At 45.7% G+C, this 144,179-nt stretch overlaps 2 protein-coding genes across 10 annotated transcripts; one reads left to right on the top strand and one right to left on the bottom strand.

The window, feature by feature from the left end:
• Nucleotides 1-33,297: 33,297 nt before the first annotated feature.
• Nucleotides 33,298-89,267, bottom strand: C2H7orf57 (chromosome 2 C7orf57 homolog). Of its 6 annotated transcripts, XM_075586438.1 has the most exons (10): nt 89,119-89,267; nt 88,722-88,994; nt 66,731-66,791; nt 57,992-58,186; nt 49,231-49,339; nt 47,280-47,454; nt 43,753-43,880; nt 38,081-38,217; nt 37,238-37,357; nt 33,298-33,594 (listed from the first exon to the last, which is right to left on the bottom strand). In XM_075586438.1, exons 2-10 carry the CDS (start codon nt 88,851-88,853, stop codon nt 33,569-33,571), a joined length of 1,083 nt encoding a protein of 360 aa, XP_075442553.1. In that variant the 5' UTR covers nt 88,854-88,994; nt 89,119-89,267; the 3' UTR covers nt 33,298-33,568. The 6 variants fall into 6 exon arrangements, with proteins under 6 accessions (XP_075442553.1, XP_075442554.1, XP_075442551.1 ...); XM_075586439.1 differs by having other exon boundaries at nt 43,753-43,877; nt 88,722-89,255; XM_075586436.1 differs by having other exon boundaries at nt 88,722-89,254.
• HUS1 (HUS1 checkpoint clamp component) lies at nt 88,749-140,231 on the top strand. 4 transcript variants are annotated; one of them, XM_075586444.1, is made up of 9 exons: nt 88,749-88,908; nt 90,269-90,377; nt 113,709-113,905; nt 114,805-114,981; nt 116,412-116,519; nt 125,336-125,410; nt 127,220-127,319; nt 139,148-139,279; nt 139,752-140,231. In XM_075586444.1, the coding sequence occupies exons 2-9, from the start codon at nt 90,326-90,328 to the stop codon at nt 139,832-139,834; spliced, it is 924 nt and encodes a 307-aa protein (XP_075442559.1). In that variant the 5' UTR covers nt 88,749-88,908; nt 90,269-90,325; the 3' UTR covers nt 139,835-140,231. The 4 variants fall into 4 exon arrangements, with proteins under 4 accessions (XP_075442559.1, XP_075442558.1, XP_075442560.1 ...); XM_075586443.1 differs by lacking the exon at nt 88,749-88,908 and adding an exon at nt 89,391-89,720; XM_075586445.1 differs by lacking the exon at nt 88,749-88,908 and adding an exon at nt 89,393-89,720 and having other exon boundaries at nt 113,709-113,836.
• The last annotated feature ends 3,948 nt before the right edge of the window (nt 140,232-144,179 follow it).

Raw genomic sequence — 144,179 nt, 5'->3', positions numbered from 1 at the left:
CATCTCCTCTCCGCCACGCTGAAGCGGTTTGCTGATGTCCTCAGAGTTGTAACATCCGCCGCAACTCCTGTCGGAAACCGCCCGGCTGACGTGTCGCACGGCGGACCCATGCGCCCAAGCGCTGCCAGGCCGGTACACGCACGCTCTGAAAGGAGCCGCCGGCGCCTCCCACAGGGAGGGAACTTGGCCGCACGTCCGCGCTCCGCGACGCGCATCGTGCACGCGTGCGGGTTGCCAGGCAACCTGGGTAATCACCAGGGAAGCCTGACCTGCAGGCTGTTTCAGATTATTGCCTTCCGGACACCATTGTAGGACCGGATCACACCCCTGCAAGGTAATTGGATCCTTCCTACTTATATACCTGCTCCTGTCTCTCATTCCTTGCTGAGCATAAACTCCTGTTTATGCATTGTGCTCACCGCTGCTGTTTAGTTGTGTCTTGATCCCTGCTTGGCCTTACCTGTCTGTTCTCTCCTGTCCTAATCCTGGCTGTTCTTTGGATTCCTACACTCTCCTGCGCTTTGACCCTGGCTTCGTCCCTTGACCATTCTACCTTCTATTACCCTGGACCTTGGCTACGGAAATCTACCATCCTCCACTCTCCGACCCGGAAATACGGCAAGTACCCTGACTACCCTGACCTCTCCAACCCTACGACGCTGTACGACTTGGACTACGCATTCCGGACAGGACTGCGTGGTTGTGGGTCGGTGTCTTTCCATCCCCACCTCAGCCCCGCGGTTTTCCGTCCTGTTTGTGGTGAGCGCAGCGTGACAATATGCTCAGCCCAACAAACATGGACGCCGCTGAGGTGGCCCGACGTCTAGATACACATGAGGAATGCTTCCGGCAACTTACCGGATCATTCACACTTAAGGAACAACTAGTCTCCCAACTTAAACAAGACGTTGATACCCTTACAGAGCAAGTTAGACGCCTGACCTCATCTACAACCAACACCGTCCCACTCGCAACCACTCCCGTTCTCACGACACATACCTCTGAGCCACGACTACCAACGCCCAACCGGTATGCAGGGGATCCCACCGGTTGTTGGGGGTTTCTGAACCAGTGCTCCATACAGTTTGAGCTGCTTCCCTCTCACTTCCCTTCCTCACGATCAAAGGTCGCGTACATACTCTCCTTGCTGACTGACGCCGCTCTAGCCTGGGCCTCTCCTATCTGGGAGCAACGCCCCGATCTGACGTCAGATCTCGCCCTCTTCGTCGCCGAGTTCAGAAGGGTGTTTGACACCCCAGGGCGTAAGGTTACCACCGCATCTACTCTGCTTAATATTTCCCAGGGAGACCGTACTGTGGCTCGCTATGCGCTGGATTTTCGGACGGTGGCTACGGAGACCGGCTTGAACGATGAGGCCTTATCCGCAGTCTTCTGGCAGGGCCTGTCCGAACGTCTGAAGGACGAACTGGCATCTCTCGATCGCCCCGCTGGATTTGAAGATCTGATAACCCTGTGCATCCGTATGGATCAGCGTCTCCAAGAGAGAAAGATGGAGAGAAACAAACACCCTCGAGGTATACAATCATCCTCTTTTTCCACCATAGGTCCTCTACTCCCCACAACTCCCGTTCTAGACTAACCCATGCAGCTGGGAGGGACTAGTCTTTCGCCTATCGAGAGGCAACAGAGAAGACGAGCGGGGCTGTGTCTCTACTGCGGCAATAACGTACACCTGGTGATCAACTGTCCACTTAAACCGGGAAACGCCAAAACCAAGTGAGTAAAAGGAGGATCCTGCTGGGCACTGCAACCTTTCCCCCTCCTCAACCCTCTACTAGGATTTACCTACCCATCTCCATATTCGGTGAGACCTTCACAGTACAGACACGGACCTTTCTGGATTCAGGGTCAGGGGGAAACTTCGTTGACCAAGAGTTTGCGATCAAGAAAAGGATACCTTTGGTACCCAAGGATCGACCGGTAGCCCTTGAAGCCATCGACGGCCGACCCTTGCAGCCCGCATTCATTTCCTTGCAAACTGCGCCCCTTAAGATCTCGACCGGTGACTTCCACTCCGAGACCATAACACTGGATGTTATCCACACTCCCTCCACTGACATTATTCTGGGACTTCCGTGGCTCTGGATCCACAATACAGTCGTTGAGTGGACAGAGTCCACGCCTCTACGTTGGAGTTCCTATTGCTTGGAACATTGCATGTCTGCTCCTAACGCAGTGGCAGGTCTGGAGGTCACGGATCCTGACAGGATACAGCTGCCGGTGATATATGAAGACTTTCGCGACGTGTTCGACAAACGCCAGGCAGAGGAACTTCCGCCACATCGTGCGTACGATTGCCCAATCGATCTTCTACCCGGCGCCATTCCCCCGAGAGGAGGATCATACCCATTATCTATACCTGAGACCCAGGCTATGAGACATTATATCCAGGTGAATCTCCAGAGGGGGTTCATTCAAAAATCCTCATCACCTGCTGGGGCAGGCTTTTTCTTCGTCAAAAAGAAGGACAGAACCCTCAGACCCTGCATAGACTATCGCGGTCTCAACAAACTCACCATAAAAAAACGCTATACCCTTCTGTTGATAGCAGAATTATTTGATAAACTCCAAGGAGCTAGGATCTTCACCAAACTGGATCTCAGAGGCGTCTATAATCTGGTTAGAATCACACAAGGAGACGAATGGAAGACCGCATTCAATACTCGCGACGGGCACTACGAGTACCGGGTCATGCCGTTTGGGTTGTGTAACACCCTTGCTGTCTTCCAAGACTTTGTCAATTACATCTTTAGAGACCTTCTGGACCATCATGTGATAGTATACCTGGACGATATACTAATTTTTTCCATATCCATGCCTGAACATACGGCTCACGTCAAGCAAGTCTTACGGCGCTTAAGAGAGAACCACTTGTTTGCTAAGCTCGAGAAATGCCATTTCCACCAAAAATCTACCTCCTTTCTCGGTAACATCATATAGGACACCGGTCTCGCTATAGACCCTACCAAGGTCAAATCTGTACTCGAATGGCCCTGTCCTCTCTCCCTCAAGGCTATCCAAAGGTTCCTCGGCTTCGCCAACTATTACCGGAGGTTCATTCAAGGATTCTCATTGGTAGTAGCACGGCGCTCACGCAGAAGGGAGCTGACCCTACGAATTGGTCTAACGAAGCTCTCCAGGCCTTCGAGAGGATAAAGACGGCATTCGCCTCAGCACCCATCTTAATACACCCAGACCCTTCATTACCTTTTTCCTTAGAGGTTGATGCCTCCGATGTAGGAGCAGGTGCTATACTCTCCCAGAGAAAGAATCCTCAAGCTCCACTTCACCCCTGTGCGTATTTTTCTAAAAAAAAATCCTCCGCCCAAAGGAATTATGACGTGGGTAACCGTGAGCTCCTCGCGATCAAATTGGCCTTAGAGGAGTGGAGACACTTACTGGAGGGCACGGAAACGCCAGTCACGATATTAACAGACCATAAAACCTACTATACATTGAGGGAGCACGGCGACTCAGGTCTCGCCAGCCAAGATGGTCCTTATTCTTTACGCACTTCAATATCCTTATCTCCTATATCCCAGGGTCTAAGAACCTAAAAGCCGACGCCTTGTCTTGACAGTTCCTGGTAGAGGATAACAAGGTGGAACAGCAGGAGACCATTCTCTCATCCACTTGTATTGTGGCAGCCAATACTTTCAGTGCCTTGTCTGATATTACCAAGTCTCAGAACAACATCCCAGCAGGACTCAAGGTTCTGGAGGATCGTTTGTTCCCCCCCCTTCTTTACCAGAGGAGAGTCATGGAGTGGGGGCATTCATCCAAGACAGCTGGTCATCCTGGCACCAAAAGAACTACAGAGTTCATTGAACGCATGTTCTGGTGGCCCAACATGCGGAGAGACATACAAGCTTTTGTAGCTACATGCTCTACTTGTGCACTGAACAAAACGCTACGCAACAGACCTGCGGGTCTCCTTCAACCATTACCCATCCCGGAACGTCCATGGACACACATATCTATGGACTTTATCGTTGAGTTGCCTAAATCTAGAGGCCTGGATACCATACTTGTAGAGGTGGACAGGTTTTCTAAACAGGCACACTTCATCCCTATGAAAGGTCTACCCACCGCACCGATGTTGTCCGACGTTTTCATCAGGGAGATCTTCAGGTTATATGGGACCCCCCTGGTCATAGTATCTGACAGAGGATCCCAGTTCATCTCCCGGTTCTGGAGGGCGTTTTGTAAGTGTCTGGACGTCACACTACACTTTTCGTCAGGCTATCACCCCCAGACCAATGGGCAAACGGAACGCACCAATCAGTCTCTTGAACAATTTGTTTTTCCCAATGTTTTTATTAGGCAGACAGATATTACAGTTTACAAGACAATTAACATAGCCTAACATTTTTCAAGGCAACATTTTTTTTTTTGGGGGGGGGGAAACAGAGTGGCAACCGCAGTTGTCAGGAGGAAGAGGGGGGAGGATGGTGTCTTCAGAGAGTGAAGACAGAGAGGGGGGAGGGGGGGTGTGGGAGAGAAGGGGAGGGAGTAAGACAAGGAGGGTAGCCCATTTGACTAGTGAGTGATTCTCTGTTTGGGGTCGTCTCTGAGTCCCTTATGGGGAGAGGATAGGCCTCTATCTTGTTGGGTTGACGATCTCTGGTGAGGAGGAACCAAGGTTCCCAGATATCCTCATAGGCGGGGAGTTTTTGCCTAACGGTGGCGGTAAGCCTTTCCATGATCATTACCTCGCTAATTCGTTTCTTAATCGTGCTCAGTGCCGGCGCTGCTGTTTTCCTCCAGGAGGCCGCAACACAGCATCTCGCCACGGTGAGAATGAAGGATATTAATTTCCTGGTGGGCCGGACTATGTTCGGCATAGGCGCAGCCAGCAGGTAGGTCAGTGGTTCAATAGGAACTTCTAGGTCAGTGACCTCTTTTATCAGAATTTGGACTTTGGCCCAGTATTTCACAATTTCTGGACAGGTCCACCAGATGTGGGCAATGTCCCCTCTATTACCACAGCCTCTCCAACATTGGTCTGAAGCCAGAGGGTAGATCTGGTTTAATCGTGCTGGGGTAAGATACCAGCCGAACATGATCTTGTAAATATTTTCTTTAATTGTAGTGCATAGGGAAGTTTCTGAGGCTGCCTGCCAGATTTCCTCCCAAGTCTCTCTTTCTATATTAATATTCAGGTCAGCTGACCGTCTGAGCATGTAATCATGCTGTGTGGGGGGTCGTTGTGTGCATTAGTACGTTATATATATCCGAGATTAGACCCTTCTGGTAGGTCTTGGCCTCACACAGGTTTTCGAACGTAGTGAGAGTGGGGTATTCTGGAAGAGGGCAGGTAGTTCGTACAAAGTTTCTAATTTGGAGGTATTTGAAGGTGTCCAATTCTTTGATTTTAAATTTGGTCCTCAGTTCTTGGTAGCTCAGGAGCTTCCCTAGGCTCAGTAGATCGACAATCGCCTCTATACCCCTTGTGTTAAAGTGGGCAAACAGTTTAGATCCACATCCCGGAGGGAATTTGGGGTTATTAACGAGTGGGGTGAGTTGGGAGCTTGTAGAGGAGAGGTTATATTTATATTTGCATCTTGACCAGATGTCCCACGTAAATCGTGAGGTCTGCAATTCAAGATTGTGTAAATGGCCATCTCCTCTGTCCAGGCTCCAGAGGCAGGCTTACAGAGAAGGCAATTTGGCACATTGAGTCTCCATTTTTACCCAGCAACAGAGGGTCGGGTCTGAGTTCCACATTACTAACTGCTTGACCTGTGCAGCTAGGTAGTATTTATAAAGATCAGGTACCCCCATCCCTCCTCTGGATCTAGTGGTCATCAGGACCGATCTGGCGACTCTGGGTCTCTTACCCTGCCAAATGAAGTGGAGTAATCTATTCTGTATACACTGGCGACACACTTTATTTGAGCTCGGCTAGTCCCACGAATTCGGGTATACTCGGGTGTATTGAGGTTTGTGACTGTTTTCTGCCCGAGTGCATTGCGTTATTTTCAAGGCAGGGATTGAAGCATTTTATTCCCGCTGGCTGCAATACTGCACAGTATATATATATATACTGCATTACAATTCATGAATTTATGCCATCTGGTAGACACGCGAAGCATTGCAGCCTATTAAATCCTAATCATTATCATTTAACAGATCAGCCGCCCGTCAGCCAGGCATGAACCATGGCTGGGAGGCAAACGCAACGGGGCTTGTCAGAGGTGAGGAGCGCATTCCATGTATCTGCCAGGTACATACTGGGTATTTGCTCGAATAAAGTGTGTCGCAGCAGTATATTTTAGATCAGCGGCCGGAACCTGGATCGGGAGTGTCTGAAAAAGGTACAACATTCTTGGGAGTATATTCATCTTAGTAGAGATCATCCTCCCGATCCATGAGATCTGATAACCTTCCCACCGATCTAGATCTTTGTTGATCTGGTCCCACAGTTTCGGGTAGTTATCCCGGTATAGGTCCCGATAGTGCCTAGATACATTAATTCCCAGATATTTAATGCATGAGGGACACCATCGATAGCTAAAATTTAGTTTAAGGAGCTTAACTACAGGGTCAGGGAGACTAAGATTTAGGGCCTCTGATTTGTCGCTGTTGATTTTATAACCTGATACCTTTCCAAATTCCGTCAGTTCCATCTGGAGGTTGGGGAGGGAAGTGAGAGGCTTGGTCAAGGTCAGGATGATGTCATCAGCGAATAGGAAAATTTTGTAGTGTTCGTTAGCAATGGGAATACCTTGGATGTTCGGGTTTTGTCTTTTTCTAGTCGCCAGTGGTTCAATCGTGAGAGCGAAGAGGAGAGGGGAGAGGGGGCACCCCTGTCGGGTTCCATTTCTAATGTGGATTCGTTCGGGTCCACCTCCTGTTAGTCTTACAGAGGCAGACGGATTTTGATAAAGCGCTTGGACCCCTTTCAGGAATGAGTCACTGAACCCAAATTTTTTCAGTGTATTGTCTAGAAATAGCCAGTCAATTCTGTCAAATGCCTTCTCTGCGTCGAGGCTTAATAACATTGCTTTTGAATCTCAGAGGTGGGCATGGTCAACTAAATTAATGATTTTACGGGTATTGTCTGAGGCCTGACGGCCCAGGACAAACCCGACCTGGTCCATGTGTACTAGTCTCGGGAGTATTGGATTAAGTCTGTTCGCCAGTATTTTACTATACAGTTTTAGGTCATTGTTCAACAGTGAGATTGGTCTACAACTTCCACATTGGGTGGGGTCCTTCCCTTCTTTGAGTATTAGGGCCAGATTGGCGGACGACATTGAAGATGGGATAGGACTTCCTTCTAGAAATGAGTTGAACAATTGTAATAGGTGAGTGGACAAAATGGGGAGAAATTTCTTGTAATATGCATTTGTGAAACCATCAGGGCCCGGTGCTTTAGAGATTTTTGAGGCCTTGACGGCCATTTCTAATTCTTCCGCCGTTATTGTGGCGTTTAAGATAAGGCTTTCCTCCTCTGTTAGTGAGGGGAGGTCGCAGTCGGCTAGGTAGTCAATAGCAGCCGTTTGCTCTTTCGAGCCTGGGATAGCAGAGTGGGCTCTTAGGTTGTATAATTTAGTATAGAATTTAGTAAATTCCTCTGCAATTTTTTTTCCGTAATATAAGAGTTCACCAGCACTATTCCGGATCGCCGTTATTTGTGACCTTTTTTGTATGCCTCGTAACTTGCTAGCAAGAAGTCTATCAGCCTTGTTCCCTTTATCATAATACCTCTGACCCGTCCATTTAAGAGCTTTTTCTACGTTTTCCATTTGAATTATTCTTAAGTCATTTCTAGCAGAAGTCAGCTGTTTATAAATTCTCCGGGAAGGGTTATTTTTGTGTTGCTGTTCTAAACTGATTATTTTGTCTGTTAGCTCTTTGGTTTGCTTGAGTTTAATTTTTTTCCGATGGGAGGCAATCGAGATGAAATGTCCTCTGATTGTCGCCTTATGGGCTTCCCATAGGGCTGCTGGAGATGAGACTGAGCCTGTATTTATTCGAAAATATTCCTTAAGGGATTTTTTGAGCTCCCTTACTGTCCCAGAGTGATTCAATAAGGAGTCGTTAAGTTTCCAGCAATATGAGATCGTTTTTACGAATGGAATGGATAGGGTCATGGTGATAGGAGCGTGATCTGACCACGTGATTGGGCCGATATCTGATTCTGTGGTGGCTTCTAGAATGTTCTTGGTAGCAAGGAAGTAGTCTATACGGGAATATGTCTGGTGAGGGGCCGAGTAAAAGGTGTAATCCCTTTGCCCCTGATGTTGTGTTCTCCAGATGTCTATAAGAGAAAAGTCTCCCATAATGTCCTTAAATTTTTTCTCCAGTCTTTGTGACTGGGTGGAGTGTTGTCGTCCTGGTAGGCTCGATTTGTCTTCTCTGGGGTTGAGAGCCATATTTAGATCGCCTGCAATAAGCAGCGAGGATAAGTATTGTGTGTCAATTTCTTCCAGAACTTTTTTTAGGAATTCTGTCTGGTTCTCATTTGGGGCATATAGGTTAATAAGGGCGATTGTTGAGCCTGAAAGTGAGCCATAGACCACAATAAATCTTCCCTCTGGATCTGCCTGGATTTTTGTTAAATTAAATGGGGTACCCTGACGGATCAGAATGGCAACCCCTCTGCGCTTACTACTATATGATGAGAAATAGCTCAACGGAAACGCATGTTGAAATGTTTTAGGCGGCTCCTGAGACGTGAAGTGTGTCTCCTGGAGGAAAACAACATCTCCCCCCGATCTCTTGATTTCCTGAAGGGCCAGGCGTCGCTTTCTAGTGTTATGTAGGCCCTTAACATTTAGGGATACAAACTTTAATGCTTTTTGGTGGGACATTATATCTATTGTTAACGTTCGCTACGTGTGGTCTTTGAGCTAAGGTTAGAGGTGGGCAGTCAAATGGGCAGGAGGGTTAGGGTGGGTGGGGGACCGCTGGGATAGGGATAGCGGGTGGAAAAAGGGAAGAAGGTAGACCCGGATGGGGTCTGAAAGGTATGAAACCGGTCTGACCTAAAGGCCGGTTGGTGTGGTTTAAGACCCTTGGGGGCGGGTCTGACAACAGTCTCCATTAAAGGCGGGCCAGGGGGAGACCCTTAGTTATATGAAGTTACGCCTGAGCCTACTTACTCTGATGTATCGTAACTGGGAAGGTTCCTAGGGTACCCAACGCCGGCAGGGCTGGTAGGGTCTGCGAGGCCCCGGCCCCTCTTTCCCCTTATGCGCGTATAAGCTCAGGGGTAGGGATCTTCCTTTGATTCCCCTTTCAGTGAGGTGTGGGCGTAGAGGGGGGGTTATGAGGGAAGAGGGAAAGTTATCTCTCAAACTGGATCTCAGAGGCGTCTATAATCTGGTTAGAATCACACAAGGAGACGAATGGAAGACCGCATTCAATACTCGCGACGGGCACTACGAGTACCGGGTCATGCCGTTTGGGTTGTGTAACACCCTTGCTGTCTTCCAAGACTTTGTCAATTACATCTTTAGAGACCTTCTGGACCATCATGTGATAGTATACCTGGACGATATACTAATTTTTTCCATATCCATGCCTGAACATACGGCTCACGTCAAGCAAGTCTTACGGCGCTTAAGAGAGAACCACTTGTTTGCTAAGCTCGAGAAATGCCATTTCCACCAAAAATCTACCTCCTTTCTCGGTAACATCATATAGGACACCGGTCTCGCTATAGACCCTACCAAGGTCAAATCTGTACTCGAATGGCCCTGTCCTCTCTCCCTCAAGGCTATCCAAAGGTTCCTCGGCTTCGCCAACTATTACCGGAGGTTCATTCAAGGATTCTCATTGGTAGTAGCACGGCGCTCACGCAGAAGGGAGCTGACCCTACGAATTGGTCTAACGAAGCTCTCCAGGCCTTCGAGAGGATAAAGACGGCATTCGCCTCAGCACCCATCTTAATACACCCAGACCCTTCATTACCTTTTTCCTTAGAGGTTGATGCCTCCGATGTAGGAGCAGGTGCTATACTCTCCCAGAGAAAGAATCCTCAAGCTCCACTTCACCCCTGTGCGTATTTTTCTAAAAAAAAATCCTCCGCCCAAAGGAATTATGACGTGGGTAACCGTGAGCTCCTCGCGATCAAATTGGCCTTAGAGGAGTGGAGACACTTACTGGAGGGCACGGAAACGCCAGTCACGATATTAACAGACCATAAAACCTACTATACATTGAGGGAGCACGGCGACTCAGGTCTCGCCAGCCAAGATGGTCCTTATTCTTTACGCACTTCAATATCCTTATCTCCTATATCCCAGGGTCTAAGAACCTAAAAGCCGACGCCTTGTCTTGACAGTTCCTGGTAGAGGATAACAAGGTGGAACAGCAGGAGACCATTCTCTCATCCACTTGTATTGTGGCAGCCAATACTTTCAGTGCCTTGTCTGATATTACCAAGTCTCAGAACAACATCCCAGCAGGACTCAAGGTTCTGGAGGATCGTTTGTTCCCCCCCCTTCTTTACCAGAGGAGAGTCATGGAGTGGGGGCATTCATCCAAGACAGCTGGTCATCCTGGCACCAAAAGAACTACAGAGTTCATTGAACGCATGTTCTGGTGGCCCAACATGCGGAGAGACATACAAGCTTTTGTAGCTACATGCTCTACTTGTGCACTGAACAAAACGCTACGCAACAGACCTGCGGGTCTCCTTCAACCATTACCCATCCCGGAACGTCCATGGACACACATATCTATGGACTTTATCGTTGAGTTGCCTAAATCTAGAGGCCTGGATACCATACTTGTAGAGGTGGACAGGTTTTCTAAACAGGCACACTTCATCCCTATGAAAGGTCTACCCACCGCACCGATGTTGTCCGACGTTTTCATCAGGGAGATCTTCAGGTTATATGGGACCCCCCTGGTCATAGTATCTGACAGAGGATCCCAGTTCATCTCCCGGTTCTGGAGGGCGTTTTGTAAGTGTCTGGACGTCACACTACACTTTTCGTCAGGCTATCACCCCCAGACCAATGGGCAAACGGAACGCACCAATCAGTCTCTTGAACAATTTGTTTTTCCCAATGTTTTTATTAGGCAGACAGATATTACAGTTTACAAGACAATTAACATAGCCTAACATTTTTCAAGGCAACATTTTTTTTTTTGGGGGGGGGGAAACAGAGTGGCAACCGCAGTTGTCAGGAGGAAGAGGGGGGAGGATGGTGTCTTCAGAGAGTGAAGACAGAGAGGGGGGAGGGGGGGTGTGGGAGAGAAGGGGAGGGAGTAAGACAAGGAGGGTAGCCCATTTGACTAGTGAGTGATTCTCTGTTTGGGGTCGTCTCTGAGTCCCTTATGGGGAGAGGATAGGCCTCTATCTTGTTGGGTTGACGATCTCTGGTGAGGAGGAACCAAGGTTCCCAGATATCCTCATAGGCGGGGAGTTTTTGCCTAACGGTGGCGGTAAGCCTTTCCATGATCATTACCTCGCTAATTCGTTTCTTAATCGTGCTCAGTGCCGGCGCTGCTGTTTTCCTCCAGGAGGCCGCAACACAGCATCTCGCCACGGTGAGAATGAAGGATATTAATTTCCTGGTGGGCCGGACTATGTTCGGCATAGGCGCAGCCAGCAGGTAGGTCAGTGGTTCAATAGGAACTTCTAGGTCAGTGACCTCTTTTATCAGAATTTGGACTTTGGCCCAGTATTTCACAATTTCTGGACAGGTCCACCAGATGTGGGCAATGTCCCCTCTATTACCACAGCCTCTCCAACATTGGTCTGAAGCCAGAGGGTAGATCTGGTTTAATCGTGCTGGGGTAAGATACCAGCCGAACATGATCTTGTAAATATTTTCTTTAATTGTAGTGCATAGGGAAGTTTCTGAGGCTGCCTGCCAGATTTCCTCCCAAGTCTCTCTTTCTATATTAATATTCAGGTCAGCTGACCGTCTGAGCATGTAATCATGCTGTGTGGGGGGTCGTTGTGTGCATTAGTACGTTATATATATCCGAGATTAGACCCTTCTGGTAGGTCTTGGCCTCACACAGGTTTTCGAACGTAGTGAGAGTGGGGTATTCTGGAAGAGGGCAGGTAGTTCGTACAAAGTTTCTAATTTGGAGGTATTTGAAGGTGTCCAATTCTTTGATTTTAAATTTGGTCCTCAGTTCTTGGTAGCTCAGGAGCTTCCCTAGGCTCAGTAGATCGACAATCGCCTCTATACCCCTTGTGTTAAAGTGGGCAAACAGTTTAGATCCACATCCCGGAGGGAATTTGGGGTTATTAACGAGTGGGGTGAGTTGGGAGCTTGTAGAGGAGAGGTTATATTTATATTTGCATCTTGACCAGATGTCCCACGTAAATCGTGAGGTCTGCAATTCAAGATTGTGTAAATGGCCATCTCCTCTGTCCAGGCTCCAGAGGCAGGCTTACAGAGAAGGCAATTTGGCACATTGAGTCTCCATTTTTACCCAGCAACAGAGGGTCGGGTCTGAGTTCCACATTACTAACTGCTTGACCTGTGCAGCTAGGTAGTATTTATAAAGATCAGGTACCCCCATCCCTCCTCTGGATCTAGTGGTCATCAGGACCGATCTGGCGACTCTGGGTCTCTTACCCTGCCAAATGAAGTGGAGTAATCTATTCTGTATACACTGGCGACACACTTTATTTGAGCTCGGCTAGTCCCACGAATTCGGGTATACTCGGGTGTATTGAGGTTTGTGACTGTTTTCTGCCCGAGTGCATTGCGTTATTTTCAAGGCAGGGATTGAAGCATTTTATTCCCGCTGGCTGCAATACTGCACAGTATATATATATATACTGCATTACAATTCATGAATTTATGCCATCTGGTAGACACGCGAAGCATTGCAGCCTATTAAATCCTAATCATTATCATTTAACAGATCAGCCGCCCGTCAGCCAGGCATGAACCATGGCTGGGAGGCAAACGCAACGGGGCTTGTCAGAGGTGAGGAGCGCATTCCATGTATCTGCCAGGTACATACTGGGTATTTGCTCGAATAAAGTGTGTCGCAGCAGTATATTTTAGATCAGCGGCCGGAACCTGGATCGGGAGTGTCTGAAAAAGGTACAACATTCTTGGGAGTATATTCATCTTAGTAGAGATCATCCTCCCGATCCATGAGATCTGATAACCTTCCCACCGATCTAGATCTTTGTTGATCTGGTCCCACAGTTTCGGGTAGTTATCCCGGTATAGGTCCCGATAGTGCCTAGATACATTAATTCCCAGATATTTAATGCATGAGGGACACCATCGATAGCTAAAATTTAGTTTAAGGAGCTTAACTACAGGGTCAGGGAGACTAAGATTTAGGGCCTCTGATTTGTCGCTGTTGATTTTATAACCTGATACCTTTCCAAATTCCGTCAGTTCCATCTGGAGGTTGGGGAGGGAAGTGAGAGGCTTGGTCAAGGTCAGGATGATGTCATCAGCGAATAGGAAAATTTTGTAGTGTTCGTTAGCAATGGGAATACCTTGGATGTTCGGGTTTTGTCTTTTTCTAGTCGCCAGTGGTTCAATCGTGAGAGCGAAGAGGAGAGGGGAGAGGGGGCACCCCTGTCGGGTTCCATTTCTAATGTGGATTCGTTCGGGTCCACCTCCTGTTAGTCTTACAGAGGCAGACGGATTTTGATAAAGCGCTTGGACCCCTTTCAGGAATGAGTCACTGAACCCAAATTTTTTCAGTGTATTGTCTAGAAATAGCCAGTCAATTCTGTCAAATGCCTTCTCTGCGTCGAGGCTTAATAACATTGCTTTTGAATCTCAGAGGTGGGCATGGTCAACTAAATTAATGATTTTACGGGTATTGTCTGAGGCCTGACGGCCCAGGACAAACCCGACCTGGTCCATGTGTACTAGTCTCGGGAGTATTGGATTAAGTCTGTTCGCCAGTATTTTACTATACAGTTTTAGGTCATTGTTCAACAGTGAGATTGGTCTACAACTTCCACATTGGGTGGGGTCCTTCCCTTCTTTGAGTATTAGGGCCAGATTGGCGGACGACATTGAAGATGGGATAGGACTTCCTTCTAGAAATGAGTTGAACAATTGTAATAGGTGAGTGGACAAAATGGGGAGAAATTTCTTGTAATATGCATTTGTGAAACCATCAGGGCCCGGTGCTTTAGAGATTTTTGAGGCCTTGACGGCCATTTCTAATTCTTCCGCCGTTATTGTGGCGTTTAAGATAAGGCTTTCCTCCTCTGTTAGTGAGGGGAGGTCGCAGTCGGCTAGGTAGTCAATAGCAGCCGTTTGCTCTTTCGAGCCTGGGATAGCAGAGTGGGCTCTTAGGTTGTATAATTTAGTATAGAATTTAGTAAATTCCTCTGCAATTTTTTTTCCGTAATATAAGAGTTCACCAGCACTATTCCGGATCGCCGTTATTTGTGACCTTTTTTGTATGCCTCGTAACTTGCTAGCAAGAAGTCTATCAGCCTTGTTCCCTTTATCATAATACCTCTGACCCGTCCATTTAAGAGCTTTTTCTACGTTTTCCAGTTGAATTATTCTTAAGTCATTTCTAGCAGAAGTCAGCTGTTTATAAATTCTCCGGGAAGGGTTATTTTTGTGTTGCTGTTCTAAACTGATTATTTTGTCTGTTAGCTCTTTGGTTTGCTTGAGTTTAATTTTTTTCCGATGGGAGGCAATCGAGATGAAATGTCCTCTGATTGTCGCCTTATGGGCTTCCCATAGGGCTGCTGGAGATGAGACTGAGCCTGTATTTATTCGAAAATATTCCTTAAGGGATTTTTTGAGCTCCCTTACTGTCCCAGAGTGATTCAATAAGGAGTCGTTAAGTTTCCAGCAATATGAGATCGTTTTTACGAATGGAATGGATAGGGTCATGGTGATAGGAGCGTGATCTGACCACGTGATTGGGCCGATATCTGATTCTGTGGTGGCTTCTAGAATGTTCTTGGTAGCAAGGAAGTAGTCTATACGGGAATATGTCTGGTGAGGGGCCGAGTAAAAGGTGTAATCCCTTTGCCCCTGATGTTGTGTTCTCCAGATGTCTATAAGAGAAAAGTCTCCCATAATGTCCTTAAATTTTTTCTCCAGTCTTTGTGACTGGGTGGAGTGTTGTCGTCCTGGTAGGCTCGATTTGTCTTCTCTGGGGTTGAGAGCCATATTTAGATCGCCTGCAATAAGCAGCGAGGATAAGTATTGTGTGTCAATTTCTTCCAGAACTTTTTTTAGGAATTCTGTCTGGTTCTCATTTGGGGCATATAGGTTAATAAGGGCGATTGTTGAGCCTGAAAGTGAGCCATAGACCACAATAAATCTTCCCTCTGGATCTGCCTGGATTTTTGTTAAATTAAATGGGGTACCCTGACGGATCAGAATGGCAACCCCTCTGCGCTTACTACTATATGATGAGAAATAGCTCAACGGAAACGCATGTTGAAATGTTTTAGGCGGCTCCTGAGACGTGAAGTGTGTCTCCTGGAGGAAAACAACATCTCCCCCCGATCTCTTGATTTCCTGAAGGGCCAGGCGTCGCTTTCTAGTGTTATGTAGGCCCTTAACATTTAGGGATACAAACTTTAATGCTTTTTGGTGGGACATTATATCTATTGTTAACGTTCGCTACGTGTGGTCTTTGAGCTAAGGTTAGAGGTGGGCAGTCAAATGGGCAGGAGGGTTAGGGTGGGTGGGGGACCGCTGGGATAGGGATAGCGGGTGGAAAAAGGGAAGAAGGTAGACCCGGATGGGGTCTGAAAGGTATGAAACCGGTCTGACCTAAAGGCCGGTTGGTGTGGTTTAAGACCCTTGGGGGCGGGTCTGACAACAGTCTCCATTAAAGGCGGGCCAGGGGGAGACCCTTAGTTATATGAAGTTACGCCTGAGCCTACTTACTCTGATGTATCGTAACTGGGAAGGTTCCTAGGGTACCCAACGCCGGCAGGGCTGGTAGGGTCTGCGAGGCCCCGGCCCCTCTTTCCCCTTATGCGCGTATAAGCTCAGGGGTAGGGATCTTCCTTTGATTCCCCTTTCAGTGAGGTGTGGGCGTAGAGGGGGGGTTATGAGGGAAGAGGGAAAGTAGGTGAGGGTTGGCACAGATCTGAGGGTGAGTGCTAAAGGGAGGGGGAGAGTGAGGAGGGGGGGGGGGGTGGGGGAATTCAGGTGTGGGAGGAGGAGGGGGTAGTTCGCATACTTGTCCTGCGTGGTATTCATTTCAGACAATATGAAGCATATCGAGTATACAGTACGTGTACAGTAACAGTCAGGTTAGGAATAAGCAATATTGATACAAAACTGTAATCTCTTGGGCTCCTTTGGGGTGGTGGAGGTCAGGGGTATCTCAGAAAGGAGATGAACCTTGGGGGGGTATGATGGGAAAAAAAAGGGGGGGGGGAGGGAGTATGGAGGTCAGTGGGGGGGAGGGGGAAGGAGTAGTTTCGCATATCCTTCCCACTTAGTGTTCTTTTGGAACAGCAGAAAGCATATAAAGCATATAAGATATACAATACAATACATATCACAGACAGGTTAGACATTTGCAGCATCCACAAGAGGCTATGGAATCTAGGCACCTGTAAGGGTGGGAGTGGTATGTGTTACCTTAGAGATGTTTTTCTCTTTGTGAGGGGGGGGGGGTATGAATAAGCTAAGGGTTAGGGTCAGCATGTGGTGGCTGGCCCCATACGGACCACCGCCTGTATCACGTAGTGATCAGTGTTGGTACGGCGCCGCTTTCCTAGCTTATACTGTGGGGATGTAATAAGAGACCACCCATCTCTCTTTTTGTATGTATTGGGTAATATTGTTGTGGGGGTATTTTCTTTTTTGCGGGGGGAGGAGGGGGAGGTTGGTGAAAGGAGGAATGGGGGAGGGGGGGAGGTGGAGGCCTCGGGGGTAGGGGGGGAGATCTGGGGTGGGATCTGGGGGGGGGGCAGGAGTGAGTTTAGCTCTATTCCGCAGGTCACGTACAGGTTGTGCAGAGTGCAATTAATTAGTCATTAGGAGCTCACAAAGTTTTGAAACTTCCGTCCACTCACTGCTCTCTGCAGCTAGGCTGGCGTTCAACCCTCTTTGCTCTTTATAGTTGGGATCAGTTTTTGCGGGGGAGCGGAATAGATTCTTGGTGGGGGGAGTGCGGTGGGGGGAGTAGGGAGGGAATGGCTGAGGAAGTGGAGGGGAGAGAGAGGGAGAGAGGGGGGGAGGGGAGGAGAGGGGGGGAGGGGAGGGGGGGCGATACAAAATATGGGGGGGTAAGGGGGGGAGGGGGTTCGGGTTGGGGAGGAGGGGGGTTCGGAGACTTATCGTGATGGACTTGTTATTGGGGGGAGGGGGGTTCGGGGTGGGGGGGAGAAGGGGTTGGGGACTCCTCTTGATGAGCATGCTGTTGGGGGGTAGCGCGGCTTTAGGTCGGGAGGGGGAACATCGCTGACCTTGGAACATGTGGGGGGAGGTGGACGGGACATGTGTGCTGGTGTAACAATTGTACAAACCCTGTCTTTCGGCGTTTGTCTGCTGGATATCTGACTTGCGCTGCTTGGGTTGTCGGGGGGGGGGGGAAAGGGGTCCGGGCGTCCTGAGCAGGGGCATACAAATTGGCAAAGCCCCCGCGGTCGAGGGGGGGGAGCGCTGGGGAAATCGAAGCCGGGAATGAGAAGGGGGTGAAGAGGGGATCTTCGGGAGGGTGCCGCCGGGGAAGTCTGGCGGTCTGTGCCGGATGCCGTCATCACGCTCAGGCGACACAGCCACCGCCATGTTCAGGCAGTACAGCCGTCGCTGGTGGGAGCCTGTCGCGCAGCGTGATGACGTCAGTCGGAGCTCGTCTGGATTCGGCGGGGATCGTCTCGATGGTGTGAGGCCTCCTCGGGCGCCATTTTGATGAGCGAGGCAGTTGGGCGACCGCGGATCGGAGGAGATCCACGTGGTAAGATATGGACGCTTCGGCCGCCATCTTGGGGGAACTGCGGAGCTGGTGTCGTCGTTCAGTCAGGCGGGGATCGTGATCCGCTGTGGGGCTCCGGAGTCAGCTATTCGTGTGTCCAGTTGCTGGTTTGTCATCGTTGAGGCGGCAAGGGCTGTCTGTATCTGGGCTCAGTCTCCGATGAGCCTTGGATCGAGGGCAGGCCACGTGGGGAGGTAAGGATGCACCCGGCACCATTTTGAGGGTAGTTTTTTGTTTTTTGTGGATAGGATGGTGGTATTCTTCCGGTTGGAGGTTGTGGCTAGATCTGCATGGCCCCTTATTTTTCTCGGGTTTGCCTTTGTCCCGCGATTCTCTCAGAGGTCCTCACAGGTATGTCGTCCTTCTCTCGGGTCCGGTCACCAGCAGAGTGGGCAGGCTGGAAGGGATCATCTGGGAGGCCCAGGACTTTAGCAAGATGTTCCATGTCCTCGGGATGCCTTATTGTTAGGTATTTGCCCTTGTGGGAGACAACCATTTTGAAGGGGAATCCCCATTTGTATGTTATCCCTTTTTCTCTCAGGAGTAATGTTAAGGGGCGAAGAGCCTTGCGGCGATCAACAGTTAGTTTAGAAAGGTCGTTGTAGACCTGTAGCTGTTCGCCTCGGAACGCGATCGTGTTTCTCTCTCTACTAGCGCCGATCAGTTTGTCTTTGGTTGAATAGCTGTGTAGTCGCACGATCGCGTCCCGTCGGCGATTAGGGTCCTCAGAGCGTGGACCCAGAGCTCTATGCGCTCTGTCAATCTCTAGGTCTCTTGGCTCGAGGTCTGGGCGTAGGAGAAGGAAGAAATCCACCAGGTAGGCCCGCAGGTGCGCAGGTAACACCGCCACAGGGATGCCGCGGATGCGCAGGTTCTGGCGGCGATCCCTGTTTTCCTGGTCTTCCAGGCCATCCCGTAGGGTGTTGATTTCGTGGCCCAAGCGTATGATTTCATCGTCGGCCTCTGATTGATGATGTAGGGCCTCGTCGAGCCTGGTTTCTAGCGTGGTGGTACGCTCCTGGAGGCCATTGATATCCTGCCGGATTTCAGCCACCGCTTCCTTAATGTTAGTTTGGAGTGAGCGCTGGAGCTTGGCGTGTAGTTCCTCCAGGTACGCCTTCGTGATTCCACCATCTGCGGGTGGGGGGGACTCGGCAGGGCTTATTGGGTCCGGGAGGCCTTGTTTGCCGTGTGGGCCCGGAGTCTGGGCGTCATCTTGCCGCTTTCCTCCCGCTTCAGTAGGCCGCTTTGCGGGGGTAAAAAAGTTGCTAACTCCCTGGGTCGGTGGATTTTCCCCTTTATTTGCCATCCTGTCGGGTTTAGGAACCTTTTAGGGGCTTTTTATAAGTTGTTGGTCGGGCTAAAACTCCTTAAAGTTAGGTTTATTCAGAAGGGTCTCAGGAGCTCTTCCACTACCGACTGTCCTGGATGACGTCATCAACACGCCCCCCCTCTTGAACAATTTTTAAGGTGTTTTATTGTCGATACTCAAGACGACTGGGCAGAACTTCTCCCGTGGGCTAAATAACAATCTTCGGAATGAATCATCCCAACAGTCACCGTTCATGGTCAACTATGGCTTCCACCATTCTGCACTCCCTTCCTTCTCTTATCTCGAAGTCTGGAGTCCCGGCCGCAGAGGACAGGATCCTCCACTTACAAGATTTATGGCAGAAGCTCCATCTTAACCTACAGCACGCTGGTAAACTACAGAAGAGACAAGCGGACCGTCACCGAAGAGAGGTCCCAGGGTACTCTGTAGGACAAAAGGTCTGGTTATCCACTAAAAACATTCGTTTAAAGGTAACCTCACCCAAACTGGCACTGCGCTTTATCAGACCTTTACGCATCACTAAAAGGATCAACCCAGTAGCCTACCGGCTAGAACAGCCTAAGAATATGAGAATTCCCTGAGAATTCCCTCCGTCTTTCACTCTTCCCTTCTAAAACCCTGTCTACAAGACTCATCCTCCAAAGGACAACCTAAACCTCCACAAACCATACTGGTAGAGGGTCAACAAGAATACGAGGTACAGACCATCCTCAACTCCAGACTGTCTACAGGAGGATTGCAATATCTCGTACACTGGAAGGGCTATGGCCCGGAAGAGAGAGAGTGGGTTCCTCATTGTCAGGTACATGCCAACCGTCTCATTTATGCCTTCCACCGTAGGCACCCTGATAAACCATCCATGAGTCGCCCGGAGGTCTCCCCTCAAGGGGGGGATACTGTAACATCCGCCGCAACTCCTGTCGGAAACCGCCCGGCTGACGCGTCGCACGGCGGACCCATGCGCCCACGCACTGCCAGGCCGGAACACGCACGCTCTGAAAGGAGCCGCCAGTGCCTCCCACAGGGAGGGAACTCGGCCGCATGTCCGCATGATGTCAGCGCTCCGCGACGCGCATCGCGCACGGGTTGCCCAGCAACCAGGGTAATAACCAGGGAAGCCTGACCTGCAGGCTGTTTCAGATTATTACCTTCCGGACACCATTGTAGGACCGGATCACACCCCTGCAAGGTAATTGGATCCTTCCTACTTATATACCTGCTCCTGTCTCTCATTCCTTGCTGAGCATAAACTTCTGTTTATACATTGCGCTCACCGCTGCTGTTTAGTTGTCTTGAACTATGCTTGGCCTTACCTGTCTGTTCTCTCCTGTCCTGATCCTGGCTGTTCTTTGGATTCCTACACTCTCCTGCGCTTTGACCCTGGCTTCGTCCCTTGACCATTCTACCTTCTATTACCCTGGACCTTGGCTACGGAAATCTACCATCCTCCACTCTCCGATCCGGAAATACGGCAAGTACTCTGACTACCCTGATCTCTCCAACCCTACGACGCTGTACGACTTGGACTACGTATTCCGGACAGGACTGTGTGGTTGTGGGTCGGTGTCTTTCCATCCCCACCTCAGCCCCGCGGTCTTCCGTCCTGTTTTTGGTGAGCGCAGCGTGACAAGAGTCTCCTCTGGCGTGTCTGCATTCCTGGTTTCCTGTGACCTTCGGTTCCTGTCCCCTCCTTCCATTCTCTGCTACGCTGTAGCAGGTCCGCTCAGTTTCCTGCTTTCTATGCTGAAGCGCCCTATCTTGTTTCCTTTGCTGAAGCGGCTTGGCTCCAAGTTTCCTGTTCTCCACACTGAAGCGCCTTCACTCCCAAGTTCTTGTCTTCTACGCTGAATCAGCTTCACCCAAGATTGCCTAATGATGACCTGACCATCGCTCCTATGCTGCCTGCCCTGACCCCGGCTTGTCTCCTGATTATTCTGCCTTCTCCAAACCTGACCTGGCTATGTTTGACTAACCCTGAACCAGCTTTTTGGTCTAAGGTCGGTGTTTTCATATCCCTACCTCAGCCCCGTGGCCCAGTTTGTGGTGAGCACGATCGTAACAGTCCTCAAGTCTGAGGGAGGTAGGGCTCACAGCCAACCCTATGAAATGTGCCTTAGGTAAGGCCAAAACAAAATACTTATGTTATGTGGTTGGAGTTGAAAATGTAAGGCTACTGGCCCGTAAGGTAGCTGCCCTGAAAGAAGTTCCGACCCCGCGAACAAAGAGGTGTTCACTTTTGCTCCTTTGTTGAAAAGGTGGTTCATCCCTAATTACTCTGAAATTATAGCACCCCTAACAGACCTCACAAAAAAATGTGCCCCTACACAAGTGGTATGGTCTAGCGAGTGCCAGAGAGCCTTCAAAGGTGTCTGTCAGAGGTTCCCATCCATAGAAGCCCAGATTTGAATAGGCCTTTTCTCATACAGACTGATGCATCAGAGATAGGACTGGGGGCAGTTCTATCACAACAGTTTGAGGGGGTAGAACACCCTGCCTTTTTCCTGAGTAGGAAATTGTTCCTGAGGGGAAAAAAACATTACTGTGATTGAAAAAGAATGAAGTATTACCTGGCAGGAGTCCATTTTTTCCATGTGACAGAGCACGCTCCACTAAAGTGGTAAATTCAAGGAAGGACACCAATGCTATACTGACCAGGTGTTATATGGCCCTCCAGCCCTTCTCGTTTGTGATTCAGAACAGCCCTGGGAAGTAAAATACAAACGCTGATTTCCTTTCTCAAGAAGGGATGGATGGTCGGTCTTCAGCCATGCTTTTCCCCAGCCACACACAAACAGGGGAGGAATGTCACAGGGTGAATTCCCTATCCCAACACTAGGCCTGGGAGACCTATTATATAGGTCTGAAGTCCAACAGTGAACTGGTTAATCCCAGCTTGAGAAAGCTTGACCAGACCCTTGCTGCCTCATTAAGGGACTTATAGAATCCAGAGCTCCCACTTGTTCTTGGTTCCTGTCTGAACCAGAGAAACACATACTAAAATGCTGGAGACAAGTCTGCCACAAGGTTTGTTACAGTGGGACACATACCCTTGTTCTTTGTGTTTTTCTTGGACTTTAACCGGCCTTTCTTTTTTACATTACACCTATGCTGAAGGAAGCTCAAATATCATTGTTAAATGTTATATTAAATTATAAGAAATATATGTATTAGGTTCCTGAGCAATTTGGGTTCCTAAATAATGTGTTATCGATATCAGGTCTCCTCAGTTTAATATTGTAGTATTTTTAACATTTCTAATGTGTTTTTTTATATTTTGGAATAAGTTCTAATAAGTTATGATTTTTAACATTATACTGTTTACATTTTGTAGTCTGTTAACAGATGGGTCTTTAATATGATTACAAGTACTGTACTCAGGCGTACTTTTGCTGTCAGCAGTTTTTATACACCGATATCGGCTCAAGGTAAGACCAATCATTGACACGAACCGTTCAAACCACGGTAATCACTACTGAGGTGACCCCTACAGTTGCGAGCCTTCGCACCACTTTTGCCTCCGCTACTATATACATGAACCGTTAACCACACTGTTAATATAGACCTTATTGTAGCGTGGCCATGGAGGGGGGGAGTTTTTTTACTGCCTCCATGAGCATCATATGCACCGTTCTTACCACAGTACCGGGACATTCATACGTACTATGAGGTGCTCCCTGCAGCTGAGCGCTCCCGAATTGTTGCCACCTTACTTCCACTGCAGAATAAGAAACAGACATTACCACGGTACTCCCAACAGCCATAGAGGCTCCCTGAAGCCGTCAGCTCCTAATTAGCTGGTATTTCCACTCTGCAGCAGCAACACGATTATACTTACATCCGGTCCTGCAAATAAAGTTTCCAACTTGACATACAGTATGCACTGTTCTTACCATGGTACCATAACATCCACGCGTCATGGGGCTTTCCCTGCAGTGGTGAGCTTCCGAACCACTGCCAATTTAACACACCGCATATTTATAAATCAGTATCAAGACGGTATCTGTGGTCTCAAGCGGTTACCTTACACAGCAGTAGCAGCACCAATATACTTATCTCTGGTCCTGCAATACAGTCACCAACATCGCTTAAGCACCGTTCTCACCGTACATCCATACATGCTATGAGGTTCTCACCCATGCTGTGAGCTCCCGAAGTACTGCCTAATTTACCTGACCGTATAATAATAAACCGGTCTCACTACAGCACTACCGATCTCCATAACGGCTATCTGCACTTTTGAGCTCGTAATCAGCTGTTACCTCTATTCTGCAGAAGCAGCACAATTTCAGTTACATCCGGTTCCATTACACAGTTCCCAACAGCAGGCATGCACCATTCCTACCACGGTACCGGGGCATCCATATGTGCCATGAGGCCATCCTTGCTGCTGTGCGATCCGTGGCCGTTGCCGATTTACCTCCACTGTCTAATAAGAAACCATTATTACCACGGTGCTCCATATCTTCAGAGACTTCTGCCGCTGTGAGCTCTGAGGTGCACAAGGGGTGAGGGAGTGTGTCGCTGACCACTGTAGTCTCAGGCGGCAGGTACACGTTGTGGTGTACTGCAGTATAGCCCGGCTTGGTAGATAGGGTAGAATAGGGTTGGGAGAACAAAACAGGACTGATAGTGTAGTATGTAAAAAAAAAACATTTTGATCCACAATACACACCTGAGGGCGTACTCTCACTTAGCACTGCCTCTCAGGGCATATAAAGGTATCTTTTGCAGCAGTCTGCTGCTCGGTGTGTGTCAAGTCCGTCCTGGTCTCTGAGCTCTCAACCAGCTGTCACCTCTACCCCGCAATGCCAACAGTGCATATACACTGTTCTCATCACAGTACTGGGACACCATAACCTGCTAGAAGGTGCTCCCTGCAGCTGATGGCTCCCTGGTCACCCAGGGACAGTCAATTAGATTTTTAAGCCTTGATAAAGTGCCCTGTTGGCGCTAAGCATATTGGTGTGGGCCTCCAGCCCATGTCATGCTTTGATCCAATAAAAAAAAAAAGAAGGAAAAAAGAAGAAGGAAAAACCTGGGGCACTGCTAAGTTAGAAAGAGAGGCTGGTAGTAGGTAAAATCAAATCAATTTATTGGGCATATAAGCCAAAGGAATAAAACAGCACACATCCCCTGACGCGTTTCCCGCCTCTCAGGGCGCTTTTTCAAAGGGTCATTAGGTATGGTGAAGTAAGCAGTATATATAGTTCCTCCCATCGTCCAGGTGTAGTCAAGTACATGATTGCCAGCTCTCAACAAAGGTGATTGGTGACATAACATGAACCGAGTACTGGATGGTAAAGAGGACGGTGGGGGGAACCACAACACCAATGTAACAACTAAGAAAAACAATGTACAAAACATAGTAATACACACACAACTCCTGAAAAAGATAATAATAATAGAACAATAATGATGAAATAAAAACGTGATAGCAAATCTAAATATGTACATATAACAATCTATAATGATAAAGTCTAAGCATGATAAAAACGAATATAAAACACCTAAGTGTTGCGAACAGTGACATAATAATGTGTATAATATCAATTAAAGTGAAAAATAAATAAATAGTGATAAAAAATAATAACCACCATAACCATAGTGTAATACACAATGAAACCAACAAATAATTAATATTAAAAAATAGACTAAAGTAAAAATACAATATAAAGGTTGAATGATAAATAACTAGTTATACATTGATAACAAGTGCTGAAAAATAAAATAAAACTCTGCATGGACACCACCGGCATATTGCACGTAGAATCTCATGCAACAGCTATGGTGAATCCATGCCGACTCTACAACATAAACATTATAACTGTAGAAAACATAATTAAATAATACGCAAATATATAAATAAAGTACATAAACTTATTTTTGTAATTATGATAAATAAATTCTATCTATATAAAGCTACTGTCATATGATGAAGGAAAATCTCAGGATCAACAAATGTACATGACGTACAAACGAAGCCCAAAAAGGGCTAAATATAAACATGCATATACATGTCATGAGAATAATGACTACTGTATAAAAAGCGTAATGTATCATATCAATAGATATGAAAATTGTCATATGGGAATATACAGGTCATAATAATATCCCGTATGGCATACCACAAGAGATCAAAAGATAACAACTCGAGTGGGATAAACATATATAAATTCTAATAAAATGTATGTTCAAAATAAAGAGATAGAAAAGCATATGAAAATATAAATGTATATAAATATATACAAAATATATCCCATAATATAATGTATATATAATACAGAAACCTACTGATATTAAATCAAGATAAAGCAGCAACAACTACACCCATACAAATAGAATAGATACAATGTTTCACTCGCAAATGTCAATAAGCATTGAACTACAAAAAATGTATAATTTCCCAATCTATATTAATACCATTTGGATACAGGATGTAGAAGATCTCCTTTTTTAATGGCTCTGACATGTTCCATGAGCCTCTAAAGGGGTCTGATGGTCCGTCCAACATATTGTTTGTGACACCCGCATGTAAGTACGTAAACTACATAGGTAGTGTTACAATTAATGAAAGTCTGCACTGCCCTGGACATGATGGGTTTCTCACAAGGTACAGTTTTAGTAGAAGTGGCATATTGACATATGACACAAGTACCACACTTAAAAAGTGGGAGTCTGTTGAGGGGGGCCCCTACCTCTTTTTTCCTGACATGAGGCCTGGGCCAACTTCTCGCCCGTGACACCCATATTTCTAGTGGTGACGTATATACAATACTGCTATTTGTGCTATTCATGCCTCCACTTACTGCAACTATTCACCTAGATTGTGTGGTGATTACTTATCTGTGGATATACTAATTTGCAGTGTGTTTACAGGTTTCACATGTTTGCTTCTATAGAGCTCCTAGTGTTTTTTGGGTGTCAGATTTGGCTCCATGGTTAGACCCTTGCCTCAAGGTATATACACTTGGTAGATGTGAGTCCCCCTCCTCTTTTAATCTTATCCCTTGCTTTTATTCCCCTTAATAAAATCCTTGTTTACACTTGTTTGGTATGTCCGTGTGCTTTGTATAAGGTTGCTTTCTCTGTTGGTACAATATTACTTCAACCTTTAGCACCACTGTTTAGTATTATCTATACTATATATTGACAGTTTTGTGGACACTAGTGATTCATTGTGTTGAGCGGTATTTCTGTGTGTATTATCATATATATATATATATATATATATATATATATATATATATATATATATATATATATATATATATATATATATATATACATACATATACATATACACATATATACATATACACACACACACACACATATATACACACATATATATACATATATATATATACACACACATATATATACATATATACACATATATATATATACACACACACATATATATATATATATATATATATATATATATATATATATATATATATTGCTTGCCTCACCATACTTAATGACACTTTGAAAGAAACGCCCTGAGAGGCGGGAAACGCGTCAGGGGATGTGTGGTTTTATTCCTTTGGCTTATATGCCCAATAAATTGATCTGATTTTACCTACTACCAGCCTCTTTCTAAGGCCGTGTCCATAGATGGACAGGCCGTGCTGAGGCGTGCGGACGCTCCGCGCTGAGCCCCTGCATCCTCAATGAGGATGCCTTGAGAGGGGGCTCACGCGAGCGTCCGCAGGCGTGCGGAGGAGTTGGAGGTTTCAGCCGAGCGCCAAGCTGTTTTTCAGCGCGCTGTCGGCTGAAACCCTCCAATGAGAGTGGGGCTGCGTCAACGTCATGGCGCCATGACGTCGACGTCACTGCCCCGCCTCCCTACAGTCTCCCCCCACCTCCGATCGCGGACGCTGGCTCGCCTGTATGGGCATGAAATCGCCCAGCTTCTGCAGGCGAGCCTCAGCGTCCGCGCGCCTCAGCACGGCTCCCCCCCTCTATGGCCCGGGCCTAACTTAGCAGTGCCCCAGGTTTTGTCTTTTTTCTATGTATTTCTGCACCTTGGGAGCACGCCACGGAACGAGAACTTCTCTCACTGTTTATACTCCATTGGATGTCCCTTAACACGAGTGATACCGGAGCACCAGCAGTGGGTTTTCAGTGGCTGGGCTATATCTTACAGAGATCTCCCATCGGGGAGAGTCGCGTCTCGTGACGTCACGGTTTGTTCGACCACCGGATGGGAGTTCGCCAGGATCTATGGGTCATGTCGTCACGGATGGTGCAGAGTGTCTGTTACTACAACCCCGGAGCACATCGGATCAGGTGAGCCCGCCTCTGTATACACCGTATACTAACTAGATTTTCATCTTACATCACGGAGGGGCAATATAGGCTCTTATATCTCCACGGATGTGGCTATCTACAGACAGACCTGTTACTACTGTTGCATCCCAGACGCTTGGTGACCTGTTTTGCTTCATTTTCACTTCAGCCACGACATCACTCCCTCTGATGATTTACTTTATACCTCCTTCCTTCATTATATTTTTATGCTGCATCACTATCCACGTTGACCACCATTGCAATTTGACTTTGTAGCACGTACATGGGACTTGTCTTTTATTCACCACTTTGATCCAATAAATTGACTTCATTTTTAACCACTTTGGGATACGTAATTCTCTCGTTTTTTGCATGAGTAGTCCTCTACTAACATCTTTTCATCTATTTAATGAGACTGCACATTGGCTGTGTAACATCTTAAGTGTCACATACGATGTGGCTGTGGAGTTCAAATTGGAGTTGAAAAATACAATAAATTGGATTGCCCTTAATGATCAACCCTGCAACTGTAAGAACTTAGCTTTCTAAATGCTCTGAGATTTTTTTTCACATCTAAAGACCAACTTTCTAAACCAGTGGTTTCCATTTTTTTTTGTTGGTTAAGGAACCCTATGGGAAATTCTGAGGAACCCCAACCTATCTAATAGCACGTCTGAGATCAGATGCATTGTCAATTCTTCTGTATATGGTACAATTTTAAAAATGACGTGAAAATGGATGTTAGGGGTGTTCGGGGAACCAAAGGGTTCCTAGCAACCCTGGTTGAAATACACTGTTCTAAGCTACTGTTTAACCTTCAGTCCTACAAAGCCACCTCCCCCCCCCCCCCCAGAACTGATTTATACAACTGCTCTTTCACATCCTACTCCTCCAATACCTGGGAACCCGCTTCTTCTACCGGTCTCTCCCTTCATTTGATTATGCCCTCCTGATCGCTTTTTCCGTGTTCTGTTTCCTCACTTCTGTGTAAACTTTCTATCCTCTCAACTTCCCCACTCTCCTCCTATCCACATTTCTTAATCTCTCCTTCCCTCCACCTATGCATGTGCCTATACACTGCACCCCTATGTACACACCTTTCTCAACAACTTATATACTCCTCAATAAAAAGCACATCTAGCAATCCTCTTCTCTCTCTACTCCTCCTTGCTGCTGGGTATCTCTCTTCATCCTGGACTCTGCCATATACACTCACCTGCTCTCCCTGCCACCTCTTTCCCTGCTAATGGTGTTTACCTGACCAACCTTGAAACTCACCTCTCAAAAAAATGCATCCCAAAACTCAGTCCCTCCTACCAACCATTGTGGCCCACCACTGGCAACTCCTGCACTTATTCCCTCATCTGCTGCCTCCAAGTTTCTTTAAGCTCTCCAGGGCATGGATTTCCTTTCCTATTCTCTGACTTTGCTGCGCTTATTATAATTCCCTGTATTGTCTTGTCTTTGTAGAATGGAGTACCGTGTCGGCGCTATATAAATAAAAATATACATAAATACATTTTGATGGCAGTGGAGACAGTAGGGAGAGAGATCAGGAGTAGGAGAGGAGGCAGTGTAGTATGCACAAAGAGGAGCAGACACAGTAAGGCAGCGAGTGCAGAGAGGAGCAGGGCATGATGGAGAAAAGTATGGCAGGGACGAGGGGACAAGAGACAGCAAGGCGTTACAGGGAGGGGTGAAAACAAAAAAAGAGTAATGTTTAATTAATAACCTTTCAGCTCTCCTAGATCGGCATGTTATGCAGGGTACAGCTAGTAGAACATTCATTTTGGCAGTGAATGTACTACTAGAAAGAAATGTTTTACAAACGAGTATTATGTTAATATTCTGTAATACTTTCAATGCCCAATAAAGAGCATACATAAAAATTCCAAAACTTACACATACGAAAACACTGAACCACACTAACTGTAGTATAGTCCAGATATTAACGATTAAGGGGCCTATGCAGAGAGCAGCGAATTTTAAAATTGGCGAATTTATTAAAAAGTAGCTTTTTTGGAGAGTTTTATTCTCCATATGCAGAAAAGTGCGAATTCTGCTATGTTTAACATGGATGCGTGTGGCAAGTTTAAATTGGCGAGATGCGCGCTTCAGAAACGTGTAAAAACAAATTCGCGCCTTTTTTTTCCCTTTGCAATGGCCGCGAGCGGCAGCTTCTTGCCAGTTTTTTTTGGCGAGGCAAAAAGGAGACAATCGCGCCATTTTATTGGCGCGAACAGCCGCTACTGCACCGACACACTTTATTCGAGCAAATACCCAGTATGTACCTGGCAGATACCTGGAATGCGCCGCTCCTCACCTCTGACAAGCCCCGTTGTGTTTGCCTTCCCAGCCTGGGTTCATGCCTGGCTGACGGGCGGCTGATCTGTTAAATGATAATGATTAGGATTTAATAGGCTGCAATGCTTCGCGTGTCTACCAGATGGCATAAATTCATGAATTGTAATGCAGTATATATATATATATACTGTGCAGTATTGCAGCCAGCGGGAATAAAATGCTTCAATCCCTGCTTGGAAAATACCTCAATGCACTCGGGCAGAAAACAGTCACAAACCTCAATACACCCGGGTATACCCGAATTCGTGGGACTAGCCGAGCTCGAATAAAGTGTGTCGCCAGTGTAGATGCCGTTCGCGCCTCTCTGCATACGGATATTTTTAAAACTTGCGAGATTGAGGTTCTCGCCAGCCGCGAGGCGAGTTTTACAAATAGAAAAGAAAAATTGGCGCGTTTTTCGGAACTCGCCATTTTCTGCTGCTTTCTGCGCGATTTTCTCCAAAAAATGGCGAATTTCGAAATAGCGCTGCTCTCTGCATAGGCCCCTATATGAGCAAGAACTTTGGATCTAGCAGCAGTATTTAGGCTTGAAAGTAACTGGTGGATCAATCAGCATTAGGCCGAGTCCATAGAAGGACAGGCCGTGCTGATCCGTGCGGACGCTCAGCGCTGAGCCCCTGCATCCTCAATGAGGATGCCTTGAGAAGGGGCTCACGCGAGCGTCCGCAGGCATGCTGACGAGTTGGAGTTTTCAGCCGAGCGCCAAGCTGTTTTTCAGAGCGCTGTCGGTTGAAAACCTCTAATCACAGCAGTGTCAACGTCACGGCGTCGTGACGTCAGCGTCAGTGCGTCGCGGGCGATTGGCCCAGCGACGTCACTGCCCCGCCTCCAACCACCTCCCCGCTGGCTCGCCTGTATGGGCATGAAATCGCCCAGATTTCAGCAGGCGAGCCTCAGCGTCAGCGCGGCTCGGATCTCCTCACCCTTCTATGGCCCGGGCCTTAGCTCATTCTGCCATGCAGTATTTTCTATTTTGAATTGTGGTATTGCTGTTAGTCGTGATGTGCTTTTTAGACAAGGCGGATGCTTCATGACATGTACCCTTTTGCTACCCTGTTGAAAATCATTGTCTGCTGCTTCAGACCTGAAGGAATTTGTATGTTAAGAGGTCTTTTAGAATAGAGGATGCTGCCGTAAGCTGACTGCCCCTGAAAACCTCACATTGTTACCTCTCCCCTTTCCCCCAATAAATCATCCCCTTCTGATAACGTATTCAACGCTACAAAGAAAAGCACACAAGAACTTGACCCCCCCACCCCCCTTTGCTGAAATGTTTTGTGACTGGAACATCTTACATGATTGTGACATGGACCCTATCCACTGATCCTATGCATGTAAAATTAATATTGCTGTGGATGGGGTTATATATATTTTTTAAATAAACCTGCATTTGATACTGTATTTGATTTATAACCCGACAACATAACATTTAATAAGCTTTTAAAATATAACAAATGTTATACATACAATTATTGTGTCTTGTTTAAGAGTAAAATATCCATTACCACATTTTTTGCAGGGAACCCTTTTTGTCCTCCAATGGAACCCCAGGTTACCACAAAACACAGTGAAAACAACAGCACTAAATCAACAGGTTAAACCAGGTCTATTCAACTCAAGGGCCCACTGGCCAAAATCATACTGCAAAAGGACTTCAAGTGCCCCTTGAAATGTCTGCTCCTGCTAATTTAATTCTTCAAGGAGTGTACTAAAACTAAATTTTAATCTGCGATAATGTAAATATATGTATTGGCATGTTATAAATAGTCAAATGTTGAAGTATAATACATTAAAGCTTTAACAATATATAAAGATGACAATATTCTTGTGGCCCTTCTGCTTACAATTGTTATGGCTCCTTTGGAAAACAAGTTGAAGAGAACCAATAAAGCCTGTCTGGTATTAAAAAGAGAGAGACACCTGAAAGCACAGAGTTATTCCCTGCAGCACGAAGGCCCCTACTTAATTTGCTTTCAATTACATTTTCAGTGCTAGAACATGACAGATCTTTTCAAATGAATGGCTTTTAATTACTTACTTGCACAGTGAAGCAGCTTCATAGGATATTGCATAAGGCCTCCAGAGAGCAAAACCCTGTGGTACTGAAGAAATCAACGTGTCTAATACTTATTATGGAACAATATTTTAACAGAACTTATTATTCTAGCTTGGGGATTAATATAAAAGTTGACACAAGAGACTCAAATGTTATGTATGGATGCCTCTACAGATGTAGCCAGACTTGCTGTCCTTGACGCCGGGACAAACCAGCAGAACTCTGCAGCGCAGGTGACAGCGCTCCCGTGATGGAGCTGCAGGGGGCCCATTCTTTTGAATGGGACCAACCGCAGCGTTAATTATGTGGTGCTGCGACTGTGCGTGGCAGTGGCACCGAAGATGGTTAGGCTTGCTACACCTGCACTTCGTGAAAGGGTTATCACTTGAATTACTTCCTTACACACAAAAAAAAAGAGTATACTTTCTATTTGTACCTGAGTATTTGGTATTCCGGTTCCCCATATTTATTAAGGTAAAAATATGCTAAATTGTCAATCTTCAGAATTGCATGTGTATTTTACACTTTTTGTTTTGCACACTTGCTATGTTACTTAAATTATGTTGATATAAGAGACATGTAAACAACACCAAAAACGTTATCCTCGGATTTCCTTCTCCATTAAGACTTAATGTCCACTGCTCACAGATTTTACGACCCATCCTTTCCATTGAATCCACTTTATGTAGCTAAGCGGTCTTCAGTGTTGCAGCCACCCGCGGTTACATGACCGCAGTAATATAAGCACCAGAGCGTTAACGCTGGGGGGGGGGGGGGTGAAGGGGGGTGCATTTGGAAGCATGGGACCCCTTGCAGCACGATCGTGGCAGATACAGTCTCTCTGGCACCACTATCAAAGAATCAAATGTCTACTGTGCCGAAGACCACAAGTCTGGCTACATCTATATAGTCGCTGATATTGGACAAGTTATGGAAATTCTAAAGCAAAAATAATGTCATGTACTTCTATTACCTGATTTTGCTGCTGGAAATTTAACACAACTAGAGTTTATACGACTGTCACTATAACTAGTATGTCAACATTGAGGATGTGAAGGGACTGTTTCCACTAAAGCAAAAATGAACAAAGGGAACTTGTAAAATCATCCCTAGTTTATTTTAATATTACGTTTTTATATCAAAATAATTGCCAGGTACTGTACTTTGCTTAAAAAGTACTGACTGTACCGATACATCAGCTACAAACTATTACCAGCTACTGTACATTAATGAAATGTAAATACTTGGACAATCTGCTAAAGGAAGATATGATATTGCTTATTACTATCAGTCTTCCAGAAATAAATAAATCAGTGCATCAATTAGGTTTTTGCATCAAATATTGAAAACATTCAATTCATATAGTACTAAATAGAATTTTTATTGTTTCAATAGATTTAAATACAAGGCGACCTGAAAAATAATTATAATTTCACACAAAGAAACTGCAGTCTGAATATAGTATTGAATGACATGTTGAACTGTTACGTTTCGGTGAAAAAAGATCACGTTAACATATAGCACATCAGTTTTGTTTCAAACTGTGCCTTTGTTTTTAAAGATTCAACTAGAAAAAGCGGTTCTACTCTTTGTCTATGTGGCTGAAACTTTGACGGTCTTCCTGTGGCTCTCTACCCGTGCAGGTAAGTCTCTGAATCTGCAAAACACAGAACACAAAGCAGTGACAGATATGAGCAGGAAGTACATATTTTTTCATCCACAGTTAAATACAGTTTATTCCGCATGTTATTTTTTCTTTACCTAAGTAATGCAAGTAATACAGCCTCAATTTTTTTTGCACAAGTACTAAAAGGGTAGTATAAAAGAAAGGCTCCTTCTAATGAAATGCCAAACCAACTTTAGATTCCATGTAAACAGTTTGTCCCTTCTAAGGGTACCAGAGTAGAAAGAAATGAAAAAAAAAAAAGTCTATTTAGCTAAAGGTACATATACGGAGCACTGGTCATAAGGATACACACAGTAGTGTCTAATTTGTGACAGGTACTTTAATTGTGGAGGGAACTCAGAAATCATCAGCTGGGGCATGAGATTAATCAAAGAGAAGTAGTGCACAGATTTGTATTATATATTGGCAGCACTTGTCACAATGAATCACTTGCAGCACAATGCAGTTAATACATCTATATTGTTGAAGTTGATGCATTAGTACCAATGTACAGTAAGATCACTTATTCTAGACATACTGTGGAAGTTTATCGGAATACACGTTAAGTTATGCATTTGGCTTGTACCAGATACTTGAATTTATGGAAGGCACCGTATGAATTCTCATTGTGCAATGATTGTTATTTCAGGCAATAAAAGCTAATAATAAAAGGAGGTTATTTTCCTTCAGCATGGAGACATTCAGAATGGCTGGCATCTTTGGACATAAAATGTATGTCACAAATTACAGAATAAAAAAAACAAAAAAAACATACAATATTCTTTGATATGGAAAAGGTCAATGCAGTGACAGTTCTGTTACTCATAATCAATAAATCTATAATCAATAAATATATAACTGTGCTGAAAAAATATGTATGTACCTGCACTGCATCATAATACAATAGTACAAAGTCGGTTGTTTTTTTATATATACAAGACATCTTTCTCAAGTAAACAGTATTGTTTCTTTCATATTGTAGCCATATTTACACATTTTTATTGATGTGAACGGGAAACATGTGACTCATGGCATCGTTAGGTCTCTGATGGAATAGCAGCACTTCGCAAGTATGGCCCTAGATATCAGACACTACGTTTTGTGGGGAGGTATTTGCATTGACATACGGTACGCAGAAATCTTTGACAGCAGTGTTTGTTGGAAGCTTAGAAAACAGCAAAGCTAATGATGTGCAAAGAATATATTCAACAAAATATTTTTTTCTTCCTCATTGTTCACTTACAAGGAGACTTAGCAGTGAACACCGACTGATTCTTGTCTCAGATACAAATAATCTGTGTGACAAGGACCAGAATGGGAAACCTAAAAGAAAGAGGTCCCCTCTTTTTGCTGTATCATAATACAGAAACTGAATTAGTTCAATTATGAGCAGATCCAATGCTCTAAGAAACTACTCTGGAGACTGTTAAAACATTACCTATGAAGCTTGGAAGGGGATTATGCATTATGAATATGGGGGTTAAGCTTTTTCACCTGCATCTCTAAGCATCAACACTCATTGACCAATATTTACAAGGTCCTACTATTCCATAAGTCATCTTCTGGTGTTGTACGTACGTATAGTAGCGCCATTAATGTACGTAGCGCTTCACAGCAGTAATATACGTGACAATCATAAATAACAAAAAGGGGAGAAGTGCTTCAGACATAAAAATAACATTTAGGAAAAGGAGTCCCTGCTCCGAAGAGCTTACAATTTAATTTTTTGGTAGGAACGTACAGAGACAGTAGGAGGGCGTTCTGGTAAGTGCATCTGCAAGGGGCCAAGGTTAATTATCAGCCATGGAGCTACTCATATGCTTCCTTAAGCAGGTGTTTTAAGTGTGTATGGGTATGCGTCTTAAAGGTTGATAGAGGGTGCTAGTCGGATTTTGAGGGACGGGCATTTCAGAGGTGTGGGGTAGTCAGTGAGAAGTGTTTAAAGCGGGAAAGGGCTTTAGATACAAAAAGGGGAAGAGAGAAGACATCCTTTAGCAGAATGCAAGAGTTGAGATGGTGTATAGCTAGAAATTAGGGCTGAGATGTAAGGAGGAGCAGGAGAGTAACGCTTTAAAAGTGAGGAGGAGAATTGAGTGTGCGATACGGGATTTGATAGGAAGCGAGGAGAGGGATTTCAGCAGGGGAGATGCCGAGACAGGTTTCGGAAAGAGTAGAGCGATTCTGGCAGTAGTGTTTAGGATAGATTGTAGGGGAGACAGGTGAGAGGCAGGAAGGCAGGAGTTTACAGTAGTCGAGACGGGAGAGAATGAGGGTCTGTGTCAGAGTTTTTGCAGTCGAGCAACAGAGGAAAGGGCGTATCTTGGTAATATTACGGAGGAAAAAAATGACAGTTTTTGCTACCTTGTATGTAAGAAGAGAATGAGAGAGAGGAGTTGAGAGTGACCCCTAGGCAGCGTGGTTGGGCAACTGGGTGAATGAAAGTACTTCCAAAAGTAACGTGGAAGGAGGAAATAAGGCCAGGTTTTGGGGGAAGTATGAGGAGCTCTGTTTTTGCCATGTTAAGTTTAAGTCGGTGGAGGGCCATCCAGGATGATATAGCAGAAAGACATTCAGAAACTTTAGTCTGTACAGCAGGTGTAAGGTCGGGGGTTGAAAAGTAAATTTGTGTGTCATCAGCATAGAGGTGGTATTTGAACCCAAGAGATCTGATTAGGTCACCTAGAGAGAGTGTGTAAAGAGAAAAGAGAAGGGGTCCCAAGACAGAGCCCCGGGGGACCCACACAGAGAGATTGATAGAGGAGGTGTTTGCAAAAGAGACACAAAGTACAATGGGCGAGGTAAGAGGAGATCCAGGATAGAGCTTTGTTATGAATGCCAAGAGAATGGAGAATGTGAGAAGAGGGTGGTCCACAGTGTCTTATGCTGCACAGAGGTTGAGTAATATGAGCAGAGTGTAATGACCTCTGTCTTTGGCAGCATGGAGGTCACTAGTTATTTTACTGAGGGCTGTTTCAGTGGAATGAGCAGTTCGGATGGCATAGTACCACATGGTAAATATGGCTCATTGTGCCTATTTTGCCCCTTCAGCATCATCTTGCATTTTAGGGAATGTCAATGACGAGTTAAGTGAAAGAATATTCCTCCTATTTACTTATAGTACAAGTAAATAGGAGGATTAAAGTGGCACATATATTATAATTCTATAGGAGATAACATACTATACGGAGATGTATAAAATATTAAATCTAAATCTGCCATTTCATTTCCCCTTCTCAGTGTCAAAATCTCTGCCAAATCAGAGGTGAAATAAACCTCATTTGCTAATTAACTGTGTCTAATATCAGAAACTAGATTACCAAAGCATCTTCTATTTGTTGTAGTCATAATCAGGAGGGGAAAAAAAGTGGCCCCAAAAAAAAAAACTGTTCAAAGGAACCTCAAATTACAATTCTTCTTTGTCTATATATTTAAAACTACATGTCAAATGATAACTCTACATTAATAAATTCATGATTCAGAGACATAAAAAAAAAAAGTAATATCAAAAATTATGTATGCTGGTAAACTATTGTTTGCATTTTATGGGATGGAAGGGATGCTTTGCTACTATAAATGGGCAGGAATGGAGTAGCATACATGCGGAGCTTGAAGAGTGGCTTCTCAGGCTGGATACCTGCAACAGGTCCTAAACGGGACCTGCGTTTATCCTCTACTCTTGCATTTATTTTTCGTTTGTGCAATTCATTAATCTGCCTCTGCCCTTTTCTCTTCGTGTACTCACTTAAAGCAGCATCTGCAGAAGAAAGCGGGATTGAGAAACTTGTTAGTGGTTATAAAACATGCACAGGTTTAATCAAATGTTACAATTAGGGCCAAATACAATATTTATGTGGTAGACCAACAACAAAAATCGGCATGACTCCACAAATAAGATCATAATCCAACATTGTATATGTACAACATTAGCTGTACAATTAGGATTTTTAAGAACTTTTAATACTATTAAAAAAAAAAAATAAGACTTGTTTGTTTTGAGATAGAGCCCCTAATCAATACAGCTCTCTATGAATCTTATAGAATTGTGAAACGCGGTTATTTCAGAAGGGATCTAGGCCTTCATTATACTTGCCTTAAGTACAGCATTATGCACATTACTACAGGCTACGGCGTATATTGGGGCTTAATGAATAAATTATAACTTATTTGTAAACATACCAGGGTTTATGAAGCACAGACTTAACTTTAGCCTTCCTCCTAAGCACTATTGTAAATGCGGCACTGTATTTATGTTCGGCCATACTTAAGAGAGTTCGGGAGGGGAAGACAGGTAAATTGGGATTTCTAATCAGGTCAGCAACTAGGCTGAAAAATGTCTAAATACTTATAAGTAGAAAAATCACAGCTGAAATAAAATGGCTTTACTTAAGGTAAGTAAGGTGGTACCCCAGATGTCGAATACTTGTTTTAGCCTTTCAAATATGACAATTTAAAATGGTTGAGTTCTTAGATCATTTACCTTTGAACTTCTCACTATGCTTGGTCTTTTGCAGAGATTTCTTCTCCAAATCACCACGCTGCTGAAACCAGTCGTCGCCATATCCGTTGCTCATCAACTTGCTGAAGTTAACCGGCTCATTATTTCTGGATACAGGCCTCCAGTGAGAAAAACAAATAAATAAAACATTGCATACAAAGGACGATTTATGTTTTGTTAAACGAAACAAAAGCAGTTTTACTCTAGCAAAAGCATGTGACAAACTTTTTTACATTATTGAATTATCTCATTTTAATTTTCCAATTGTCAGATTACACAGATTCAGATCAGACACTGTACTAGATTACACCAGGGATTAGATATTGTAAAAATTCCAGTTCAGTTACATTATTATATTGTAATTGGGTTTGAATCCGGTGTATAAAAATAAGATGCCATACATTAATTCTGATTTAGGCTGCGCTTATAGTGGCGGCGACGCAACGTCGCGTCAAAACAAATGCATTGAATCTGTAGCCTGTGCTTATAGTAGGCGCGACCTGAATCTCTGTAGTCAGTAGAATTAGATTTTTACAGCGACGGTCTCACCATGTGACAGGCTGTAAACCAATCAGCTTCTGATGCAGGGGGAGAGGGGGAGTGTGTGTCTGTGTGATTGTGATAGTGTGTGAGTGTGATTTTGTGTGTGTGTGTGTGCACAGGGCCACCAACAAGGGGGGAATGCCGGTGTTGGCGTCCTGGGCCCTGTGGGTCAGGCCCCCTGCACGGCTTGGCCAGTTCATTAAAAAAAAAAAGCCACTGCACCCGGTGCCGGGTCTCTCTGACGGCAACGCCGGAAGTCAGCTGTGCTAAGCTTCCGGTGCGCCAGCGTGAGAGGGAGGCCCGGCTGCGCCACCATGCCCCCCACAGTCCCACCAGCCGCTGGGCCCCCGCCACCCCTTACAGCACCGCCAGCCCCTCGCGTCCGCCCCCTGCAGCCCCCGGCACACCACCCACCCCGCAGCCACCAGCCTGACCTGAGATCAAAACCAAGGTAAACCTGATTTTTATATGTATTGGGGGTGTATTTTATATATGTCTTGGGGTTGTATTTTATATGTATTGGGGGGGTTGGGGTATATTGGTATATGGGTTGGGGGGTGGGGGGCAGCTCGTTTCATTTTTCCTGGGCCCCATGATTTCTGTTGGCGGCCATGTGTGTTTGTGTGACTGTCAAGTGAAACAACACTATATGAACAACTTTAAAATAGTAAACTCTCCCGTAATTTAAAGTAAAAGTAAAGTAAATGCAGCATACAAACAGAAATTATAACTCCTCTCCGTTTCAGCCTTCCCCCTTGCTCTTGTCTCCGCCCCTCTGCCTTCCCCCTTGCCTGCCGTCACTCCCGTTGTTGCAAGAGACGTCTCCCAAACACAAATTACAACTTTCTCAAGGGCTACGGAGACCGGTGATGTCATACGTAGCCGTAGCTGGCACTATAAGCGCAGTCTTACAACAATTCTTCCTTAATACAGACTACATTGCATACTTGAATTATTCTAATAGTAAATTAATCTTCTCTGTAGGTTCAATGTTGCATTAGGATAGGCTTAAAAATTATAATGGGATTGCAGCTGTGTTGGGTTATCTGAGCAAGGGGGCCCTGCAGGTAACATTCGAGTGGCCACTGACAACTGATGATTTGCGGAGATAATCTTTTCTAGAATATAAATGTATTTCCTTGTATGGAGGGTGGACATTCCTTATTGGTTATGACATCAGTGTTAAACTTTAGGACACATGTAGATAGATACCTTATTCGGTCATAGTATTGGAAGGAGGAAGGGCGGATTTAGGGATATTCTCTGGCTAAATACAGTAATGGCAGATTAAGCTAGTAGAACAGAAGGATTACACCAAGCAGACGAGTGACAAGATTAACATCTAGAGATAAGATATACCACCAAGATCAGAAAGAGGGATAACACCAGGAAAATTACTATTTTGCAACCATCTTTGAAGATATAATTTATTTGATGTCACCACCATTTTTGCACTATTTTTGAATTAGAGTATTTATCTTCGACATAAAACATTTTTTGTGATGTGCTAAAACCAGAATGCAGAGTTCTGTTATGCTGTTGTCAACTATAGAAAAGACAAAGGACATTTACAGATCTAAAATGTGAGTTTTATTTATCACATTCCTCAGCAATAAATAGTAGGGTACTCTAGCACTGAAAGGCTTGGAAATAAGTAAGTGAAAGCAGTAGTTCATACTTCATGAAAACATTTCCCACTGATCCTTAAAACCATATAGGCAGCAGCGCAAGAGAAAAACCACCAGATTTATCAAAAGATAAAAGGTTCAAGTTTGTTTTGTTTCTAGTACACCGATTTTACAACTCAGATACTCTGATAAATACGTTTTATAAAAAGGAGTTGCCTGGTTTCATGTCCCTGAGCACTCCTCCAGTTTCTTCTTCAGCATATCCCATTGTCGAAGTTAGGCGCAGTGCAGAGTGACCCGTCAGTCACTACTGCTGCCAGCAAAAGGGTGCCTAGCCATGCTTTGCGCTTGCAAATGCATGATGGGGCATACGCACTGTTGCCAGTGACTGAATAGGTCAGTCAGCACTGCAAATGATATTTTAGGTGCCTGGGATTTTTCCGTGTGTGCATATGTGTATATACAGGCAGTCCGCGGTTATCCGACACAATGTGTTACTCAAAATGGCGTTGTAAAGCGAAACACGTTTTCCCATAGGAACACTGTTTAAATGAAAGTTTCCGTTCCTGAAGGCATTTTTAACAATAAAATACACCAAATATTTTATGCAGGCAATAAGATATGCAGCGCACACATAAATTATATAGTGTATATACTGTATTATATATATAATATAACATAATAAATAATATATTATACAGTATAATATAATATTATATAGTATAATATTATATATATACGCACTTACGACGCTTTGCAACACTGTTTATGTGAATGTGTATATATATATATATATATACACACACACATACACAACGTTGCAAAGCGTCGTAAGAGAGTTGGATAAGCCATTTTGGCGTTGTAAAAATGAATATAGGTATGCATTGCATAGCGTTGGATAAGCCATTCGTTGTAAAGCGAAGCGTTGTAAACCGAGGACTGCCTGTATTATCTATCTAGCTGTTGTACGTGAGCCATAGGAACTAAAGCCCACATTTATTAAGCAGTACTATGCACCATCCAATGACGGAAGACGGCTTACAGCAAGAGATGGGCAAAATATTTCTGGCCGGTTTTGGATCCAACTCGCATCAGCTGGGTCCTTTGGCCCGTGGATCAGTTTCAAAATGGCCAATCAGCCAATCGGCAGACAGATTTTTGTCGGGGGCGGATCTGGTCAAAACCATTGGCAGAATTCCTGGAAACGGATTTGGATTAGTTCGCCCATCCCTACTTACAGTTCATTCAAGTAAATGGTCTGGAAGGTATTATGATTCAACACTTCTTAGTAAAAATGGCACTAGATGTTTTACTTTTAAATTTGTATCTCTCAGGGGTTGAGAAATTAATGAATTGGCCAGTATGACCAGTTTTCGAAGGTTCTTCAGAAAGGTATTACAATGTAAAATGCATTAAATAAAGTGACACAAACGGCATACAGTATATGCCAATACATTTCCTTCTATTAGTTTATTGGACTAATATTAGTTTACTGGACTATTACTTTATGACTTGTTCACGTATCTTTTTGGTTATGGTTATTAGAATTGGGAAAAGAGATTGGTAAAGCAACAGTGATCCACATAACAGCATGTTCATTGGCCAGATGTCCTTATGGTACCTAGCGGAGCAAGAAATATTGCTAAGCAGTTGCAACTGCTAGCACTTCTTTGCCACTAATAAATCCATTGTGAATATGACCCTTCGGTGTCAAAAGGGGACAAAATGGCAATAAATTCTTACAGGTAGTGAAGGACGAAGCCGACTCAGAATAAAACTTCAGAGCATATTATAACATATTTCACAAAATATATTTTGTTAATTTGTGCTCTACTAAGTAAAGTTATTCTATAGTTGTATATGAATGGGCTATAAGTAATATTACAGTGATGGAAAGTGTCTTATTGTAAAGCACTGCTTAGAAGATTTAGCTTCAGTATTTACATTTATGATTTACCCACTGGATCATTTGCATTTTCTGAAACCTAAAAAAATATATACAAAATCATTTTAAAAGGCAATGAATTATTCTAAAAAAAAAAAAAAAAAATAACCAATATTAAATTTGATTATTCATTAAACGCCATTTTTCATTTGCCTGTAATAATAGATTGTAGTCAAAACCCAATAATACAAAACTTTATGAATATAGAGATACAATTAGTTTAATATATTTTGATGCTATATTCCAAGTTTGTTGCAGGTGTGCGATTTATAATTCATTGGACGAGGAATAAAATGTAGTATTGTGAAATGGTTTAAGAAGATATAGTTACTGTATGACTTATTCTAGCTATTGATTGCTAGATCACAGAGGTTGATGTAATAAACTTGCTTCTAGTTGTAAACAGCAATGTCAATCTACATTCCATGATTAGTTTCTGCACAGGATGTCCGCTATCTTTGATTAACACATCAGGATGCAGCAACAATTCCATGACAGCTGTAATATTGTTCATGGAAATCACCAGATGCCTATTTCTTTCTATGATATTGCAGATCAAAAATGTTTTTCCTTGGTGTGAATGAATCAGGTGGTAAATGTATCAAAGTTGTTAACAAAACAAAGTTGTTATAGAAAAACAAAAAGGCAGCTTGGACTGCTGCTTTAAGTATATCCAATTAAACAACCGTTACAGCGTATGCAATGAGTAATTTCACTTGCAAATCCAATAAATGTATGTTGCTAAGTCAGTCTAGCATAGAGTAAAATTGGCACACAGTCAGAGTTGCCACTACTGCGGGTTTGAACCGGAGACTACAGGTTTTGGCCACGTATCTCCGGGTTTACCTGTGAAATAGTCGGGTTGAGCCTCGGCTCTTACCTTTTCTAGCGGCGTTATCACCACCCGGTGGCCTCTCCCCCTGCAGGACACCGTTAACATGGCCCTGTGACGTCAAATGACATTACCATGACAACGGGATGGTACATGATTGCACGTTGACATGACAACTGGACATCGTTGTGACATGGCAATGCGACACAGCAGGCTTTCCCGTTGTCAAGGCAACTTGACACCGCATGGAGGCGCAGAGGTGCCATTTGACGTGACCTTACTGGAGGAGATGCCGCTGGACAAGGTAAGAGAAGTAAATATATAATTAAAATACTTACAAAAAGTCTCCGGGTTAGCCTTCAATTGAAGGCGACAACCTTGCTTACAGTCCATTTTAATTTTTAAAAATTTTATTATGGATAATTGAAAAAATAAAGGATTGACTATATTTATTGAATTACGTCACTAATTTACTTTGTAAAATTTACTAAAGAAAAGTCTTCCATTCTAACTATGTTTTACTTGAATGAACAGCTGATTTTACAACTCTTCCTGTGAAGATGTTAATTATAAACAGGTTAGGGAGACTGCATTGCCTTTGATAATAAGTAATTAAAACGTTCAAACACTTCTTGCTCCGATAAGTAATCAAGAATGTATATGTCCCATCACAAAATGTATCATATAGAACACATGTAATACTTACATAGGTGGAAAGAAACACTTTTTCCCCAAGTTCTCCTCTTTGGCTGTTGTAGCATTGGGCCCTTTGCCAGGCACATCTGTATTTTTATCATTCGGAAATTTTTGTTTTATAGCTGGTAGTTTCACCTGCTTTTAAAGACAAAGTATGGTTATTGTAAAAGGAACAAAAATAGAAAATAGGGCAGATAAGATTGTTAACAGTCTGCCACATATATATCAACTTTCTTTGATTGAATTCTATCTTAATTAGAATGATCATGATTTACATCAACACCAAAACATCATTATTGATCTGCAAGGGAGCAGTCTTCACCGTAAAAAAAATAAGTCATTCTGAAAGGGATGTCCTTTAGGCAAGAACCAGGTGGTTTCCCTTCCACCCCTCCCCCCCCCCCATTTATTTTGATATCTTATACTATATTAGTGAAAGCACTGTATGTTTGCCTGCCTGGATGTCCGGTGTCCCTAGGGGAAATCTCTTGGGTCGCCCGCCCCCGCACACCTCTCATTGGCCTGAGGCAGAGTGACGGCCCACACACACACACACAACACAGCAGCTCTATATACACACACACACACACACACAACACAGCAGCTCTATACACACACACACACACACACACACACACAACACAGCAGCTCTACACACACACACACAACACAGCAGCTCTATACACACACACACACACACACACACAACACAGCAGCTCTATACACACAACACAGCAGCTCTATACACACACACACACACACACACACACACAACACAGCAGCTCTATACACACACACACACAACACAGCAGCTCTATACACACACACACACCCTCTGTCCGCCCCCCCCCCCCCCCCCCTCACGTGCGCCGTCCTGCACTGGCTCCGGACGGGAAGCGCGGCCCTCCTACCCCAGCCGCTCCCTTACCTCCCCGGCGCTACCACCCGCTCAGGTAAGTCACTGTGCGTCCCGCCTCAGCCTCAGGCCCACTGCGCGTCCCGCCTCAGCCTCAGGCCCACTGCGCATGCCGCCTCAGCCTCAGGCCCACTGCGCGTCCCGCCTCCGCCTCAGGCCCACACACACAGGGCGCTTCCTACCGCCGCTCAGCCAGACGCCACATCGAGCGAGGGGGGGGGGAGCGCGAGTCTTAGGCCCACACAGGGCGCTTCCTGCAGCCGCCTGCACGCCTCACTCAGCAGGACGGCACATCGGGGGACCAAGCGGGCGCCGGGGGGGGGGGAAGCGCGAGTCACGGGGAACAGGGGGGGGAGTCACGGGGAACGGGGGGGGCCACCAGCCGAACCAGCAGGGGGACGGACGCACGGAGGAGGGGGGGGAAATGCCCATACATAAATTATGACAATACATATGCCCACTGCTCTCCACCCCCCCCGCTCCCCTTTCTCCCCCCCCCGCTCCCCTTTCTCCCCCCCCCGCTCCCCTTTCTCCCCCCCCCCGCTCCCCTTTCTCCCCCCCCGAAACCTTTACAACAAATACTCACCTATTGTTAAACGAGTTATAAATAATACTACCTATTACGCATTTACATCCCAGGCAACGCCGGGTCTCTCAGCTAGTATATAATAAAGGACTTCGCTAATAAAGAAGGAAAAAGCTACACATCATGTGGATGTTCTTCATTCATTCATTAGCTTTGACCTATAGCTGTGTCAACAGTCACATTAATCAGTCACAATCTAATATTCAATAATGTCCAACTTCTGGCTTCCCGCTAACTAGTACTGATGGTCACTGCAGGTAGCAAGAGGTTGTCCAAAATGTGTCACTACTACGTTGGCCGCTTTTAAATTTACATCTGTCCTACAAGAGAGAAATCTACCAATGACGCCTGTGTAAAACGAATTTGCTCAATTCTTCAAATAATTAACGAGTTCTGCTTATGGAGAGATTGACTAGTATCCTCAATGGAACCTATGAAAAATGTGTAATTTGGTCCCCATGGAAAAATTCAATACCGTATTTCCTCGATTGTAAGACGCAAGATGCACTATCGATTTGGCCCTTATAAATCGAGGAAAATAACTTTTTCACTTACCATGTTTCAGGTAAGGTCCCATGTCAGTGGAGGATGAAGCGGGTGGCAGGAGATGTCCAACGTCTGCAGATGGTTGAAGATGGACAGCGGGCGGGAGTGCAGCGGCAGGACAGGTCTCAAGTCTGCAGGTGAATGAAGATAAGAAGACAGCGGGCGTCCGGTGGGGTGCGGCAGCAGGAGATCATAATAGCAGGAGAGCTGAGCAGAGCGGCATAAGGGAACGGCTTGGGAGGTGCACATTGTAACCGGAAGTCAGGCACCGGTCAATTTTCGGTTACAGTGTGCACCTCCCAAGCCGTTCCCCTATGTCGCTCTGCTTCTGCTATTATGATCTACTGCTGCGGCAGAGTTTATTCGAGCATTTGCCCGTTCTCTGCCGCAGCAGTAGCCTGGCGCGCGCCCGAGAGTGACGGGCGCGCGCCGAAGCAGCGGAAGAGCGCCCTCCGATCGGGGCGCTCTCCCTACCGCTGCCGGGTCCGCCGGGTCCCCCGGAACCCCCTGCCGCTGTCCCGCGATCGCGGGACACCAGGGCTCCCTCGGGGAGCCCCTGGACGCGCGTGCAGGGGGCGCACGCTCCCGAAGACGCGTGACCGCTCGAGGGGCGGCCACTAGCAAGCCGGGAGATTTCCCGGCTTGCGGTACCGACCACACTCGAATAAAGTGTGTCGGTACTGTATTAGCCGCCTCCGCCACCGCACGCCCACTGTCCATCTAAAACAATCTGCAGACATGGGACCTCTCCTGCTGCCACCGCCCGCTTCATCCTCCGCTGACACGGGACCTTTCCTAAAACATGTTAAGTGAAAAGAGGGGGTTCGTACTGTAGACACTTAAAATTTCTTTTTTTTAAATACATCGATTCTAAGACGCACCCTGATTTCAGACATGTGAAAACCGAAAAAAAGGTGCGTCTTAGAATTGAGGAAATAGGGTATACTCAATCCCTTGATTTAATTTCTGAAAAGATTGAACCTCATGTTCTATTCTGTCTAATCTTCAACTATGTAAATAAGTACTGGTACTATGCTATGTGTGTATTTGATAGCCTTATATGTACATGTATATTATGCACCACGTTATTACTAGTGTAGCTTTCCCTTCTTTTTTGGTTTTGGATCCTTCCCTATTAAAAATAAATAGTATGAAAAATGTCGAAAACAGAACTCTTCATTATCTCACCGAAACCAGGATTTATTTCCCCCTTGTGGATCAGTTAAAACATTATCATCCATCACTCCAATAATGGACACGTTGCTTGGGCATTTCAATTTGATTTTATACGCCTTCCCCTTTCACATTCACGCTCTACATCTTGTATTTTCTTCTGCCTCACTATGGCTACAATCCATACTTTCTTTTGCAACGCTGCAGCTAAACACTAAACCATGCCCTTACCCTCTTCAGTCTACAATAACCTTCTGCCAGCTAGCCCAATTGGACTTTTTCCTCTATGATTCATATTTTTGGAGCTGGTTTATACCTTTTTCCCTTTGACTTCTCGATGATTTTCCTTTTCATTGTCCTCAGATTCCCTCTGCCAAACTGTTTTCTGGTCAAAATCAAAAGGACCTTTTCTCATTTCATATCGGTTTTCCAGTTGCTCTGAAGGACATGCCTCATGGACCATGTAGTCTGGCATATTCCTCAGAGGTACTCTAAGAAGAGATGGTGCAATAAAGACAATGATATTTAAAATAATCAGAGGTGAAAAGTTGGATTTATATATGTAATAAATATGAGGGGGTACAGATTTTCTCTGGTTTCACAGTACCATACTTTAGTTTATCTAAAAAACACAAAGATAATAGAAAATGGATGTATACATTTAATTTTAAATGGCATGCCAGTCAGTAAATAGTAAAGCAATGAAGATTAAATAAATTCCTGTCTGAAGGGTGTACTGTTTTTATTATGTGTATTATTTGTCCAGGTTATGGGCAGCGCAGGTCAATATAGAAATATAGAAAGGTTCTTCATACACAAGATCAACCATAGTCAATTACCATACATCATTGCTACTGAATGGGGAAAATGAGGAGTTTATTCCATGCGGAATTACAGATCACAGCTCACCATATTAGACATATTGCACTATTGTATTTTATTTTCTATTTTTCTATATTGACCTGCACTCCCCATGACCTGGAAACCTGCACAATTGGGATTGGAAAAAGAAATCCACACAGGGGTTGAGCTGCAATCAACATACAGTATATCTTTATATACAGGTTTGCTATAAACACCTGTGGGTGTGTTCTTTTCACTACACTTGTAGTTCACTTTTATACAAGTGGTACAACCCATTCACCAACTAGTCACTCATTGAACACAATTTACTTAAAATTGCACATATTAAACTTAAGCGCCATTGATAAAACTGTTTTCCATGTGTTAAATAACAATAAATACAATTATCAAAAATATACAAAGAAAATAAATATATTTGGTCTGATATCACACACACACACACACACACACACACACACACACACACACACACACACACACACACACACACACACACACACACACACACACACACACACACACACCTTCGATCAGTGCCTTAATACTTTTGCCAGGTGTCCCCTTGAAGGTTACCCACCACTGTAGATTTGCTGTAGTCTTCGGTGATAATTAAAGTGCCGCGGGATCCGGAATCTGAAAATTAAAAGCTATAGCTACTCCTTTCCCTCTCCCCCCTTTACAAGCCTAAAACTAAACTGAAGCCTTTGTAAGAAATATGCTTCCCACAAACTGATAAATGAAACTGGACTATGAATCGGGTTTAGGATCTCTATCTGTTTCCCCTGTGGATGCACACACCAGCAGTGAAGAGAATCATTAAATATGAGGAGGAGAAAGGAAGAAATGCGTGTAGTTTACAGGAAGGGCACATAACAGCGTGCCCATGCAGGACACACTCCCCCCTATCACCTCCAATCTTTTGCATTCATTTCCTTCACCTTGCATCACACCTGTTAACACTTTCACTCCCATGTCTTACATGAACATATTTTCTCCCATAGGCCTACACCTTCTCTACAACACCTGCAGGATAGGGCTCAGCTGAGTGCCCAAACAAATGTTTGGGGTGAGGGGGAGAGGGGGCAGTAGCCTACAATAGAAGAGAAGTTTCGAGTCCGCAGCTGCCTAGATCCTGCAGCTCTCCATCTAATGCCAGTACCACAGCACATAAATAGGCATGGGGGGGGGAAAGCAAAAGAAGGACACAGGGGAAGTAAGACACAAGTGGCGGTGGGCAGAGCGATAACGAGGGAGCTAAAGATGATATGACAATGGGATAAAGTATTTATTGGAAATTGAACACAGTTATGTACCCATTGCTACTTTTTGCAAATTGCAGTGATAGTTCAGTATTCTCCTATGAATTATATCAATAACCGCTAAGCTAAAACAAAAATACGTACGCAGGGTCTTCAGCTGGTGGGATCAAACTCTCATCAGAATACCAGTCAGGTAGAGAATATAATCCCGAAGAGGTTTCCTTTGATGCTGGCGTCATTTGTTTCAACAAATCTGAAAAAGTAAAAAAAATAAAGTAAAGTCAATGTAGTGGTGCTTTGACTTGCCCTGGAATTGCACCCCTTTTGTCTTCGTACACGGGCCACTAAACGCCATCCTTCAAGTAAAATAACCAATACTGTTCACATAGTTTCCCTGCAAAACCTCTAAACATATGGACAACCATTTACGAGTGGATGAGTATTGTTTGGGGCAATCCAAGTGCTTTTCTTTTTAAACATTTAGTTTAATTTTACATAGGATTGTAGCAGGGGGTCTCCGGAGCTGAGCCCCATTAATTTCAGCTCCGATGATCCCCTGCTTCAAGAGGTATTTACCTCTGTAGTTGGTGCCCGGAGTTTCAATGCTCCCTCACCGTGCGGGCGAATAGGAAGCCATGACATCAGGGTCGACTTCCTATTGGTCCATGTTATGTGGGAGCGGATACCGACACTCCCTACAGGAGGTAAACATCTCCTGAAGCAGGGGGATCCCAGAGAGGAAATTTATGGAATTCAGTTCTGGAGGGCATGGATAGCTCTTAATTACGCTCCACATTCAATATCTGGATATAGAAGAACTTTTTCAAATAATATCATATACAACTTACGAATTTATTCCAGTGTGTGCTGTTTTTATTTTTTAATTAGGTTTGAAGCAGGGGGTCTCCGGATATGAACCGCGTTACTTTTAGCTCTGGTCACCCCCTGCTTCCCAAGATACTTACTTACCTCTGTAGGGGGTGACGGTAGCAGCTTTGGCTCGGTTAACTGGGGTTCTCGTAATGGTGGCTTTAAATGTCTCGCTTTGTGCGGGCCAATAGGAAGCTGTGATGTCATCCAGTGCAGCTTCCTATTGGCCTGCGTGACCAAGACATTTCAACTGAACAGCAATACTGGCACCGCCTACGGACGCAAGTATCTCTGGAAGCAGGGGGTCAAGGGAGCTGCAATAAAATGTTCAGCTCTGGAGACCCCCCTGCTTTAAACCTGTTAAAACTTCCCCTCCCCCCCCCACCCCCCCCAACAAAAAATAAAGCAGCAGTCCAGGCGCGGCATTTAAGTATAAAGTAAGACTGTCTGAACATCATGATTATGCCACTTAGTTACACAACCTGGATTGGCAGTAAAGTAAAAGCTCTCACAGACCTTAAGAGCACATCACATCTTATGAGGAAACTTTTAGTGTAAAAGTTTTATACAGTATATGGTAACCTAAACATTTTGTTACACACTGCAAATGTTGTCAATAACCATATACTCCAAAAATAAAAAACAATTTAAATATGCCTGAAGTTAGCTTAAAGCAGAAACCCCTTATAATAATACATATATATATATATATATAACCTTATATGAACCAGAGGGTCAACTAGTTCAAAACCATGGCACTGAAATCTCTGGGGGTCACCCGATTGTGAAGACATTTAATATGTTACTTTTGCCAGTATTTACAAAAAACAAAGGACACTGGAGTCTCCCAATCGGAAGCTGCAATGCCATTTGTCCGCTTTATATATACACACACCCCCAGAGTGAGGCTGACCCCGGTGGCCACATTCTTGACAAAAATTCTTGTAAAGAAATTGAGTAACGAAATCTCAGGAAGAGGACACTATTCCTCCTACTATAAGCGCACGCGACGTCTTCAATACATTTGTTTTGACACGACGTCGCGTCACCGGGACTATAAGCGCAGCCTTAGGGGATCTGTTTAAAATAAAAAACAACAAAAAAAAAAAAATATATATATATATATATATATATATACATATATATATATATATATATACATATACATATATATATATACATATATATATATATACATATATATATATATACATATATATACACATATATATATATACATATACATATACATATACATACATATATATATATATATATACACAAATACAACTGTATGCTCATCTGCATGTCTTAGGCAGGTCTGCAACCCCACCTTTCCCCATTATCACCCAGCATACAGCACTTTCATTGCAGCAAGGGATTCTGGGAAATGACATGCAAATGAGCACACAGTGTCACTTTTTGCCTCAATAACCATTTTAAACATGGTTCCCTATAGGCTTAAGCTTGCTGCATGGTCACAGCTTTGAGCACAGCCAGGGTTAAGGTGCATACCCAGAAAACCACCCACAGACAGCTGTTTCGACCTTGATGGGTCTCATCAGTGTGGGGTTGATTTTAACTTAAAATGGTTATTGAGGCAAAAAGTGACACTGTGTTCTCATTTGCATGTCATTTCCCAGAATCCCTTGCTGCATATTTATAAAAAAAAAAAAAAGGAACCGTATGATGGAATAAGAACCGCATAGACATAAGCAAATAGATCAAGAAATGTGAAAAGACTGACCAATACAACCATATAAGGTCCTATATACAATGCATAAAGTGAACACTCAGATACTAGAACGCTGACAAAGATATACAAAGTTCAGAATAAGTAGCAGCAGTCCAAAGTTTAGCCAGGCTGTACAAAGTAGGGCAGATACTGTTTATATACAATGCATGATTGAAGTTTAGCAAGAGCAGGGTCGCAGACAGATTTCCCGGGGCCCAGGACTAGAGTTATATCCCCCGTCCCTCCCCCTGGGCGGTATTGCGAGCCCTCCCTCCCCCCCCCCTTCATGTCACACCTCACAAGCCCCCTCTATTTCCCCCGATACATATAAGAAAACACCCAGCCCCCCAAAACATATAAAAATACACCCCAATACATATATTCAAAAAAAAATTTTTTTAAAAGACACCCCCCCCCAATTCATACAAATAAAAAAAGTGTGTGTGTGCCGAGCACGCATATTTTAAAGTGAAACTTTTGTCTTTTGTCACAGTTTTGTCACTGAAATTGTAATGGTGATGTTTTTAATTAAATGAAATTTCAGTGACAAAATGCAAAGAAGTTTGATTTAGAACACGTCTTTTAGCCATTTGCTCAGCATGTCCTGCAGGCTCTCCAAGCGATTCCCTCCCCCCTCCGAGGACACAGCGCTCAGCAACCTCTCCCCCCCCCCCCAGAGCGATGGAGACATGGAGCACTCAGCGCTCTCCCCCTCCCTCAGAGCTATGGGGACACGGAGCACTATCCCATTCCCTACGATTTACAGGGACACAGCGCGCTCAGCAATGCCCCCCATCCCTCCATCCGAGCAACGGCATGCTCAGCGCTATTTCCTCCTCCCACCCCCCCCCCCCGGCAGTGCTACGGGGACACAGTGCGCTCAAACTTCCCCCACTCCCGTTACCAGACCAACCCCCTCCCTCTCCTCCCTCCAACCCCCCAACGGTGCTAGGGGGACGCGGTGCGCTCAAACTCTTCCCCCCTCCCCGTTACCAGCCCCCCTCCTTCTCCTCCCACCCACAACGGAGCTCCAGGGACACAGCACCCGGATCTAGGGGAGGGTGGGTGTGTGTCCAGCGCTGCCTTCCTCCTCTCCGTGACTCCTCCTGGTGGAATCTGGCAACACTGCTGGCCTCTTCTGCTAGCAGTGACTTCACTACTGTCACCACTGACTTCCGTCTCCATCAACTCCATTCACTGCCAGGGAATTTTGCTGATGTGGTAGGTGCCCCTAAAGAAGTTTCACTTCAAAAAGTGTATATGTGCCGAGTATGCGCATTTTAAGTGAAACTTTTGTGTGAGCCGCAGAGCACCCCTCCACCCCGTGAGCCGCCGAGTACGCCTCCCCCCCCCCCCAGTGAGCTGCGTCCGTGTCCCCGTACCTACGCCGGAGGGCTGGCACCAGCAGCAGGACACAGCTTTGCCGGGGGAGAGAGTGGGGGCTGCTCCGGGCGGGTGTCTCAGACAGACGCACTGTGTCTCAGTACCTCCGCCAGGGGAGGTGAGAGAGTCAGGAGAGAGGGGGGGCAGAAACCCAAGAATAAAAGACCGAGAGACGAAACACAGACCCAGGAGACGAAAGACGAGAGACAGACCCAGGAGACGAGAGACAGACCCAGGAGACGAGAGACAGACCCAGGAGACGAGAGACAGACCCCAGGAGACGACACACAGACCCCAGGAGACGACACACAGACCCCAGGAGACGACACACAGACCCCAGGAGACGACACACAGACCCCAGGAGACGACACACAGACCCCAGGAGACGACACACAGACCCCAGGAGACGACACACAGACCCCAGGAGACGACACACAGACCCCAGGAGACGACACACAGAACCCAGGAGACGACACACAGAAGCCAGGAGACGACACACAGAACCCAGGAGACGACACACAGAACCCAGGAGACGACACAGAGAGAGAGAGAGACAGACAGACAGAATTCAGTTTGTATAAATATAGAAGTGCAAATGGCTGACCACGCTCTCTAAATCAAACTTCTTTGCATTTTGGCACTGAAATTGTGTTTTGATTAATTAAAAACATCACCATTACAATTTCTGTGACAAAACAGTGACAAAAGACAAAGTTTCACTTAAAATGCGCGTGATTAACACACACAACTTTTTTTTAAATAATAAAATCAGTTCTATAGTATTATAGAAAACTTACAGATTTTTTTTAAATTCAACTCTTACTGCCATTTTTTATGCATTTTAAAGCATCCTTTGATTTCTATAGCAGGTTTTAACAACTCCCAAGCAGTGCAAGATCATTGCAACACTTTCCTTTTTGTGATTATTTGTTGACAATATACCCAGCAGTTTGAGCTGGCCTGTCCCTAGGCGGTAAGGTCTTGTAAGGTCTTAGGGCAAGTCGAGCGCCTTGGGCACCACGCTCCTTCCTGTCAGCGCCGGGATCTAAGGCGAGCGCCGACCGGAGGGAGGGGGGAGGGGAGAGCAGGAGAATGGAGCGTGCCCACCACCCCCCATCTTCGCTCAGAAGTTGGGTGATACGGACAGGACGAAGATGAGGGAGAGCAGTGGCCTCTGTACCAGCAGAGGTATGTGTGGGGGTGTCCTCTTACCTTTTCCGCAGCCGGCCGCCTCACATTGACAGGGCAACGTAACATCACATGCCGGAGGAGGGGCGTTCATCTAGGTAAGTCTTCCTCCCCAACCCTCACCCTCTTTTTTTTTTTGTAACAGAGAGGGGGCGGGGGGCGTAATGGCAGCATGCCGTCGTGGCGGCAGATCACAGGGGGCGGCAAGAGATAAAGGGTTTCATTTAATTTGTAATACATGTAGGATTGAAGCAGGGGGTCACAAGAGCTGAACAGCATTAATTTCGGCTCCAGGGACCCAAAGATAGTTACATCCTTAGGGGGTGCCGGGATCTCCTGCTCAGGTTTAAAGCTCCCCGTCACATGGGCCAAGAGGAAGTGGCCTATGAGGTCAGCTTCCTTCCAAGCAATACCAGCACACCTTAAGAAGGCAAGTATCTCAAGAAACATGGGGTCCCTGTAGGTGAAATTAATATGGTTCAGCTTCCTACTTAGGGGGAGGTTTGCTTTTTGTGTGTGGGAAGGGGAGCATCTTTAATAGTGCTTGCCTAAATGCAGCACATAACCTAAGGACCAGCAGTGGATTTCCAAATCTGCCGAGGCACTTGCCTGTGTCTGCCGCCCTGCTTCCCCTTCAGAATGCAGCGGATGTCAACAACGTGATGTCATGGTTGCCATGGCAACGAGGCACCATCGTTTGTGACATCCGCATCGTCATTTGACACCATTTTGAAAGAGAAGCAGGGAGGTAGAACGGAGGCAGCCACCACAGGTAAGCAAGTCCTTCCCATTAGGTCTGATAGGTCGAGATTGTGGCAAATGCAAGTGGGGGCGGACATTTTTGCTGTCCCAAAATGTCGCCGCCTTAGGCCCAGGCCCAACGGGAAATCTGGCACTGCTCAGGATGGAAATAAGGATACATTGTAGCTGCTGAGTTACACTAACTGGAGCAGCCATGTCACACAATCAGGACTTATACAGATTTATAACAAGAGCACCAAACTATTGGCAGATTAGCCAAGAATGTAGAAATACACATCCCATGCTTTATATATACAAATAGAAGGCGTGGGAGGGGAGGGGAAATGTTATATTGCTTCTTTAATCTCCAAAAGCAGTAACTTTTGACTCACAATACTCACTAATATGCCCATAATCAACTCCAATACCCAAAAGCAAATCCATTTTGTGATAAAACACTCTCCTGCTGATTATTGCTGTGGGTTAGAGGGCAATTGTATAAAGATACCGATAAGATAAACATAATATGCAATATTATAAAATGAACCAAGTCCATTGGGGGGGAGGTTAAAAAACAATGCAAGAAATGCAATTACTGTTTATTATTTGCAGAATAAATACAGGTAACACTTATTTTACTAGCTGGAAAATACTGACACCTATTGGTCTGCTGTGGGTGGGAAACCAATTCTACAATGACCGAGCACAGCTACTGTATCAAGTGTACACAGCAGCGATGCTCTGGTACAGGTCTGGGATTGAGTGCTCAATGCGTTGGAAAAATACAAAAAAAGTAAGCCAACTTAAAAAAACTAATGAGAAAAAAAAAAAAAAAAACGGTGGAAAAGGCTCTGCTAGCAATAATCAAGTAAATAAGCACTGACAACTCAATCAAGCGGCACTTCCAAGGAGTATAGAACTAAATCAACAAAACAGTACCTAGTAGCAAGTTTATTTCGGTTAATTTAGCATTTATTCCATCTATTGGGCGAGGGGTTCGTTCGCTCTGGGACTTTGTGTTTAGAGTTTTTATTATATTTGTCCTCATCATTGTTTGTATATTATTAAAAGTGTAAACAAAACCAGAAAGGCCAACGCAACATACAAAATGACAACATAGTATACTGTAATTGATAAGTGTATTTTGATATTTTTTCAAACAACGGAGTGTGCCCCCATTTTGTGCAGTTTCAGGGATTCCGTTCTTTAGGGGGTGCCGCTGCGTTTTGTTGATTAACTTTAAAAAACTAAGCTTACATTGATACAACAGGCAAACTACTGATCCAAAGTCAGAACATTCTAAAGGTATTGATTTCAATATTTTTATTAAGTAATAATCCCCAAAATTGGTTGGAAGTAAAAACGTGGCCGGGTGCCAAAAATTCCGGGCATTATTTTAACCAATCAGAGAGCAGGGATTTTAATAATGCCCGGAATTTAACAACTTTAGCCTATAATTAAGTAATAATCCCCGAAGAACAGGGCATTACTGGTCCCGTTTTAGCCGGTGTGTTTATCCCAGGTAAAAAAATTTTTTTTAAATGTCCTGGTTTTTATTGCATGCCAGCCCAACATGCACAGTCGGTGCTTGCTGGCCACCGCAAGTGCCCACCGTGCTGCTCATGCGAACATGCGAGAGGGGCTTGCCGTTTGCACATGCGCAGTCGGTGCTCGCCATTCACACATGCGTGATCGGAGCTAGCGCATGTGTGAAATATGTCTCTGGAAAAATATGGTGACCCCATTATAGGCTTATTATATTTTATTTAAATTTTTCATAAAGAAAAAAAAAAAAGACTTTTGTACAGTTATTGATTTTTTTTTATCAACGTGATAATTCTATATTTTCTTATGCTTCTACTATTTCTTGAGATGAAATTGGAAATACATTAAAGCCCCTACACACACCAGCTCCCCTTTGCCCTTTATGCCCACAACTCTCCCCCCCCCCCCCCCCCCCCCCCAAGAAAACACTCTGCAGCCCCAACTAAACCCCTAAAAAACACACTGTAGATAATAGATACACACCATTCTCACGCAAAGCTCTCTGCAGGCAGTGAGGGAGAGGAGTCTGTGCCTTGCTGGTGCCTCCAATCCAATCACCTCCGCTGTATTAGAACTCAAAAACAATTGGCCGAAAAACTTGGGAATGGATAATGACCAGAATTTTGATCAATCAAAGAGCAGGGATTTCAATGATGCTCAGAATTTAACAGCTTAAGCCTATAATTAATAATCCCTGAAGAACAGGGCATTACTGGCCAATAATGCCCTAGCTGGAAGAGTTGAAGGCGAGGCGAAGGGACTTTAACCCAGCTAGGGCATTCATTATTGGCCAGTAATGCCCTGTTCCGAGGGGATTACTACTGTAGGCTTTTTTCATAATAAACACTTTTGTATAGTTAGATTGTTTTATTAAAAGAAAATTGTAAATACATTAAAGCACCTCTATATACACTCACACTACAGCTATCTATATATATATATATATATACACACATACTGCACCCACTCTATAACTTCACACAAACTGTGCAGCCCCCACTGTACAAAACACACACACCCCAACGCTCCCTCCTCACTGTGTCCTGTGCAGAGCTCTCTGCAGGTAGTGAGGGGGAGGAATCATTGCCGTGCTGGTGCCTCCTGTTCAATCACCTCCCCTGCTCTGACAAGCGAAAGCGGATTGGCTGAAAATAAAAACTTGGCAAGGTGCCAAAAATTCTGGGCCATTACTGAATGTAGTGCCTGGAATGGTTATTATAGGCTAAAGCTGTTAAATTCAAGGCATCATTGAAAACACACACACACTTTTTTTTTTAATTCAAAACAAATCTATATAACTATACAAAGGGCTTTAATTATTTTTGGAAATGTCTAAATGTGATGCCGGGTCATTGAGGCTATCCATCGCTGACCTGCGCAAGTACAGCACTGGGATAGGGGACGTTGGCCATATAACCCTATTCTATACCTACTACTCATTACCTGGTTGGCCTCCTTGCTTTGCCAGTTTGACATAATCAGAGTCAGTGTCCCTGATCCACTTCCTGCGGCTCTCGCCCATTAACTCATTATGGGGTTCTGCGAGATCACTCAAGCCAGGAATTTGGGAGGTGGGTGGAAGAGCGACATCACTTGCCGACTTGTCAGCCGGTTTCAACGGAGACTGGTAAAACCATTCTGCAAATGTGGAGGGGGAAAAAAATAAAAAATCAATGTTACAAAGATGCAAGTGAGGACATTAAAATCATTCTAGGATCCTCAATACAAAAATGGCATGTACAATATGCAAATAAAACCAATAACAATTTCCTTTGCACTACCATTGCTTTGGAAGATAAGCATTATGGTTATACTGGCTTCAGTGTATTAAGTGTAGAAGGAAAGAAATGGGGTAGGTGCCCCCATGAGTGGTTATGTTCCCTGAGGAAAGAGATTTTTGGGGTTAATGGTAAACTCCATGTTTGCCATAGGGGCTAGTAAGGCATTGTCAAGCAATGCCTTACTGGCCTCCTTGATATGCAAGTGGAGTGTCAGCAGTCTAGTGGTAGGTTTTTATTACCTCTTTGTAGCACCAAATGGCCAGCTAGCCATTGGTTAATATTGTATTAAGCCGATTACAAGTTTAGGTCTATATAAATATATAGCTATTTTATAAAAATGTTTTATAGGTAGTGCAAAGGTCTATTAAGTACCCAGTGCTGGTGTGGCGGTAGAAAGGCTCTCCCGGCGGTGTGATTGAAGGAGATATATATTGTATTAACCTGTTGGTTATGAAGGCATTGCCGGGCTCTACAGCAATAAAATGGATAATTATACAGATAGTTTGGATTATTAAGCCTTTAGTTAGCACAATGGACATAAAAGCATGCATGATCCCCCAAAAACAAACAAACATTAAGTCAGCATAGCTCATGTTCTGTTGATCTTTACCAAACTCTTTTTTGTGCATTTTCACTGGTTTATTATTTTACTGGCATAAGCCGTTAACATGGCAATCTCTGCTATGTTAATGGATGGGAGGACATTCCAACCTAGGACGAGACGACACCAAGGATAGTGGCAAGTTAAACAGGTTAAAAATATAGCTGCTCGTCATATATACACATAAAAAAAAAAATAAGTCAAGTATTTAAAATCACTGTTTATGATTTTCATGGTAAACAAATAGTTTGGAGGGTTTTTACGATGTTTGGCAAATAATTGCATAACTAAAAAGACATTGAAGTGAAACTTCTTTGCTGGCACCTAGGTGAATTTCCTTTGTGGAGACGGAAGTACTATAACGGAAGTGACGTCGCAGGGCATGTGTTTCAGGGTTGATTTTGCGGTAAAATGTTGTCAGGGTGTGTTTGGGTAGAAGGGAGCAGACTTGCTGGTTACCCCAAAACAGATTCCTGGGGACATGAAGACAGACCACCGGACAAAATCCTCCCTAGAAAGCAGTTTGCAGCTCATTGCCAGATTTCCCTGCTTCAGCACAGACCAGAACACTAAGACTGGGCAGGGGGAAATCACATTCCAAGGTCCCCCGGTATATGCCCAAACCCCCAGAACTCAGTAAAGGGGTTCAGTGTCCTTGCCACCAGGTATAAGGTGGCGAGAGGAAAAATGTTTTTAAACTCAGTGCTTGAGGAATATAAGTGGCTGTGTGCTAACTTCTGCTAGGAAGCTCCCAGGGCTGTGCGTGTAGTTCAAGGAGAAACATGGAAAACACGGATTGCGTAATTTTTATAAGTTATTATAAAAATTGATGAATGAAAGTCCCCCCTCAAATAATGTATTAAACATGTTAGGCACATCTGTGCTTTCATTCAGACCACAGGGGACCGGGAATTACTCATTTATTGTAGCCCCCACTTGATATGCGTCTAGCGACTCACTAAACGAGTTAAAGATGTGCAGCTCCGGTTTCTAAGACATCCCGCTGGCTTGGTGCCCTGATGTCTGTAAAATCCCGGAGTTAAAAGGGCTCAGTGTCCCCCAAGGTGTTAGTCGGGGAGGGGATCCTCAAGTACCCCCATCCTAGTGTAAAGTCTGGGCAGTTTAGCAAATGGTGGCTAGCCCAGACTGAGTGTCGCCAGGTAAGGAGGTCGAGTCTCATATGCTAAGAGGCAAAGGTGCGAGGTTCGCGCATGCCCTTAGCAGGATGAGAAGCCCCCTCTGCCAGGTTTCCAAAATCTTGGCAACTCCAGGATAGGTGGGAAAACTTATTCCCATGGAGGGATTGGCTGCACTAGTTAGAGATTGGGATTTAAACTCTATAAGAATCTGGGCAGCCCGTCCAGAATCAGTTCTATAAGATTCATCCAAGATTAACAAGATTCATGCAAGAAACCTCTAAGATTTCGTAAGGGTTAAAGATTCCAACTGCCATTTCACCAAACGAAAGAAGCAGCTCCGGAGGAGTACACAGCAGTTGCAGGTAGCGCTGCTGACCGCGGACCGTTTCAAGCCATTTTGCGAGCAACTCCCACTCCTGGGAAATTGCTCCTAGAGACTTAGAAGGAATTGGAGAGACTGGAAACGTGGACAGGTAAATGGCAGATGAGGTTTAATACAGATAAATACAAGGTTATGCATTTGGGATGCAAGAATAAACAAGCGACTTACAAATTAAATGGGGATAAATTGGGGGACTCCTTGATGGAAAAGAATTTAGGAGTGCTTGTAGACAGCAGGCTTAGCAATAGTGCCCAATGTCATGCAGCAGCTGGAAAGGCAAACACGATCTTATCTTGCATAAAACGAGCAATGGACGGAAGGGAAGTAAACATAATTATGCCCCGTTACAAAGCATTAGTAAGACCACACCTTGAATATGGAGTACAATTTTGGGCACCACTCCTTAGAAAAGACATTATGGAACTAGAGAGTGCAGAGAAGAGCCACAAAATTAATAAAGGGGATGGACAATCTAACTTATTAGGAGAGGCTAGCTAAATTAGATTTATTTACATTAGAAAAGAGTCGTCTAAGAGGGGATATGATAACTATATACAAATATATTCGGGGACAATAGAAGGAGCTTTCAAAAGAACTATTCATCCCACGGGCAGTACAAAGTACTCGTGGCCATCCCTTAAGGTTGGAGGAAAGGAGATTTCACCAGCAACAAAAGGAAAGGATTCTTTACAGTAAGGGCTGTTTAAAAATGTGGAATTCATTACTCATGGAGACTCATGGCAGATACAATAGATTTGTTAAAAAAAAAAAAAGGTTGGACATCTTTTTAGAAAGGAAAGGTATACAGGGATATACCAAATAAGTAAACATGAGAAGGATGTTGAACCAGGGATTAATCCGATTGCCAATTCTTGGGAGTCGGGAAGGAATTTATTTTTCCCCTTAATGGTTTTTTTTGTTTGCCATCCTCTGGATCAATAAGCAAGTATAGATATAGGGTAAAGTATCTGTTGTCTAAATTTAGCATAGGTTGAACTTGATGGACGTACGTCTTTTTTCAACCTCATCTACTATGTAACTTTATTTTTCAACATTTCGTTCTGGAAACCAATTATTTCGTTTGCCTTGTCCCAGTAAGTGTACTTTGAGTGTAATTGTGTAATATTGTGTGTATGTCCATTCGTGAAATAAATGACAATTTATTTTATCTCCTTGCTTTGCTCAATCATATGATCCCGGATATAAATGTGTTAAAAGTGCTGGTCTCCCGTGACAGACACACAGACACACCCGGTATCACTAGCACCAGACAGGACAAGGTTGTTGATTAAAATTAGGTTAATTCTGGCACGCCAGCAGATAAAACAAAGATGTACAAAACAAGATACAATACCAACTGGGGGCCTGGGGAGTAGGCACTAGCCTCGCTAGGTTCAGGGGCGCTGCTACAAGAAGGCTTGCCCTGTCCGCTTCTTGTCTTGGATATCAGAGGGCTGATCACACAGCAGCCCCTCTGAGATATCTCTCCTGCTGGTCACTGTAAAAGATCAAACTCCTTCACAGAATGTCTCTCAGTCTCTCAGATGCTCATCTGAGAGAATCTCCACACTCCTTCATAGAGTGTCTCAACCTCCGTCAGTCTCTCTGAGGGAATCGGAGTTCTCTGATCAGCAGCACCCCTTATATATCCCTCTGTTGCTATCCTTTACATGGGAGGGACTGCTGGCCAAAAAGAGCAAACCCGATTGTCCACTCTTTCACACTCACCAAAATGTCTAACATCGCCACCCTCCCAACCATTGTCTCAATACACAATTATCTGCAGGAACCTCAGCTGATTAAATCACAAAGTCCCCTCCATAGAAATGCAACTCACATTTCAAGTCTGTCATCTTAGAAATTAGAACAGTCACATAATCCAATTAAAACTTTACAGGGCTGACTCCCAAATCACATCACAGAACAATGTTGATTAACTAAACTGGGGAATTGCATTTAGAGGGAATAAAGAATACAGGCTTTGAAAAACATTCCCTGTTCTATCCCAGATATTAAATTACACTTGGCCGAAATAAACCTTACATAGGTGGCCAAATTACATGGACATGAGGATAGCTAGCTGGGCTTCAGTCTGCAGAAATTGTGCTTCTAATAACATGCAAATAAACTCAATTTTGTTCATAACTATAAAGTTCCTGGTGCCTATCCTTTCTCCATCACCACCCAGCTGTACAGACCCAGCACCCTGATCAGGTAATACACAGAGGAAGCCAAATATATAGACTATCCGATTTAAACCCTCTAGGAGCCAGACCGGAAGGGTTACATTCATAAATACAGACAAAAATATTTTCCAAAATATTAGCAACTAGATTAAATCTGTTCCGAATTAGATTATTCCATCCAGACCAGGTAGGATTTGTCCCTATCAGACAGGCAAACGACAATACAAGGAGAGCAATATCAAAGCATATTCCAAACAGAAAAACATGCCTATGATACCGCTAGCCCTGGATGCGTTCGACCACATCGATTTGCAGTTTATGAAAGCTCTTCTAGAAACATTCCAAAGAAGAAATTCTCAGAGAAATTGTCAATATACACAGTACCCACAGCAAAAGTAGTATGTTTGGGTACGGCCTCAGACATAATTAATATTAAAGATGGAACGAGACAAGAATATCAACTCTCTCCCCTTTTGTTCACCCCATCAAGTTAACCCCATGAAGAAAAAAATAACAATATTAGTGGAATTACCATCGTGCACCTCCCATATAAATCTCTTTAATTTGCGGACAACGTCCTACTAACACTCACTAGACCACTCATTTCATTCCCAAATCTAATGAAAGAATTAGAGATTTTAAAATACAGTATTTTTATCAGGATTCAAAATTAACAATGGTAAAATGGAGGGACTAAATATCAACCTCCCCGCATACAGTTACACTCATCTTTCTACATTTTTAATTTAAATGGCAACCACAGTGTTAAATATCTGCGGATTCAGGTAACAAGTACATTGAAATATTTCTATCAGGCAAATTACCCACAACTAATAAAAACTTGAGATTTTAAAACATAGACAACATTTCACATATCATGGATAGGCCAAATCCAATCAATAAAGATGAATCTGCTCCCCTGATTACTTTATGTATTTCAGACCCTCCCAGTCCCCCTGGTAAATAAAGACATTATGGACTTCCAAAAACAGATAACAGATTTTATACGGACAGGGAGGAGACCAACAGTAAAAAGACAAGTTATGACTAACTACATACAGCATGCGGCCTAGTACAACCGTGTCGATTATCCTATTATAAATTGGCCCAAGCAAGTCAAGTTATATCATAGCCTGGCATGCAGATCCTGGGATCAGGCGATAGGTAAAATTAGAATCTGACTTACTGTATTAGATCACCTGAGAACAGAAAAGATTATATAGCTTCTAAGATGCACACAAGGACTTTTGTCGGAGCTACTACCCATGATTAGACACTCCCTAAAATTCTGAGATACTAATGGATCGAGGGCAGGTCTGGTCAGAGGGAACTCTGCCATTACTCCATTATTTGGAAATCCACAATTATCACCCAGATTATAAGATATGTACTTCCAGAGGTGGAAAGCCACTCAAGACTGAGGAACCTGGAGAAAAAGATAGATTGAAATCCGAGTCGCTATTCCCAGGAGGACTACCAAGGCAGGAGTTCCTCAGATACTTACAGTCAAGACACTTATTTTAATTTATTTTTAAAAAAAGGGATGAAACATTGACCCAATTTGAAAACTTATGTTGATGCACAATAACAGAAGGGTTTAACCTCATCTCTATACAAAACATTTCTAGACCTACAAGTCACAGGAAAGCCAAAATATGTCACAGTGGGAGGAAGACTTGAGCTCCAAGTTAGATCCCAAGGAGTGAGCCGGTATCCAAGATACAATATCGAACAGTTCAATATATACCTCAAAGAAAATGGGTATAAAGTATTATATAGATGGTACCTTACGCCAATCAAATTAGCACAAATGTACCCTGGAACCTCCTCACTCTGTCCTAATGGATGGGGAGAACAAGCTATGTTCATACATATGTGGTAGAGCTGCCCCAGAATAGTCCAGTTATGATGAAAAGTAAATAAATGGACAAACAGGCTATTTAATTCTACGATAATACTGGATCTTCAGACATTTCTGTTGCTCAGGCCAATCCCAGACGAGAAAATAAATGACTCGCCTACGTGGTCACAGCTACCAGATTAGGGATAGCACGCCACTGGGAAAAGCACAAACAAACAATCTGTTTTTCACGTCAGATGGAAAAATGAACAGCCTCTAGTGAATGACACTCCTCAAATGTAATTGAACATGGCAGCCATGGTTCCAGTAATGTAGAAGTTCAGGGATTCCTCCAGCCCCCACCTAATTACTGAGCCCATCGATCCTCTCCTACAAAGGGAGACCAAGAACTAAAAATAGAAGGTACTGTATAAGCACTCTGATATATATCCAAGATACGAAAACCATAATAAAGATACAAGTTCACATAACAGGAGAAAGGGTAACACACGTCTCGACTGGTTTTCAAGAAAAGAAATAGGATACCAAAGTCTAACCACATCACAAAACTAAGACTAGAAAATGATGTTGAAATGGAAATATGCAACTAAATGTGTCTACTAAACCTGAATTCCTGATATTAGTCCCCCCCCCCTTCAATCCCTTTTTTATTTTCTGTACCATTATTCCCCACCTGGAAAAAAATTGGAACAATTAGTCTATAAAAAAATAAAAAATGGAATTGCTAAATAAGGCAGAAAAAAGTGCTCAATGGTAAAAAGGAGTAAAGCACTTTTCTTTATTTCTTAGACTAAACATGATAGGAAATATGAATAACTATATCTAGGAATAAAAAAACTCCAGAATTTACCACAAGAATTTGTTCTTGGTAGATAACCAAACATCACCATGGGAACAGGCTTGTTGTGTATAGCCGGGTTTCAGTAATCAGAATTATGGCTCTAAGTCTCCAGCTTCTTCAGGGTTGTGAGGAAACAAATTTCCCTTTAGTAACCTTATTAAACTATGACAAATACTGTATAATATGAACATATACAACTATTCTTAAAATAACAGGAAAGTAAGGGGCACATTTATCAAGTGACGGTACAAATGATCACACCCTTACCAACTTTAGCTCCCATTAACTTCAATAGGCGTTAACGCCGGAATGTGTGTGCGAAAACACTTACCAGCATTTGAAAAATGCACCCATATGAAGCATGCAGATATAGTCACTGTTTTTGCTCCCATGGTTGAAATGGTGAACATAGCTCAGTCCCTTTATCACAAGCGGCCGATTCAAAACAAGGGTCGCTTCTCCTGCTAGCAGCGGTAGATTTCCAGATCTGCCGCCCCATGGCACTTAACTGGTGCCGCCACCTCCATCTTCTACAAAAAATCGCAGGGTCAAATGACGCGGTGGATGTTGCGTTGTCGTGGCAACGCTATATGATCATTTACCGCGCGTTGCCATGACAACGAGATTCCGTGTGACGTGCAGCATCATTTGACGCTGAGGAAAGAAGGCGGAGGCAGTGGCATCAGGTAAGGAACTTCCCATCAGGCCCAAGGAGCGCAGCCTCCGTGTAAGGGGGACGCAATTTGACATCTTATGCTCAGGGCTATCGGGCTTAATAGGAAATCCGCCACTGCATTTAGTGCGTTGAATATGTCCCACAACAATGCGCCAACAGGTGCAATAACATTGGCTACACCTGTATGTATGAAGGCAAAAGTGGTGTAGTTCTGGAGGAAAAAAACTGCACCATATGCATCAAATAAAAATTTGCCACTGAAATTATGCATTTTTATTAGGGGAACTGTGTTCTGCCACAGAATTGTTTCTGTTTTGCCTTGATACATAGCACCCTACATCCATAAATAATACCACAGCAGTAACAGGGGACCTCAGTCTTTTATATTTGGTTGCTTATATGTGGCAGCCACCACGTTACGGGGTCAGGCACTCAAGAAGTCTCATGATATAGAGGCTACGTCATGTGCTTTCTGCCCAGAAGCATCCTCTTCCGTTTGCTTCATCAGTGATGCTGCGGTTTTGTGATCGCACTGTGCTGGAGAGGTTGCGGCACACGTGTTGTGGCCTCTCCGGCATTCAAATAATTAAATATTGTTGACTTACTTTGAAAGTTCAGGGGAAAAATTTTTTTTTGAAAAATAAATAAAAAACCCCACAAAAAAACACAGGCATAAATATAAATATAGTTTATTTTTTTTATTTTTTATACTTACCACAGGTAGCATACCGGCTGGGGATACCAGAAGGATCTTTTATTAGCTGTTTCATGTCTTCCTTGGACAAAACAGAAGAAAAATAAGGTATTGATAAAGCTTGTTTAATCATTGAAGGATTATCTTTTATTACACTTAAGCTACTGGTCCCTTACAATTACCTATACTGTATATGTATCTACATCAATTATTATTTCCAAATTTTTCATCTTTACTCTATGTATGTGCATTTAACTTCTAATCTAACACCAATACAGTCTTAATGGTTTCTTAGCAATCCATTTGAGTGCCTACATTTTTAATTAATAGTTTTTTTTATTTTGTAACTATGTGCATCCACATGTTGAATATAATACTAATACAGTTTTAATAGCCCTAAAAGTATTATCATTAACTCCTATTTTTAATATTTTATATTTTAACCATAAAGTATATTTTATCTTGGAATATTTCTAATCTTAATGTATTCTGTTTTAACATTCTAATTCAAACCAAGTCAAGATGAACATTATTGTCCACCATTTCTGTTGATATTGTCTGTACCAATTAGACTCTAAATGGGATCAATAGTTATAGATTAATCCAACCTGTTAAAATATACAAATCAATATATAAGGTCACGAACACAGACACAGACACAGACTTTAGTATATTCCAGATTGCTAGAAACAAAGACTCATATTATCCAACATATTTGGATGGAAATTTAGAACCATTAACAACGTTTACACCCCTGCCAAAAAGACTATACAAATATTTTTGTTTAGCAACAAAAAATACAAAAAGAAAAAATATCACAGTCAATGGTATATTGTGAGGACACTGATCTCAAGAGACTGGTCAACTGATTAATTGTAATGTTGGCAACGTTGTATATAGAGAAGAGGAAGATTTTAACAATATAACTTTGATGTTTGGATTTAGTAGATAGTCACCCATTACCCGCCCAGATACTAATTGGAGCCAGATTGAAATAAGCTCTTACCAATTATCAAATCAGTAAGTGATTGAAACCATTTTTTTAAATTTACTAATTAATTAAAGTACTTATTGGGGAAAGAAAAGAAAAATGCACACAATGCGCACCGGAGATTAAAATATAGTAAATAATTTATTAATATACAAAAAATAACCGAGGGGATCCAACCCCACCTCAGTACATAAAGTGTCATAGATCCGGGTTCGGTTACAATGAACAAAAACCACATCAATAATCAAATATATCTAATAAAACTGAATCTATAAACAACATAACAAAAGGTATATAAAATAATTAAAAGGAAGACAATGTTCAATAAAACGGGATAAATGAATCCTGGATTAGCTAAAAATATAGCTGAACAGCTGCCTAAGGCTGACAGGGGCTGACAGGGGGAGACAGGGGGAGATGGAGACTTACACTGAAGCCCAGAGCGGGTTCCGCGGCGAACGTTTTGGGGTCCGGACCACGCCACCGCAGAGATGTTGCCACCGCCGAGCTCCCTGCAAACTCCGTCTCAGCCTGTCAGAATACGCGCAGAGTGACCTGTCGTGGCCTCTACGCGTTTCGCACTACGTGCTTCGTCAGGAGGTCACGTACAGAGTCACGTACACGTATTTACATAAACAGCCAATCAGATGCCAAGCTGTGAATAAAAACATATTGGGTGCCAGACGTATGTGTCCTCCCGAGGGATATCTATAACCCCATAATACTAAGGGCAGCAGTTCTTGCCGAAATCCGCTAAGATGAAGCAAAAGATCAGTTAGAACAGCATATATATTCAGTATCACCAATGCATATAGACATTACATCCAAAGAGATCACTAGAATGTTGTTAATTAACTCATTCACATCTGAGCTTGGATATAAAGTTTGCTATATACCAAACATGCATAGTCTAACACATAACCATGATCAAAATTTCTAAAAGAAAAATATATATGTTCTCGTTTTAATAGATTAAGATCTCTATTACCTTGTCTGATATTAAATGGAACACATTCCAATCCCTTAAATCTAATGCAATTGGGGTCATTGTTATGGACTTCTTTAAAGTGTTTTAATAAGGGAGTAAGAGGCATACCTTTCGCTATAGTTTTTGGTATATTTTTAACATTTCTCAAATGTTCCAGCATGCGCATTTTAAATGGTCTCTGTCTTCCCAATGTACTGTAAATTACAACTACACTAAACAACATAGACCATATGCGTGGTAAGACAATTTATGAAGCTTTTAATATTATAAACATGATTAGTGGCAAAAGATGTAACAGATTTGTCTTTAGTGACATGATTACACTCCTTGCATTTGCCGCATTTGTATGTGCCTACAATCCCTAGGCGTGTTTTCATATCACCAGAGGATTTGTTGTTTCTTACAACCTGACTTGGAGCCAGTAGGCTTTTCAAATTAGGTGCACGTTTAAATACTATACCAGGTTGTGATTTCAAATTGGGTCCCAATATGGGATCCATTTTATGTACACTGAATTGAGTAATGAAGGGAGATATAACAACCTTTTTCTTATTACCCCCTTTTGCTTTTTTATGATGATATTTGAGCAAAGATTCCCGTTGGATATTTTCCGTCCTTGCTAATGAGGAATCCATCAGGTCCTCATTGTACTTTTTAGCAAGAAATCTCTATTTAAGGAATAAAGATTGTTCATCGAAATCCTGTCTTAGAATCATTCCTTTTTATTCTCAAGAACTGATTAAACGGAATATTCTGAACCCATCTTTGATCATGACAACTAAAGGGATCTAAATATGAATTTACATTTGTAACTTTGAAATGGGTTCTAGTTTGAATTGTATTAGATTCAATGAAAATCTCCAAATCGAGAAAGTGAATACCAACAGTGCTATTTTCACCACTGACTTTCAAATTAAATTCATTCACATTCAAAAGAGAAAAAGTCAAGATATGACTCTTCACTTCCCTCCCAAACAATGATGATGTTCCTCATCAGAAAGGAGTAGAGGCAGTTAGGCACTTTTTGATGACAACACAAAGTTTACCTATATCACAGACTGAATTTATTCTCACATCTATACAATTTATTTTGAGTCACAACTATTTTATGTTTGATTCAATATATTTTTTACAAACTTTGGGGACGGCGATGGGAACTACATTTGCCCCATCGTTCGCCAATTTGTATATGGGACAGTGGGAGTCCCTTATGGTTGTTGGATGCCCTCCACCACAGCTCAAACTGTGGAGGAGGTACATTGATGACATCATCATTGTTTGGGAGGGAAGTGAAGAGTCATATCTTGACTTTGTTTCTCTTTTGAATGAATTTAATTTGAAATTCAGTGGTGAAAATAGCACTGTTGGTATTCACTCTCGATTTGGAGATTTTCATTGAATCTAATACAATTCAAACTAGAACCCATTTCAAAGTTACAAATGTAAATTCATATTTAGATCCCTTTAGTTGTCATGATCAAAGATGGGTTCAGAATATTCCGTTTAATCAGTTCTTGAGAATAAAAAGGAATGATTCTAAGACCGAGGATTTCGATTAACAATATTTATTCCTTAAAAAGAGATTTCTTGCTAAAAAGTACAATGAGGACCTGATAGATTCCTCATTAGCAAGGACGGAAAATATCCAACGGGAATCTTTGCTCAAATATCATCATAAAAAAAGCAAAAGGGGGTAATAAGAAATAGGATGTTATACCTCCCTTCATTACTCAATTCAGTGGGGTGCATCGTAATATTAAAAAAGTGTTACGTAAACACTGGAGTGTACTTAAAATGGATCCCATATTGGGACCCAATTTGAAATCACAACCTGGTATAGTATTTAAACGTGCACCTAATTTGAAAAGCTTACTGGCTCCAAGTCAGGTTGTAAGAAACAACAAATCCTCTGGTGATATGAAAACACGCCTAGGGATTGTAGGCACATACAAATGCGGCAAATGCAAGGCGTGTAATCATGTCACTAAAGACAAATCTGTTACATCTTTGCCACTAATCATGTTTATAATATTAAAAGCTTCATAAATTGTCTTACCACGCATGTGGTCTATGTTTTATAGTGTAGTTGTAATTTACAGTACATTGGAAGACAGAGACCATTTAAAATGCGCATGCTGGAACATTTGAGAAATTTTAAAAATATACAAAAACTATAGCGAAAGGTATGCCTCTTACTCCCTTATTAAAACACTTTAAAGAAGTCCATAACAATGACCCCAATTGCATTAGATTTAAGTGATTGGCATGTGTTCCATTTAATATCAGTCAAGGTAATAGAGATCTTAATCTATTAAAACGAGAACAATATTGGATTTACACATTTCAAACTGGGTACCCCACTGGTTTCAATGAGTTAATAGAACTTACCCCGTTTCTAAGATAAATATGTAATGTATATGTAATGTTTATGTAGTAACTTTATTGTGCTTAACATATATATTTTTCTTTTAGAAATTTTGATCATGATTATATTTGGTTATATGTGTTAGACTATGCATGTTTGGTATATAGCAAACTTTATATCCAAGCTCAGATGTGAATGAGTTAATTAACAACATTCTAGTGATCTCTTTGGATGTAATGTCTATATGCATTGGTGATACTGAATATATATGCTGTTCTAACTGATCTTTTGCTTTATCTTAGCTGATTTCGGCAAGAAATTCTGCCCTTAGTATTATGGGGTTATAGATATCCCTCGGGAGGACACATACGTCTGGCACCCAATATGTTTTTATTCACAGCTTGGCATCTGATTGGCTGTTTATGTAAATACGCGTACGTGACTCTGTACGTGACCTCCTGACGAAGCACGTAGTGCGAAACGCGTAGAGGTCACGACAGGTCACTCTGCGCGTATTCTGACAGGCTGAGACGGCGTTTGCAGGGAGCTCGAGCGGTGGCAACATCTCTGCGGTGGCGTGGTCCGGACCCCAAAACGTTCGCCGCGGAACCCGCTCTGGGCTTCAGTGTAAGTCTCCATCTCCCCCTGTCTCCCCCTGTCAGCCTTAGGCAGCTGTTCAGCTATATTTTTAGCTAATCCAGGATTCATTTATCCCGTTTTATTGAACATTGTCTTCCTTTTTATTATTTTATATACCTTTTGTTATGTTGTTTATAGATTCAGTTTTATTAGATATATTTGATTATTGATGTGGTTTTTGTTCATTGTAATCGAACCCGGATCTATGACACTTTATGTACTGAGGTGGGGTTGGATCCCCTCGGTTATTTTTTGTATATTAATAAATTATTTACTATATTTTAATCTCCGGTGTGCATTGTGTGCATTTTTCTTCTTTTCTTTTCAAAGGTGTCCCCCTTCTGGGGGTCACCTTGTTTTAGGAGCTCACTGGGGAGACGCTCCGCACACATGCTGCAAGGGGATTTATGTTTCCAACAAATGAAATACCTGCAGCACGAGCGCTGAATTTCCTACATTATCTACTTATTGGGGAAATGAGAGATGCAAACCCATCCCTGACAAAGCCACATTACATGGAGAAACACGTAGTAGGAGCTAGCACAGACCGCAGTGAAGTCTCTACAATCCACTCTGCACATTTGAAATGAGTGAAGAGACTGAGCTGCAGTATCGGCTGGAAAACAGATGATGTCACAGCAGGGAGGAATCAGGGATAAACAAGCTCATAGGGACGGCAAACAGACGGCACCCGTGGAGAAGATCAGCAGCCCCCGCAGATCAACGGAGGTAGCAGATCTTCAAACAGACATCTGCCCGAAATAGCCAACCAGTTGAGCAGTCCGAGAAAGCGCTGCCCTTACAGTTTCCAGCCAGCAGCATCAACACAGAAGGAGCGAGACTGAACACAGTTCTCAAGCAACTATCCTGTTTTTATATAAAAACTTTATATTTTCATTTTTTCTTCTAAAAGTATTTTTTTTGTGCGCGTACATAACGTTGTATTTTATGATCTATGGTCACTTAAGGTGATATATAAAGTTTAGAAACATTTTAATTGCACCCCTCACAATTCTTTTCCTTTTGTTTTAGCTACTTACCGTATACCGTACAGATTGAAAAAAACAAAATGATGTTATTGTTACAGTGTCCACAATGCGGAGGACACAAAAGAACAAATTGATCAACTTTACAATTGTCCTATTTTGTATCTGGAATTAGGGAGATGGAAAAAAAAAATAATAATAAAATGCACAACTTTACATAGCTATGTTCCAATTTTAGTATCGCCAAAGCGAGCATACCGTTTCTCCAGCTGAGGTCCATAGTTAAGGCCTATAGAAAAGCCTACTTAGAAGATCACAGAAAATTGCCATGGGTGACATTTTTGATGTAGAACAGGACAGCATTCTAGTATGGAAAGACTCATAAATGAGTCAAAGGCTGATAAGACTTAACAAATACATTTCCTAAATGTGGGGTGTATTGTCTCGGTCCAGTTGCAATGATTTGAATTGTCTTTTAAAAACAAAATCAATACAACTAATGCTGGGTGAAGGTGAATGATGACCGGTCGTATTTGTATACATTTAGATGACTAACATTTACCTATAAATATGCAAAGGCATGCTGCGTAAATGTACTACACAATGGGGAGCACAATGTTGTAAACAATTTATGAAATGCAGTACTGTGCAATAGAAGTCAAGTTTGATAATAGAGTAAATTACATCACATCAATCCTATAGTGTAGCACAGGGGCACGCAAACTTTGTTCTGCGGCCCCCTCTGCCTGCCAGCCCCTATGCTCGTGCCCTCCCTTAACCTATATCCAGCGTAAATGATCCATGGGGTCACGTGACAACCGCAGCGTAATTTGCCGCGTGTTGCTATGCCGACGCGCATGTCACATGACCAGTGGCGTCATTTGACGCCGCGTTGCCATGGTGCCGCCGAGGAAAGGTAGGTGAAGTATCCACCCCCCCCAAACTAATCTTGCGCCCCCCAACCTTGTACACCCTTGGCGTAGCAGGTATAGAAACGCTACCAGTGTATGAAAGGTCATGGGTTCAATTCCTGCATGGTATGCTAAAATTATTAGTGTAGGAGTGAAGGCATGTGTGTGTGTTAGCAATAAAGCACTGAATGAGATATATATATCTATATATATATATATATATATATATATATATATAGATATATATATATACACAGTGTTCGACAAACCTATACATTTGCTCGCCCCGGGCGAGTGGATTTAACCCCCGGGCGAGTAAATATTGGCCCAAGCAGCACACGTTTGGTACTAGGTGGCGAGTAGATTTTTTTTTGTGGCGAGTAGATTTTTTGGTGATTTGTGTTATATATATATATATATATATATATATATATATATAAAACCTTGGAGGTGTGCGCCGCGCACATGGATGCAGCAGAGAGGAGAGAACTGCAGATGCCGGGTAAGTCCTCATGCAGCGACCATTTCGCGATCCCGGTTATAACACGGTCTCATTATGCGGACCCGACCACCACGTTACAACGGGGTTCAGCTGTATTTCACTGTGTATTTTTGTCATATTGGAAGTAGCACTGGGCTTTTGTTTTTTTGTTGTATACCTTTAGCCACGCCCAGTAGCACTCCTTTTGACACATGTTATTTTTTTTGGGGGGGGGGGGGGGGTTAGAGCTTGCTGGGTATTTGTGTGTTTAACAAAAATTCCAATAAATCAGTGAATAAAAATAAATCTGATCTTGGAGCCAGTGGAAACAATACAGCTGTTTCATTTAAAAACACTAGTTTTTAATTACACAGTTTAATAGAGCACATAGCTCAATTAAAAAGATACCGCGTAAGCATTGAAAGATCTTCAAACTTGATCCGGTTTTGGGCCCATTAATTAAATCCAAACCTGATATGAGTAAAAGGAAGGCCCAAAATGTAAAAGGTCTTTTTGCCCCAAATCAAGTTAAAATTTTAAACAAGGTGCCCAGCGATATTAAAACACAATTGGGCATTGTTGGGAATTATAAATGCGGAAAATGCAAGGCATGTCACCATATGAAAACGGATAAGCAGGTCGTATCATCAGTAACACAAAAGAAATACCCAGTTCATGTCATTAATTGTTTAACACATGTCGTATACTTATTACAATGTAAATGTAATTTACATTATATTGGAAAAACGAAAAGGGTATTAAAATTAAGGATATTAGATCTTTACGAAATATCAAAAATATCCCTTAGTTAGTGGAAAAAGGACAACATACTTAAACATTTTCAAGATGTTCATAAATGTAATCGGAGTTCTCTGAAATTTATGGGAATTAACTGTATTCCAAGAACAACAAGACAGGGCAATAGAGATCTGTTCCTCCTTAAAAAAAAAAAATACAATTTTGGATACACACTTTTGATTCAAAATTCCCTTAAGGGATTTAATGAATTGGTAGAACTTACCCCATTTGTTACAAATCTTGGATGTTACTATGGATTTTTGTTATAGTCACATACTGATTGATGAATCCTGCTTTACCAGATTTGATATTAGATTTTTAATTAATTGATTAAATTGGTGTATTGTAATACCCTATTTCCTCGATTCTAAACGCACCCTTAATTTAATAATTTGGGGGGGAAAACCCCACTATATTAAATGGGCAGAATTATTTTTTTTTAACTAAAACAATAGCATACATTTATCTACACTAGAGAGAGACAGACACAGAATGGGGAGAGAGAGACAGTATCGGATGAGCATAGAGAGAATGGATGGATAGGGCAGCAAGGAGAGAATGGAGGGGAGGGGGAACGGAAGGCGGGGAGGGAGAGAATGGAGGGACACGCACACACAGGAAGGACGGGGGGAGGGCTCGAGGAGCCGGCAGCTGCCCCTCTGTGAGTAGCAGAGGGGGGCGGGCGGATGGCTCGTGGTGCCGCCGCACCGCTGTACGTTGCAAAGGGGGGCTGGCGGAGGGCTCGAGGTGCCTCCGCTGCACCGCTGAGAGTCAGGGGGAGGGGCGGGCAGAGGGCTCGTGGGGCCAGCATCCACAGCTGTGAGTCGCAGAGAGGGGCGGGCGGAGGGCTCGTGGTGCCTGCAGCCGCACTGCTGAAATCATCTGTGTGTCGCAGAGGGGACAGCACTTCAATCCAGCAATAAAGCAACATCAACTGTGAGTCACAGGGGGGGGGGGGAGTGGGCGGGGGGCCAGTGGTTCAAGCAGCAGGCTACTGTGCCTTTTGGCAAAATGCTGAAAGCTGCAGCACTCCCTAGCAGTTTTTTTTTTTTTAGTACATCAATTCTAAGACGCATCCCTATTTCAGACATGTGAAAATTGGAAAAAAGGTGCGTCTTAGAAATCGAGAAAATACGGTTTGTATTGGTTATGTATATGTATGTATACATGTGTTTTTTGTTTTACACATTTATGTTTATATATTTTTTGACATTTGTATTGTTCTACTTGTCATGGAACAAGAACTACATTTCTGTTTCACCCCCCCCCCCTTCCTTGCAGTTCTGCCCGTCAGTTTCTCATTTCCAGCTGCATGTGTTTTGCTCTGTGCACACACACAGTGCCCCGTGTGATAGACACAGTGTTATTTCCCCTGTCCCAGCAGCTTGCTGTATCAGAAATGCAACATTATTGCTACATGTTGTGGTTTCCTTAGACATTTCAGTGAGTTGCTATAGCAACCCCAGCCTGTCTCCCAAATGGGCTAGTCTGCTTTCTCCCCCTCTGCTCTGCCCACAGATGGTCTGTCCCCAGGCTATCTCGCTACCCAGAATACATTGGGACTTTCTTTCCACCATCATCACTGGCTGAGTGAGTACCCTCTGTAACTGCTCTATTGGCAGGATTACCCTTTTCACCTGTCCTTAACTACAAAGCACCTATAGAGAGACATTATCTAAACACCTACATCTCTTCACAAGTGCCTGTCTTTTATGCTGCTTTCCCCAAATAAAGTGAAGAAAAAATACAGGACTTGTTGTGCTTTGAAAAGAGGGCCGAGTTGAACCTATCTGGGCTAATCATCCTACACATGACCCTGGCCTCCAGAATAGTGAAAAGGATACCGTGTGCCTTAGACACTTACAGGAGCTGCTACTCTAGACTTTATGATAACACAGAGCAGCCTTTCAAACAGCAGCAGCTTTACACTGCCAGACAGGGCAGCAAGCTTTATACAGCAAACTGCACACAGCCTGCAGCCTTACAAATAAGCAAGCAGATTCACACTGGTCACAGCCAGCAAGCAACCCTGCACACAAGGCAGCAGCCTTGCAGACAGACAGTGCTTCTTACACAAAACCTGATTGCCTTTCTCTGAGTTCACCCTCTGCACAGCTCCATAGTGAGGGATTGCCATCTCACCTTACCCTGCGCACGTCCCCACGGCTAGCGCCACCAAGGGCCACGCCACCGGATGCCCGCCAGGACACGGGTCAGAGCCACCAGACACCTGTGAGTACAGCTACGCTGAACGCTGCAGGACACCGCTCGGCATAATCTGAGACAGTCGCCCATCGCTGACAGGTAAAAGACCGCACGCCACACGCACCGGCTAAAGGCCTACACACACCTACAGCATGGCAGAACTCAGAGCCTCACCAGATATCACGCAGGAGAGTGATCACTCAGACACAGAGACCGCTGCGCAACTGCAACAGGCGCAGACAGACGCAAGGCCTAAACGGACAGTCACACTGACACAAAAGGCCCGCGAAAAATATGAGACTGGCATTGAAGCGCACCACGCTAAATTAGAGTTGGCCTGGGAAACAACCACACTTGTAATACGCAATGTCGCCGGCGCTGGCAATTATGTACAACAGCTCGAGCAGGCAATAACTCAATTAAAGATAGATCACGCACGCTACCAAGAGCTGTCCGAGGCATACGTCACTTACTTGGCCAGGACTAACACCGGCGAAAGCCTGCAAGAAAGGGACTTACAGCATAACATTGACTTGACACGTGACAGCCGCGTGCGAACCTCTATCACGGAAGCCGAGAGTAAGAGGAAAGACCTTTTGCTGGAAACCAGTGCTCCAGCGCATCCAGGCACTCATCAAGGTCAGCAAGATCAGCGCAATCTCACGCGTCAAGCGCAAGCGCCACCAAGGCGCGAGCCACTGCAGAGGCCGCACGTGCCAGGGCCACATACGCTCAGAAAGAGGCAGTCATGAAACTAGAAAGGGTCCGCTTAGAAGAAGAGGAGGAGCAGACAGACGCTGCCACTGCCACTGCAGCCACTGCCTCCGCTGCACGGAAAAAGGCAGAGGTGGACGTCAACCTAGAGGCCCTAAATCAAGAGAAGGAAGCCACCGCCGCCATAGCCCAAGCTAAAGTCCTAGAAGCAGCCGTGAGACAGGACGGCGGGGAGCAACCGTACAGACTGATAGCCTCAGAGGATCCAGCCCAACGCATTGAAGACTACGTAAGGAGCCTCTTCAGTGTAAATACCAGCGCACCATCTCAACACGGAGGGAGTGACTCCACAGACACCGAAGACTTGCTAGGTCCACGAGGAGAAGACGCTGTTCCTTCAATGGTACATGCTGCCTGGGATAGCCACAGCCGCAACAGTGAGCCACACGCCAGCGCGCACACAGATGCACCACAACAGGCTCGCAATCCATGTACACCCACACGGGACAACACAGCCCATCACACTGACCAGCAGTCAGCACGCGTCCACGCCAAAGAAGAGGCGACCGCACGGACCCTCCCAGCAACTACCTCAGAACGCGACCTACACGCTGATGCCTCAGGCCTGACAGACATAGCCAAGTACATGATCCGGCGTGACCTGGTGCAAACAGGACTAATCAGCTTCGACGACCGCCCTGAGAACTACCGGACGTGGAAGTTCACGTTCAAAGACGCAATCAACAGCTTGGACTTCTCAGCAAGGGAGGAGCTCAACCTGCTATCCAAGTTCCTGGGGAACGAATCCAGGGAGCACGCGAAGAGACTTCGGGCGGCAAACGCGAATAATCCCCAAATAGGTCTTGACCTAGTGTGGGAAAGGCTAGAAGAGTGCTACGGTAGCCCCGAAGCAGTCGAGGATTCGCTCTTCAAAAGAGTCGACAGCTTTCCCAAGATCACAACTAAAGACTACTCGAAGTTACGAGAGCTCGGAGACCTGCTGCAAGAGCTGGAGTTCGCAAGGAAAGACCATTCCTTAACAGGTCTCAACGTCCTAGACTCAGCTCGTGGAGTGAGACCCATCTTGGAGAAGCTACCCTACAATCTCCAAGAAAGATGGATTTCACAAGGCTCCAAATACAAAAGGGAGAAGCAAGTCGCCTTCCCCCCATTCTCATTCTTCTTGAGCTTCATCCGCGAAGCGGCAAGGACAAGGAACGATCCCAGTTTCATCTTGGGTGCGCAAACCACACACAGTGCAAGCAGCCTGAGGAATGAGAGACCAGTGGCGAGATACAGTAACACTCAAACACCCATCTCGGTCCACAGGACGGACGTGCCTCCCACGACCCAAACTACTCCTGATCAGTAGGTCGCCGGAGACGAGGAACCAAGGGACACGAACAGGGAATGTCCCATACACAAGAAGCCACACCCACTTAACAAGTGCTTTGGGTTCAGGATGAAGTCCCTAGAGTAACGCAAGAGGTTACTTGGAGAATTCAGAGTTTGCTTCAGGTGCTGCGGTTCCACGACACCTAGCCAGAGACTGTAAAGAAGAAATCAAATGTACAGTGCGCTGACACTCCACCAACTCAACAACCCATCCTCCGTAGCGGAGCATGGCGGGGAAAAAGGAGAAGGAGAGCCAACATCCGTCACATATCAGCGCCCTGAGGTTTGCGGAAAAGAAAGTGACAAAATGTCCAGCTCCAAAATATGCTTTGTCGCAGTGCACCCCCAGGGACAACCCGAGAAGGCTATTCGGATGTATGCAATCCTCGACGACCAAAGCAACAGATCATTGGCGAAGACGGAGTTCTTCAACCTATTTCAACTTACAAGACAATGCCTCACCCTACACCCTCAGAACCTGTGCAGGGTCAACTGAGTCAACAAGGAGAAGAGCAAGCAGTTACGTCATACGCTCGGTGGATAACAGAGTGAAGATAGCTCTCCCCACACTCGAGTGCAACCACATGCCCACAAACAGGGACGAGATTCCCACACCAGATGTGGCACGCCATTACCCGCACCTCAGAGGAATAGCCAACTACATCCTGCCGGTAGAACAAGGCGCCAAGATCTTGCTGCTGCTTGGTAGGGACATCATGAGGGTACATAAAGTCCGTAAACAGCATAACGGACCCCACAACGCGCCATACGCCCAAAGACTTTACCTAGGATGGGTGATAGTGGGCAACGCGTGCACTGACAAAGAGCATGGACAAGACTATGTTGACGCCCGCAGAACGGTGGTAACAGAATGTGGGCACACATCTCTCTCTGAACCATGTCTTGGCCATCTCCAAGTGACAGAAGGGCCAAGTGAAGAGAAAAGACAAGGTCATACCCCTGAGATCAACAAAAACATCCTCACATCGGGGGGATGTGACAATGGCCTAGGATGCTCAGCAGTCCAGACAGCTAAGGATGATGAGTCGATTCCACCGAAGGAAGAAAGTAACCTCCCAAAGGTGACCGACAAAAGGGATCGTCCAAAAGGCAATAAATAATCAAACAGACCTCTCGCGAGCAATGGCACGACTAAGACGTACAGTTGTTCCTCTCCACAGAGTATCAAGTGACAAAGCAGCCAGCTGTCACGGCTGGCATAGCCGCAAAAGATTGCGCCCTACAGGTGAAGCCACAGTGTCAAAAAGACTGTCCTCTCACACGTCAAAAAAGAGGCAGTCGCAGAGACATTTCACAAAGGGATTTACAAGGGAAAAAGAGACGGTTTTTCGTCATGTCCAAGGAGAGAACAACCTCCTGAGGGCAGTCAACAAAGAGACACAAAAGCGTTTCACCAAATTACGTGGAGATGTTCTCGTGCAAGAGAAATACACCGATGACCTACGGTGCACAGCGTTCCAGACAACAAGGGACGATGACAATCAAACACCATCGAGGGAAGATAGAGGATTCCCGAGGTTAACAGTCAAGGAGCTCGTCAAAGACGGACCAGGCAGTTGGGTGAACCCGCTACCATTCCGTTCACCAAGAAGACGCCTCCCGAACAATAGAGAACCTGCCATCTCTAGGCTCACTTCGCTCCGCCGCAACCCACAAAGGGAGCCGGAGACCAAGAATCAAATTACGCGGAAGAGATTCCTTAGCGGACACGCAGAGCCAGCACCTTCACCGAAGGAAGGTAAAAAATGCCGGCACCTCTCATCTGGTGTTCACCACCGTCAGAAAACCAGCCAGATCTGGGTAACGTTCAGCTCCAATGCTCAGCACCAGGAAGCCTCTCCAAACGGGGCACTACTCACTGGACCAGACTTGACAACCAGTCCTCCAGGGTCGTTGATCCGCTTCTCCAAGGAGCCAAAGGCCATCTCCTTCAGCCAAACGCCACGTGATAGGGTGACAAACTACCACGACTGGCACATCCACGAGGTGATGCACTCTGTAGAGAAAACTACAGAGTCAAAGGGACTGTTCTCTCTCAAAGCTGAAAGGAAACAGTGCCAGAGACTTTCACAGAAAGACACTGTGGTGAACCCAGCTAACCTGGACCGGTTCATCCACCCAACATCCTTTGCTAAAAGACTTTGCCAAGGGATTTCAACGCCAGTGGTACCGGCAGGTATCAGCTCGTTATGTGGACATGGACTTTGCATTATTATGATATGTTTGTTTGCATTGCACACATGTTCCACACATTCAAGTTATATAGTGGTATCTCCAGATACCAGACGGGGAGTGTCATGGAACAAGAACTACATTTCTGTTTCACCCCCCCCCCTTCCTTGCAGTTCTGCCAGTCAGTTTCTCATTTCCAGCTGCATGTGTTTTGCTCTGTGCACACACACAGTGCCCGTGTGATAGACACAGTGTTATTTCCCGTCCCAGCAGCTTGCTGTATCAGAAATGCAACATTATTGCTACATGTTGTGGTTTCCTTAGACATTTCAGTGAGTTGCTATAGCAAACCCAGCCTGTCTCCCAAATGGGCTAGTCTGCTTTCTCCCCCTCTGCTCTGCCCACAGATGGTCTGTCCCCAGGCTATCGCGCTACCCAGAATACATTGGGACTTTCTTTCCACCATCACTGGCTGAGTGAGTACCCTCTGTAACTGCTCTAGTGGCAGGATTACCCTTTTCACCTGTCCTTAACTACAAAGCACCTATAGAGAGACATTATCTAAACACCTACATCTCTTCACAAGTGCCTGTCTTTTATGCTGCTTTCCCCAAATAAAGTGAAGAAAAAATACAGGACTTGTTGTGCTTTGAAAAGAGGGCCGAGTTGAACCTATCTGGGCTAATCATCCTACACATGACCCTGGCCTCCAGAATACTACTCTTTGCAGTATTGTATGTAACCTGATGCTATTTTGATAGTTTCACTTAACTTTAGAGGTAGTATAGTGGTTATTTGTTATTTCTTATGGTATTCACAATTATATATATATCTTAGGTTAAGTTACATTATGTCACTTATCCTTCATCATTGCGCTAAGGGCTTATTATAATTACTAGCACAAGTATTTGTAGGCTTGTAGTAAGGTATTACATATATACAGCTTAACCCCGTCATAGCGCGGTCCTCGGGGGCCACCCGCAACCACCGCGTTATAAACAGGGTCGCGAAAAAAATGGCGGCCAATTTTTTTTTTCCATTTTTTTTTTGTGGTGGTACTGTGTCCGCCGGAGGGGGAAAGCTGAGTACTCTCCCAGCATTCCCAGACCTGGTGGGGCACCGGCAACAGCACACAGCACTTACCCGGCATCTGGCAGCTCTTCTCCCTGTCTCTGCTTCCGTCTTGCAAGAGCAAGCTCCCTTAAAGAGACAGTGTGTCTCTGTGTGTGTGTGAGTGCAGTGTGCTGTGAGTGTGTGCAGTGAGTGTGTGCAGTGTGCTGTGAGTGTATGCAGTGTGCGGTGAGTGTATGCAGTGTGCGGTGAGTGTATGCAGTGTGCGGTGAGTGTGTGCAGTGTGCTCTGAGTGTGTGCAGTGTGCAGTGATTGTGTGCAGTGATTGTGTGCAGTGAGTGTGTGCAGTGTGCTGTGAATGTATGCAGTGTGCAGTGTGCAGAAAAAAAAAACGAAATTTTTTTTTTTTTTTAAATTCGGGGTCCACGCTCAAACCGCGTTAAAAGCGGATCGCGCTATAACAGGGTTGAGCTGTATTAGATTTAGGGTATTCACTAATTGATCTTATATGTATAAATAGGTATAGTCACTATGGATTACTTATCCACTTATAGGTTTGTCACATTGTTCCACGTATTGGTTATATTTAAAGTCCGCGCTCTAGGGTATTTGTTCAGGACATACTTGAAAACGAGAGGTAACTCTCAATGTATTACTTCCTGGTACAATATTTTATAAATAAATACATTTTCATTGGCTGCGGCTGATATTTAATGCGCATGAGCAGTCTCCAACGTGTACTCCTGATGAAGCACACTTTAGGGAAATGTGTAGAGGTCACTAGAGGCTGCTCTGTGTATTCACCCACTGGCTTGAACGGAGAGAGCAGGAAGCGTGAGCGAAGTCCGGCCGTGTGTTTGTGCAGTCCGGACATTTTGCACTCACACCATCTCCTGCTACAGCTTTTGGTCAGTATCTGTCCCCCTCAGTGTGGTCATTTATCCTGTTATCCAGTAGGACTTCCACTGTGAATGTTTTGTTAGATTAACTGTGATTTTTTGGTGTTGGGCTTCAGAGGCTGGTATTGGTTCAGGATCCCCTTGTGGGAGTGTCCAAGTACTTTATTTAATCGTTATATGTGCATTCTTTTGGGTGTTTTTTATAATTATTGTTGTGTGTACATTATTATTGTGGTCTTTCGACCAGATATTAAAATTGTCTCATATTTTAAATTAATCCCGTGATGCGTTTTGTGTGCGTTTTTTCTTGTGAGCTCCCTTGGGAGTTCTCTATTTTAGGAGCGTGGGGGAGTTGCTCCTAGCTTGCACAGCTGCAAACAGATTACTTCAAGCAGTTTTTAAAGGACAGCATGAGCGCAGAAACCTTGCTTTTGACTATCCCAGGGACAACAACCACTGAAGCTGGTGACTAGTTGAGATCTAGTGGCAACTTTTTAGGACTATGACTGGGCCCAGATTTCCAATGGTTTTAGTTGAATGAGAGAGGACTCGCCTAGAACTCTGCCCATTAAAACATATAGGTATAGCATGTTATGTTTTTTTTTAATCATCTAATATTAAAACTGAAACAATACTGTACTAAGATCAGGAGGACATGTATTTTTTTTGTTACTGTTTTTGTAATATTGTTTTCAGGGCATCTAAGGTTTACCACTTTCCAGGTAAGAGGAGTTGAAGGTTAAGGATCTAACACACCAGGGTAAGCCTAATGAAAAACATCAACATCTAACGAAATTATATTTTAAAAAAAACTGCGCTGAGCACGCGCATTTTAAGTCAAACTTCTTTGTATTTGGTCACAATTTTGTCACAGATATTGTATTTGTGTGATATTTTTAATTAAAATTCAAAACACAATGTCCGTGACAAAATGCAAAGAAGTTTGACATAGAACATGCGTGCTTGGCACACACCTCTGTTTTACCCATTTGTACTTATATAGTTATACTGTCTGTGTGTGTGTGCACGTCTCCACCTCCCAAGCTGGGTTGTTGTTGGTCCTGCGCACGTGTGCCAAGCCCGGCCGCCACAGCGCACATGCATCGACTCGGCAGTGATTTTTTTGCGCATGCGCGACGGCAACGCAATACGGCGCACCTCTTAGTACCGTGACGTCACTCACGTTACAACGCAAGGGTTTTTTCCCCATGAAAACCCTGTAGACACCAGCAAAGAAGTTTCACTTCAAAAAAGGGTACAAAGCATTGGGAGCCATTGATCTATATCTGGAAGTTAATGTCATAAATGGCTTGGTAGTGGTCATCCAAATTCATATATTATTAGTTTATATGTTTTGTTTACATAAGTGTAATTAGTATGCCATCCAAATCTGCACAAACAATTGATATGGGTGACAAAAGCTATCACCATACATATGGATAGCTATACATAATTAAAAGCATCCAGTAACACATATGTATACATCTAAATAATTAATGGCATCCAGCACAGATGCGATACAGTAGGTAAAAAGTCCCCTGCTCAGAACAAAGAATGGAACATGCATCTAATTACATAAGTAGCAGTAAAAACACTTGGGCTCAGGTCTGAAACTGGTTTATTTGTTCTTTAAATCTGATAAAAGTTCATGTGCTTTTGGCTGTGGAAAACTGAATTTTTAATAAAAAACTGGTAATTACATAATTTAAATCGTACTCTAACAGCTGAAGAGGTATATGTAGGGTTAAAAATTAGAAATACATTTAAAAGAATAAAAATGACAATGGTAAAAGCGAGTGTTATTCTCATTTTTATTAAAAACGGTGGACATGTATCCTTCTCTTACATCACAGTTTTAAGTTAATAGAAAATGGTTTCTCAATCTTACCATAATTTTCTTTTCCCGAGTAATATTCTATGGCAGTGCACACCAATGAGTTCAATCCCACCTTCTAGCTGGGATAAGACAAATAAAAGACTTGCACCTGTAGGAGGCCCAAAATGTAGCCCACTCCTCCTCACAGGTATTCTTGTATTTCTTAGTTGAAACATAGAAATACACAATACATCCTTGTGTCTTTGGGTCAGGCGCTTGGTGCGCACTGACATGGAATAATACTCGGGAAAAGAAAATTACGGTATTTTCCTGAGCATCTCCGTGGTAGTGAGAACCAATGGACACTGCCTAAGCAGTAACAATTGGGGTGGATAACAAATAAATCATACAATCAATAGACAATGCATACGTTTGAATGCTTTTGAATTCACAACCGTTTACTGTACTTTACAGCCAATGTATGCTGAGGCCTAGACGTCTAAATGATCGAACTTAATGATGGCGTTTATGGAAGTCCATACTGCTGCTCTGCATAGTTCTAGAGGAGAAACTTGTGCCTTTGCTGCCCACGAAGGACTCTTGCTAGCAGCTGCAATAAAGTTTTTCAACAGATTGTTTTTGCCAAAGAGAATAAGTGTGGGACTGAGTTTTTCCACGACAAATGCAAGACAATATTTTGCCTTTCAGCAGTCTTTTTCTCTGTGGCCAGCTCCACAGCGCTGGTAGTTTCCATCAATTGTAAACCTGGAGCACTTGGACATATATTTTGTATGAGAACCTGTCGTCATCTCCACCCCCCCCCCCCCCACCGCATAAAAATAATTTTCAAACTATCCTAAACTCCCTTGGGCTTACCTTGACACCAGATCTCTTGGATGAGGAGGTATCCATCGTTTGTAGAACCAGTTCTCTTGCAGTATTTCACCAGCACTACATGTAAAACACTGTGTCTCTTTGCAGGCAAAGAAAAAACGGCATAAACAGATGATCCAGCTCATTTGCACCTCTGACGTCATGGGAGTGCCCCACCTCTGATTCTCGTGTGCACATGCGCAACACTGTTCGTGTGTACAGCTGAATTATAAAGGGGTAAACAATAGTGTTGGACCTGGTTCAAATGATAATAAAAAATAAAAAAAACGGGTAACGGGTATCCGGCCAAAATTAAATGATCAACCCGGCTGGGTACCCGGTTCGCACTTACCTGGGGGTGGAGGTAGACAGCAGCGACATCTAGGAAGGTCAGCAGCGGTCCTGTGGAAGTGGCAGCATCAGAAGTGTGTGAGCTGCAGGACTCCATAGCAGTGTGAGCTGGGGAACCACGTGACCGGAGCAGGAGCGTTCCAATTGGACAGCCGGCTGAACACACACTTCTGATGCTGCCACCGCCACAGGACCGCTGCTGACCTTCTTAGATGTTGCCGCTGTCTTTCTCACGTGTCTTCCTCACCTTCTGTCGCTGACAGCAGGTAAGTGATGTATTTTTCAGCTACCCTGACATCACTCGATGCTGCGTATTACCCGGTGCCGGGCCCGCTTCTCAGTTGCCGGTCCGGGTAATGTCTGAGTAGCTGAAAACCTGCTGGGTACCGGATAATTCCGGGTACTCGGTACATCACTAGTAAACAACCATCACCTGAGTGTAGAGGCTCTCATGGTGTTCCAGGGAATCAGTGCCTAACTGCAAGGCAATCCTTTAACCTCCCTCCTGCTCGTTTCAGCATAGCTGCAGTCAGAAATGAGTGCAGCTTGGCACACACCGGACAGAGCCCCCCTGACATGCAAAACTCCGGAGGGTTGCGGATCGCAGGGGCTTCAAGGAGAGGGGCAAGAATTCCCCTTGCCTCTAAAAAGTACTACCAAAAAAAAAAAAAAACCTCAGTTTGATGGGGGAGGGGACGGGGACACAGACAGACTACCCCTGTGAGGAGGAGGAGGCTATATGTAGTCCTTCCTACAGGTGGCTTTAATTTGTCCTATCCCAGCTAGAAGGTGGGACTTAACCCATTGGTGCGCACGTCCATGGATATGCTCAGGAAAATTTGCTGGACTCTCTAAAAGTTAAAGCTGGATCATGACACGAGTAATTTCAGGTCTCGGCTCAACATGAGTGGAACTATATGAATAGCATATTAAAGTTGTGTTGGTTGTTTTTATGCCAATATCCATACATTTCATAATGCAACTGAAAGTGAGACAGATGTCTCAAAATACCCTTATTAAAATGTTTGCAAATAACCAAATTACTGTATTTATTAAACAGATGACACAATGTACATTTGTACTCATTTGATATACCGAGTGTAAATATAGATGTATAATATAAGCAATGGGTGTTCTGTATATGCAGTGGTTGACAAATCACCAAAAAATCTACTCGCCACCTAGTACCAAACGTGTGCTGCTTGGGCCAATATTTACTTGCCCGGGGGTTACATCCACTCGCCCGGGGCGAGAAAATGTATAGGTTTGTCGAACACTGTGTATATGTATATGTACACACACTAGCTATCCTATAACGCACGGGTGGGCAACATCAGTCCTCCAGGATATACCTTTTTCAGCAAGGTTGTCTCAGTCTTCAATTGAGCCACCTGTGCTGAAGTAGGCATATCCTGAAAACCTGACCTTTTGATGCCCTGGAGGACTGGTGTTGCCCACCCCTGCGTTATAGGATAGCTAGTCTTATCTTGTCTGTGTCTATATCGGCCAACATACATGTCCACTCTTAGGACTCGATTATACCAGATGCCGCTGAGCGGCAGGCAGCACGATCCGGTGACGTCACCCTCACGCTGCCACCGAGCGGCATCTTGATTATACCCGGGAAACAGAAAAGCGGGAACAGGGAGGCGTGGCTGTGAGCGGTTCGCCCTCATTGGCTGGAACCAGTCACGTGACGCGGCCGTCGACAGGCAAGAACAAATCTGAGTATCGCACCAGGAGACATCCGTCCTGCAGTTCCACGCGGCACGTACGCCGCGACAGGTATGAGCGCATCTATTGTTTTTTTTTTTTTTGTCGTTTTTCAGGCGCGCAATTTTTGGTATAATCACAGCGATAGGGCAAGATAGACTTAACGCAGACTGGGGTAACGGATAAGTCAGTCAATATTTAGGACATTGACAGGTACCCAAGATAATATAAATATCATATATAATATTAACATCGCCGGAGAGGAGATCAGTGTATCTCGAAAGCTCGCACAAATAAAAGCATTTCGTTAGCCACATAACGGTATCATCTATTTATGTTTTGATTATATATATATATATATATATATATATATATTTTATTATTATAATACCCTGGAGGCACACCAAAACATGAAACGGACAAAGGAGTAGGTGCAGCGTTTGTTTTTAGCCAAACCGATGTCAGTTTGGTGACAGATACCAGAAAAATATGCTTTAAAGGTCGTGTTTATCAATTCCTAAAGAAGCCCTATACTATAGCATGTTATTCTGTTGTGCCTGTTATGTCACTGACAGTCTGACACGTGTATATCTACAATAACTAGTCAGATAATATATACACACCTGGTAGCTGGGCGGCGGCTGCTTGTCCTCCCGGGTCTGGCTCTCCGGCTGATCTGAGCGGCTCGACTGACAATCCGTGCGCAGCACAATGCCAGGAGAACCTTCGGAACCACAACACTCCGGCGTCGCCATAGTAACCGGGTGCTTAAATGACGCTAGGGGGCCAGCGAGCAAAACAGGAGCTGGGGTGAGAAACAAGCCGATCGCGTGCGCTGGCGGACGCGCCGGTGTTTTGGGCCGCGGGACAGCAAAGCCTTCCGGATACAGTCAATGCTAATGCAGTTAAAAAAAAAAAAAAAAAAAAGACACGGTTTTGTTATTGTAAGATCGACCCCACACACACCAAGTATTAAAAATACAGATACTAGGATGTTCGATCTAGAGGGATTACTGTTACCGGCTATTTCTTCGTTGTCGGGCGTTGTCTTTTTTTTTTTTAAACTTAAGGATCGTTTGTATTTATAGATTTATTTTCCTGTTTGCGCGTGCCCTATTCAAAGATGGCGCCCCCTGTAATATAACGGTGAGCTGGGTCGGAGTTGACAGTTTTAGTGACGCGCTCGCGCAACCGAACGCACGCGAGAGTTGTGGCTTCGCGCGCTTCGACAGTTGAAGCGATCACGTGCCCCGCCTTCTAAGCCATGTCACGTGACGCTGAACGGCGGCAATTAAATAGAAATAAACAAGTGTGCGCGCGGTGTTTGTCTTTCAGCAATGTCTCAGTGTCTGTGAGGTCGCCGTGTAATGTGACCAATGCTACCATTTCAAAGGGAGTGTTTTCCTGCACAGTCACAGATAATCATACACACAATGCTTGGAGTAGTTATACATAAATGCAGTTATAAAGGCCGCTGCTGTGGGATTGGGGGTATTTATATGGCTTGGGCAGTTCAGTAATGTCCTCTTCGGGTGACACTCTGGTATATGGGAGGAGCGAGCTGTGTGAGGGAGGAAGTACAGCAGAGCGAGCTGCAGTTTGGGGCAGTCACACGCACGCAGGTACACAATTATAACAAGATAAAATACACCAGTACTGTGGACATCAGATTACAGCACAACTACACAACAGAAACAACACCGCATTTTAACAATACTCGCTGTGCACTAGATTTCAGCACCCTGCCATATAGTAATAAACACACAAATCACATTTCTGCACAACATGAATACAGCACACTAAACAGTTCACAACATCACGATTACACATGCACAAAATAAATACCCTAACACAGATCTGACCAAAGTAACAACACAACAATATAAAAGAGCACCAACATTTGCGCAACATTACAGTACACTAGCATGTTGTAATAATTGACAAGACATCTGCATAGTTGTAGCACATCACACGTGCACAAGTTTACCACACCACATGTGCATTAAATAACAGCACCACATTGCCACATATGCACAAGATTACATAATACCAATACAATAGCCCAACGACTCCACACTGGTAGTAAATCCAATCACATCAGCACAAAACGACACCCACAACAAGACAATAGAACAACACACTTTTTAATAACATCTCATCTGCACTATAGGCATTACAAAGTAACAGCAGAAGAGGAAGATAACCATCCCCCTGAGGAGGACGCACCATGAGGTTTCGCTGTAAAGTGGTGGACGTCAGCTGCCTGAACCACTTCACCAGTGTGTACCCTACATTTTATCCTTGTGTACCCTAGACTCCATTTTCGTGTGTAAAATTTGTTCATGACATTTTTTTTCATTATTTCTTTTGAGTGCTGGGTACCCTACCTTTGTGATATATATTGTCTCTTAGGAAGGTATAGGGTCCCTCCAGGTTCCCGTGCACCACAGGCACATTTTATTTTTATTTATTTTTACTCTTAGGCCTGGAACATAGTACAGCAGGCCGTGCTGAGCCGTGCTGAGCAGATGCACTTACCCCTGCATCTGTGATCAGCGCGGCTTTAACAGCTGCTTCCGCATGCGTGCGGAGGCTCAGAAATTTTCAGCAGACAGGCTTGTTTGAATTTCGGTGTTGAGGGGAGCGGAGGAGTGGTCACATGACCAAAAACAGCCAAAAACAGCCAATGGCCCCGCCACGCCTTCGCCTCGCCTCCAAAGCGCGCTCACTGCCTCGCCTGCCAGGACGCAAAAAAGCTGCTTGAGCAGGCGAGGCAGAGCAGGAGCGCGGATCAGCGCGGCCCGAGGCCTTAGAGTTAGGGTGACCAGATTTTGAAAATGAAAAACCCGGGACACATAAAAATGATCAATACAACAAATTACATGATTAAAAAAATTAATATTATGATTTTTATCTAATAGTGTCACCATTGATGCTGTATTATTCATTCTACCTCTTCCCATTCTCTCTCTACCTTCTCCCCCATTCCCTCTATCCCTCATCCCCCTCCATTTTCTCTCACCCTCCCCATCCCCATTTTCTCTCACCCCCACCAGTCTCTCTCCCTTCCCTCCCCCCCCCCCCAGTTTCTCTCCCTTCCCTCCCCTCATTCTCTCCCCATCCCTCCATTCTCTCTCTCTTCCTACGCTCCTCCATTTTCTCTCTCTCAATCCCCTCCTCTATTCTCTCTCTCCCCTGTCCATTCTCTCTCCACCCAGACACAGCCACTGATCTGCACAGACCCTGACCCTGCACAAACCCTGACCTTGCCCAGACCCTGACCCCGCACAGACCCTGACCTTGCACAGACCCTGCCCCTGCACAGCCACTCACCCTACACAGACCCTGACCCTGCACAGCCACTGACCCTGACCCATGCACAGACCCTGCACCATGCAAGGATCCTGCCCCATGCACAGACCCTGACCCATGCACAGACCCTGACCCTGCACAGACACACTGACCCTGCACTGAGACACTGACCCTGCACTGAGACACTGACCCTGTACTGAGACACTGACCCTGTACTGAGACACTGACCCTGCACTGAGACACTGAACCTGTACTGAGACACGGACACACTGACCCTGTACTGAGACACTGATCCTGCACTGAGACACTGACACACTGACCCTGGACTGAGACACTGACCCTGTATTGAGGCACTGGCACACTGACCCTGCACTGAGACTCTGAACCTGTACTGAGACACGGACACACTGACCCTGTACTGAGACACTGACCCTGTATTGAGGCACTGGCACACTGACCCTGCACTGAGACTCTGAACCTGTACTGAGACACGGACACACTGACCCTGTACTGAGACACGGACACACCCTGTACTTAGGCACTGACCCTGCACTGAGACACTGACCCTGCCCCGAGACACGGACACACTGACCCTGCACTGAGACACTTACCCTGTACTGAGACACTGACACACTGACCTTGTACTGAGACACTGACCCTGCACTGAGACACTGACACACTGACCCTGTACTGAGACACTGGCACACTGACCCTGAAAAGATACACACTGACCATGTACTGAGACACTGACCCTGCGGGGACAGTCTTACCCTGTACTGAGACACTGACCCTGCACTGAGACACTCATACTGACCCTGCACTGACACACTGACCATGCTCAGACACACACTGACCCTGTACTGAGACATTGACTCTGCACTGAGACACTGACCCACAGACCCTGTACTGAGACACTGACACACTGACCCTGTACTGAGACATTGACCCTGCACTGAGACACTGACCCTGTACTGAGACACTGACCCTGCACTGAGACACGGACACACTTACCCTGCACTGAGATACTGACACACTGACCCTGTACTGAGACACTGACCCTGCACTGAGACTGCCAAACTGACCCTGCACTGAGACACTGACACACTGACTCTGTACTGAGACACTGACACACTGACCCTGCGGGGGGACACTGACCCTGTACTGAGACACTGACCCTGTACTGAGACACTGACCCTGTACTGAGACACTGACACACTGACTCTGTACTGAGAAACTGACACACTGACCCTGCGGGGGGACACTGACCCTGTACTGAGACACTGACCCTGTACTGACACACTGACCCTGCACTGAGACACGGACACACTTACCCTGTACTGAGAAACTGACACACTGACCCTGCACTGAGACTCTGACAAACTGACCCTGCACTGAGACACTGACACACTGACCCTGTGGGCACACACTAACCCTGTACTGAGACATTGACCCTGCACTGAGACACTGACCCTGTACTGAGACATTGACCCTGCACTGAGACACTGACCCTGTACTGAGACACTGACCCTGCACTGAGACACGGACCCACTTACCCTGCACTGAGACACGGACACACTTACCTGCACTGAGACACTGACACACTGACCCTGTACTGAGACACTGACCCTGCACTGAGACACTGACCCTGTACTGAGACACTGACCCTGCACTGAGACACGGACACACTTACCTGCACTGAGACACTGACACACTGACCCTGCACTGAGACACGGACACACTTACCCTGCACTGAGACACTGACACACTGACCCTGTACTGAGACACGGACACACTGACCCTGTGGACACACACTGACCCTGCACTGAGACACTGACCCTGCACTGAGACACTGACCCTGCACTGAGACACTGACACACTGACCCTGTACTGAGACACTGACCCTGCACTGAGACACTGACACACTGACCCTGTACTGAGACACTGACACACTGACCCTGTACTGAGTCACTGACACACTGACCCTGCACTGAGACACTGACACAATGACCCTGCACTGAGACACTGACCCTGCACTGAGACACTGATACACTGACCCTGTACTGAGACACTGACACACTGACCCTGCACTGAGATACTGACACACTGACCCTGCACTGAGACACTGACACACTGACCCTGCACTGAGACACTGATACACTAACCCTGCGGGGACACACTGACCCCATACTGAGACACTGACCCTGTACCGAGACACACTGACCCTGTACTGAGACACACTGACCCTGTACTGAGACACTGACACACTGACTCTGTACTGAGAAACTGACACACTGACCCTGCGGGGGGACACTGACCTTGTACTGAGACACTGACCCTGTACTGAGACACTGACCCTGCCCCGAGACACGGACACACTGACCCTGCACTGAGACACTTACCCTGTACTGAGACACTGACACACTGACCTTGTACTGAGACACTGACCCTGCACTGAGACACTGACACACTGACCCTGTACTGAGACACTGGCACACTGACCCTGAAAAGATACACACTGACCCTGCACTGAGACACTTACCCTGTACTGAGACACTGACACACTGACCTTGTACTGAGACACTGACCCTGCACTGAGACACTGACACACTGACCCTGCACTGAGACACTGATACACTGACCCTGCACTGAGATACTGACACACTGACCCTGCACTGAGACACTGACACACTGACCCTGCACTGAGACACTGATACACTGACCCTGCGGGGACACACTGACCCCATACTGAGACACTGACCCTGTACCGAGACACACTGACCCTGTACTGAGACACACTGACCCTGTACTGAGACACTGACACACTGACTCTGTACTGAGAAACTGACACACTGACCCTGCGGGGGGACACTGACCTTGTACTGAGACACTGACCCTGTACTGAGACACTGACCCTGCCCCGAGACACGGACACACTGACCCTGCACTGAGACACTTACCCTGTACTGAGACACTGACACACTGACCTTGTACTGAGACACTGACCCTGCACTGAGACACTGACACACTGACCCTGTACTGAGACACTGGCACACTGACCCTGAAAAGATACACACTGACCATGTACTGAGACACTGACCCTGCGGGGACAGTCTTACCCTGTACTGAGACACTGACCCTGCACTGAGACACTCATACTGACCCTGCACTGACACACTGACCATGCTCAGACACACACTGACCCTGTACTGAGACATTGACTCTGCACTGAGACACTGACCCACAGACCCTGTACTGAGACACTGACACACTGACCCTGTACTGAGACACTGACACACTGACCCTGCACTGAGACATTGACCCTGTACTGACACACTGACCCTGCACTGAGACACTGACCCTGCACTGAGATACTGACACACTGACCCTGTACTGAGACACAGACACACTGAACCTGCACTGAGATACTGACACACTGACCCTGCACTGAGAAACTGACACTGACACACTGACCCTGCACTGAGACACTAACACACTGACCCTGTACTGAGACACTGACCCTGCGGGGGGACACTGACCCTGTACTGAGACACACTGACCCTGTACTGAGACACTGACACACTGACTCTGTACTGAGAAACTGACACACTGACCCTGCGGGGGGACACTGACCCTGTACTGAGACACTGACCCTGTACTGAGACACTGACCCTGTACTGAGACTCTGACAAACTGACCCTGTACTGAGACACACTGACTCTGTACTGAGAAACTGACACACTGACCCTGTACTGAGACACTGACCCTGTACTGAGACTGACAAACTGACCCTGCACTGAGACACTGACACACTGACTCTGTACTGAGAAACTGACACACTGACCCTGCACTGAGACACTGACCCTGTACTGAGACACTGACCCTGCACTGAGACACTAACACACTGACCCTGTACTGAGACACTGACCCTGCGGGGACACACTGACCCTGTACTGAGACACACTGACCCTGTACTGAGACACTGACACACTGACTCTGTACTGAGAAACTGACACACTGACCCTGCGGGGGGACACTGACCCTGTACTGAGACACTGACCCTGCACTGAGACTCTGACAAACTGACCCTGCACTGAGACACTGACACACTGACTCTGTACTGAGAAACTGACACACTGACCCTGCGGCGAGACACTGACCCTGTACTGAGACACTGACCCTGTACTGACACACTGACCCTGCACTGAGACACGGGCACACTTACCCTGTACTGAGACACTGACACACTGACTCTGTACTGAGAAACTGACACACTGACCCTGCGGGGGGACACTGACCCTGCACTGAGACACTGACCCTGTACTGAGACACTGACCCTGCACTGAGACACGGACACACTTACCCTGCACTGAGACACTTACCCTGTACTGAGACACTGACCCTGTACTGAGACACTGACACACTGACCCTGCACTGAGACTCTGACAAACTGACCCTGCACTGAGACACTGACACACTGACCCTGTGGGCACACACTAACCCTGTACTGAGACATTGACCCTGCACTGAGACACTGACCCTGTACTGAGACACTGACCCTGCACTGAGACACGGACACACTTACCCTGCACTGAGACACTGACACACTGACCCTGTACTGACACACTGACCCTGCACTGAGACACGGACACACTTACCTGCACTGAGACACTGACACACTGACCCTGTACTGAGACACTGACCCTGCACTGAGACACTGACCCTGTACTGAGACACTGACCCTGCACTGAGACACTGACACACTGACCCTGTGGGCACACACTAACCCTGTACTGAGACATTGACCCTGCACTGAGACACTGACCCTGTACTGAGACACTGACCCTGCACTGAGATACTGACACACTGACCCTGTACTGAGACACTGATACACTGACCCTGCACTGAGATACTGACACACTGACCCTGCACTGAGACACTGACACACTGACCCTGCACTGAGACACTGATACACTAACCCTGCGGGGACACACTGACCCCATACTGAGACACTGACCCTGTACCGAGACACACTGACCCTGTACTGAGACACACTGACCCTGTACTGAGACACTGACACACTGACTCTGTACTGAGAAACTGACACACTGACCCTGCGGGGGGACACTGACCTTGTACTGAGACACTGACCCTGTACTGAGACACTGACCCTGCCCCGAGACACGGACACACTGACCCTGCACTGAGACACTTACCCTGTACTGAGACACTGACACACTGACCTTGTACTGAGACACTGACCCTGCACTGAGACACTGACACACTGACCCTGTACTGAGACACTGGCACACTGACCCTGAAAAGATACACACTGACCCTGCACTGAGACACTTACCCTGTACTGAGACACTGACACACTGACCTTGTACTGAGACACTGACCCTGCACTGAGACACTGACACACTGACCCTGCACTGAGACACTGATACACTGACCCTGCACTGAGATACTGACACACTGACCCTGCACTGAGACACTGACACACTGACCCTGCACTGAGACACTGATACACTGACCCTGCGGGGACACACTGACCCCATACTGAGACACTGACCCTGTACCGAGACACACTGACCCTGTACTGAGACACACTGACCCTGTACTGAGACACTGACACACTGACTCTGTACTGAGAAACTGACACACTGACCCTGCGGGGGGACACTGACCTTGTACTGAGACACTGACCCTGTACTGAGACACTGAACCTGCCCCGAGACACGGACACACTGACCCTGCACTGAGACACTTACCCTGTACTGAGACACTGACACACTGACCTTGTACTGAGACACTGACCCTGCACTGAGACACTGACACACTGACCCTGTACTGAGACACTGGCACACTGACCCTGAAAAGATACACACTGACCATGTACTGAGACACTGACCCTGCGGGGACAGTCTTACCCTGTACTGAGACACTGACCCTGCACTGAGACACTCATACTGACCCTGCACTGACACACTGACCATGCTCAGACACACACTGACCCTGTACTGAGACATTGACTCTGCACTGAGACACTGACCCACAGACCCTGTACTGAGACACTGACACACTGACCCTGTACTGAGACACTGACACACTGACCCTGCACTGAGACATTGACCCTGCACTGAGACACTGACCCTGTACTGACACACTGACCCTGCACTGAGACACTGACCCTGCACTGAGATACTGACACACTGACCCTGTACAGAGATACTGACACACTGACCCTGTACTGAGACACTGACACACAGACCCTGCACTGAGACACAGACACACTGAACCTGCACTGAGATACTGACACACTGACCCTGCACTGAGAAACTGACACTGACACACTGACCCTGCACTGAGACACTAACACACTGACCCTGTACTGAGACACTGACCCTGCGGGGGGACACTGACCCTGTACTGAGACACACTGACCCTGTACTGAGACACTGACACACTGACTCTGTACTGAGAAACTGACACACTGACCCTGCGGGGGGACACTGACCCTGTACTGAGACACTGACCCTGTACTGAGACTCTGACAAACTGACCCTGTACTGAGACACACTGACTCTGTACTGAGAAACTGACACACTGACCCTGTACTGAGACACTGACCCTGTACTGAGACTCTGACAAACTGACCCTGCACTGAGACACTGACACACTGACTCTGTACTGAGAAACTGACACACTGACCCTGCGGGGGGACACTGACCCTGTACTGAGACACTGACCCTGTACTGAGACACTGACCCTGCACTGAGACACTAACACACTGACCCTGTACTGAGACACTGACCCTGCGGGGACACACTGACCCTGTACTGAGACACACTGACCCTGTACTGAGACACTGACACACTGACTCTGTACTGAGAAACTGACACACTGACCCTGCGGGGGGACACTGACCCTGTACTGAGACACTGACCCTGCACTGAGACTCTGACAAACTGACCCTGCACTGAGACACTGACACACTGACTCTGTACTGAGAAACTGACACACTGACCCTGCGGCGAGACACTGACCCTGTACTGAGACACTGACCCTGTACTGACACACTGACCCTGCACTGAGACACGGGCACACTTACCCTGTACTGAGACACTGACACACTGACTCTGTACTGAGAAACTGACACACTGACCCTGCGGGGGGACACTGACCCTGCACTGAGACACTGACCCTGTACTGAGACACTGACCCTGCACTGAGACACGGACACACTTACCCTGCACTGAGACACTTACCCTGTACTGAGACACTGACCCTGTACTGAGACACTGACACACTGACCCTGCACTGAGACTCTGACAAACTGACCCTGCACTGAGACACTGACACACTGACCCTGTGGGCACACACTAACCCTGTACTGAGACATTGACCCTGCACTGAGACACTGACCCTGTACTGAGACACTGACCCTGCACTGAGACACGGACACACTTACCCTGCACTGAGACACTGACACACTGACCCTGTACTGACACACTGACCCTGCACTGAGACACTGACCCTGTACTGAGACACTGACACACTGACCCTGTACTGAGACACTGGCACACTGACCCTGAAAAGATACACACTGACCCTGCACTGAGACACTTACCCTGTACTGAGACACTGACACACTGACCTTGTACTGAGACACTGACCCTGCACTGAGACACTGACACACTGACCCTGCACTGAGACACTGATACACTGACCCTGCACTGAGATACTGACACACTGACCCTGCACTGAGACACTGACACACTGACCCTGCACTGAGACACTGACACACTGACCTTGTACTGAGACACTGACCCTGCACTGAGACACTGACACACTGACCCTGTACTGAGACACTGGCACACTGACCCTGAAAAGATACACACTGACCCTGCACTGAGACACTTACCCTGTACTGAGACACTGACACACTGACCTTGTACTGAGACACTGACCCTGCACTGAGACACTGACACACTGACCCTGCACTGAGACACTGATACACTGACCCTGCACTGAGATACTGACACACTGACCCTGCACTGAGACACTGACACACTGACCCTGCACTGAGACACTGATACACTGACCCTGCGGGGACACACTGACCCCATACTGAGACACTGACCCTGTACCGAGACACACTGACCCTGTACTGAGACACACTGACCCTGTACTGAGACACTGACACACTGACTCTGTACTGAGAAACTGACACACTGACCCTGCGGGGGGACACTGACCTTGTACTGAGACACTGACCCTGTACTGAGACACTGACCCTGCCCCGAGACACGGACACACTGACCCTGCACTGAGACACTTACCCTGTACTGAGACACTGACACACTGACCTTGTACTGAGACACTGACCCTGCACTGAGACACTGACACACTGACCCTGTACTGAGACACTGGCACACTGACCCTGAAAAGATACACACTGACCATGTACTGAGACACTGACCCTGCGGGGACAGTCTTACCCTGTACTGAGACACTGACCCTGCACTGAGACACTCATACTGACCCTGCACTGACACACTGACCATGCTCAGACACACACTGACCCTGTACTGAGACATTGACTCTGCACTGAGACACTGACCCACAGACCCTGTACTGAGACACTGACACACTGACCCTGTACTGAGACACTGACACACTGACCCTGCACTGAGACATTGACCCTGCACTGAGACACTGACCCTGTACTGACACACTGACCCTGCACTGAGACACTGACCCTGCACTGAGATACTGACACACAGACCCTGCACTGAGACACAGACACACTGAACCTGCACTGAGATACTGACACACTGACCCTGCACTGAGAAACTGACACTGACACACTGACCCTGCACTGAGACACTAACACACTGACCCTGTACTGAGACACTGACCCTGCGGGGGGACACTGACCCTGTACTGAGACACACTGACCCTGTACTGAGACACTGACACACTGACTCTGTACTGAGAAACTGACACACTGACCCTGCGGGGGGACACTGACCCTGTACTGAGACACTGACCCTGTACTGAGACACTGACCCTGTACTGAGACTCTGACAAACTGACCCTGTACTGAGACACACTGACTCTGTACTGAGAAACTGACACACTGACCCTGTACTGAGACACTGACCCTGTACTGAGACTGACAAACTGACCCTGCACTGAGACACTGACACACTGACTCTGTACTGAGAAACTGACACACTGACCCTGCGGGGGGACACTGACCCTGTACTGAGACACTGACCCTGTACTGAGACACTGACCCTGCACTGAGACACTAACACACTGACCCTGTACTGAGACACTGACCCTGCGGGGACACACTGACCCTGTACTGAGACACACTGACCCTGTACTGAGACACTGACACACTGACTCTGTACTGAGAAACTGACACACTGACCCTGCGGGGGGACACTGACCCTGTACTGAGACACTGACCCTGCACTGAGACTCTGACAAACTGACCCTGCACTGAGACACTGACACACTGACTCTGTACTGAGAAACTGACACACTGACCCTGCGGCGAGACACTGACCCTGTACTGAGACACTGACCCTGTACTGACACACTGACCCTGCACTGAGACACGGGCACACTTACCCTGTACTGAGACACTGACACACTGACTCTGTACTGAGAAACTGACACACTGACCCTGCGGGGGGACACTGACCCTGCACTGAGACACTGACCCTGTACTGAGACACTGACCCTGCACTGAGACACGGACACACTTACCCTGCACTGAGACACTTACCCTGTACTGAGACACTGACCCTGTACTGAGACACTGACACACTGACCCTGCACTGAGACTCTGACAAACTGACCCTGCACTGAGACACTGACACACTGACCCTGTGGGCACACACTAACCCTGTACTGAGACATTGACCCTGCACTGAGACACTGACCCTGTACTGAGACACTGACCCTGCACTGAGACACGGACACACTTACCCTGCACTGAGACACTGACACACTGACCCTGTACTGACACACTGACCCTGCACTGAGACACGGACACACTTACCTGCACTGAGACACTGACACACTGACCCTGTACTGAGACACTGACCCTGCACTGAGACACTGACCCTGTACTGAGACACTGACCCTGCACTGAGACACTGACACACTGACCCTGTGGGCACACACTAACCCTGTACTGAGACATTGACCCTGCACTGAGACACTGACCCTGTACTGAGACACTGACCCTGCACTGAGATACTGACACACTGACCCTGTACTGAGACACTGATACACTGACCCTGCACTGAGATACTGACACACTGACCCTGCACTGACACACTGACCCTGCACTGAGACACTGATACACTAACCCTGCGGGGACACACTGACCCCATACTGAGACACTGACCCTGTACCGAGACACACTGACTCTGTACTGAGACACACTGACCCTGTACTGAGACACTGACACACTGACTCTGTACTGAGAAACTGACACACTGACCCTGCGGGGGGACACTGACCTTGTACTGAGACACTGACCCTGTACTGAGACACTGACCCTGCCCCGAGACACGGACACACTGACCCTGCACTGAGACACTTACCCTGTACTGAGACACTGACACACTGACCTTGTACTGAGACACTGACCCTGCACTGAGACACTGACACACTGACCCTGTACTGAGACACTGGCACACTGACCCTGAAAAGATACACACTGACCCTGCACTGAGACACTTACCCTGTACTGAGACACTGACACACTGACCTTGTACTGAGACACTGACCCTGCACTGAGACACTGACACACTGACCCTGCACTGAGACACTGATACACTGACCCTGCACTGAGATACTGACACACTGACCCTGCACTGAGACACTGACACACTGACCCTGCACTGAGACACTGATACACTGACCCTGCGGGGACACACTGACCCCATACTGAGACACTGACCCTGTACCGAGACACACTGACCCTGTACTGAGACACACTGACCCTGTACTGAGACACTGACACACTGACTCTGTACTGAGAAACTGACACACTGACCCTGCGGGGGGACACTGATCTTGTACTGAGACACTGACCCTGTACTGAGACACTGACCCTGCCCCGAGACACGGACACACTGACCCTGCACTGAGACACTTACCCTGTACTGAGACACTGACACACTGACCTTGTACTGAGACACTGACCCTGCACTGAGACACTGACACACTGACCCTGTACTGAGACACTGGCACACTGACCCTGAAAAGATACACACTGACCATGTACTGAGACACTGACCCTGCGGGGACAGTCTTACCCTGTACTGAGACACTGACCCTGCACTGAGACACTCATACTGACCCTGCACTGACACACTGACCATGCTCAGACACACACTGACCCTGTACTGAGACATTGACTCTGCACTGAGACACTGACCCACAGACCCTGTACTGAGACACTGACACACTGACCCTGTACTGAGACACTGACACACTGACCCTGCACTGAGACATTGACCCTGCACTGAGACACTGACCCTGTACTGACACACTGACCCTGCACTGAGACACTGACCCTGCACTGAGATACTGACACACTGACCCTGTACAGAGATACTGACACACTGACCCTGTACTGAGACACTGACACACAGACCCTGCACTGAGACACAGACACACTGAACCTGCACTGAGATACTGACACACTGACCCTGCACTGAGAAACTGACACTGACACACTGACCCTGCACTGAGACACTAACACACTGACCCTGTACTGAGACACTGACCCTGCGGGGGGACACTGACCCTGTACTGAGACACACTGACCCTGTACTGAGACACTGACACACTGACTCTGTACTGAGAAACTGACACACTGACCCTGCGGGGGGACACTGACCCTGTACTGAGACACTGACCCTGTACTGAGACACTGACCCTGTACTGAGACTCTGACAAACTGACCCTGTACTGAGACACACTGACTCTGTACTGAGAAACTGACACACTGACCCTGTACTGAGACACTGACCCTGTACTGAGACTCTGACAAACTGACCCTGCACTGAGACACTGACACACTGACTCTGTACTGAGAAACTGACACACTGACCCTGCGGGGGGACACTGACCCTGTACTGAGACACTGACCCTGTACTGAGACACTGACCCTGCACTGAGACACTAACACACTGACCCTGTACTGAGACACTGACCCTGCGGGGACACACTGACCCTGTACTGAGACACACTGACCCTGTACTGAGACACTGACACACTGACTCTGTACTGAGAAACTGACACACTGACCCTGCGGGGGGACACTGACCCTGTACTGAGACACTGACCCTGCACTGAGACTCTGACAAACTGACCCTGCACTGAGACACTGACTCTGTACTGAGAAACTGACACACTGACCCTGCGGCGAGACACTGACCCTGTACTGAGACACTGACCCTGTACTGACACACTGACCCTGCACTGAGACACGGGCACACTTACCCTGTACTGAGACACTGACACACTGACTCTGTACTGAGAAACTGACACACTGACCCTGCGGGGGGACACTGACCCTGCACTGAGACACTGACCCTGTACTGAGACACTGACCCTGCACTGAGACACGGACACACTTACCCTGCACTGAGACACTTACCCTGTACTGAGACACTGACCCTGTACTGAGACACTGACACACTGACCCTGCACTGAGACTCTGACAAACTGACCCTGCACTGAGACACTGACACACTGACCCTGTGGGCACACACTAACCCTGTACTGAGACATTGACCCTGCACTGAGACACTGACCCTGTACTGAGACACTGACCCTGCACTGAGACACGGACACACTTACCCTGCACTGAGACACTGACACACTGACCCTGTACTGACACACTGACCCTGCACTGAGACACGGACACACAGACCCTGTACTGAGACACTGACACACTGACCCTGTACTGAGACACTGACACACTGACCCTGCACTGAGACATTGACCCTGCACTGAGACACTGACCCTGTACTGACACACTGACCCTGCACTGAGACACTGACCCTGCACTGAGATACTGACACACTGACCCTGTACAGAGATACTGACACACTGACCCTGTACTGAGACACTGACACACAGACCCTGCACTGAGACACAGACACACTGAACCTGCACTGAGATACTGACACACTGACCCTGCACTGAGAAACTGACACTGACACACTGACCCTGCACTGAGACACTAACACACTGACCCTGTACTGAGACACTGACCCTGCGGGGGGACACTGACCCTGTACTGAGACACACTGACCCTGTACTGAGACACTGACACACTGACTCTGTACTGAGAAACTGACACACTGACCCTGCGGGGGGACACTGACCCTGTACTGAGACACTGACCCTGTACTGAGACACTGACCCTGTACTGAGACTCTGACAAACTGACCCTGTACTGAGACACACTGACTCTGTACTGAGAAACTGACACACTGACCCTGTACTGAGACACTGACCCTGTACTGAGACTCTGACAAACTGACCCTGCACTGAGACACTGACACACTGACTCTGTACTGAGAAACTGACACACTGACCCTGCGGGGGGACACTGACCCTGTACTGAGACACTGACCCTGTACTGAGACACTGACCCTGCACTGAGACACTAACACACTGACCCTGTACTGAGACACTGACCCTGCGGGGACACACTGACCCTGTACTGAGACACACTGACCCTGTACTGAGACACTGACACACTGACTCTGTACTGAGAAACTGACACACTGACCCTGCGGGGGGACACTGACCCTGTACTGAGACACTGACCCTGCACTGAGACTCTGACAAACTGACCCTGCACTGAGACACTGACTCTGTACTGAGAAACTGACACACTGACCCTGCGGCGAGACACTGACCCTGTACTGAGACACTGACCCTGTACTGACACACTGACCCTGCACTGAGACACGGGCACACTTACCCTGTACTGAGACACTGACACACTGACTCTGTACTGAGAAACTGACACACTGACCCTGCGGGGGGACACTGACCCTGCACTGAGACACTGACCCTGTACTGAGACACTGACCCTGCACTGAGACACGGACACACTTACCCTGCACTGAGACACTTACCCTGTACTGAGACACTGACCCTGTACTGAGACACTGACACACTGACCCTGCACTGAGACTCTGACAAACTGACCCTGCACTGAGACACTGACACACTGACCCTGTGGGCACACACTAACCCTGTACTGAGACATTGACCCTGCACTGAGACACTGACCCTGTACTGAGACACTGACCCTGCACTGAGACACGGACACACTTACCCTGCACTGAGACACTGACACACTGACCCTGTACTGACACACTGACCCTGCACTGAGACACGGACACACTTACCTGCACTGAGACACTGACACACTGACCCTGTACTGAGACACTGACCCTGCACTGAGACACTGACCCTGTACTGAGACACTGACCCTGCACTGAGACACTGACACACTGACCCTGTGGGCACACACTAACCCTGTACTGAGACATTGACCCTGCACTGAGACACTGACCCTGTACTGAGACACTGACCCTGCACTGAGATACTGACACACTGACCCTGTACTGAGACACTGATACACTGACCCTGTACTGAGACACTGACACACTGACCCTGCACTGAGATACTGACACACTGACCCTGCACTGAGACACTGACACACTGACCCAGTACTGAGATACTGACACACTGACCCTGCACTGAGACACTAACACACTGACTCTGTACTGAGAAACTGACACACTGACCCTGCGGGGGGACCCTGGCCCTGTACTGACACACTGACCCTGCACTGAGACACTGACCCTGTACTGACACACTGACCCTGCACTGAGACACTGACACACTGACCCTGCACTGAGACTCTGACAAACTGACCCTGCACTGAGACACTGACACACTGACCCTGTGGGCACACACTAACCCTGTACTGAGACATTGACCCCGCACTGAGACACTGACCCTGTACTGAGACACTGACCCTGCACTGAGACACGGACACACTTACCCTGCACTGAGACACTGACACACTGACCCTGTACTGACAAACTGACCCTGCACTGAGACACTGACACACTGACTCTGTACTGAGAAACTGACACACTGACCCTGCGGCGAGACACTGACCCTGTACTGAGACACTGACCCTGTACTGACACACTGACCCTGCACTGAGACACGGGCACACTTACCCTGTACTGAGACACTGACACACTGACTCTGTACTGAGAAACTGACACACTGACCCTGCGGGGGGACACTGACCCTGCACTGAGACACTGACCCTGTACTGAGACACTGACCCTGCACTGAGACACGGACACACTTACCCTGCACTGAGACACTTACCCTGTACTGAGACACTGACCCTGTACTGAGACACTGACACACTGACCCTGCACTGAGACTCTGACAAACTGACCCTGCACTGAGACACTGACACACTGACCCTGTGGGCACACACTAACCCTGTACTGAGACATTGACCCTGCACTGAGACACTGACCCTGTACTGAGACACTGACCCTGCACTGAGACACGGACACACTTACCCTGCACTGAGACACTGACACACTGACCCTGTACTGACACACTGACCCTGCACTGAGACACGGACACACTTACCTGCACTGAGACACTGACACACTGACCCTGTACTGAGACACTGACCCTGCACTGAGACACTGACCCTGTACTGAGACACTGACCCTGCACTGAGACACTGACACACTGACCCTGTGGGCACACACTAACCCTGTACTGAGACATTGACCCTGCACTGAGACACTGACCCTGTACTGAGACACTGACCCTGCACTGAGATACTGACACACTGACCCTGTACTGAGACACTGATACACTGACCCTGTACTGAGACACTGACACACTGACCCTGCACTGAGATACTGACACACTGACCCTGCACTGAGACACTGACACACTGACCCTGTACTGAGATACTGACACACTGACCCTGCACTGAGACACTAACACACTGACTCTGTACTGAGAAACTGACACACTGACCCTGCGGGGGGACCCTGGCCCTGTACTGACACACTGACCCTGCACTGAGACACTGACCCTGTACTGACACACTGACCCTGCACTGAGACACTGACACACTGACCCTGCACTGAGACTCTGACAAACTGACCCTGCACTGAGACACTGACACACTGACCCTGTGGGCACACACTAACCCTGTACTGAGACATTGACCCTGCACTGAGACACTGACCCTGTACTGAGACACTGACCCTGCACTGAGACACGGACACACTTACCCTGCACTGAGACACTGACACACTGACCCTGTACTGACACACTGACCCTGCACTGAGACACGGACACACCCTGCACTGAGACACTGACACACTGACCCTGCACTGAGACACTGACACACTGACCCTGCACTGAGACACTGACACACTGACCCTGCGGGGGGACACTGACCCTGCACTGAGATACTGACACACTGACCCTGTACTGAGACACTGACACACTGACCCTGTACTGAGACACTGACACACTGATCCTGTACTGAGACACAGACCCTGCACTGAGACACTGATACACTGACCCTGTACTGAGACACTGACACACTGACCCTGCACTGAGATACTGACACACTGACCCTGCACTGAGACACTGACACACTGACCCTGTACTGAGACACTGACACACTGACCCTGTACTGAGACATTGACCCTGCACTGAGACACTGACACACTGCCCTGTACTGAGACACTGACCCTGCACTGAGACACTGACACACTGACCCTGCACTGAGACACTGACACACTGACCCTGCACTGAGACTCTGACACACTGACCCTGCACTGAGACACTGACACAATGACCCTGCACTGAGACTCTGACACACTGACCCTGTACTGAGACACTGACACACTGACCCTGCACTGAGACACTGACCCTGCACTGAGACACTGACACACTGACCCTGCACTGAGACACTGACACAATGACCCTGCACTGAGACACTGATACACTGACCCTGTACTGAGACACTGACACACTGACCCTGCACTGAGACACTGACCCTGTACTGAGACACTGGCACACTGACCCTGCACTGAGACACTGACACACTGACCTTGCACTGAGACACTGACACACTGACCCTGTACTGAGACATTGACACACTGACCCTGCACAGAGACACTGACACACTGACCCTGTACTGAGACACTGACCCTAGCTCTGAGCAGCTGCAGAGGGGGGGAGGGGTTGTGCCCTACTATTCACTGTGAGCTTGGTTTGGGGGGGGGAGCCATCTTGGTTGAGAGGGAAGCCACCTCACTTCTGGTTCTCACTGCTGAGGCTCCGCTGTCACTAACCCCGCCCCCACTCTCTGGAGCAGCAGTCAGACGGCCTCTGCTCTTCCTGCATTGTTGCTCTCTGCTGCCCCCACCTTCTCTGGTCAAAGCCGGGAAAGCCACAAAAAAACGGGACATTTTAAAGTATGTCAGGCAGCCGGGGCAGACCCTAAAAAAGTGGGACAGACCTTAAAAAAACGAGACTGTCCCGGCTAATCCGGGACATCTGATCACCCTACTTAGAGTGCTGTTTAATCCTATACTTTCTCCATCCTTGTGTAGGAAGGTAGAACCTATAACACTGGGATAAGGAAGACAATAGAACATAATATACTTTAGTGTGATCTGTGGAAAAAAACAGGGATATCCCCACTCCATTGAAATAACTTGTATGAGCTGTTCAGACTGCCATGATTGGAAACTGCATATGTGGGGGAATTTGCAGAGAGCAAAACATACTATAAATACACATTTATTTAAAAAAAACTTTTAAAAACAGATGCACATTGCACCCACAGATTGTATGATGGTATAGTGTGCTAAAGAATAAGCCTGACAGCTGTGATGGAGGGATGTATCGCTTGCCTACTTATAGGTGCTCCTATGTCCTTGGGTGTCCTATATTCCATCCTTGTGTACATTACACTCCATCCTTGTCTATCTCACACTCCATCCTTGTGAATCCTAAACTCTAACCTTGTTTATTCTACACTCCAGCCATGTTTATCCTACACTCTATCCTTTTGTATCCTACAGTCTATCCTTGTCTTTCTTACACTCTATTCTAGCGTATCCTACACTTGATCCTTACATTTACAACCCTTCTCCTGTTCCACTGTATGGGTAGCCAATGAAGCAGGTATCCCCCAGAAGCTTATATGAGTTTAACTGCTAGTGTTAGTATCTAGCTCAGAGTGTTTTTCAACAGGGGTCCTGTGGGCCTCCCTAAAGGGTTTCCTGCAATTTTTAGGTAATTTACATCTGATATCAGAGGCGCTTTTAGAAGGGGCTGGGGTTCCTTATAATGCATCTGATTTCAGACACTATTAGGATGGGTTGGGGTTCCGCAGAATGTCACAACATAATTATAAGGTTCATTTAAAAATAAAATAAAAAGTTTGAAAACACTGATCTAGCTTCCTGAGCATGTCCTGCTATTTAAAAAGAAAAACAAATATTTATTAATGTTCATTTCCCCACCCCCCCTTAATATCTAGCTTCTGCAATTACCATGGCAACCTTTAGATTGTGATGGGCACTGGGCATAGCGTTATTTTAACCTCCCGGACACTTAATATTTGAGACGCTTATCTCTTGATTGAAGCATTAGATTTATAAAAATAGCAGCGTTTGAAAGTGCAAGGATATATATATTATAAAAAAAATTGTATCCATATATTTTGTCCATTTTTTTTTAATCAAGTAAACAAATAAAATGTAAAACAATGGTGATTAGCTGCTTTATGTGGGTAATAGGGCGAGAAAATGTCTCCTGGTAGGCCGTCATTATGAATTTATAAATATTGAACTTCGTTTGTAAATTACAATCACTTTTAGCTTTATAAGGAAATACAACCACATGATTTATTTTTGTTTACTTCAAATTTGCAAGTATTGCTAACCACTTTGACTTCAGTGTGACTTCAAAATCAGGAAGATTTGAAAATGGGGAGTTTATAATGAATGTGTAGGTTGGCGTGTCCATAATATTGATAGCTCAAATGTGCTACTTCTAATATAAGTTAAGTATTAACTCGTTTGTTGCCAGAGTTGCCTTCAATTCATTCCAGAGCAAACGGTTAAAATCAGAAGTGGTGTTTTCTCAGTGTTAAAGGGGCATTCTGTAGGTAAACAATCCTTTTTTCATTAAATTATATCTCTACCTGGCTTAACGTACTTGCCATTTTTTGCATGAACTACAATATGTGTTCATCTTAAAAAAAAAAAAAAAGTATGACCACTCTTATAGATGCAAGTGTGATTGCCTCGTTATACTATACACCTCACTTTAAGATTTAAAAGCAACCGTTCTTTATTGGTTACATCATTCTGTATTTTTGTGTGTACATGCAGTCAGCACTTTGTCCATTTTTGTACTAGACTTCTATTTTAATGTATGAGAAAGTGAGGGTTACTTTTGATTACACTGAGATTAAAGCATCTTTTCTCCGCCTGCCCCACCCCCAGAAGCCTATATGAGTCTAACCCATATAATGTTAGTACCTTGTCGCCTGAGCATATCCTCCTCTTTATTTTTTATTTTTTTATGGTTTATATTTAGTGTTAGATATTACTATGTCTAGCTTCTGAGGTTAACATGATAACCTTTAAACTGCACTGGGCTCTGTGGAGCTGCATTTGAAAGCAGCTGTTCTCTCGGCTATACATATATTTTTGTATGGAGTGCCGGTAGTAGCCCTTTCTGGGTTCACAATATGGCGGCTTAAATGTCCTGCGTCCTACTGGCCAATAGGAAGCAGTGACATTATCCCTTGTGGCTTCCTGCTGTCCCATGTGACCGGGACATTTAATCTGAAAAGAGGTACTGGCACTGCATATTGAGGTAAGTACGAGTGGTTCAGTGAGTAAAGACATTGACTGTAAAGAATGACACCCAATTTGAATCAGGGGAACCTTTATTCAATTCCAGGTGTCCGCTTCTTGTGACCTTGGGCAAGTCACTTTATCTCCCTGTGTCTCAGGCACCAAAAACATACAGTAGATTGCAAGATCATCTGGGCAGGCACTGTGTCTGTAAAATTCCTATGTGCTGCATATCGCGTCTTATACTTGTAGCCCCGGTCTTAATTTGCCCTCCTTGACCCCCCTCCGCGAGTGCCGAGCGATTGCGGGTGCCGCCGGAGGCAGCGACGGCCCCACCGGCACTTCACGAGGGTGGGAGTCAGTGCAGGGAGCGCTCTGCATCCCTGGAGCTCCGGGGGCATACCCAGCTAGCGGGGGCCGCCATGATGTGTTGTGCGGGCGTGCGCGTGATCGCGCATGCGCAGGCGATACACTGGAGCCAGGGAGAAGTCGCGCGAGGGTTGGGAAGCAGAGGGAAAAGTTACGGCAGCATCAGAGAGATCGCGCATGCGCAGTACAGCGCCCAGGAAGCCCGCGAAACCCTAGCCTACCAGGGAAGGCTCTAGGCAGGGACTACAAGTCCCAGGAGCCTCTGCGCGCCCCCGTGATGCCAGGGGGCCAATGAGGGCCAAGGATTCCCAGGCAGGGAGAAAGGATACATTTCGCGCGCTGAGCCCACGCTGGCAGTTGGAGCTGGGAGCAGGAAGGGGAAGGAAGGGTGTAAGGAGCAAGTGGCTCCTGCACCAGGTAAGGATCCCCAAGTCCCAGGCAGGCCCCAATCCCCACCAGGGTAGAGGGTAGGTTCTGAGGGGGAGCCCATAGGTTAGGGACTGCCCTTAGGTGTGTGAGTGTGCAGTCTTGTCAGTGTCACGGCTGGTAGTGCTGTGAGCGCTAACAAGCAGGCACAGTGTGTGCAGTGCAAGGTTGCTGCAGGTTAAGTGTGTGTGCAGTGTGTTTGCTGCAGAGGTTAGGGAGAAGTTAGCCAGAGGGGACCCGGATGGGTACGGGAGCGGTAGTGTGGGTGCAGGGGGTCAGTGACCCACCTGCATAGGATAGGCTACCCCGCAGGCCCTAGGAGTTTCCCCTAAAGCCATTTAAGGTTGCTGTGCTGTAGGGACGGCCTATAGTGATAGCGAGTGTCACGTTAGTTCACGGAGTCAGATAGGGACTCCATTGACGCTGCGCACCCGTGCAGAAGGGTGGGCGCAGAGGCCATCAAGGCCATCAAGGTGGGGTCTTCCTTGGACGGTGGATCCTGGATGTCGGGCCGGAACTCGACGGATCCATTGTGAAGCAGTTGCAGATCCGAGCACTGGAGTGCTCGGCAGGTACTTTAGATCTACAAGTGCACCAACGGGCCCATTAGTTTCCTTAGTGACTGCGCATTCACCCATATCCTTTCTCTGCAAGAGTGCGGGACATTGGGTGGGGAATTATTGGACACGGGGTGGGATCACCTGGTGTTGGGGGAAGCGTTCAGTGAGACACCTTGGTTATTAGTGTCTCCTCTGTAGAGGGGCACCTGTTATTCTATTGATGATATATGTGTTATATGCTGTTCCTAAGTAAAAGGTATTGGTTATCATACCCACGGTGTGCTAGTTATTTGTATGTTTCTTGCCCAGGGGAATCTCACATCACGGGGATCCTGGGTAAGTGGAGGCGCTGCGCTAGGTAAATGTATAAGTGTTACCCCACGCTCCCAGCTAGCGGAGGCTCATATCTCCTGGAGCCGCAGGTGTTGTACAGCGACCAGTAGTTCCTTTGGGATGGTTCAGAAGAAGGGCTACATACTGTAATTGTGAAGCGCTTTGAGTCGCATTGGGAGAAAAGCACTATATGTAATACAATTATTATTAAAGTTATTGCATATCTCGGGAAGCAGGCAGTTCCCGGAGCTGAAATCAACGCAGTTCAGTTTCAGAGACTCACTATTTCAAACCTGGTAAAACAGTATTATTATTTGATTTTTAAAATGCATAGACATGAGGCCTGGTGCTTTAACTTTCTGGATACGTAATTTTTTTTTAACGTTCATATTTCCCAAACAAAGCATCAAATTAAAAAAAATAAAACGTCTTTAGAAATGGAAGGAAGTGAAAAAAATAAAATGCAGAAAAAATGGTGATCAGTGTGGACTGCTACTTTAGTATCTCCGGGGTATCTTGGGGATAGTTAGATGGCATTGTTTGTTTCCTGTTGTTGCTTTTCCTCTTACCCCGTTCCTATGCAGCTCACAATTTTATTTTCTTACAGGGGTTGTGAATACGATAACCAAATTGACCAAGTCATGTACTCTGCGACTCACAGTCAACAACCTTTACTTTATTGTCACCGATAAAGTGGCCAATGGAGGTGTCAGCATGTGGTGCGAGTTATGCCAGGTGATCTGCTGTGGCTTTTTCTTCTTCTCTCTTTTTTTTTTTATCAATTTAAAAGAACCCCTAAATCTTGTGAGTGCCAAAGACATTTTATTCAGTGTTATTTAATAGCTTTTGCAGCATTCCATATTATGCTGGTTCCCTGTGACCCATCTTGCTGAAGGCACTGTATGTAATCCTGTTAGTCTTCAAGCTGTCCAAAAATGGGTGCACTGCAAGAGCTAAAAGCACATGACACACAATGTGTGGAGGGCCTCCACTGTACCAATCCTTGTGAACTTAACTCAATGTTATCATTTCATCCCAAAAGCGGAAAGTGACGTTTTACTGTGAGATAGGATGATAGTATAGTGACAATGCAAATAAAGATTTGGGCTTTATGCACAGAAATAAGTGCCAGTATAACTTGATAATATAATACACTGATATTTTCAGCTTCCATGTGGTAAGCAACATTTATTAATTCTGTGATCATCCTCAGGAGTCATGTGGCATTAATGCTTTAAATTAGTCGCTATGGCAGTGATTCTTAGCCATGGCGACAGAAAATATTTAAAGTACATGAGACACCCTAACTACTCCATATCTTTTAGATTTCTCTCATGCTTTAACATATTTTGGAATGCACTTGACAATTGTTCTGACACACCAAGGTGTCATGGAGCACTTATTAAGAAGGCAATGTTTACTAAGCAGTGCTTTTCCAGGTCTTAGCTGGAAGGTGTTCCATGGAGTAACACTGCTTATTGCATTTGTCCCATTATGGCCTATCGGCTGTAAGGTGTCTGCAAGCATGGAAGGTGTTTTATGGAGTAGACCTTCAAAGTAATAATGGCCTGATGTGTTTTACATGTGCCTCAAATTTTTGCAGTGGTGATGTGCAATTACTCAAAAGTCCATTATTCCTATATTGCTATTGCTTTCTGTGTATTGTCTTAACTCAGTAATGTTTGCCCTCCTCTTTGTTCCAGGGTAACTTCTTTGATGAGTATCAAATGGAAGGAGTGTCTGCAGATCAGAATGACATTTACCTGGAACTGATCCCCGAAAACCTTACTCGAGCCTTAAAAACAGCTCAGAATGCCAAAACTGTGAAAATCAAACTGACAAACAGGCACTGCCCTTGTCTTACAGTAGCAGTAGAGTTGGTAAGAAAACAAAATGCATTCTTTGTTACCTGGATAGATTAAAAACATAAGCCCCACAAAATTACTATTTTTGAACTGAAACTTTTTGGTTGGTACCTACAGAGTTTTGATGGGGAAATGTCATTGGTGGTAACGAAAACGCATCACAGAAGTGACGTCATAGCGTCGGGAGAAGGGTCCTCGGGCCTTGGCGCATGCGCAGATGGAAACCCAGCCCTGGCACCTGCGTGGAGGCCTCCGGCGCTCTGCGCGCCTGCGCAGTGGCCTTCGACGCACCTGCGCAGCACCAACACCACTCTGTAGACTGGGAGATGGAGACATCACAGAGAAAGCAAACACACAGAGAGGCACACACAGAGACAAAGATATATAAACACACAGAGACAGACACACACTGAGTCACACACAGACACACACAAAGAATTCACAGTTAGTATACATCTGGAAGTGTAAATAGCTAAAACAGGGTGTGTAGGCCGAGCTCGCACGTTCTAAAGCTGCGTCCAGGGTGTGCTGCAGCTATTTGTGGCCTGGGTAGACGTGACTGGGGTGGGCGCGTGCCGGAGGCGTGGCCATGATGTCACGGAGCTGATTCACCCTCATTTACATTAAATGCCGGGGAAGGCGTGAGGCCTCTGTGACTCACTTACCTGTTCTCTGCCAGGTCTTCGGCGAGGCGTCGCCATGGCAATGCGGTGTCAAATGCCGTCGCGTCAAATGCCGTGGAGTCGTGATGTCACGCCTTGCCATTGCAACGCACGACAAATGACGTGACGGGGTCACGTTATGTCACATGACGCTCAATGTCATTTGACGCTGAGTCTTTGAAGAGGGGGGTGGGACACGAACTCTGCGGCTCCCGGGCAGGGGGGGGGGGGGTGCAACTCAAGAAGCTTGCGCACCCCTGCTTTAAGACATAAATGTAACACTAGGAAAAGTAGTCCAAGCCGCAAACAGCTTACAACCTAAGTGGTAAGTAGGGAGAATTTAGGGAGACAGTAGGAGGGTGTTCTGGCAACTGTGGCTGTGTATACTGTATATAGTAACAGCCAACCAGAGTTACCCATAGGCTTCATTTTTTTCCTAATGATCTATTGACCAAAGGTCCCAGTAGCCATTTACCCAGTCCCTGGGAACTTTGTGTAGGTGGAAATTTTAAAGTCAAATGGTATTTGGAGCCAAAAGCGGGATATTGAACTAATATGAACAGCTGAGTAGCTTATATTACAAGTTATTTATTTGATTAAAATACCTGTATTAAATAGATTGAAAGTAATTTCTCCATGCCATTGTGTTTAGCCTCATTCATGTCAATTGGCCTAACTGTTTCCCCGGCAAGGAGAAAGAGGTTTACAGCATATCGAATTCAATAGCACATTGGAAGAGGAAAATAATTTTAGAAACTAAACTTTGCCATTTTCTGTTGATAGCCTTCCTTATCAAGTAGTAGCCGTATCGTCACACATGACATTCCCGTGTGCGTTATCCCCAGGAGGCTGTGGAATGACTTCAGAGAACCCAGTGTTCCTGACTTTGATGTGAGTAACTTATATATTCCTTTCAAAACCTCTCTGTGTAGGGAGAAAAATTACAGAATTGGGATACTGCAATATTGTAAGCTATAAAAAGTAAAAAATTTCAAAAAATCAACCAAATATTCCTACTCCGAATGAGTCACTCACATTAGTTTCTCATGCAGTAGAATGAAGCACACCGTGAATGGTTAAACATTATATATTGATATATAAATATATTTATATATATATTTTTTTTTTTTAAACATCAACACTTAAATAAGAATTCATTGACTGTGTGGTACACATTTTATATGATCTACAGTCTCAGATTCCGAGTAAACAACCCACACTGTTCGCTGAAAATTCTACTTAATAATTTCACACATATTTAAGTTTACATTTAGGAAATAGACTGGAATGTGTCAAACGGCAAAGTGCTGGGCTTAGTAAATATGGGCCATGGTTTGAAAATCTAATATATAATAAATTGAGTTTAGTATTTGTAGTGCCCTTGACAGGGAGGCACATGTATTTGGGCCAGTGATCAGGTGACCATTCTCATACAGCCAGGGTTGCAGCTGACCATTTTCATACAGCCAGGGTTGCAGGTGACCATTCTCATACAGCCAGGGTTGCAGGTGACCATTCTCATACAGCCAGGGTTGCAGGTGACCATTCTCATACAGCCAGGGTTGCAGCTGACCATTCTCATACAGCCAGGGTTGCAGCTGACCATTCTCATACAGCCAGGGTTGCAGCTGACCATTCTCATACAGCCAGGGTTGCAGCTGACCATTCTCATACAGCCAGGGTTGCAGCTGACCATTCTCATACAGCCAGGGTTGCAGCTGACCATTCTCATACAGCCAGGGTTGCAGGTGACCATTCTCATACAGCTAGGGTTGCAGCTGACCATTCTGATTCAGTCAAGGTTGCAGGTGAACATTTGTAAAGCTGTGCTCACCACGAACAAGGAGGGACCCCGGAACTAAGGTGGGAAGGATGAAACCCGCAGCTGCGGAGGCACGTCTTGAACATGGACAGTCAGTGTAGCCGGGTCTGATCGGAAGAGATAGCGTTACCGGGTAGTAGGGAGGAGCCAGGAGAGTGGTTGGTGTCGAGAGCCGTGGTCGTAGGTTGGAGCCTTGGTATAAGGTTGGTATCCGAAAGCCGAGGTCGAGGGTTGGAGAGGTCGAATGGTGATGAGGCAAGCCAGGGTTGATTTCCAGAGAGGGTCCTAAGTGAAGCCAGGTCGGTACACAGGAGGGAATACGAGAGCGAGATGAAAGCACTATGGACAAGGCAAGTGTGACAGAAACCAGGGGATGGTAATAAATTCCGTATATAGGGCTCCCAGGATACTAAACAGTTTCTATCCTGTTTGGCCTGGGAGTGCAGCCTTATAATACATACACTCCATCCCACAGTTTGGCAAGCGCTGGAACTGAGGGGATGAGAGATCCAGACCAGAGTTTGTCTGCTGCCTGATTTCTATCACCTGTCATGCTAATTAGGAATCAGGTATGTAAGACTGTTTTCCTGTTTGCTCTGGGCTCTCCACAAGAGCCAGGAGGCTGGAAGGCTGCTGAACTACAGAGGGGAGAAGCCTCTTCCCCTAACAGGTTCAATCTTTCTGTTCATTTGTATAAGACTGCAAAAGTACCTTGTTTTGTTGTTGGGAGTGGAAAAGCCACTTCCAACCCTGAGTCAGGGATATCTAAGTTAAGTTATCGCTCAGATGAGCAGCTTTTGTTTTGATCTGTTTTCTGTTGTATGCACTGTGGCAGTCTCAGTGCCTGGGACTGAATAAACCAGGCATAGCCTGTTTAAAGGAACAGTACGTGACGCCTCATCATTTAACCTACCCTAAAAGACCGTGTTCTAAACAGTCCCGGACAAACGACGGAGCTCCGGAGTAAGCCGTTTGTCACATATGGTGGAGAATGCGGGCAGAGCACTAGGGGGTCTGCGGGTTGAAGAACTTTGAAAGAAAAAAAAAAAAAAAAAAAGTTTTTTCATCCTCTGCAAACAAGATGGAAGACGTGGTGGGTGCGCTGGTACGCAATGTCGCTGCCCAGAAAGACGCGAATGAAACCCAGCAACAGCTGTTAATAGCCCAGCAAGAAACTAATGCAAACCAGCAGCAGACGAATGCAGCCCAGCAACAGCTGCTAATAGCCCAGCAAGAGATTAATGCTAACCAGCAACAGGCGAATGCAAACCAGCAACAGGCGAATGCAAACCAGCAACAGACGAATGAAGCCCTGCAAAACGCGAATGCAAACCAGCAAGAGACAAACCGCTTGCTGAGAGAGGAGCAACAGCGGTTCGCTCAGGGCTTACAGCAGGAACTCGAGATCCTGAGGGGGACTATCAGTAACCTTCCACTGGCAGTGGCAGCCCCAGTTCCGAAAATGACCAGGGCAAGCCACTACCTTCAGAAGATGGGACCCTCGGATGATGTGGAAGCCTATCTTCTCACGTTTGAACGCACGGCACAGAGAGAGGGATGGCCAGAAGCTGAGTGGGCTGGTCTAATCGCACCCTTCCTAAGCGGCGAACCCCAGAAGGCTTACTTTGATCTAGAGCCAGCCGAAGCTAACGTCTATGCAAAATTGAAGTTCGAGATCCTCGCCCGCCTCGGCGTAACCACGGCTGTTCGCGCCCAAAGGTTTCACGCATGGTCCTTCACGATGGATAAGGCCACCCGAAGCCAGATGTATGACCTCATCCACCTCGCCCGGAAGTGGCTACAACCCGAGATCAACTCAGCCAGCCACATCGTGGAACGGTTGGTCATGGACCAGTTCTTGAGGAAACTTCCCTCTGCCTTACGCCGTTGGGTCAGTCGGAGTGACCCCCACAATGCGGATGAGCTTGTGGCCCTCGTAGAAAGGTACAATGCAGCAGAAGGGCACCCGCAACCCACAGTCGTGGAGCAACCCCACTACCCGAGGTTCCAGGACTCTTCCAGAGACGGTAAAAGGGTACCGGGGTTAAGGGGCGCTGAAGAGCGGCGACCACCTTCACGCAGCACCAGCAACAGTGGTTCGCACACTAAGGGCAATAGCCAACATGGGGAGCCGGGAAAAGGCTCTAAGTGGGACACAGACTATGTACCTAAATGTGTAAATTGTCATGAGAGGGGCCACACAGCAAAAATCTGCCCACTAAATGATGAGCCCATGCAATGCAACAGCGTGGAACCTTATTCGCTGTTGTCCCAATGTATGGGCCCTAGCCCAGAGGACCCCTTGAATAACCATCTGTGGGCATTTGTAAAGGTTAATGGTAAGAGGGTTCGGGCACTTCTTGACTCTGGGAGCATGGTCACACTAGTGTCCGAATACCTCTTGCCCATTAAGAAGAAACAGGGAAACAGTTCACAAAGAGTGGCAATTTGTTGTATACATGGGGATAATCATGAATATTCCACTGTTGATGTTTTTTTTGAAACAGAGTTTGGTTCTTTAGATTTCAAGGTGGGTATTGTACCCAAACTGGCACATGATGTGTTAATAGGGACCGACTTTCCCCATTTTCTAAAAATGTGGTCCCCCGCTCAGAATAGCGCCCAGAGTTCAATAGCGGACCATAACGAAGTATTAGAAGAAACAAATCCTTTCCCTTTTTCAGAAATGGAGGTTGACGAGGGCCCAAATAAGAAGGGGGAAAAGGAGGAGTGCTGTAAAATTCCCTTCCCCATCACTACTTTGGTAGGGAATACCCCAAATCAAGATGTTGAGCAGACATTTACCACCCCAGAACCGGATAAGACCCTCGCTGACCTAGAGGTCAGTCCTGGGAGTTTTAAGAAGGCCCAGTGGGAGGACCCCACATTAGCGGTAGCAAGGGGAAATATACGGGACCAGAATAGTACTCCTGGCCAACCAGATAGGTCACTTGCTTACCCCTACTTCGAGGTAGAGAACGACCTATTATATCGGGTTGATAAAAGGAAATCAGTTACAACTAAACAATTGTTGGTACCACGGACATTCCGTAACGTAGTATTACACCTCGCACATAGTCATCCATTGGGGGGACACCTAGGGGTGGAAAAGACAAAAGAAAAGGTTCTCCGAAGCTTCTATTGGCCTGGGGTTCTGGCAGAAATTACGAATTATTGTTCCTCATGCCCAGAATGTCAGATCACCGCCCCGTTCAAGGCGTACCGCAGCCCATTGGTACCCCTTCCCATAATAGAGGTACCATTTGACCGGATTGCTATGGATCTAGTAGGACCCCTAATAAAGTCTGCTAGGGGACATCAGCATATATTGGTAATATTAGATTATGCCACCCGATATCCGGAGGCAGTTCCCCTACGTAGCACGTCTGCTAAAAACATAGCAAAAGAGTTAGTAGTTCTGTTTTCCCGGGTCGGGATTCCTAAAGAGATTCTATCTGACCAGGGAACACCATTTATGTCCCAAGTAACGAAAGAGCTATGTAAACTCCTAAAAATCAAGCATCTCAGAACCTCAGTCTATCATCCACAAACAGATGGTTTAGTGGAAAGGTTCAATAAAACCTTAAAGAGCATGTTACGGCGGGCGGTTGATAAAGATGGGAAAAACTGGGATTGTTTGTTACCGTACCTGTTATTTGCCATTAGGGAAGTTCCCCAATCATCCACAGGCTTCTCCCCGTTTGAACTATTGTATGGCCGACACCCAAGGGGCTTACTGGATATAGCCAAAGAGACTTGGGAACACGAGGTTACCCCTTACAGAAGTGTAATAGAGCATGTTGCCCAGATGCAGGACCGCATTGCTGCAGTCCTACCCATAGTGAGGGAACACATGGAGAAAGCTCAAGAAGCACAGAGGAATACGTATAATAAGGGTGCTAGGGTCAGAATTTTTTTTCCAGGTGATAGGGTACTAGTTCTGGTTCCCACCGTGGAGAGTAAATTCCTTGCTAAATGGCATGGGCCATATGAGGTCTTGGAAAGAGTGGGAGAAGTAAATTATAAGGTAAGACAGCCAGGTAGGAGGAAACCTGAGCAAATTTACCATATAAACCTACTCAAGCCCTGGAAAGATAGAGAAGTCTTGTTAACCCTAGTACCCCCAGGTCCGTCAGAGAATCAAGAAACTGACCCAGAGGTTAGCATAGCTGAAACCCTGTCTGTTCATCAGAAACGAGAGGTTCAGAATTTAGTGAGAAGAAACAAAGAAATCTTCTCTATACGGCCAGGTAGAACTAGCGTAATTGAACATGACCTAGTCTCTGAACCGGGGGTCCGAGTTAACCTTAAACCGTACCGAATCCCAGAGGCCAAAAGAAAGGCTATAAGTTTAGAGGTTAAAAAAATGCTAAAACTAGGTGTAATTGAGGAATCCCAAAGTGGGTGGAACAGCCCTATAGTCTTAGTCCCAAAGCCAGATGGTACAACAAGGTTTTGTAATGACTACCGGAAACTAAACGCGGTGTCAAAATTTGATACTTATCCTATGCCCAGGGTAGATGAACTTGTAGAGAGACTGGGCAAAGCCCGATATCTCACAACCCTAGACCTAACAAAAGGGTACTGGCAGGTTCCCCTCACAGAAAGGGCAAAAGAAAAGACAGCCTTCTCAACCCCAGACGGCCTCTTTCAGTATAAGGTGTTGCCTTTTGGCTTACATGGAGCTCCCGCCACATTCCAAAGAATGATGGATAAAATTTTAAAACCACATGCTCGGTATGCTGCCGCCTACCTGGATGATGTGGTAATCCATAGTGAAGATTGGCAATCCCACCTTCCAAAGGTCCAAGCTGTGCTTGACGCAGTCCGGTCTGCTGGACTAACTGCTAACCCCGCTAAATGCACTATTGGTCTGGAGGAGGCCAAGTATCTGGGATATTCTATTGGCAGAGGTTTACTCAAACCCCAAACACTCAAAGTGGAGGCGATACAAAATTGGCCAAGGCCAGTTACAAAAAAACAAGTAAGGACCTTTTTGGGGTTAATTGGGTACTATAGAAGGTTTATTCCCAATTTTGCAACTAAGGCAACCCCACTAACTGACCTCACAAAAGCAAGAGGACCACTAATGGTAAAGTGGTCCCCCGAAACCGAACAAGCCTTTAGAAGCCTGAAAGAAGCTCTCTGTGCCCAACCAGTGTTGGTCACACCTGACTTCTCCAAAGAGTTCGTAGTCCAAACCGACGCATCTGAGGTAGGGCTGGGGGCGGTACTCTCCCAGGAGTCTCAAGGTGAGGAGCACCCCATCCTTTATTTAAGTAGGAAACTAAATCCCCAGGAGAAAAATTACTCCATAGTAGAGAAAGAGTGTCTCGCAATAAAGTGGGCTGTAGAGACGCTCAAATACTACCTGTTGGGGAGAAAATTCCGGTTGGTCACAGATCATGCACCCCTTACCTGGATGTGTCAAAACAGGGAAAAGAATGCTAGAGTGACCAGGTGGTTCCTAAGCCTACAACCCTTTAAATTTTCTGTGGAACACAGGTCAGGGCACAAACATGGCAATGCTGACGGGTTGTCAAGGATGCACTCCCTAATATCCATGGTCGCTCATCCCTCGAGGTCTGAGCTGGGGGGGAGGATATGTGACAGAAACCAGGGGATGGTAATAAATTCCGTATATAGGGCTCCCAGGATACTAAACAGTTTCTATCCTGTTTGGCCTGGGAGTGCAGCCTTATAATACATACACTCCATCCCACAGTTTGGCAAGCGCTGGAACTGAGGGGATGAGAGATCCAGACCAGAGTTTGTCTGCTGCCTGATTTCTATCACCTGTCATGCTAATTAGGAATCAGGTATGTAAGACTGTTTTCCTGTTTGCTCTGGGCTCTCCACAAGAGCCAGGAGGCTGGAAGGCTGCTGAACTACAGAGGGGAGAAGCCTCTTCCCCTAACAGGTTCAATCTTTCTGTTCATTTGTATAAGACTGCAAAAGTACCTTGTTTTGTTGTTGGGAGTGGAAAAGCCACTTCCAACCCTGAGTCAGGGATATCTAAGTTAAGTTATCGCTCAGATGAGCAGCTTTTGTTTTGATCTGTTTTCTGTTGTATGCACTGTGGCAGTCTCAGTGCCTGGGACTGAATAAACCAGGCATAGCCTGTTTAAAGGAACAGTACGTGACGCCTCATCATTTAACCTACCCTAAAAGACCGTGTTCTAAACAGTCCCGGACAAACGACGGAGCCCCGGAGTAAGCCGTTTGTCACACAAGGCACGAACGTGGGTAACACAAGGCTACAGGGAACTATGCTCAGCCAAAGAAGAAATGGCTGAGCAGGCATATAAAGGACCAGGGGTCAATGGAAGCTGTGGCAGTGGCCCCAGCGAGGGCAGAGATAGGCAAAACAGAAGGTGGCAGGTGAGGTGAAACAATTACCCCTGCTTTGTGCGAGGAGGACGAGCGGGAGGCGGGACCTCATTATGTGAGGTCAAAAGAAGCCCTGAGTGAATGTGCGCGCGCCCCCACAGATGCCGGAGACGGAGCGACAGCGGTGGGGAGGAGACCGCCGCCTATGGCGGCACGCAAATGGAAGCGGCGCCGCTGAGTGCAGATCGGCGGGAGTGGAGGACAGCGCGGCGGGAGGGGGTCCCCGTCCCCGGTGGCCAACCCTCGCCGTCGTTATAGAACACAACAAAAGGGATAAAAAGTGAGGAACGGTTTATGAATAAACACCTAGGCACTGCATCTGCACATGTGATATAGGTCAAGGGTGCGCAAAGTGGTGGGTGGTGCAATATTTTCTCGGTGGGGGGGGGGCGTGGCTGTTACAGAGGCCCTGCGGTTCCCCGAAGGCATTTAAAATAAATGCCAGGGATCACATGAAGCCTCTGTAACTTTTCACTTACCTGGAATTCCAGCGTCGTGTCTCTATGGCAATCGGCATAAAATGACGCAGCAGGGTCATTTGACACCGGAGCCGTGCATGGAGCGGAGCCGGAGGGGAAAGGGACGGGGACTCATGTAGGTAAGTTTGCACACCCCTGACATAGGTCACGCATGACAATAGAGACAGACAGGTAATAAAGACTGCAGGTCACAGAGTTATACACAGACAGACCACTCTGTAGAGATTGAATAAATATGCACAGTGACTGTTCTAAGCCAATGGTGTCCGGGGAGGCTGGTCTATCAAAGGTTTCATCATCACTTTGTCTCTTCCGTTCGTTGTGGTGAAGGAATAGCTGCAGGCCAGAGAATACAGCTAAGTGAGGACAGCATCAACACTTTGTATATTAATCATAGCCATGGCAAGCTGAAAATAACAATCAGAACAGTAATACACAGATGGAGCTCTCCTAGGACTACATTGAAGCTAATGAAACTGAACTGAAATTGCAAAGTATGTTTAATTAACAATCAACTTATGGTGCAATAAATGTTATGTTTATTTTTTGTAACAATTGGTATGGTTCTTGCTTCACCCTCTCGTCCTTTGGAGTAAAGTACTTGTCTAGGCCTCTCCTCGTAAGTATAGGCAATGGAGTATATTTGTTTTTAAGTAAATACCTGTGTGTGGGGGGCATTTAGTTCCAGATGGGGTCAATGCGGGTGCTCAGTCTCTACAACACACTACTCCAGGGCTATACCGGAGGCGGCTTCAACCCCCACATACTTCGTAAAGATTTTTTTCAGTGCAGTAAAATTGCAGGATTTTCAAATGTGATTAAGAAAATCTGACACAATTCTGATCATAGCAACTTCTTTCACTTTAATGGGGGTATTTTTTTATGTGCGCTTTAAAGCATTTAGTGAATTAGTCACACTGTTTTAAAATTAGGCATGTTCACTTATATTTCTTTATAACACTTCATGTTCACCTACAATATGGTATTTACTGTATCACACGTGTGTCCTTGTGCAGGTCAGCATATATTTGCCAGCACTGAAAACTATGAAATGTGTTGTGGAGAGAATGAAGAACCTTAGCAATTTTATAGTAAGTTGTCATCTTTTTTTTCTTTTTAAGAAAACGACTTTTTTAATGGATTTAATTACATGTTTATGTACATGGGTTAAAATCCTCTCACAGCTTAAAATTTTGGTGGGCGGTTTAAAACTACTGAATGGGAGGTTTTTTGTTCAGATTTAAAAAAAAAAAATCCCCAGTACAGGGAATAACAAAAATGTAGTTTGTCAGACCGCACTACATGCAATAATTCGACTTACATTTTTTTATTTTTTTTTGTGGGGTTTAGGGAATGGGAACTCCCCTTATATCCTGGTCTCTAAAATAATGCAACCTTTTCCAATGGTTGCCAGCACTCAAAAGCAAGAGTCAGGTACTTGTATCATAAAATGATATTTTTATTAAAAAAAAGATGTGACATTCATACAAAATGTGTCAAAAGGTATTAAGAGCCAGGTCATGTGTTCACTATGTAAACCGTATCACAAAGCACTATCTGTGACATTAGAATGGATCAAGTATACTATAGGAATTTATACTGTATGGTAGCAGGAGACACAGCCTGCTGTATGAACATGAAACAGGAGAGACAGCCATACTTATGGACACCTACACAACCTTCCTATGCACCAGACAGGACAATCCTTAAGGGAAGTACCACTGCTTTTGTTGTGGGAATGGGCTTGACGAAAAGCCATTAGGGCTTGAAACATTGCCCCCTATAAATAAAAATTAGAGGATTATCTCTGCAATTTATTTTTGTGCAAGTACATTTCTATTTTTGGGCTAGCAACATCTTTGGTTTTTTTTCTCTCTGTGTGATATTATCCTCCATGCTCCATGTCATTGGACTGGACAGAAAGATGAGTATACAGTAGATGTATAGTGGTCTCTGCAGAAATGTTCTACATTTGTAATGTTGGCATTTTATTGCTAAAATATTAAGTATTTCTCAGAATCTACGATTGGCATACATTGCTCTAAACTGTTTAATTCTCCTGAAATGTTCTATATTGGCAATGTTAGGATTTTATGGCTATACTATTAAGTATTGTTTTTAAGTGCCGGATTGGCACATACTTCTTTAAATGACTGATTCTCTTGACACTGTACGACTAGGTTATTACTGAATGTTCTTATACACCACTGTGACGCACACGGATTTAAGTGTTAAATATTTCTTGCAGTATATACTGGCAGACATTGCCAAAAATATTGAACACTTCCTTGTTCAGCAACAGAAAACTATGATATAACATTAGGATGACTCACCACTATAGACAACTACAGCAGATTGCCATACAGTATAAGTTGCTATAGTATACTTGATTCATTCTAATGTCACAGTTAGTGCATTGTGATACTGTTATATTGAACATATGGCCATTCTCTTAATACCTTTTTGACACTATTTGTATGAAAATGTGTCACATCCTTTTTTGAGTTAACATTTCATTTGATGGTAAACAAGTATCTAACTTGTGATTTTGAGTGCTGGGAACCATTGGAAAAGCCAGTACAAGGGATGTTTTACATTTTGAGAGTGTTTGACATTGGGGAAAAGGGAAGAAGTAATTCTTCACTAAAACAAATTGATGTAAAGAGCCGCTTTCAAAGCAATTAGAGGAGCCTTACGATGTCAGTAAATATGGAACACAAAAAATGAAATCAAATGGGGTACAGTCATTTAGAGTACAGTAAGTAAGGAAAATATGCAGACCAGATGGGCCAAGAAATTCTGACATCATGTCTGATTAAAAAAAACTGTCTAGCCCCGTTTCAGCAGTGCTGTTTTTTAAGTAGAGATCTATCATTCAGTGTACATATTTTTGTTCAAAGGTAATTGAAGCCAATAGAAATGGTGAAATTAACTTGAAGATAGACACTGATTTGGTATCTGTTTCAACTCATTTCAAAGATCTGGGGAACCCACCTTGGGGTAAGTCTTAACCTTTTTCGCTGTCCTATGGATGTTCCTGGTTTGGCATGTGGGCTGGCATGTTTCACATGGACAGGCATGTTGTATGTGGGCTGGCACGTGGGGGTTACTTAAAGTTAAATCATATTTCTGATTATCACAAGGAGAGCATAATATGTGCTGAAGGAGGGGGTTACTGCATTGTCACTCTTTGTAATGACAAGAAGCTTGTAAATCTGAAGGTACTGTAACCCCACTTAATCTGTGCCGCTTTCTCCTATTTGTGTAAGCCCATATACATCTGGCAAGGTATTTTGCTATGCTATACTATGGGATTGTTTTGCCAATGATGGTGTAAACCTTTTGTGTTCAGCCGTGAAAAACTTCAGCGTGAGCAACTTTGCAGTTATACTAATTTGGGGTCACATTTTGCAAAAACAGTATGTACATCTATATAGATCTGACATCCATGTACTCAGGACCCAGGGCGATCTTATTCATTATTCCTTTCCATAATTTCACTGAGTTTGTGTGAGGAATTTTGATGCAAAGTTCAAAGTTCGTGCACATTTATGGGAAAGTATAAAGACCACTGGGGACTGTGGGTGGCGGGGGCCCATCAGCTGGCGGGACTGCGGGGGGCCGGTGGGTGGCAGTGGCAGGAGACTGCGGGGGGGGGGCAATGGCTGGCGGTGGCGGGGGCCCGGCGGCAGGGCACAGCAGTTGCTGCCGGCCTTGCCCCGCTGCAGGCACATGTCAGTCCCACAATGGCTCCTCATGCGCACGCCGGACCTCCCTCTCACACCGGCGCGCCAGAAGCTTAGCCCAGCTGACTTCGGGCGCTGTTGAGAGACCCGGCACTGGGTGCAGCGGTTTTTTAATTGATTTATTTTTAACTTGCCGGGCCCCCTGACCTACGGGGCCAGGGACGCCAACACTGGCAGACCCCCCTGGTTAGCGACCCTGTGGTTGGGGTTGTATGTGAGTGTTTGTGTAATTGTGTGTGTGTGTGTGTGTTATTTGTGTGCAGGGCCTGCCAGCAGGGGGGGACTGCAGGTGTTGTCGTCCTGGGCCCTGTGGGTCAGGCAATTCATTTGAAAAAAAACGCTGCACCCGGTGTCTGGTCTCTGACGGCAGACTATATGGCAACAATTGCGTAGCACTTACACAAATAGCTTTCTCTCTCCATTCTTCTTTGGATACAAGCTCTATAGCATTTCTGAAGTGTCAGAATGTTTTTCTCTCTGCTGCAAGATTTGTTAATCCGCAAGAGAATTCTGTTTCTTGAGCACATCCTGCACATCCTCCTCTCAGAGCCTCCACCTCTTCCTTGTGCTTGCTCCACACTTGTATTAATACATCCTTCATTATATGTTGAAGCTCAGCAGATTTCTTCTCTAGTGCTACAGCAGCTTGCCTTTTCCACGCTTCTTTCACCTGGGCATACTGGCTGTTGGGGGTGGAGTAGTCTCTCTTATTCTTCAGCTCTTGCTCCAGTTTCTGGAGCTTCTCCTTATGATACAGAGCTATCTGTCTTCTTAGCTCTGCCTCCATCCATCCTCTGGTGATGCTCAGTGTGACCTTCAGATCCTCATGCTGCTCTGCGGAGACACACTGGTGTCAGGAATCGGCGTTCTCCACGCTCCTCACACAGAGCACTCCCTCCCCGCAGGGAGCCCCTGGACACACAAAACAATCCTGCCTTACCGCCCCTGCGGCCGTCGCGGGATCACTCCCCTCGGCGATTCCTCTGTACAGCGCCGCAAGCGCCCACGCCCACCTGCACGCACACCTGCACCATCCACTGGCTCGGTTCACGCGCGTACACGAGTTACGGAGGACGCTCAGTCTGCACACTCTTCTTCCCGTCCCCCGGACCTCAGGCTCCGCACCCGCACACTGCACGAGCATACTCAGGTTACCAACAAGACTCACCTGGCCTGTTATGCCTGCACCAATCTGCAGTGTCTCCCTGTAGCTCTTCCTGTCCCGCCTCCGTTCCTAATTGGACCTTCCTGCTTTATCTAGCTCCTCTCTGCTCTCAGTCTTTGCTCGACATAGTCTCTGTATGGAAGTACTTCTGGATTCTCTCAGTGTTTTCACAGGTTCTGACGCAGCTCGTACGACTACCCCCTCTGGCTCTCGATCTCGGCACTCCTTGGACAACGCTCACTCTGGTAACCCCTTGAACACGGCTTGGACTACGACCTATCTCCACTCTCCACTCCCTGACTTCGGCAAGGCATTCATCACTCTATCTCTACAACCGGTACCGGCAAGTATTGTCTACCTTACTACACCTGGCCTGGCAACGCTTCATACCACACTCCGGACACGCTCCCTTTGCTGCGGGTGCGTATATTACCACTTCCCCCTTCAGCTCAGGGGACGGGTCTGGTCTGCGGGCAGCACCGGCGTAACATTATGTCGAGCCCACAAGACGCAGACCAAACGGAACTACAGCAGTTTCTCTCTAATCTGCTTCAGCAAAACCAGGCCATGGCGGATCAAATTGTGGCACTTACACGCCAGGTCGCAGTACTCTCAGACAGGGTACCAACCGCGACCCCACTAGATGTAAGCCCCCACTCCGCAAGCACAGTTAGCAGCTCAGATGTAAGGATTCCTCCCCCCAAGCCTTATGCAGGTGAACCGCAAGATTGTAGGGGTTTCCTAAACCAGTGTGAGGTGCAGTTTGAAATGGCCCCCCATCTCTACAATACTGATCGCAAGAAGGTAGCCTACATTTATAACCTCCTCACTGGCAGCGCCCTGGCTTGGGCTTCCCCGGTTTGGGAGCGACATTCTGACCTTACCCAAGATTACCCGGCATTTAAAGCTGAGTTTCAACGGGTATTCGATTCCCCCGCTCGTCGGGAGATGGCATCTGTTTCTCTCCTCCAGATCACTCAGGGACGGCGGATGGTGACACAGTATGCTGTGGAATTCCGGACTCTAGCAGCCGAGACTAACTGGGGACAAGAGGCTCTCGTCTCCGTATTCTGGCAAGGCCTTGCAGATCCCATCAAGGACGAACTCTCTCGCCAATCCAGGCCGGATCAACTGGAGGTCCTGATTGATTTGGCCGTCCGAGTGGATCAACGCATCCAGGTACGCCGCTCAGAGCGTCAGCGCACTCGCTTCCATAACTTTCAAGTTCCGTTCTCCAGTACTCTCAGCAGCACTCCTGCTCCCCCAAGTGCTACCACACCTCTTCGTCCTGCACTGGAGTTGCCAGAGCCAATGCAATTGGGGGTACAACGCATCCGCTCACAGATACGGTAGTTCCGCCACGCCGGGGGATTGTGTTTCTACTGCGAATCCATGGAACATCTGGTTCGGGAGTGTCCACTGTGTCCGGGAAACGGGAACACCCAGTGAGTACAGAGGGGCTCTCTCTGGGTGTAATGTCTCCACGTCCCCATCATAAAGATGAACTCCCTAAGAAACTTACATTTCCAGTCTTCCTTTCAGGCGATAAGTTCAAGACTTCTACCGCCGCTTTCATTGACTCAGGAACTGGAGGAAACTTCGTGGATCTTGAATTCGCCAGGGTAAACCGCATACCACTAGTGAGAAAGAAGGTTCCCATCGCACTCGTCGGTATCGATGGTCGTCCTCTTACCCCGGCCCACATCTCCTTAGAGACGGCTCCCTTGCTTCTGTCTTCACATCTGCACAAGGAGACCTTAGTTCTCGATGCCATTCACGCTCCTGGGATACCCATCACCCTTGGTCTTCCTTGGCTACAGCTTAACAATCCTCTCATTGACTAGACTTCCTCCGCTCCCATTTCCTAGAGGCCGAGGTCAGACGAGACTCATCAACTGCTGGCCAATACCTCTGTTCCCGAAGTTATTCTACCTTCCGTTTACCATCAATTCCGGGACGTTTTCAATAAGGTACAGTCAGACCTCTTGCCGCCACACAGGACTTACGATTGTCCAATCGATCTAGTTCCTGGTTACTCCCTACCCAAGTCCAAGACCTACCCCTTGTCGTTACCAGAATCTCACGCTATGGATGAATATATCCAGGAGAATCTCAAGAAAGGCTTTATTCGTCACTCCAATTCCCCAGCAGGGGCTGGGTTTTTCTTCGTCAAGAAAAAGAACGGGTCGTTGAGGCCTTGCATCGACTACAGGGGTTTAAACCAGATAACTATTAAAAAAAATCCCCTTATTACCGAACTGTTCAATAAATTACAGGGGGCCAAGATTTTTTCCAAGTTGGATCTGCGTGGTGCCTATAACCTGGTGCGCATCAGGAAGGGGGATGAATGGAAGACGGCCTTCAACACGCGTAGTGGACAATTCGAATATCTGGTAATGCCTTTCGGCTTATGTAATGCTCCCGCTGTCTTCCAGGATTTCATCAACAACGTCTTTCGTAAGGTACTCAATATTTTTGTTATTGTATACTTGGATGATATCCTGATTTTTTCCAAAGATCTCCAGGACCACATACGCCACACCTCCTACGTCCTTTTCCGTCTCCGGGAACACCATTTGTACGCCAAACTAGAGAAGTGCACCTTTCATACGACCTCTACTCCGTTCCTGGGGTACATCATTTCCGATGAGGGGTTTATGATGGACTCCGGTAAACTTCAAGCAGTCACTGAATGGCCAAGACCCAACTCTCTCAAGGCCATACAGCGTTTTTTAGGGTTCGCTAATTATTATCGTAAGTTTATACAGAGTTTTTTCACCATTGTGGCACCCCTTACTGCGCTCACCAAAAAAGAAGCTGATCCTTCTGCTTGGTCATCCGAGGCCATCCCCGCCTTCGAGACACTCAAGGAAGCCTTTATATCCTCCGCACCTATTCTCCGTCATCCCGACATTGAACTTCCCTTCGTCCTGGAGGTCGACGCTTCTGATTGCGGCGCTGGTGCCGTTCTTGCTCAGAGACCCACGCCCCAAGATAAGTTACATCCCTGTGCTTATTTTTCCAAGAAATTCTCGTCTGCCGAGAGGAACTATGACGTGGGTAACAGGGAACTTCTGGCCGTGAAGATGGCTCTTCAAGAGTGGAGACACCTGCTGGAGGGGTCGAAAGAGCCATTTACTATCCTCACGGACCACAAGAACCTTCTTTACATAGAGAACGCTCGACCCCTTGGTCCACGACAGGCTCGTTGGGCCCTTTTTTTCCCCTGATTCGATTTTCACCTTTCCTATATCCCCGGGACCAAGAACGTTAAGGCAGACGCACTCTCCCGAATACATTCTTCTGAAGAGAGGCCAGAGGAATCTTTGGAGACTATCCTTCCGCATGAGAGTATTCTCGCCACGTCTTCTTTTAAGAATCTTGACAAGATTTTGCACTCCCAGAGACGCATTCCCAAGGACTTGGTCGTTCCCGACAACAAACTCTTTGTATCTTCCAAATTTGTTCCAGAGGTCCTGTCTTGGGGTCACTCCTCTAAATCTGCAGGTCATCCAGGTTTTAAGAAGACTACTGATCTCATTCGTCGGAATTTCTGGTGGCCAAGGACGTCTCAAGATATTCTGGAGTTTACCCGCGCCTGTCCCACGTGCGCTCAAAGCAAGACTCTCCGTCAAAAGCCTCAGGGTTTTCTGTTATCCCTTCCAGTTCCCGACCGCCCCTGGTCCCACATTTCGATGGACTTCATCGTGGAGTTGCCCAGGTCCAGAGGAATGAACACTATCTTGGTGGTCGTCGACAGGTTCTCAAAGATGTCCCATTTCATTCCACTTAAAGGATTACCCACCTCCCCCGCCCTTGCTGATATCTTTACGGAGCAGATTTTCCGGATTCATGGGATCCCTTCGTCCATTGTTTCTGACAGAGGTTCTCAGTTCGTATCCAAATTTTGGAAAGCTTTCACGAAGAGATTGGGCATCTCTTCTTCTTTCTCTTCCGCCTATCATCCTCAGTCCAATGGACAAACAGAGAGAATCAATCAATCCCTGGAGAAGTACCTGAGATGTTTCATATCCGATTTCCAGGATGATTGGGCTCAACTCCTTTCTTGGGCAGAGTATGCCGTCAATTCTGCCAAAAACGAGTCCACCCGGGAGTCGTCCTTCTTTATAAATGATGGGTTCCACCCTCCCTGTCTTCCCATCCCCAACATTCCTTCTGGAGTACCAGCCGTAGATGAACGCATTTCTTCCCTCCAAACCGCATGGTCCAGGATTCAGTCTACCCTTCTCAACTCCTCCCGCAGGTCCAAACTATAGGCCGATCGTCGTCGTCGTTCGGCGCCCAGTTACAAATCAGGGGATTTGGTATGACTCTCTTCTAAGAATATCCACCTCAAGGTACCATCTCCTAAACTGGCACCCAGGTTCCTGGGTCCTTTCCCTATTTGTGAACAAATCAATCCCGTGGCATTCCGGCTCCAACTACCACCCAGTATGAAGATTCCCAATGTCTTTCATGTGTCCCTCTTAAAACCATTTATCTCCAGTCACTTCTTTCCGGATCAGACTCGTAAACCGGATCCCATTACTGTACAAAATAACGAGGAATACGAGGTTCACTCTCTTTTGGATTCTCGCCTATCCAGGGGTCAGCTCCAGTTCTTGGTGCAGTGGAAGGGCTTTGGCCCTGAAGAGAGATCCTGGGTTCCTTCAAAGGACATTCATGCCCCAGCTCTTCTTAAGTCCTTCAGGAAAAAGTTTCCAGAGAAACCGTTCTTGGACCGTCCTGAGGCCGTTCCTGAAGAGGGGGGTACTGTCAGGAATCGGCATTCTCCACGCTCCTCACACAGAGCACTACCTCCCCGCAGGGAGCCCCTGGACACACAAAACAATCCTGCCTTACCGGCCTCCACGGCTCCCCGCCCCTGCGGCCGTCGCGGGATCACTCCCCTCGGCGATTCCTCTGTACAGCGCCGCACGCGCCCACGCCCTCCTGCACGCACACCTGCATCATCCACTGGCTCGGTTCACGCGCGTACACGAGTTACGGAGGACGCTCAGTCTGCACACTCTTCTTCCCGTCCCCCGGACCTCAGGCTCCGCCCCCGCACACTGCACGAGCATACTCAGGTTACCAACAAGACTCACCTGGCCTGTTATGCCTGCACCAATCTGCAGTGTCTCCCTGTAGCTCTTCCTGTCCTGCCTCCGTTCCTAATTGGACCTTCCTGCTTTATCTAGCTCCTCTCTGCTCTCAGTCTTTGCTCGACATAGTCTCTGTATGGAAGTACTTCTGGATTCTCTCAGTGTTTTCACAGGTTCTGACGCAGCTCGTACGACTACCCCCTCTGGCTCTCAATCTCGGCACTCCTTGGACAACGCTCACTCTGGTAACCCCTTGAACACGGCTTGGACTACGACCTATCTCCACTCTCCACTCCATGACTTCGGCAAGGCATTCATCACTCTATCTCTACAACCGGTACCGGCAAGTATTGTCTACCTTACTACACCTGCCTGGCAACGCTTCATACCACACTCCGGACACGCTCCCTTTGCTGCGGGTGCGTGTATTACCACTTCCCCCTTCAGCTCAGGGGACGGGTCTGGTCTGCGGGCAGCACCGGCGTAACAACTGGGCACTCAGATGCTACTGAAACCGCTGTATTTTATCAGCCTGGAGACATTCTTCCTGCAGAACTCGCTGCTTTCTTTTCGGCGTCCACCTGTTTCTTCTTTGAACCAGGGAGAGATGTTCTAATGGCAGCACTCTCTCTGCATACTCCAGTGCTTCCTGCATTTCTAACTTTTCTTGTTCCTTCAGGTTTTCTACTTCGTGAAAATGCCCATTTATTTCACTGACTTGGCTAGTCAAATCTGAAACCTATTTTTTCAGATTTCTCTCCTTTTTTTACAGTCTCTATACCATTCAGGACCTTTTCATAGGTATCCTTCAATGTACACAGCTCTGTGCTGAGAGCGTGAACATCATCATCAGGCCTTAAGGCCTTAAGGGACACCGTTTCGCATGGTTAAGTGCATTGCAGAACAAAATCATTTTAAATCCGCTATTTTGAAAAAGCGTTTTTTTGTTTTTTTAGTTTTTCACACACAACGAGAGGCAGACTTTACTTCCAGAACTTGTTCCTTTCTTGGGTCACAGTCTGTAGCAGTCTCCTCACTCAGACTGTAGCTGCAGACCCACTCGCTAGAGTAAACATCACTGCCTTCCTCAGGTGATTTGTCCTTGTCTCTGTTAGTCGCATTTGTTTTACCCAGCACAGCGATCCTGGTTTTGTTTTCCGCTTGGGTTTGTGGCCTTTACGCGGTTTTCTTCTGCTAACCCCCCAGTGGCGTATCATCCCACTTCTAATACCACCTGTGGCAGGGCGTCCTCGCGATAGGGTAAGAAAGAGTTCACGCTGTGTATTTTAGGCCTTAAACTCTTCAGTGGTTTATTTTTCCACATCAAAAACACAGTTTTGGACGTTAAGGCAAAAAAAATCATAAAAGCAAAAGCCTACTCCACATTAGGGAGGCTGACTAAACAGAACAGCCAATCTATCTGACTGGCTTGGTCCAGTCTAAACACTACAAACTATAGAGTACATAATATATATTCCTTAACTTGAAGTGCTGGGAAATTCCTCCCAGGAGTCTCCAGGCAAACCCTCTGGATACTGCAGCACCTTGTAGAAAGGCAGCTCTGCTTCTTCAACCATTTATATCTCAGGATTCTGGGTGTGTGTTCCAGACGATCCCAGCAAGCCCTGCTTCCAGTAGGCCTGTGGAACCTACTGGTTGGGGAAAGTCGGGCCTGTGTAAACTTCACTTACCTTGGTTCAGACGGCATCTGGAGACGCATCGCCATGGCAACGTGGGGTCAATTGTCGCTACAGGGTCATGTGACGTCATGTTGCTATACGGGGGGGATGCGCAGAGAGGGGACCAGCCAGCAGGGGAGTGCAGGAGAAAAAGCTTGTGCTCCCCTACCCTATCTGATTGCCTAGCTAGAGGAGTTTAGCATACTACAAACTATTTCCAACCTACAAAATCTGTGACTGTCACAATAGCCAGTAAAACCTACTCGCAGACAGCTGTTTTTACCTTTTGGGTCTCATCAGTGTGAGGTTAGTTATACTGGCTATGCAATGTGATGCTGGAAGCGGTTTCAACCGCACACTATATAAGTTATGGTGGGTACAGTACACAGCAAATAAAACTCGCACTTGAATGTTTTAAACAAGCATTCACAGCCAGAATGTATTTGGGGGAAGACATGCTATCCATAGCTGAATTTGTTTTATGTACTTTTTGAAAAGATATATGTGACTGGAGGGGGTAACCAGGCTATCTAATAAAGGTTAAGCCCGCTGGTTACCCCTGAACCCGTGGGGTCACTGGTACCTCCATAAGCCAGGGACTAGGGATAATACATGCTGGAAAATAAACTGACCCTGTTTTTTCCTATTTCATGTTCCCTTAGCCCTAGAACGGTGAAATTTCTTGTGTGTCAGTTTTAGGGTGCATATTTGGGTGGAAATACAATTATTTTGGTTGCAGTTGGGGGGCCAAAGTTGCTGGTAGTCATTTTATTCTCCCCAGCGAGCAGGCATGATTTGCCGGTACACAGGGTGAATTACACCGGGGCTTCCCTGTGTCCCCCAGACTCCTGGATTTCGAGCCCAAATATCCCCAAGTTATTTCCCTTATAAGTATAAGGTCCCCCAAAGTATATTCTGTAATGAAGTGTACTTTATATCATGTTTTGCGTTTACTATAAGGTTCTATACAGACAGCCCAGGCATATGGTTAATGTGCCAGCTAGTTTACATAGAGTCCATAGATGGAGGAGGAGACGTGATGTTGAGAAGTGTCGGGGTGCTAAGTGGACGGGACAGGGCGGAGTACTGGTTCTGTAGAACAGAGACACCCTGGTGGGAAACCTTCTGGTCTGCTGGACGCAGTGGCGCCTGCCCAGTGGGAGGCAATGGGCTGGCTAAGGAAAAGATGGCGATCGTAGGTGCTTTTCCTATTGGCCAGAAGGAACAGTGGGATGAAGCACTCCCCAATATATCAAATCAAAATAAATACCGGTGCGCCTGGTTCAGGAATCTCTGGGTTGTACTCCAATATCTGATAAGAAGAAAACAACCTGGGCACTGCGGATTTCTGCTTAGAAAATTTATTGTGAGCCAAAAAGTATGACGTTTCGGCCTCAAGGGCCTTTCTCAAATGCAAATGGCATAATCATAATCAAATGCCATTTGCATTTGAGAAAGGCCTTTGAGGCTGAAACGTCATACTTTTTGGCTAACAATAAATTTTCTAAGCAAAAATCCGCAGTGCCCAGGTTTTTTCCTTCTTATTTCCTATTGACCAGAACATATGTCCCGCCCTCGGGGCGTCCTGAGCCGTTTCAACACGCCCCCTGCCTCTGACCTCATCAGCCAGATGAGCCCTTCTCTAATTGGCTGCTGAAAATACTCCCACGCTCTGAGTGGCTGAAAGGCTTTGTCCATGTTAAAACATAGGGAAAAGTAGTCTCTAAAAGGGGCTGCTGCAGATCAGAGCTCGCTCTCTCTCAGTCTTTTCAGACTTATAGATGGTCTTGAGACTGGTCCAGTGAAGCGCCGGTAAGGTTTCCCATGGGCATTGCGATACCAAGGAATTCCTAGCCAAGCTGAGGACTGGTTCTGAGAAGTGAAGTTACCTGTTCCAGGTATATTCCAGCTCCTTGGAATGAACAAGGTCAGTCTGTGCTGAAGCAGGCGTCTTGCATCTAGGAAAGCCTAGTTTGTACCCCCAGACCCAAAGTAAGTGTGTATTTTCTTTGTATTTTGTATTTCTGTTTGTTTCCGAGGTCTTATCTGAATAAACCTCATTTTATTTCTTTATTGTGTTTTGCCTATTGACTGATCCCTTTAAATATAAATGGTGTTAAAAGTCTTGTGCTACCGTGTCCATATACTTTAAAATATTAGATATTTTCATGCTCCTGAGCAGTTTTGCCTTGGCAATGGTGGTGTGCATCCCTTTACATTGCCCTGTTAAAATTGACGTGTGAACAGTCTTGATAAAATGTAAAATGTTGAGGTGATCATACAAAATGACTACAGTGTATGTTAATTTACTTTAACTTACCAGTATTGGGATCTCCTCATGTGTCATTGCCCTTGTTTCTGCTTTCTTCAGCAAATGTTTTATTTTTTGGAGGACGGAAAGTTCTGTCTTTTTTTTATTTTTTTTATTTATTTTTTTAATTCAATAGTTTCATGTGGGCAATCTCTAATTACCTAAAGAACTGTATAGCTGCCAGTCAATTCGTTCTCCATGTATTGATCGGCGAAATTTGGCGACATCTTTAGATATGGGATATGTTTTTCATCTGCTTCTGTCAGTCAGTGGAAGATCATGAATATTCATGAGCACTCCTGCACTGACATGTGCAAGAGGGAGGGCAGGGCTCACAAAGGGGTGTGCCAGGGCTTGTGACAGGACATGAAGGGGCAGTGCCTTAGTAAATGCGTGTTAAAATAGAATACTAGAAAATTGGTCTTTCAAAGTTCTTTTTTTTAAAAACAGAAAATGCTAAAAGTATTTTTTCTTACTACAGAACTGATTTGTTTAAAAAAACACACATGCAGGATATTGCCTGAACTGCAGCTTTAATCCGACTATAGGACCTGGGAGTTCATGTGTCATAAGACCAGCCACAACTCTGGCATATTAAAAAAATAATAATAAATAATGAGTATAACAAATTACTGATTTAACATATGTTCTCCCCAATTTGCAAATGCATGCTTTGTATCAAATTTTCTTGAAAACCAACTTCCTCCATGTATATCTACAGTATATACTTATTCTGTTAAAATCTATGACAAGACACCCCCCTCGCCTGTTCTCTGAAGCTCTCTTAATGTACATATGCCGCTTACTGTATTGCCTTTATAGTTTCTGATGATGCCTCCCAGAGTTCCACTCAGGACAGAGACCCCAGCAGCATGGCAGAAGCCAGAGTGGATATCCGTAAGCTTTTGCAGTTTCTTGCAGGACAGCAAGTGAATCCCACCAAAGCCATATGTAGTACGTATTTTATTTTATTTTGTGTTGTGTTTTTTATTGTTTGCTTTTAAGCTTACCCCTTCACACCAGAATTATTACACAGGACATGATGAATGAAGCCTTGTCTGGTGGTAAAAGCATTGCCTCATGATCTTCAAAATCTTAAGCAAAATTATTCATTTTCTGTGACCTTTGGGGAAAATCGGTCAAGAATGAACTCATCTATGGTTTAAAATTCACCAAATGGCACCAAAATCTTCTGTTATATTTATTGTATATAGATGTATATTATACGGAATTTATGCTTGAGATTCTGTTATAATGTATTATAATAATTCCAGAATACCTAATGGCATTTTTATTGCATTACATCCGTAGGATATGCGTTAGAGGAGTGGACCCATGATGACATAGTTATCAGTATTCTGCATATGAGTTGTGTGTGTGTAACTTCAACATTCGATAATAATATATTTATTTCCCTCTGTTACAGATATTGTTCATAAACGGATGGTACACTTTATTTTACTACACGAGGATGTCTCCTTGCAATATTTCATCCCCGCTCTTGCCTGAATGTTTAACTAAAATTGACTGGCTATGTTAACAAATAAAAGGGGGATAAAATCAATTATTTAGATAGATCTTCTTCAAGCTCAGCCACAAGAGAACTTTCTTTAGCGTGTTCATTTCAAACCTCACTGTTGCTGGGTAATTTCTCACTTCAAAATACGTGTTGAACAACCATGAACAAGAATATCTAACTTTTATAAGGTGTTATAAAGATAAGTGTTAAATCTGAAGGCACACACTGGGAAATAATTTTCAGGAAGACCAAATGTGTATCAGTTACTTTGTTGCAATTTTCTAACACTCTGCTCGAGACCTATTGACTATTTGTTCATTTTAAAACTCTGTAGTTGTAAAATGTGTCAAATTAAAGTATCTGCTGCATTATGTTTATATACAATAAGTGTTATTCTTCTTTCCAAAACTGTAAGTTTGTCAGATTTTGAGGTGGCACTGGATCAGTGCAGTCGCTGCTTGAAAATAATCGCATGGTTCCCATGATATGAGAATAAGTAATTTTATAGTAAACAAATTTCTAAGTGCCCCAAGGTCAAGAAAATCTGAATACTGTACATCGACACAAATCAAAGTTAAAAGCTTTAGTGGTTGAAAAAAAAAAAATACATTTTAAATGAAAATAAGTGTTCATTATGTGTAATCTGGTCTTAAATGTTTAGACAATGAACTTAGTACTATATTTCTGATTTAAAATTGCAAACATGTGTTTTGAGGAAAATTAAAATGCGGATTTCAGAGATAAGTGGCTAAACAAAGTAAGGCACAGACCAGCAGGGGGAAAAAGCTGTATGGTCACAGGTTGTATAGGGAGAGGTATTAGCAGACTAGAGAGGCCACATATAGAGGTAATGACAAATATATCAAGGCAATTTAAAAATACTTAGGCTATGTATAAGACAATTTTAAATATGAAAGAAAGCCAGTGATCAAATAGGGGTTGAAGTTTTGCAACAGATAGGAAAATGGGCAAACTAGGTTGGGCAAGTATGCTAATTTTTCTATGTGTTGTCAAATGTTATGTTTCTATTTTCGTTATGTCGATGCACTGGACATTATTGTGGAGATCCTGAAATCTGGGAATTTGATTATGGTGTCATAGGGTAAGGAATTGGGGAGCACGTCCCCCGCAGCACACTGCCTGCTTACCTGATGTCTCCCGCAACCCCGATGTCCTTACAGCGCGCACTCATGCAGGAGCTTTTCTGATGTCACGGAGTCTGGCTCCACCCCCACTTGCGAAGCGCATCAACGTGACGCTTGTGCACCGCTCCCAAGCTGCGTGTCAACTCTTTTTATTATGCCCACCTGTCTCCTGTGTCTCTCCTATCCGTGCCTCCGCAGAGGCTGCGCCTCCACTCCGCCCCCCTCTCTCATTGGTCATGTTCTCCCATATATGCTCAGTTGTGCCACTTGCACTTTGACTGAGCATAGTTCCGTTAGTGCTGTTCTCCCATTTCCTGGTTCCTTGTTCTGCCTTGCCTCCAAGCTCCTTGTTTCAGATTGACCTCCTGTGTACCGACCCGGCTATTACTTTGGACTTCGCCCTTCCGGCTTACCTCTGACCTTCCACATCTCTCCAATCCTGACCATGGCTTATGGACCTCTTCGCTTCTACTTGCTCCAACCCCTGTCCATGGCTAAATGGACACTGACCATTCTACTGGCTCCTACCTCAGACCTCGGCAAGTACATAATCACTCTACTCTCTCCAATCCTGACCCGGCTGCCTGACTATCCGCATTCCAGACGTGCCCCCGTGGCTGTGGGTGGCATTTATACCCATTCCCACCTCAGTACCGGGGTCACGCCTTTTTTGTGGTGAGCACAGCGTTGCAGTATGCTCAGCCCCACAAACGTGGACCCCACTGAGGTGGGTCGGGCCCTGTCCTCAGTTGTGGACAGATGCTCCCAACTAGAGACTTGTGTTGCTTCCCTTGCGCAATCCTTTGGGGCTCTTACTTTGCAACACCAGCAGGCCAGTCCTCTGAGACCCGCGACCCCTTTTTTTTCGTCACAAGACACCCATCCTTCTGCTGAATCTCGTTTTCCTACTCCTAATCGCTACTCTGGTGATCCTCATGGGTGTCAGGGTTTCCTTAACCAATGTGCTATTCAATTCGAGTTGACCCCTTCTTGCTTCTTCTCTGCAAGATCGAAGGTCGCATACATAATCGCTCTACTTTTCGGAGACGCTCTGGCATGGGCTTCCCCCATCTGGGAACGGAGACCGGAGGTGACACAGAATCTTGACCACTTCACTATGGAATTCCGACGTGTCTTTGACACTCCAGGCCGTAAGGTGACTGCTACATCTTTTCTATTTCACCTTTCCCAGGGTTCGCGCCCAGTCCCTCGTTACGCTCTGGAATTTCATACCATAGCAGCTGTAATAGGCTGGGACAATGAGGCTCTGTCGGCCGCCTTTTGGCAAGGTTTATCTGACTCTTAAGGATGAACAAGGCCCAAGAACGCTCTGATGACCTGGAGGAACTTATTGCTGTCTGCATTAGGCCTCGGGCATGGTCAGCTCTTACGCACTGAGCCGTGCTGAGGCGCGCTTGCACTTACCTGTGAGTCCCTACAGCCGCAATGAGAGCGGGTTTAGCAGGGGCTCGCCTATGTACCCGCTTTCCCTGAGCCTCAGCATGCCCGCCAGAACCCTGGAAGAGGCCTTAGAGTGGACCAACGTCTTCAGGAATGGAAGTCCGAGCGTTCTCGGCCGCTTCCGGCCAGATCAATCGCGTTTAATTTTTTCCCTACAGATCCGCCACCTCTTGATGATCCGGAAGCCATGCAGCTGGGAAGCCACCGGTTATCCTTGTCGGAGAGGCAGCGCAGACGTACCAATGGACTTTGTCACTATTGTGGTCACTCTGACCATCAAGTTCTCATGATAAGAATCTTTTTAGAGGCATACCTCGGGGCCAATTCCTACGCCTCCGTAGGAACTGTTCGAGCATTGAGGACTTTGAAATCAGATCACTTGAGATGATTGAGAGATTCGAGGCGAGGGGTTATGATCCTTTTATTCTCCAGGAGGCCTATCTCGGTGCAAAGATGGAGCCAAGAGAGAACCTTATAGGTAAACGGGGAGCAGTCTCCTCTACTAAACTCAAAAAGAATACATCTCTTACCAAAGGAAATGACAATCTCCCACCGTTCTTCATTACCAGGTTTAGCAACCAATCATATGACATCAAAAAAATCATCAAGAAATACTGGCCTATACTAGCTACTGACCCTCTTCTTAAAGACATGGTGACCCATGATCCTCGTGTGGTCTTTCAAAGATCCCAAACAATGGGCAATTTGATTTCCCCTAGTGTGCCTAGATTAATTTCTAAACCCAAGGAATTATTTCCAAACTTGGTTGGTTGCTATCCCTGTCACCACTGTAAGATGTGTAAATACCTTTTGAAGACTAAGACATTTTCAGGGTCTGAGAACACTAGAGTGTTCAAAATTTTGTCATGTATCACTTGTAATACTGACCATGTGATCTATATGCTCATGTGTGGTTGCAACAAACGGTAGGTGGGATTAACCACGCGACCGTTGAAGCAACGCATACTTGAGCATATGAGATTAATTCTCAGGAGAGACAAACTGCACCCGGTCTCTAATCACTTTGACATATGTCAAAAGGGAAGTCTGTTGAACTTCAGATGTGTTGCACTGGAGTCTGTTAAAATGCACTACAGAGGTGGTGATAGAGCCAATTTGCTTCACAGACGTGAGGCATTTTGGATATTTACACTCAACACCTTAGTACCCAATGGGTTAAATATCGACTGGGACTTGAAGAGTTTCCTTTAAGGATATACTATAGTACTATACGTAATTGGTACTTACAATGTGCTCCAATAGATATTACTGTATCAATGTATCTTCTTATATCCCACCTTTTCTATATCCCCCCTCTGGTCGTGCATGTGAACAGACTCCAGTATCATTTTATAATCTTTATCGGTTGCCAGGGTGTTTTATTATTTGAAATTCCTTTATGAGGTTTAAACATATTAGAGACTCAGATGGTCCAATATCAGTATGCATCCACTTACCTATTTATTGCAATATTATCTTTATTTGCAATTCCATGTGAAGCTTTGTATGCCAAAATTTATTTCTATACCAGTGAGCTAATTACTTACCTTTCTATTAGGACAGGCTATAATCATTGGTTAATTAATTATATATGAGGCATGACATGATGTGGTATTATTTAATTGGGACATAACATCATTAATCATCTTTGTCCAATATGTATCTCATTTATTCATTTTTTTACTTGTTTATTTTCATTTCTGATCACTATTATCTTTCTCTTTTCATT

The sequence above is a fragment of the Ascaphus truei genome, chromosome 2, assembly GCF_040206685.1.
Source record: "Ascaphus truei isolate aAscTru1 chromosome 2, aAscTru1.hap1, whole genome shotgun sequence".
Lineage (NCBI taxonomy): Eukaryota > Metazoa > Chordata > Amphibia > Anura > Ascaphidae > Ascaphus > Ascaphus truei.
The sequence above is the reverse complement of the archived record's forward strand: the minus strand, read 5'-3'. Positions and strand labels throughout refer to the sequence as shown.

Bases quoted from the DNA above. Each gene is read 5' to 3' on its own strand.
- C2H7orf57 (XM_075586438.1), bottom strand. From the start codon at position 88,853: ATGGCGACGCCGGAGTGTTGTGGTTCCGAAGGTTCTCCTGGCATTGTG. The intron at 43,881-47,279 runs GTATAAACCAGC...TGTCTTTAAAAG, and splicing joins GAGAAGTCAAAGGGAAAAAG to CAGGTGAAACTACCAGCTAT. The intron at 38,218-43,752 runs GTAAGTATTACA...TTCTCACTGGAG, and splicing joins AAGTGTTTCTTTCCACCTAT to GCCTGTATCCAGAAATAATG.
- HUS1 (XM_075586444.1), top strand. From the start codon at position 90,326: ATGAGGTTTCGCTGTAAAGTGGTGGACGTCAGCTGCCTGAACCACTTC. The intron at 90,378-113,708 runs GTGTGTACCCTA...ATTTTCTTACAG, and splicing joins CTGCCTGAACCACTTCACCA to GGGTTGTGAATACGATAACC. The intron at 139,280-139,751 runs GTACGTATTTTA...CCTCTGTTACAG, and splicing joins TCCCACCAAAGCCATATGTA to ATATTGTTCATAAACGGATG.